Here is a 118,590-nt window from a genome sequence, read left to right on the forward strand (position 1 = left end):
TCTCACAGGCCAATCAGAGAGGAGAGAGCAGCCTCTTAATCAAGCTCTCATTCCAGGTGATTTTTAACTTTCCCTTCCAGCTCTCTGATTGCTGCACTTAGGAAACCTTCTTTAAAGTGCATTCCGTCACAGATGCGTTGAACTGATTTGAGCCTGGAACTGAATATAATTATCAGTGGTGTTCTGTTGTTTTGCTTGGGCTTATCTTGTAGCAGGTTATCATCTGGTATTATTCTGCCTTTGTTGATCAGTTCTCTTACTACATCCAGTGGACATTGTAATTCCAGAAATCTCTGTTGTAGATCACGCAAGTGAGAATCTCTGTCAGAGGGATTGGAGCAGATGCAGCTACAGCAAAGAGCTTGGCTGTAGACAATGGACTGTTTGGTGTGTTTAGAATGATGACTGGAGGCATGTGGCTATGTTTGGCAATCAGTTGGTTTTCAGTATAAGGACTTATCTTCGTTTAGGTAAGGGATATAGGTGGTCTGCCAGTCTCTTGCCCTTGCCATTGTTTTCAGGCAGCAGGAAAGCAAAACTTGTTTGTTTGTTATGAATAAACAAATTATTATTTATTTATTATTATATTATTTATTTATTTAGGAATTTATTTATCTCAGAGCCCAAAGCCGATAACAACAATGAAAAAATAATTGTATAGAACAAGTATTAGAAAGAACAGATATAAAAACATTAAAGCCAGCCTAAAATCACCTTCTTGGAAAGCCAGGAGGTTATGAATCCCCCACCTCTTTTGGGAGGCTGTTCCCAAAGCAATGCGGGCCAAAGCAATGGAGCAATGGAGCAGCCACTGAAAAGGCTCAAGCTCAGATTGTTGCTGAAAGTGCCTTGGGCAAGGGGGTACTGACAGTAGACCATTTTGTGAAGAAAATTGCTACCACCCAGGATCTTAAAAGAGAAGTGTTTCTTCAAGTATGTAGGTTCCAGGTCATGATGGACTTTAAAGCTATGCACCAGCACGTTTAACTGGACTGGGAAACTAACTGCAGTAAAGGGACCCCTGAATAAGAATAATGTGTTCCCATTGGGTAGCCCCAGATAACAAATGGATTCCCATATTTTGTAACAGCCAGTTTCCAGATAGTCTTCAAGGGCAGCAACATGTATAATGCATTACAATAACTGCTGAAAAAAGGATCAAAACAGCCAGATCAGGCATCTGCAAATAGGGAGCCAGATTTCTAACTAAATGTATCTGGAAAAAAGTGTTTTTCACTGTCATGACACCTGTTTCTCCAACAGGAGACCAGGATCCAGCAATCCTCCCAAGATCTTAACAGATCTTTCAGTCTGGGCAATCATCAGTACACAACAAGGTAGGGTAGCTGCCAGGAATTTGAGGGGGGGGTACTGCTTGTTAACTACCTGCTCACACATTTCCTCTGATGCCTGCACTCACGCCCTTCTTCTCCCTGAATGTTAGTGCTTTGTCACTTCTGCTCCTAGCTGCATGGGCATCTGAGTGGTATACAAAGCATCAGCATTCCTGGTGGCCATGGCATTGACACTCCTACCACCCAGCGCCATTGGGGAAAGGGCATACGGGCAGTGCAGGCAGTTGTGACTGCTGGTAGTGAAAGAGCTTGCAAATGGGAAAAGAAAGAATGCACAGGCAATAGGGGCACATGGCTGAGAGGGCAAGAAGGGGAGCCTAGTAGTGGGCATAGGGAGGCCCCTGAGGACACTCTGCCAAGTGTCCCTCAAAACTTAGAACTGTTCCTCCTTTCTCTGAAAGCTGCATGATATCAATAGAAGCACAACTGAATTTAAATCAGTAGTCCTTCCAGTCAGCATCACCTCTGTCTTCAGCATCAGTTTGTTCTTCCTCAACCACTTGAATATAAGGAGTTCATTACTAGACATGGGCATGAACAGCAATACGAACGAAAAAAAAACATGAACAGCCCGTTCATCTGTTAGCGAATGGGCCATTCGTGAGTCCCCATTCCAAACGAACAGGTGGTTGTCACAAGCCTTGTTCATTGCATTCGGCTGCTGTTCGGGAAGCCAGACACTCAGGTGCCTTCAATCAATTCCCCTGGCAGCAGCAAGGACTGAACTCTGTCTGAACTCCTTCTGGCTTTCCTTCTGACTTTAACCCTTCAGCTTCCAGCAGACTGTCCAGTTTTTGCCACTCAGAAGAGAAATAGACAGCAAAGGGGGGGCATGGATCATACCTTTCCCGGGCTGCAATCTCTCAGAAACTTGGGGGATCTTCAGAGGACAGTGAGGACTATGTCCCCTGCAAATTTGGTGGGTATTGGACATTGGAAAGGTCAGTTTTGTAACCCCTCAAAGTAGCTTCCAACAGGCAGTACACTTTTTGCCACAGTGAAGAGAAAATAATAGCAAAGGGGGCGGCGCCGGCTCTCCCGGTGCGAGAGGGACGGAGAGAATCTCTCCGCCCTGCTGGCACCAGGAAGGAGCAGCCCCACGGGGCCAGTTCTGCCTGCTGTCAGAGAGACGAGGAGATTCTCCTCGTCTCTCTGACAGCGGGCAAAAGCGGCCCCGCAGCAGCAATGGCTCTGCCTGCTGTCAGAGGGATGAGGAGATTCTCCTCACCTCTCTGACAGCAGGCAGAAGCAGCCCCGTGGCGACAACGGCTCTGCCTGCTGTCAGAGGGATGAGGCGAGCCTCCTCGTCCCTCTGACAGCAGGCAGAAGCAGCCTGCGGCGCTGGCTCTGCCAGCTGTCAGAGGGACGGAGATAATCTCCCTGTCCCTCTCACACCCAGCAGCAGCAGCCCAGCAGCACTGGGGTGGGGCAGAAGGGTGGGGGCTGGGGGTTGTGGGGTGTTTAAAGGGCCATGCCCCTTGCACATGGCAGGAAAGGACCCTTTAAACTATCAACTGGCAGACAGCAAGAGAGAACCCCCCCCCGCCACCTGCCAGCTGATAGTTTAAAGGGATCTTTAAAGGGCCACGAACACCGAACATATTAGTTAAGGGGATATGTTCAGTTCTGTTTGTTGTTTGTTGTTCGTGGATGGCAACAAACGAACAGGGTGTTCGGAATTTTTTTCCCATTTGTGCCAATATCTATTCATTACGTGCAGATCTTTTGTGGGGGAAGGTGCACCCATCCACTGAAAGCAATGGTGTCCAGATAACCTAAAACAAAACATACATAATGACATGATTCTTCATAACTGTGATATCTGACTCCCAGGGTTGTGTGGAGTTTGCTGGACTTCAGCTGCCTCTTCCAACATGTGGCTTTGAAGAGTCACACCAATGCAGTCAAAGACAAACCTGAAATAACAACAACATTCAATTTATATACTGCCCTTCAGGATGACTTAACACCCACTCAGAGCCCTTCAGGATGACTTAACACCCACTTTCTGACTTAACCTCTTTCTTCCCCAGAACTGCCAGTGTAAGGGAGTGGGAAACACGCACACATCCTTTCGCTTTTCTGTAACAAGCAAAGCAAAATCCCCAATGCTACTGCCACTTGTTCCTATCAGCTTTTCAAATTTAAAAATAATTGACTTTGGTCAGCAGTATGACATTTACTTTTCACTTAGGTGGAAAAACAGATGCAGAGAAGGAGGAAATGGGAAGGACAAGTGTCAGATAGGGAGGAGGTACAGAAGGAATGAAAGTGGAGGAATTTTCCCACAAATTTCTCATGGATCCCCACTTGCGTCTTTTTAATAAAGACACACATCTGAAAAAGTATGCTGGAATAAAATTCTTGTTAGTCTTTAAAATGACAAAATACTCCTGTTTATTTGTGTATCTTCAATAGTAGCTGTTTGGGTATATCACAAATGGAACAAGAGGGAATTAGCCATCCCACATTGTATATCCCTAGTATTTAGTTCAGCTATTGCTATTAGCAGAATAATGGGATTATTTGGCAGCATACATTGGTTTTTCAACACTTTACCTTAGCAAATTCTTTAACACAGATAATGAAAATAACCAAAACCACAGATCAATTCATGCAACCAAACTGCTCTAATGAGAATGGGGTTAACTGTATCTGCACTGAACTGTGTCCTTAGTAAAGTGGTGTGATTGCTCTACTACTTCTGTTCACATTTACCAACAAATTTGTTCAGCCCACTTTGGTAGCTATCCATCAGAGAGTATTGTGGATAAAATTTAAGTTATTGGTGCTGGAAAAAATGCCATGCCATGCCTTTAGCTGGGCTGAGTTGTACTCATGGCATTTCACCCCAGTTTGATGGTAATTCAGCCTATAACATGTTTCAAGCATACCAAGTAAAACCTTATGACACTGAAGACTGCACTTATTTTTACCATACAGAAATATACCATATTCCACCTAAATGATATAAGTACCTGGAGAATCAGGCTGGCAGACAGACAACCAACACAATTAGATGTGTTTACATTTCTGATATGTATCATGTTAGGATTACGCCAACTCTTTAAAAGTTGTGCCCATAGCACTTTTTAAACTGACTTCACAGGAATATGGTTTTGAGCATAGTAGAATTAATACTAAGACAGATGTTAAAGGAGAGAAATAGAACAAGCTGCCCAGCTTTCAGTTTCATTATTGACTTCAGAGGGAATTGGATCAGGCCTTTTTCCTACTGCCACTACAACAAATATTCGAAATATTTGTTGTTCAGTGGATAGAGAACTGTTCAGTGGATAGGGTACTGGTTAGAGGACTGCACCCAAAGAGTGGTGGTCAATGGCATTTCATCAGATTTGTGGGAGGTGTCCAGTGGGGTGCCACAGGGCTCGGTTTTGGGCCCGGTACTTTTCAATATCAATGCTCTGGATGAAGGGGTAAACGGGCTACTCATTAAATTTGCTGATGATACCAAATTGGGAGGAGTGGCAAACACCCAAGAAGATAGAGTTAAAATTCAACAAGACCTGAATACTCTGGAGAAGTGGGCGGTTGTGAACAGGATGCAGTTCAACATAGATAAGTGCACAGTATTACATCTGAGCCACAAAAATGGGAAGCACAAATACTGGATGGGGATACACTTCTGGGTAGTAGTGTATGCGAAAGAGATCTTAGGGTAAGAGAGGACTGTAAACTAAATATGAACAGTCAGTGTGATGCGGGGGCAAAAAAGGAAAACTCAGTCTTGGGTTATATCAAAAGGGCCATTGCATCGAAATCGCAGGAGGTCATAGTCCCTCTCTATACTGCCTTGGTCACGCCGCACCTGGAGTATTCTGTGCAGTTCTGGAGGCCTCACTTCAAAAAGGATGTGGACAAAAATGAGAGAGTGCAGAAGAGAGTGACGAGGATGATCAGGGGTCTGGAGACTGAGCCCTACGAGGAAAGGCGGAGGGCCTTGGGAATGTTTAGTTTGAAGAAGAGGAGACTGAGGGGGACATGATTGCTCTCTTTAAATATTTGAAAGGCTGTCATTTGGAGGAGGGCAAAGAGCTGTTCCAGTTGGCAGCAGAGGATAGGACTTGAAGCAACAGGCTTAAATTACATGCAGAAAGGTACCAGCTGGATATTAGGAAAAACGTTTTCATGGTCAGAGTAGTTCAAAAGTGGAATCAGCTGCCTAGGGAGGTGGTGCACTCCCCTTCACTGGCAGTTTTCAAGAAGAGGCTGGATGAATATTTGTCAGGGATGCTTTAAGCTCATCCTGCGTTGGACAGGGGGTTGGACTAGAAGGTCTGTATGGCCCCTTCCAGCTCTGTGATTCTGTGAAATATTGCATATTGTAACTATACTAAGGGCCAATGGAAAAGGGATGTTGATATGGCAAAGGTTTCCCATGAAACTTTATACCAAATGTTGCTCTGATGCAAACTGTGTGGCTGCCTGTGCAAAGCAGCTACATGTGCTTATTAACATGTCAGAGTCTGATATCCCAGGCAGGGGTTATGCTGGCATGTGACTTGTGCACGTGGCTGCAGCATGCTTTAAACGTGATGCTGCTGCACCCACACAAAGTTGCACAGGGTAGCTCTTTGCTTCACCCTTAAATCAGCCCTCAGTATCATCAGATAAAGAATGGTGTGGCTGATATCATGTGTTCAAGAACTTTCCAGTATCTCTCTCCTGTAGGAGGCCAAGGAGTCAGTAATAATAGCTAACCTAAGAATTACGTTATACTTTGTCCTGAACCAGCCTTCTAAATTATTTAGATCATTGTCCCAAGTAACACGAACTAGAGCACTGACACCGGGGATTGCATTAAGGGGTATAGCTATCGCAGCTCTGGAAAGAAAGATATTCAGTGGACTGGCTGGAAGCATGGACTGATCAGAAGGATTTTTTCAAGATTTAGATGGAGTTTATTGGAATGTTTGCTCAGGATGGTATGGAGAAAGGAGGAATTCTTTGCTATTGCTGAGCTGTATCAGCTTAGTCCTCTTTCAGACAAGCACCTAGCGTCATAAATTGTCCCTTGGGGGGAAGGATTCCTGTATTTTTAACCACTACATGTCAAGCAGAAATTACAGCATGAAACTTTCCTCAAGAATAGGGAAAGTAGCCTCTCAACTTTGTGTCATGTAAGTCTCAGGAGTACTGCTAGGAGATGAGAGAAGTAGAACATTGTGCAGAAGAAACACAATGAGCAAAATAGTTATCCTAATTATACACACAGTGAAACATTTGCAAAACTGATTGTGACAAGCAATACTGTTCGCAGTAGGGATATGACTGACTATGACAATTACAATGACAAGTAATGATTCACCTAAGACTGTCAGCACAGTGAAGGTGACATCTTATTTGGAAGACAAAGCATTCAAGAAATGACATTCCTACTGGTTTAGTCTGGCGTGACATTTCTGAGAACTTTACTCCATTGCATTTCATCTCTCTCCCCATCAAAGACAGCTGTGCCAGCTGGAAACTGAGTAAATCTGGCAGAAACAAGGACCTCACATTAAAACTATCTTGTTAATTTGGCTGGAACACTCATGCGGTGCAGTTCCTTTTTGGGTACTATAAATAAGTAATTCTAGTTACTCCAGTCACTGAAGATGAGATATATGCTCAAAATACTGATAAGAACCAGGGCTTTTTTTCAGCTGGAACACAGTGGAACAGAGTTCCGGAACCTCTTGAAAATGGTCACATGGCTGGTGGCCCCGCCCCCTGATCTCCAGACAGAGGGGGGTTGAGATTGCCCTCTGCGATGCTCAGCGGCACGGAGAGCAATCTAAACTCCCCTCTGTCTGGAGATCAGGGGGCGGGGCCACCAGCCATGTGATCACTTTCTCCGAGGGCAACCCACTGAGTTCCACCACCTCTTTTCCCAGAAAAAAAGCCCTGATAAGAACCATAATCTTCTTTGTATAGCCAGTGGGGGGCTGCTTTGTAAATGCTCATCTTTACCAAAAAAAATGTCTGAATGCTTCTGAGCTTGGCAACCAGTAACCCACCCACCCTGTTATGACCTTTACTTTCTTATGAGTAGATTTTTTCTTTTAATCTTTCCCTTAACACCCTCTGGGTAGTTTGCTGCCACCAGGAATATTATATTCCAATATATTTTATTTAAGTTTCCCTTTGGTAATGTTCCTAAGCGTCAGGCTCCTTCGTGGTTCTATGTGGCCCTGAGGATAGGAATGGGATATAACAATGACAGCTACTCTGGGATATAACAAAACAAAATGAACTTTTATTTAGTCAAGAAGCGTATCAGTTTCATAAACGTAGTTCTCGGTTCTTAAAGTTACTTCCTATAAACTCATTCACACAGATCTCTTCTAAGGCTTCACGCACAGTTAGCCTCTTTCTCTAGCTCAATATTTCTCTCACAGAAATGCTTAAAACTCCTCAGGCAGCACACAGCTAGCCTCTCTTTCTCTGACTCTCATTCACAGAAATATTAAACCTGCTCAGGCAGCACACAGCTGGCCTCTCTTTCCCTGACTGAGTGTCCTTTCACAAACATGCTCAGTTCAGGTTCCACACAGGTTCTATTTCTCTCATAAATATTTCAATATACTCAGGCAGCACACAGCTAGCCTGCTTTCTTCTGACTGCCACTTCTAGCCTGCTTTCTTCTGCACTGTCTAAACTGCATTCACTCCGCCCACACTCTCAGTCATCAACCAATCATATCACTCACTCATCCCTCTCTTTCACCCCTCACTCTCCACCTATCTCACCAAGCATTTAAAGATACATGCACACATTTAGTTGAAATCATTACACACACCCTTCCACATTTGCTCCTCACATCTTCTGTTTGGCTTCAGACCTGCTGAGCTTGTCAAATTGCATCACTCAGTACAACGGAGTCTACTGGTTATATAAGACAAACATGGCACTACCAAAGTTAGGCTTGCCTTATAGTGCAAATGTGTGTTGGAAAGAGTAGGGCCTTTTTTAACAGAGGAATATTAGCTGACTGGAAAAGGGTGCTTGACCCTTTCTGTGCCGGTCAATTTTCTACACCAATTACCCTCTCCACTGCAGTTATTAAACTGAACTAATTTTCCCCCAATTGGGGTCCAAGAACAGAAGTAAGCCCAGCTGGGTGAGTGCAGAGCAATCTGGGAGACATTTGCAGGGTGAAGCTTAAGCGCTTGAAGTATTTTACTGCTTGTAGGGTATGCAAAGTACCAGCTGCTGGGAACTGTCATATTAAAAATATTTTTATTTTATTGAGCTTTTTCACATTTAATACATTTAGAGAAGCTAGATTTGCTGCAGAAGCCCAGAAAGGAATTTATAAAGACCTCTGTGATCAACTGCCAAGTGGATAATCTGTTCTAAGTGTTGTTGTTTTCATACTGCGTTAGTGTTATGTTTAAATGTCTTGTCTTGTTGCTGTAAATGGCTAAAACATTTTTAGTTGATCACTGAACGGAACTATTTTATTAGCCAAGTGAACTGAAAGCTTGGATTTGGCACGCTCATGTATCATGCCATTTACTTGTATGTTTTTTATGTGGTAACTCCATTGAACACCGAGATATTAGAATGAAATTTAGTATGGAAAAATTTGGCATGTATCTTTATAATGTTTTCTGTAGTTCAGGATTAAATCCTGTCTTGACTGCTGCACCCGTTTTCAAGCAGACCCCGAAAAAGATGTAAAACATACTATAATGTGATAGTTTTGAAGATGAGATACTAAAGTGAAAGTTTCTGGTAGGTAGTCCTGTAGTCTGCAGTAGAAGAGCAAGATTCAGCACCAGTAAGTAACACCTTAAAGAACAACAAAATCCCTTTATGAGATGCAAGTAGAAATGGAGCTCCCTGAGCCATTATATCCCTGTTAGAAAGTAGGAGGAGCGTTGCAAAGTAGGAAGTCAAGATGCAAAGATGCAAACTGAAAGATGGTATTAACGTTGAAGAAACCAAGAAAGCTACAAAATATATTGCAATGCAATCTCTGAAACAAGGTCTATCAAAAACTGCTTTGCTGGTTGTCTTCTTAGTAGTTATAGGATATTGATCAGATAGCAGCTACTATCTCCATAGTGGTTTGGGGTTTGTTTGGTTTTCAGTTTTTTGATGAAGACATCAGGCTGATGAAGACATCAGGCTTACTCAAGAAACTTCCTATATGTCAAAAATAAATAGGATTTTTTACACTGAATACAACAAATAGCAAAGGTATTATTTTTTAGTTCAGATAAAATGGACCCATGTGAGCACCCTTATAAATCAACAAATTTTATTTCAGCATGCAAACAATAATGTGCCAGAGACAAGTTCATGAAAATGAGGCCTGTTCCTGGTATAGTTAGAGGACACATTGTAGGCAAGTTGGACTTGCAGCCTGCCAGTTCCTTAAGTAGAAAATTTCTTCTTGTTTTATCCTACAATAAATATATTTTTAAAATTAACTTAATTGCTAGCAACATTTTTAAGCACAGATAGGCTGATCCTCACTGTATTGTAACCTGAATTACATAGGGATTTTCCCCTCTAAAATGACTTCCTGCCCAGGCAGGCTGCTGTTTTGATTTTATTTCAGTGGAAACAATCATAATATTGGGTTTCATTCAAGCACTTTAAACTTGGCCATAGTCATGAAAAGGATACTATATAGAGCAGGATTAATTCCACCTAGGAACATAGTGCTGCCTGCTAAAATGGTTTAACCACAGAGGCAGTAATTTTGTGCATTTGGCAATATGTTCCATTGAACTCAGCACTTGCCAACTCTGAGTAGGCCGGCCGGCCAGGTGTACAGTATTTGTTTCCCCCTCACAGTTCTCAAAAATACCAGACTGTCCTGGTGAATACCAGGCACCTGGCAACTCTAGACCTCAGCAGGGTATAATACCATGGAGTCCACTCTCCAAAGCAGCTATTTTCTCCAGGAGAACTGATCTCTGTAGTTTGGAGATGAGTTGTAATTTTAGGCCCAACCTGGAGACTTGCAACCCTTGCACTTGCTTAATGCATTGAGTCAAGCTATACAAAGATATGTTTTGCAACACCTAACAACACTGGGAAAATGTAGTATTCATTCATAAGCTCCAGCCTCTTGTCTAAAGTACAGTATTTCTCCCCAATTACCACCTATAGTCCTGGTCAACTGAGCTCCAGCTAAAGGCACAACTCATCATGATTCTTTCTGACCATTGACTCTCCCCTAGATGAGCCAAGAAACATGCAAAGGACTCTTTAGCCTCTTCTTCCCACATTCATAATGCTAGTAATACTACACACAAATATATTTTTTCCCATAGCTGCAGCAAAGGAATGCACTTTTTGCAAGGGATAGGAGAGTGTTACAGACAACAAGACTTACTGTGCCCAGTCTTTCCAAATATCTGGAAAAGACATGTCATCCATCTAAAAACAATAGAAAGTGTTATTTCTTAAATTCTCCAGCATCATTTGTAATTAAACAAGCACTGAAGGCATCTATTACATAAAGCTGCATCTTAAATGTGGTGGGCAGGATGTAGACAATGGGTTAAAACAGAAATTAAGGTATCTACAAAACATCAGTAGGCATAATTTATACACAACGGACGAAAAATGAAATCCTGCTCTGAAGTCATAGCTGACTTATGGCAACACAATAGATAGCAGTATCCAAAGTGCTGGTTGCTCCCTGCATTGGTCTCTCACTCTCACACACAGTCTGGTTAGGGATGGAAGCCTCCAACTGGAGGCAAGGCGTTCCTCACCCCCAGCTACCACCCCACCACCACTCACCTGGGCAGTAGGGGGGGAGGTGTGGGGAGACTTGCTAGAGCTCATGTCACAATGACGCACACAGTCTGTGGGCTCCTGATGGCATCACTTCTGGTAAATCAGAAGCAATGGAGTTTCAGCAAACCTGATTCTTTACATAGGAAAGATGCTATGTTTGGGACCAGTCACTTCCAGTTCAAACCAGAAGGATCTCATTGGGAGCCCACAGAGCATGCATACAGGGACCTATCAAACCTGAGTCTGGTGTAGACAGAGTGTATGCATTCCTGGCACCAAAATCAAAGACCAGGCAAGATCAGTTAGTATGTCACTCACTGTATAAAGGTGGTCATTCTTGCTCTCTGCTGTATCCCCAGTTCCTTTTGCTGCTTTCATAGGATAGATCTCCTGTCTAGTCTATATATGAGAAAGAATTTCCTTAGATCAGTAGAATAGTTGAAAAATATACCTTGTGGAATTGTAATTGTGTAATACACTTGTTAAGAAACTAACATTAATAAAGGTCTTCAAATGGCTTCCAGCACAGATCTTAAAATAGTCAACAGTCCACTCCCCTGACCACTGAAAGATTACAAGAATCAACACAGAACCAACCCAAACACTCAGATGTGCAACAGCACCACCCACTGGTGCAGTCATTATATAATCATTACTTTTGCTTCTCTAGAGATCTACAAAGACAGGCAGCTATTAACAAAGCTGATTCTCTGCGCAAGCCACCCCAGTGTCTGCCTAGGCGGACACAAATTAGGAGAATACTGATGTTCCACAGGGTTTTCATCTTGTTCCCAGCCATCAGCTTAAGAGGAGTGACTAGGGCTTTGCTTGGACCTAGTTGGTGGTGTCATGACTCATGGGCCAGGATTGCCAGCCCATCTTCACAACCAGCAGGAGACCAGGGGGTAGGGACATGAGAGGGCAGCCATTGGTGACATTGTGAACATTAATCTGGAAATGACTTCATGTCTCTCTAGGAAATACCAGAAACATAAGATATATTATATCTGTATGGATAATATGTAGTTTATTTATATTTGTAATAAATAAGATTTAAAAAAAAAGGAATTGCCAGAAACTCCATGGTAAAACCATAACATTTTAGGCAATTCCTAGAGAAGACTGATGTCAGTTCTCTGTTTTCCCCAGAATGATGCCAGTCCTCTGTAGGAATTGTTTCCCCAAGAAGTGATGTCATGCCATTGGCCCAATGACCATAATTTTAAAACATTTTCTCCTGCTGTTGCCTGGAATAAAGAGGCAGGGGCAGGGGATGCCCTTCAGGGGACTAGTAACCCTAGTATGGGTCCAGTAGGGGACAGGTATAATTTGTTTGGGGTGACAAAATACTTTCAACTGGCAATGCCTATTACAAATGTCATTGGTACAGTTTGTCTTTTAATTTTGTCTGTGGTTGTCATTTAATTTTTTTTAGTATTGCTGCTATTAAGACTATTACCTCAATCACTGTTGCTACTGTTTCTACTATTATGCAATATCTCTCTTTGATGTCTAATGAGGGAAGAAAAATTGAGGAAGGTATGCCTACACCAACACTGGTGAACAAAAAAATGAATCAGATTCAGGATTGTATACATATTCATATTTATTGCCATAACATGTAGATACTGACCTGAAGAGTATCGCTTTTTTATGATGCCCAATCATAAATAGGTCTGCTGTAAATAGATCTGCAAAGATACTAATTAAAGGTACAGGAAATAATTAACTAATTATGGTACCTAATGTGCAAAACACAGAGGTGATCAGATGTTACTGCTCATAGGCTGAAAGAACTTTAAAACAACAGCCAGGAGAACGTAGGAGGATAATTTCGACATTAATTAAGAAGTTCCCTTCATCTGAGAACTGGGGTGTGTGTGTGTGTGTGTGTGTGTGTGTGTGTGTGTGTTTTCCCTGCTCATTCTTCCATCCCTTACAACAAAACGTACAAATTCACTGCCGAGTATGGATGAAGGAATATATTAATCCTAACTAACTAACCTAACCTTAAAATGCTAAGCATTTTCAAGAAAATATTATCACAATGTAAATTTATATCATTTAACTTTATATATGATTGCATGCACGCTCTTGCCCCCTATGCAATGACATCCTTGGGCATATCCTTCTCTCTTGGTCAGAACACAGCACTGAGGAAAAACAGTAATATAAGCCTGAGTAAGTAATCGGGTAGCTATGAAGATGCTGGAGATCCTTGTTCCTGAGTAGACTGGCAAGTGATCTTGATTTCTAAATCAAAGAGAGCAGGGCCACCTATGTTAAGGCAATGTGCATACACATATGGCTCTATTCAGACATCAGGAACACCTCTCCTTCCTCCTTCCCCTTCCCCCCACCTCAGAGCTACAATTGCTGTAACTCCAGTTTCTTGATAGCTGAGTGCAGGTGCCTTAACAAACTGGAATTTGGTGTTTTCTTTTCCTCCAGTAAATGTGCTTCTAAACAGGGATTAAACTGTGCTTTAAAATCCCCATTACAAAGAAAGAACACAATTCCAGTATTTTGGTGCCCAATTCAGGTTCACAATAAACAGATGTTAAACCAAAAGACCCAAACCCAGAAGTCCTCAATCAGAGGTCCATCAGAGGAGGGAGAGAGCACCCACGCCTGATAACAAACCAGGGTTGTACATGAATTTTGTTTGGGACTTCTGCATGAAGTCTTGTGAAGGTGAAGCAGGCCTGACAGCGTCAGCTATCACACAGGGAAAGAAAATGTAAGCCACTGGTCCCTTACCCAAGTTGCTAAAGAATGCACATCTCTGCTCTCCAAGGATAATTTGTAGACATGCTTTCTGAATCATGGAATGAATCGCTTTGGCTCAGCTCTTCACGTTGAGACAATAGGACCTAGCCAGTTGTAACTTTAGGTTTTGCTTAGCCCATTTTGATTACATGTATACCGTTTTCAACATAATTACAGGTGTAGAAAATACAAAACAGACAAAAAAAATTAACCATCTTATGGAAACGGTCCAGTTCAGCCTTAAGTAATGTTTACACAATGCTCCCTACCCCATTCCTTATAATAACAACAACCACAACCACAACAACAACAACAACATTCAATTTATAAACTGCCCTTCAGGATGACTTAACACCTACTCAGAGCAGTTTACAAAGTATGTTATTATCCCTACAACAACAATCACTCTGTGAGGTGGGTGGGGTTGAGAGATCTCCAGAAGCTGTGACTGACCCAAGGTCACCCAGCTGGCTTCAAGTGGAAGAGTGGGGAAACAACCCTGGTTCATCCAGATTAGAGTCCTGTGCTCTTAACCACTACACCAAACTGGCTCTTTCATTCTTTTCAACTTAATACACACTTGTTAACACTCTCTATATGTTACAAAGTACCTAGGATGCTCAAGTGAACCTCATTTCACATGTCCTGCCTCCAGTTTCTCATGCAGTTGGTCATACAGTTATACTTCAATTTGCTCCCTGTGAGTACATTCACATGTTCATCAGTTCCTCTTCAACTGCTAAAAGTATCCCAGTTCCCCCACCTCCCACATCTAATCAGTGAAATGCAGATCTTGACAGTTTCTGACACCTTAAAGAAATGCAAATTGGCAAGTCAGAGGAGCCTCACAGCAAAAATAAAGCTGGACTCAGGGCCTGCGCGCCCATTGAGGCCAGGTAAGCAGTTGCCTCAGGACACGGGGCGCCAGAGGGGGTGCCAGAGGAGGTGCTGGGGGTGGGAGCACGCGCCACAGAGCTGCAGCCTCCCAGCCCTCCCGCTGCCGCCGCTAGCACACGCCACCGGCCAGGCGCAGCAGCCGCAGGCAGGCATCTGGGGCAGCGCAGGGCAACCGAGCAGGAGAGCTGGGAGGCCACCCGCGTGCCGTCCCAGCCACCCACCGCAGCAATCGGGCTGGCTCACGTGCCTGCACCAGTGATGACATCACACATGACGTCATCATGCAGGCTGGTGTGCGTGCGCATGTGCATGTGCATGTGCCTGGCCCGCTGGCCGGCCACGGACACCAAAAACCCTGGTGCCACTCCTGGCTGGGCTCACTTGAAGATACAATCACACAAAGGGAGTTCCCATTAAAGTGTCATGCACATGCACCAAGCAAGAACAGCCTGCACATGAACTGAGGACCACACATAAAATCCTACACTTGAGCATCCCCAGGTAATTCACAATGTGTAGAGAGGCTGCTAATCTACTTCTAGTTGTTTGTGCACATCATGCAGTAAGTCAAAAATGTTCCTTTCCACTGAGCCAATTAAAGGTATTGTACTGAGATGATACTCTGGTGATAACTACCACTTGCAATCAGTAGAGGCTGCTGTTCTTGATAGTTTTCAAGGGGGAGCACTGATGTTTGTGGGTTCTGTGGTTGCATCATAATAGTTGCAAACCTAGCAAAATTGCTGGATGAATGAGAAGGAACCTACTGTTTTCCTGAGGCTTCTAGTTCAACAGTCCTTATGTCCAGATTGCTCAGGGAAGAAGGAAGACAAGTTAAAATTCACACTATCATAACTGTGCATGTATTATTAGCATTTATATTTTTAAAAATTCATGGCCACTCTGCCTTTCACTAGACAAATATGCATACTACTGCTGTCACATAGTAAGTTATTCCTCAGGAAGCTATCCTTAGGTTTTCATTATTAAATAAGAGTTAGATATATACATCATTAGAGACCTAATGAATAGTTATTTGATTTCCAAACTTGAAATTCTAATCCCATTATCATCAATATATCTAATTCTCAACATGGACACATCCGTAGATACTTAAATCCAGAGACTGGAGCCATGAACAGACAGGACAAATCTTTCTACAAATCTGTGGAAAGCCCAGGTTTGCAGGAAAATTTGAAATCTTTAAAAATATACATGGAGGGGTGGTTTTAAAAAAACAAATAAAAGAAGTAGTACTAGTACATGTACCCCACTGTGGGGTTTCTAGGCAACCACAATATTGCCAGCCTTCAAAACTTGGTTTCTGTTAGTAAAAGTCAGTAGAGATGGCACAGCCCTTTCTAGAATTATTTTGGCTTCCCAATCCACCCCTACTCCCCTCCCTTCCATTCTGGCTGGAGGACTTATTTGGGCCAAGTTGTGCAACCTCTGCACAACTTAATTGCAATTTGTGCAATTCACCTAGGTTTAATAACTGGCAGAAGTCCATGGTGGGGGCATGGGCAGAGCTGTCTGGTAATGACGGTACACAACTTCTGGGAAAAACCTAGACATGATATCACTTCTGGGGAAAACCTAGAAGTAACATTATGTCTAGGTTTTACCACAGAGTTTCTAACAGTTCCTAGAGTGACGTGACATCATTTCTGGGTCTCTGCCAGAAGTGATGTCATGCTATTGCTCAACAACAATTTTTACATCCCCTCCACATCTACCAGCAGACATAGGACAAACCTATTTAGACATGGTGGTGGCTACAACTTGATGCCACACAACTCATCTAGGCCCAGAAGCAGCCTCCACACAACTTGTACAACTTGGCTGGGCCTGGCAGTGGCCACCATACAAGTCACTTGAACTACTTCTGCAATTTTTCCAGGCTTTTTTCAGGGAGAGATGCTATCATGGGGAGGAAAGGAGAAAAAACTGAGACCCAGTATGGAGACCCAGGTTCAAATCCCACTTTACCATGAGAGCTTTATCAGTGATCTTGGGTCAGTCTCTCTCTCTCAGCTTAATCTATTTTGCAGTGTCATTGTGAGGATAAAATGGAGGAGAGGAGCATAATGTAAGCTGCATTGGTTGCCACTGGGGAGGAGAGTGGGGTATACATGAAGTAAACTAATAATAAATAAAGCTGAAGACTTGCGGAGGACAGATAAAAGGAAGCTTGGTAGGTGATTGGGAGGGAATGAGAGAAGGAAAAAATGAAAAGGGAGATGATATGGGGGCTGTATCTTCTGTGCAAGAAGATACAGAGGCAAATGAAGTGACCTCCACAAGTCCTTGCAGATTCCTCTCCTGTCATCCATTAATAAAGACTGTCAGTAACTTGCTTTTGCTACAGCTGTACCTTGTAAAAAGAAAGCTTAATATAAATATCTATTACATTTTTATCCCATCCTTTCATTCAAAGAGCTCAGGGGTGCTATACATGGCATAAAGTGATATTTTATCCTCACAATAATCTTATGGGGTAAGTTAGGTCGGGCTCAAAGACATCCAGTGAACTTCATGAATGAATGTGGATTTAAACCAAGAGCTCTAAGCATGCGTGGGGGGAGGAGGAGGCTAAAGGGCACTAGAGTGTCACACAGTAAAGTGAAAGTCATCCACAAAATTGTGGTATAGAAATAATCAGAATACCGAGTGCCTATTGTGAAATGTGAGGTTCCGTTAATCACTTCTGTGTGTGAGATCCCAAGTCTCACTTGGTAAGATCCACGATGGAAGCAAAAGGGAAAGCACCCAGTTTCATCCCCAGTGTCTACTTTGGCCCATTTCACACTCAAGGTTAAAGCCGCCATTTATGAGATGTTTCCCCATCGCTGTGGCTTTGGCTTTGCACCCCTGCGTTTTATACTGTCCAGTGCCAGTTTGATTTGGAGTCCTGTTGTTCATTTTAAACTAAATATATGGCACCGGTTCAGTCGCGGTCTTTGTGGGCGTCGAACATCACGTCACTCCTTTTTTTAAAAACTTTGAGCACAGCTGAAGAAGTGAGCGTGGGGGGAAGGCTTGCCGTGCCTGGCTGGCCCCTTGCTCTGCAGAGCGGCGGGGAGGGAGGCCTGGAACAGACGTGAGTGCCCAGCCATTCATGGGCTGAACCGCAACTCAGTTGGGCTGGGCAATCGCCTGCTTTGCAGCCGGGACACACCCTGTTCTGTTTGTCTTGGAGGAGCACCCAGTACAGCTGAGCCGCAGATTGCAGCGGTAGCACCAGGATGATCTCTGCTCCACTTGGCCAAGGGAAGGCTGTGGTGCAGGATTGGGCCCTGTATAGATGAGCCAACCTCAGCTTTTAAAGACCCTTTATCAGTGAAAGATTGAAGTAAAGGGTTGAGGGGGGCTGAAAAAAGTTTTCTCTTTGCAGTGCATGTCACTGTTTCTTTTGAAAAGAGATCACACAAATGTAGATCAGCCAAGGATGGCAGTGGCTTCTGAATAGTGCCAACCAATCAAAAAGCAAAGCAAAGGAGAGGTGGGAGAAGAGCAGAAGAAGTGTTCATACTAACATTAACTGGAAAAGCCCAACTGGACAGCTGATTCAAAAGTAAAGTTGCATAATGTGAGCAAGGAGAAAAAGTGAACAAATGGCGAGGTTGCGTCCCATGACTATCTTGGTAGTGTGGAGCCGCTGAAAACATGGGACGCAAACCAGGTAATGAGTCGATCAAAAGGCTGAGTGTGAAAGGGGCCATAATGTGTGAATCAGCTGTAAGAAGCTTATTATAAAAACTGAATAGAAATATGTGTAGCCTTTCTCTGACTGACTCAGCTGATGTTCAGTGGCTAAGGTTGTATGTTATTGGATGCTTTAACGTATGTCACTCTCAACATCAGTTTCCATAAGCAATATGAAGATACAAATGTTGATCTGTCTCATGGGGTTACAAGGCTTACTGAGCTCCGGTATGCAAATGGCTTAAATGCTCAAGCAGAGCATTTCTATTTATTTATTTATGTCTAGTTTGCCTTTCTCACTGAGACTCAAGGCGGGTTACACAGTATGAGATTAGTACAGTCAATTTCAGGGACATTTCCATAAACAATGCCATAGGGTAAATAGATACAAGTTCACAAATACATAGCATCAGTAGGTATCCAACACAACATAGTGGTGAGGTATCTGGTTCTTAACTCGTTAGCAGATCACCTGAGATCCCCTCCCTGCAATACAGCCCTCCTTTCTAAGTAAAAAGCCTTTTTGAATAATTTGGTTTTGCAGCAGCAAAGTTGAATGTCACACAATACCAGCAGAAATAAGACACCAAATGTAATAGCAGTCACAGACACTCCCATGTCATCTCTGTCAACAGTACCAATCATAATCTTGTGTATCAGCATAAAAAAGTAACCATACACAGAAAGCACCAATCAGAAGCAGTCCATGGAGAGACTGAAACTATTGAGCCTTGTGAACTTGGATGGAACCTAAAATGCCAGGCTGGAGGGGGATCTTTGATATTTAACATTTGCAGCATTTGCTGCTAGTAGCAGCTAACAGAGTTCTAGTGTGCCTAAGCCACTTCTAAGGGGGCACTAATGGGGCAGGAGATGAAGTTATTCTGCTGATTAACAACTTGCTTACATTTCTGGGTGCCTTTGATGGGAATGGATTGTAGGGTTATTGTGCTATAAGCACCAATCATTCATTTTGACCTGGGTGTGGGAATATCCCATGGAGTTACAAGATAAGCCCTTGATTAAGGGATGTGACAATTTCTTACAGAGACCTGATAATCTTATAATGAAATGACATTTTATTTCACCTATTTCCTACCATGATTTTCTGGCTCAGCCCAAGATAGAGCCCCTTTGGGCCTCTGGATACACAGGCCATAGCAATGTAGGGGTCTTAGTTGGAAGGGGAAGTGTAGGAGATCCATATTTCTATGTAGGGGAGTTCCGGACATAACAATGTATAACTGTAGTTTGGTGGAACAGTACAAAAGTATTAGCACATCAGAAGTCCAATGTGGTCCCTGGCTAGAGATTTCAAGAGAAAATGGTTGCGTTACACAAACTCCTAAGAGAGGAGCATGACTTCCAACAGACTGACGCATAGACCAGTAACCTCATTGAGGCAGTTCTCTAACTCTTTTGTGTCCCAGAAGGCTTGTCAACTTTTCCAACCCCTGTAGGATGATTGACATTGTTTGCTGACTATTTTCCTTAGTATAGGGCACTGTGTTAACCACTCTCTCCACTTACTCTCCATTTAATGCATCCCAATTTGTTACAAAATCAGCAGTAGTTGGGGCAGAGGATGGAGTGTGAAGAGAACATTGTGCTGCTAAGACCACTCATCTGTCTTATGTTAGTGCTTCAGGAGCACAATGCAGGTGCTCAAATGTAGAGGGCCCAGGAAGTGAAGAACCTCATTGACCTCCCTTCCCAATGCTCATCTTAACAAAATCAGGGGTGAGAAAGCATAGGGCAGCAGGTGATTCACTGGCCAAATCCACATTACCCCTTTTTTTCCGCGTTTTCCCCGCATTCTCCCCGCAATCCCGAGTGCCGGTCATATTACCTCATTAAACAGACGCATTTCATTCGCATTTCTCCCGAATATGTGGTCACAGTTTTTCAACGGGAGTTTCACGGTGGCCGTGAACGGTCCAATGCGCAATTTATGCGGTTTTTTTAAAAACCACCCCCCTTCCTGTCTCTCCGGCCGTTCCGAGAGTTCCTATTGGCTGATTCAACTTGCAAGTGCTCCGTAGTCTGCAAAAGACTGTTTTTGACTTCATAGCATTGGATTTATTGATTATGCTGTTTCTGAATCAAATCTGGTAGTTTGAAAAATCATTTTGGGGTGAATCCATCCTCAGAACGGACTCGCGAAACTTCCTTTTTAACTGTTTTTTATTTTTTTATTTTATATTACTGTAATATCGAAATTACAGTGAATCAATCATTCAAAATAAAGAAAACAGTCGCTGCCGAGGGCTGCCCCAGCGGCGGGGCTGGAGGCGCTGGGAAGCCGGCGGGCTCATCGCTCGCCTCCTCTCCCGCCGGGGTCAAGAAGGTGCCCAGCAGACCGAGTCGAAGCCTGGGCGCAGCTGGAGGCTCCCGGCTCAGAGCGGAGAAGGGACTGGCCGAGGCATCCCCGGCTGAGCCGAACGGCGGGGCTTGCGGGGGCTGCCGGGACAGCAAAGGTGGCTTGGCCCGTGGGCTGGCACGTCTGCGGAGGGGGGCTGAAGACGAACAGGGATTTTAAAAACTGCTGCCGAGAGAAGCGGGCGGCGGCAGGCTGGGGATGCCGGCCGAGGAGACAGCCGCGTCCCTCCAAGCCTCTCTCTGCAGTGAGCCAGTGCTACGCTGCCGGGGGGTGAGGATGCGCTGCGCTGCGAGGTGCCCTCTCCACTGTGGGCGCTCCGGCTCAGGCGCTCACCACGCAGAGGCCCAGCTCGCGGGGCGCAGGGGCGCCTGCCCCTGCGAGGTCGCCCATCAGCGCGGCGGTCCGCGGGAGGGGAGGGGGCACAGCCTTCCCCCCTTGGGGTAAACAGCCCTCTGGCCACCAAGCCGGCTTGACCCCGCAGGCGCTGCTGCTCCAGTCTTGGAGAGGGGGGAAGGGGGAGCGGACGGCTGGGTGGCGTCTTGGCACGCTCCACTCGCACAGACATGCAACCCGCACCTTTCAAACCAGCCTTTCAAACTGCACCTTTCAAACCACCTTTCAAACCAGCCTCTTCATCCAAAGTGACTGACCGGCCTGAACCCGCCCAAAGCTTGGCTTTGTGAAACTTCAGTAAAATTCAAGCACTGAACTGTCCTGCATTGGAAATGCCCACGAAAGCTCCCCGCATGCTTCAAAATTTCCAAAAAAGAAACGGAAGAGCCATCAGTGCTGTCAGTGGGGGAAAGAGAGGCATCATTATCTTCAATGATGTTTCTTTATAACACAAGATCGAAATAACGGAAAAGTGAGCTCAAAAAAATTTTTAAAAAATGGGCGGGGAAAAAAGGTCCCGCCCAAAAAACCAGTTTTCGAGCGGCCGTGTGACCGGAGGGACGCGCGAGAAAGGCGGATTGGAAGCAGGGATGTGAACGAAGAGGAAAAAATCACGGATTGGAGGCAAACGGAAGATATCCGATAAACATGCGGGTAATGGGTGAATGTGGATTCGACCACTGTCTGCCAACTATGAGTGAAACAAGAATTGCATCTTAAATACTGACAAAGCTTATTCCTACATAAAGTTTTGTGAGTCAGGCCTCATTTCTTCAGATGCATATGAGGTATCCATTTGAAGAAGTGACAATTATTTTCCATAGACTTGTATAACTAAACTCACAGAAGATGGAGAAAGAGAGGGTGTTTTAGTAGAGAGACATCTGTAGTAAATCATTCAGGTGTGAGTCTGTGTGCACGGGACTTGAATGAAATAAAGTCTATAAACAAGAGTGTAATCCAGGAAGCTGCAGTATGAAGTATAAGAAAGGGAGTACAATGTAATACAGCATGATAATATGATTACAACATAATAAGAAAAACCAACTGACATCTCTGAAAGATGGGTTCTGCTAAATTACTGGCAACTATACTGTGTTAGGAAGTTTGTCTCTGTTTAAGCCAGGGTGGGTGTACTACTTAATCTCTTGATTTTCATGTTGGATTCTCTCTTAGAAGTTATTTCTGTGAGAACAATGACTTTTAGATCTGCAACAGGATGTCCAGGAAGATTAAAATGTTCCCCCATCAGTTTCTGAATGTTGCAATTTTTGATGTCATATTTGTGTCCATTTATTCCATTACACAAAGACTGACCTGTTTATCCAATGTCAAATAGAGATGCAGATGAAACCGTACCAGCTTTGCAGAACAGCTATAAAGCAACTTCTGACAGTATTCCAAAGGGATAGGCCTGCTTACCTGGTACCTGTGAAAGACAGAGGAGCAGCAGATGTTGTTCCTTCCATTAATGAATGTCATGCAAAGTAACATTACGTTACAGTCCACCATGCATTCTGCAAAAGCATAGGCGTGGAAATTAGAATATACGAGGGTAACATGGCTCCTGAAGCCATTGCTGGGCTGTAAGCCTTACTTGTGATTTGTGTAGCACTATGGACAGGAAACATCATTTCCTCTGACAAAGGGAACTTTGATTCTCAAAAGCGTATACCATGAAAATCTTGTTGATCTTTAAGGTGCTACTGGACTCAAATCTTACTGTCCTTCCCTCTGTGCATGCAGAGATATGGGGATGGGAATGAATAAATTTGACTAAGTGTAATTGACTCAGTATAATTGAGGGATCCTCTTCCATTCAGGAAGCATGAGCCAGACTCACTCCACTTCCCATTGGCAAATATGCCTGATGTCTACATTTTGGGAGTCACCTCTTACAGGAGACACTGTAATCAAGACAATACTTTAGACATATAATGTAGGGAGTTGCAATTTCTATTTAGTCCAATCACTGTGTATTGGCTCTGCTCCTGAGAGTATGGCCACCCCCAGAAGTGACAGGTAGAGTGGAGTACTTGGTGTTCACTAACAAAGCTGACTGTGCTTCTCGCACTTGTCACCAGCTCCTGGTTCTCTAGACATAAGAATAGAGGGATACAGCCCACACCACATGTCTGGGTTGGATCTGACCTGCATTTGTGGCTTTGTGGGCAATAAGGCCCTGTCCTTGCATCATTTAGGGTTTCCTCCAAATCCTGTTTCCTTTCTGTGGGTGTCATTGTCTTCACCAGGTGAACAAGGAACAGTTGTTTGGTTAGTATACACTTATCCCTAGTTTCTGGGGGAGTAGCACCCTCCGTAGAGCATAAAGGAAGGAAATGCAATTTTCATGGTCACCCCCTCCCTGTTAAGCTCTCCTCCCTTCCTTACCACTTTTGTGTTCTTAGTTCAGTAGACATGGGGGCAAAGAGATACGGCCCCATGCCATGTATCTTTATATATGTAGTTTCTGCACCTTTGCTGAGACTTAGTTACTCCTGAAGTATGCCAGGACTGGCTGCAGAGTTAGCCAGAATCTTAGCCTTTGTTGGGACTTTTATGAGAGACTTGTACCTTATACTACTTCTTTTACAGCTGTAATGTTACGCCACTGGGGTGGGAATGATCTCAATCAGGCAAAATGTTGAGGCTTGGATTCTGATCACGCTGGCTCAGTATATCCTACATGCAAAAAAAAAGTAATACTTCTCAGTGACTGCGGATATCTATGCATAGCCCTTAATTGTTGAGCTCTAGCCAGAAGCTTATCCAGGCTGAAGGAAGGGGAGGAGTGAACAGATGGGTATGCAAAGAAAGCACAGCATGTTGAGATTCAGAGTGAGAAAGAAGCAGACAGACTGTTGTACTTCCAAGTGGCTTGCATTAGTTTGGATATCAGACTGGATTGTAAATCTGAACAGAAGACATATAAAGTTGGAAAGCCTCAATGTTCAGAATCCAAGATTCAACCACAATTCTAAATGACTTCTATTTCCAGTTTTCAGCCTTGAGGTATTGGTAGTTCTCTTGTGGTGGATGCTGGTATAACAGTGGCATTATGTGACAACAGCACATAAGCACATATAAACTGTCACTGCCTCAAAGTGACAGGAACATCTGATCTCCACCAAGTAGGTATGCATCAGAGATAGAATTCTCTATTGAGAAGCTTTCATGCAGCACCCAGATTTTTTTTGGGGGGGGGGGTTCCCTCCTTCAGACTGAACCACTGTCAACTCACAAAAAATGCACTTCGATGCCAGATCACTATTAACTACATTGCAGGAGGATTTTCACATTTATACATCTAAATCCAAGTGCCAAACATATTCTTACAAATGTGATAGATGTCTTTTATACTTAGCCAGAGACATAAAGATTTTAAACATGGGCCATTCTGATACAAAGTTTGAATGCTTTGAGGCAAAATTGTGGGGTTTTAAGAATGTAAGCCTATTGCAAGTGTTTGGTGGTAGAATGGTCTGGTATAGCCTAATTCCATCAGATCTCCAAAAAATAAGCTGGATGGGAGATCACCAAAGAAGACTGCAGTTGCCCTGCAGAGTAAGGCAATGGCAAATCACCTCTGCTCCTCACTTGCCTTGAAAACTATTTGTTGGGTTTGCCATAAGTTGGTTGCAATTTGATGGCACACACATACATAATGTATTTACATAATGTATTTACTGATATTTGATCCATGGGAAAAGCAGCAATGAGAGCAAAGTGTGATTTTAATGTAAACTGTCTACATAAATATATGGAAATAAGATACTATTTTTAAAATCCTGTGAATGCTCCATATTTTAAAATAGGATCATTATAAATCTCACAACAATGATGTACGTATTCTGTCTCACATTCTGGCAGTATGTTTTCAATCAGGATTTCATTAACCACGTAAGATTTGGATGATGCAATAATGTGTGCATAGCTGAATTCTTTGAAAGGCATATTATAAACCACGCAGGTGTAAACTTGACAAGATTGCTTCCAGGATACACAGGCTCTATCATCATGGTGATGGTTTTTGTGCACTGAAGGTAAGATAGCTTTTCAGTTTAAACATTTTCCCCAACTTGAAATATAAAACAAAATTCATTAGCAAGGAATTGTTGTAAGAACTCAGATAAACAAGATCCAAGAAGGTAGATCATTTTCTACTGAACTTCATAGAGCCTGCAGGTTTCTGGGAATGTTGGAAAGAATGCTGAACTTAGTAGACTTCTCTCTGATCTAGAAAAGTACTTCGTCTTCATCTTTCTGTGCAGCCCCACATTGGGACTGCGCCTGCGCAGGCCAGCTGCGGAGAGATTCTTTGTAGCTTTAAAAATTCTCTAAGGGGGACGCTCAGCCCTCACTGCGGCTGCGCCGCTAAATTCCTGCCAAAATCGGGTGTCTAGGCTGAGCGTCCCCAACATTCCCTCAGTTCTTTCTTTGCCGCCATAGTGACAGGTTCGTAGGTAGCTAGCTTAGTTTAAAGTGAGGTCAGCGTTAGTTAGGCACTACGTCACCCAAATCATTGTTCAAAAAGTGTATGAAGTGGGACACAAAGATGACTCACACTGATGAACATGAACTTTGTTTACTGTGTCTTGGAGAGAGCCACAACGTACCTGCCTGCCGTATCTGTCAAAAGTTCACACATAAGGCTCGAAATGACAGATCTGCTCATCTTAAAGCTGCCTTGTGGAACAAGGTTTTAGAGAGCCCTGATAACCCAGCAAGTAAACAATCTGCTGCGACATGGAATTCAACTGCTCAGAGCCAACTGACACCTGGTACTTCAGAGCAGATTTCGGAACCGGGCAATTCTAACTCCTCGGTTCCACAGAACAAATCTACTGAGTTGCCTCCCTCAACGAGCAACCCTCGTTCCTCGCATATTTCAAAGTGCAAAACAAGATATTCTTCTTCCTCCGAACGGGAGAGATCTCTTTCTGAACTTCCAGCTAAGAAGACGAAATCAAAGACCAAGCATTCCAAGAAGCTCTTGTCGCCTGTCAGAAGTGTACTTGCTTCCACGCCAACCTCACCTCATCTTACTGGCCCACAGAATGATGTCAGGGAACTGGTACGTACACCCTCGCCACCCCCAACGCCAGTGTTTCAAGAGGAGGACATTGATTATCTACCCCATGAGGGGTTTCTGACCCCAGCACCTCCATCAGTTCCGACCCCAGCTCCACTTCCTGTTTCTAGTCGGCTGACTACTCCTCGGCAACCGACTATACCCAACTGGGCTCAACAGATACCACAGCCAATTCCACCAGCTACAACATGGACTGCACCTCCTGTTGCAAGTGGCATAGGTAGCTGGCAAGATTTTTTGTCTTGGCTTCAGTCGGTTCCGGTTCCACCCTCATTCCAACCACTCCCGTTTCAACCACCAATAACCAGTTCCAGTACAGTATGCATCAGCTCCAGCACAGTTTGCAACACTTCCAGCTTCATCGGTTCCAACTCACTCTGCACCAACTCAACTGATACAACCCTCAGTTCCAGATCCAGCTGGCCCAGGTACTTCTCGTCAGTTTCAATCTTCCATTCCCCACCATCAGATGCAGGTCCCGGTTCCAGAGTTGTTGGACTCGGAGGGAGAGGACCTGGACTTTGGTTCTGAGGCTGCTTCTGATTTGGTATCAGACACTTTACCTGAAGAAACTGTGGGGGAATCAGGCTCATCTTTCCCCAGTGAGGATTACAGGCTTTTTGCTGAACAAATGCTGCGAATGGCCAAAGCCTTGGACTTAGATGTCTCCTCTTCAACATCCAAGCCTAAAAGCAAACTTTTACAACCACTTCATAATGAAGCATCCGCAGCCATTGTTTTTCCTCCGGTTGAAGATCTGTTAGACCTTGCTAATAACATTTGGCAAACCCCATCCTCTGTTCCTGCGACCTCCAGGAAGATTGACAAGTACTATAAACTGAATCAGAATGATTGTTCTTTCCTGTTTACACATCCTAAGCCGTCCTCTTTAGTTGCGGAAGAAGTTCAAGTCCGCTATCGTCACGGGTTTCTCTCTGCACCGGCTGACCGAGAGGGTCGTAAGTCGGATGCAGTAGTGCGAAAGATGTATTCTTCTGCCGCCTTGAATTTCCGAATCACCCATTATCAGACTATAATGGGATCATACAATCTCTACCTTTGGGGCAGACTCTCCAATTTTCTGCAGGACCTTCCAGACGATTGCAGATCCTTAGTTAAATTAGTCCAAGAGGAAGGTACAAAACTAGCAAAGCAACAAATGACTGCTGGAAAGCATGCCGCTGGCTGTTCAGCACGATCTATGGCCTCCGCCATAGTCATGCGTCGCCATGCGTGGCTTCGTTCAACAGCACTTCCTCAAGATAAGAAGAATCGCATAGAGGATTTTCCTTTTGAGGGTGCTTTACTCTTCTCAGAGAAGACAGATGATTCGCTCACCCAGATGAAAAATAACCATCAAACAGCTAAGTCTCTTGGAGTGATCGCCCCACTGCATCAACAAACGAAACCGCATTTCCAAGCTGCACAATCGTACCACCAAAGATCTGGAAGGTACCAGTGCCAACAATACCGTCCACCTTATGGTCACAGGCCTTTTACTCTTCTTACCGACCCCCAGCTAAGAGAGCATCTAGGTCGAGGGGAAAACAAAACCAGTTTCAGTCACCAAAGCCCTCGACCCAGGGACAAAAGCCTATTTTTTGACTAGGCGACAAGGACTCTGCCACCACTGTCTCGTTCCTGGACAGATTGAGTCTCTTCCTACCAGCCTGGCAACGTATTTGCAATGACTCATGGGTTTTGAGTATTGTTCAGTTCGGTTACAGATTGTTTTTCTCTGATTACCCACCCTTATCTTCACCACCCATATCTGGGGGTTGTTCTCCAATGTTGGTTGAAAATATTTCATTGTTAATAGAAAAAGGAGCTGATGCAAAAGTTGATTCTGTCTCTGACCCTTATGGGTTCTATTCCAGATATTTTTTAGTTAAGAAGAAGGATGGGGGTACACGACCAATTTTGGATTTGAGAGGTTTGAACAAATCCATAAAACCTGAAAGAGTTCGCATGCTTAATAAAACCTGAAAGAGTTCGCATGCTTAATCTAAACACTGTTATTCAGTTGGTAGAACCTAATGCGTGGTTTGCTATCATTGATTTGAAAGATGCTTATTTCCACATTTCCATTCATCATAATTATAGGAAATATTTATGTTTCCTGTGTGGAAATTATGTGTTTGAATACACCGTATTACCCTTTGGTTTGTCCTCCACTCCACGCGTATTTACAAAATGTATGGCCGTGGTAGTGGCATTCTTACGGTCAGAGGGCTGTGCCATATATCCGTATTTGGATGATCGGCTACTTGTGGCAAATTCCTCAGAATTGCTTAAGCAGCATATACAGTTAACCGTCAATACTATTACTAATCTGAGGGCCAGATGGACTTACGGCTAAATTTTATAAGACAATGGCTAATGAACTGGCACCATTCCTAAAAGAGGTGATGAATGGAGTTTTTAGGGATCAAAGGATTCCAGACACTTGGAGTGAAGCGAACATATCATTGATCCCAAAAGAGGGCCAAGACTTGACTAACGTGAAAAATTACAGACCTATATCGCTACTTAACAATGACTATAAAATTTTTGCGAAGATATTGGCGGAGAGACTGAAGGGATGGCTCTCGGAAGTTATAGAAGAGGAACAAGCAGGCTTTTTGCCAGACAGACAAATAAGAGATAACTTAAGGACAGTGATCAATGCTATTGAATATTATGACAAGCGTTGTGATAAAGAGGTTGGTTTCTTCTTTGTTGACGCTGAAAAGGCGTTTGATAATTTAAACTGGGACTTTATGTTTGCCACTATGGAAAAGCTACAATTGGGAGAAAGATTCATCAGAGCAATCAAGGAAATTTACAGAGACCAGACTGCAGCAATTGTGGTGAATGATGAAGTGACTAAGAAACTGACGATTAGTAAGGGAACAAGACAAGGTTGCCCGTTGTCTCCACTGTTGTTTATTTTAGTATTGGAGATTCTGATGATACAAATACGACAAGATGAGGAAATTCGTGGAATAAAAATAAAGGACTATTCATATAAGGTCAGAGCATTTGCGGACGACATAATGTTAATTGTAGAGGACCCATTGGAGAACATGCCAAAAGTGATAGATAAGATCAAGGAGTTTGGGGACTTGGCAGGTTTTTATATCAACAAAAAGAAGTCAAAGATATTATGTAAAAATACGACTAAGCAGAAACAACAATTGTTAACGGAAACAACGGATTGTGAAGTAACAAGCAAAGTGAAGTATTTGGGAGTTGAACTGACTGCAAAGAATATAGATTTATTCAAAAACAACTATGAAAAACTATGGACTCAGATAGAGAGAGACTTGATTAAATGGAATAGACTGAATTTGTCATGGTTGGGCAGGATTGCAGCAGTTAAGATGAATGTGTTACCAAGAGTAATGTTTTTGCTACAGACAATACCAATCATCAGAGACTCTAAACAATTTGAAAAATGGCAGAGGAAAATATCAGATTTTGTTTGGGCAGGCAAGAAGCCTCGAGTGAAAGTAAAAGTTTTACAAGATGCAAAGGAAAGAGGCGGAATGCAACTGCCCAATCTGAGACTTTACCATGATGCAATCTGCCTAGTTTGGTTGAAAGAGTGGATGACATTAAAGAACAAGAAACTATTAGCCCTAGAGGGATATAAAAAAATTTTTGGATGGCACGCATACCTATGGCATGACAAAGTAAAGGTCAACTCGATGTTCCTGCACCATTTTGTACGGAGAAGTCTATATATAATCTGGAAGAAGTACAGAATTTACTTACAAGAAGGAACACCCTTGTGGGTGGTTCCATATGAGGTGATAGATCCGAGAGCTGTTGATAATGAACAACAATGTTTAACGTACAAAGAAATAACTAAAACTGAAGCATTTAAACTTAGAATAAAGACGCAAGAGGAACTATCACCTAATTACGACTGGTTCCAGTATAGACAGATCAGAGACTTATATAACTCGGACTCTGTAAAGGGGGGTATACGAACAGAGAACTCGGAACTAGAGCAGACCCTTCTTAAAGAAGACAAGAAACGAATATCCAAGGTATACCAAGTACTGTTGAAATGGTATACCGAGGACGAGACAGTTAAAACACAGATGGTGAAATGGGCTATAAATTTTAATAAAGAAATAACAATGGAGGCATGGGAATACTTGTGGAAAACTACAATGAAGACAACGACATGTACTAATATTAAAGAGAACATTTACAAAATGATCTATCGTTGGTACATGACACCAAAGAAGATTGCGCTAGGGAATTTGAACACTTCTAATAAATGCTGGAATGTAAGAAGCATGAGGGCTCCCTCTATCATATGTGGTGGTCATGTGAGGTAGCCAGGCAGTACTGGGGGGAAATAATAAGAGAAATGAGTGAAATTTTACAGTTTCAAATAAATAAGAACCCAGAACTCCTGCTACTAAACTTGGGAATGGAGGGAATTCCAGCCCATCATAGGACGTTAATATTTTATATGACAGCAGCAGCTAGACTTTTGTATGCGCAAAAATGGAAAGTACGAGAAGTGCCAACTATTGAAGATTGGATCTACAAATTGCTGTACATGGCAGAGATGGACAAGATGACAAGAAAACTGAGAAATCTGGACTCAGGGCAGTTTAACACAGATTGGGAGAAGCTGAAACAATATTTGGAGAAGAAATGGGAGGTGGGAGGAAAACTGTGGCAGTTTGAGAACTACTGAAGTATAATAAAAGTATAATAGAGGGGGGTGACTTTACCGGGAGAGGAAGAGATAAATGTGAATTTATAAGCAGTTAGATTAACAGATTGATATATATATAGATATATATAGGTTAATAGATAGAATATTGATAGAAAATAATTAATGATAAGGTTTAAATATAAGGATTGAGTAACCAACAATATTTTCTTTCTTTGATAAGATTTATATAATGCACCAAACTGAATGTACAGAAGAGTCAAATTGATTGACTATGTGATGAGCTATATAGAATTACCATAAAAAGATAGAATGAGTAATATATAGAGAATAAGTCAAATTGTTTGATTTAAGTGTAAGATTTTTATGGTTTATGATATATAGGTTTATGATATATAGAAATATTTAAAACTGGAAAATGGGATAAATTGTTTATCCAAGATGGAAACAAAGACTTACAGTTTGGGTATATAACAAGAAAAGTAGTTGAGGATGTACTGCTTAATATAATGGAGAATGTATATCTGTTTTAGATAGAGGAATTTAATAGAAGTAAGGGAAAAGGGACAAAGGGTGGGAAAGCTGTTGGAAGTCAACAAAAGGGGGGGAAAGGGAGGGGGTTAGAAATGAAAAATTTGGGGAAAATTGGATGTAAATGTAAAAATAACGGATTCTAACCCAATAAAAATTTTTCAAAAAAAAAAATACTATTACTAATCTGGGCCTCCTAATTAATTGGGACAAATCTATTCTTCTCCCTACTAAATGAATCCAATTTATTGGAGCAGTCCTTGATTCTTCATATGGCAGAGCATATCCGTCACAAGAGAGATTACAGAGGTTGCACTCTCTGACACGTTTCTTCATTTCTCACAGATACCAGTCTGTTCTAATGATCCAGACTTTATTAGGTCTAATGGCATCAACCACAGGTGTGGTTTTCTTTGCTCATCTTAGAATGAGACCTTTGCAAAACTGGTTCCTTAGAAAATATAATCCCCTAACCACCTGTCAGCAGGTTAAACTTTCCATTCCAAGATCCGTCTTACGATCTTTGCACTGGTGGACTGATACTAATAATCTGACTCAAGGGTATTCCTTTGGCAGACCTTGCGCAGATGTTTCTGTATCAACAGATGCATCTAACTTAGGCTGGGGGGGACATTGTGGTACACATCTGATGCTGAATGTACTTTGCATAATTTGGATATTAAGAGGGCTTTATTGTATTACTTGCACAGAACAATGCGCATTCGCAAAACAAAATCGTTCATTTGTTATTCTGGTCCTCGAAGGGGTAAACCTGCCTCATCACAAACTCTGTCAAGGTGGATTGTGTCAGCTATCAAGTTCTGCTATCAGAAATCCGGTACACCGTGTCCACCGGTGATTAGAGCGCACTCAACCAGAGCTCAAGCTTCTTCAGCTGCTTTTCTTCATGGTGTTCCCCTAAGTGAAGTTTGCCAAGCTGCAACATGGTCTTCCGCAGACACTTTCATAAGACATTATTCTGTGGACACAAATGCCAGGAAGGACTTCGCAGTGGGGACTGCTGTTTTACACTCATTGTTTGGTTAATGCACTCACACCCGCCTCCATTGGTGAGTAGCTCGCTATACTCCCAATGTGGGGCTGCACAGAAGGATGAAGACGAAAAACAGTGTTTCTTACCTGTAACTGTTGTTCGTCGAGTATCTTCTGTGCAGACACACATTCCCTCCCTCCTAGCCCGCTGTGAGTGTTATTTAATAATATGTTTATCTCCGGCGGCTCAGGAGAACTAAGGGAATGTTGGGGACGCTCAGCCTAGACACCCGATTTTGGCGGTAATTTAGCGGCGCAGCCGCAGTGAGGGCTGAACGTCCCCCTTAGAGAATTTTTAAAGCTACAAAGAATCTCTCCGTGGCTGGCCTGCGCAGGCGCAGTCCCAATGTGTGTCTACACAGAAGATACTTGACGAACAACAGTTACAGGTAAGAAACACGGTTTTTCTAATGTTCTTAAGCAAGGCTGTGTACTCAGGACCACATGACACTCATCTGTTAGGCATAAATGTGTCACATCATCCAGGTTATACAAATCTTGAAGGTGAAATTATTGATTTATAAATGGAAATCTCAGTAAAAGGGAATAGATCACGCAGGATTTGTTAACCTGCTCGTGTATCTCCACAGGAATTGATCCAACAGAGAGCACTTCTTCACTGGTATTTTCTCTTATTCCCTCTATCTAGCAAAACAACCACACTACATGTATATTAAAAACGCTTAATCGTAAAAACCAGATCAAGTGATATAAGACATATTTTATTCATTTTCCTGTTTTGCTCATTTTCTAGAATAGTGATGAGTGTAGTTGTCATAGATCACAAGAGGCATAGATAATAGAATTGTTTATTGTGTTGATAGCATGATCAATAATCAGACAATGAAAATTAACAACAGATTGGACAGCTTGTCAATAACGGAATAAAGTTTCCAACTTAGGTAGTATTTCACATATATCGTTCTGCCTCTTCAGGACAAGGCTGATTGAGTAATTTAAGGAATGTTTTACAAGTATACTTTCATCTTTCAAGGCATTTTTAAAGGAAACCACCTACTAATCTAGGAACACTGATTGATATTGCTTGATACCATTGTCTTTGATGAGTCCATGTGGTAAGTGACTTTCAAGGTTCCCAAAATCTGGCATCTGTCTTTCTCTTGTGGGGTCCTCCTCATGTTGCATGTAATATTAAGATATTCTTTACAAATCCAACAGAAAGATTTTAGGAGAAAGCATATTAAAATTTTAGAAGAAAGCTCAATGAACTTCATTGCTTGGGATTTTAACTTTAAATTTTAATCAACCTAGAAAGCACATTTTTAAGCTTCTTAGACATTCAAGTAAACAAATAACATTAAGCTTGTATTGTCGAAGGCTTTCACGGCCGGAGAACGATGGTTGTTGGGGGTTTTCCGGGCTGTCTTGCCGTGGTCTTGGCATTGTAGTTCCTGACGTTTCGCCAGCAGCTGTGGCTGGCATCTTCAGAGGTGTAGCACCAAAAGACAGAGATCTCTCAGTGTCACAGTGTGGAAAAGATGTAGGTCATTTGTATCTACTCAGGAGGGGTGGGGTTGAGCTGAGTCATTCTGTAAGAGTTTCCCAGGGTGTGGAATGCTAATGGCGGGAGGCTTCACTGTATCCTGAGGCGGGTCTTTTGCATATGGATTGGTGCTTGATGTGCTAATCTTCTCTGCAGGGCTATTGTCGGGTGTGGAGTGTTTTGTTAAGCTTATTAGCTGCCTTGAAGAGATTCCTTTGTTCCCAGCAACAATGAAGTTAGGTAATTTTACACTCTGGACACTGGTCTTATGCAGGGCCCTTTTAGTTGATAATGTATACTTCAAATGTGAATTTCCATCCTGCTTTTGGAGATTCCTTCTAAGCCTGTGAGTTGAGACCCTAGATTTCTGCCCCATAGTCCAGCTGTGGCAGCACTGATTCCTAAAGCCAATTGTAAAGCTACAGCAGATTAAAAATGCTATTGGTAGATGTTTTAATGACCAGGTTATAACAACCATTGGCAAATTAAACCATAGAAATATTGTAATTTCGCTACGAAGGACTAGAGATACGATAAAACAATAGCAAAGGGTTAATGTTCACATTCAGGAAGTATCACCTCTTCACCCTGTTTAGGATCAGCTTAAAGCCATCAATTATTGTGACAGCATCTAAAAAGATTCGGGACACCATCCTATATAACTCATACAATGCGGATTTGGACTTTATGGGTTTGAAAGTCAAGATTTTGAAGGACGTTCCATTTCTAGTCCGGAAACGGCGTTTTAAATATAAAAAGTTTGCAGCTCTTCTGAGGGACCATGGAATAAAGTACAAATGGTTATTCCCGGAAGGAATATGGTTCAGATATAAAGATCAGGCCTATAAGATATTATCAGAAGATCAACTAAAGGATTTTGAGAATAAAAACCCAGAACTCTGCTGCACCAAGAACGAAGAAAAGGAGGAGCCGGAGGGGGGGGGGGGGAGGAGAGCATCGCAACAGCAGTTGCACAGAGAGAATTGCGTCCGGGACCCAGAAGGGGGAGGAAAGTTTAATCAGAATTTGAAATGTTTATTCTCTGTATGATTAACCACTCCATCATTATTCTATGGAGCTATTTTTGTATTATGACAGTATGAAGGGAAACATTGAAGTGTAGTGTTTAGTGTTTGTAGTTCATTCCCCCCCCTTTTCTTTTTCCACCCCCCTTTGTCCCTTCCCTCTCCCCTTTCCTTGTGATAGTCTGGTGTAGTGTTTTGTAGTTATGAAAAATAAAAAAATTTATAAAAAAAAAAATTATTGTGACAGCATCTGCAATGTTCAGTTGTTATAATGATAGGGATGGCGGTAGTAGTAACAATGGTATGTGGAAAAAAGGAATATACAAATCCCTGCATACAATTTCTTTTGGGAAGTGAGAAATAATACAGGTTTTACATGTGCAGAATATAACGAATACAGAATAACATTCGATTTATATACCACATTCGATTTATATACCACCCTTCAGGGCAACTTAATATCCACTCAGAGCGGTTTACAATGTCATTATTATCCCCACAACGACAACCCTGTGAGGTGGGTGGGGCTTAGAGAGCCCCTAGAAGCTGTGACTGACCCAAGGTCACCCAACTGGCTTCAAGAGGAGGAGTGGGGAATCAAACCCGGTTCTCCAGATTAGAGTCCCACGCTCTTAACCACTACACCAAACGGGCTTCTTGATCAATTTCAATATAAATATCTCTTGAAATATCTGTATGAGGAATCAACAAACCTTGGCATGGTCTTGGAAGACATCAGAACTGTCTTAAGTGATAATGTAAGGTATTATCTTAAAAGAATGTAGTTAACCCACTGAAGTATCTAGTTAAAAACTGTCTGATACAGGGTGTGGGAGGCTGCTGAGAAGCAGGAATGTGTAAAATACACAGTGAGTTATCACACATTTGACAGCATGCCTGCAGCTCTCAACAGCCTCCCTCACACTGTAAGAATTTGGAATATGGTTGGTTTGCATATGAGATAAGTGAAACTGAGATCCTGCTCCTTTGATATGGTTAAGCACCAAAGGAGATGACTAGGCATTGCATTAATTATGCTAAGTGTATGAATCTTGTCTGCAATGTGGTAACTTACTGTGTATTTTAACACCCACAGTTCAGAGATAGCAAGTACTACCTGTGACTATACCACACTGGACCATACCCACAAGCCTGCAAGTTAAGAGACTTGCTGAAAAGTTTCCCATATGACAAGGAAGTGTCATTATCAGTTACACCTGATGTAACATAGAAAAAGTGTATCCGATGGAGATTAGGGATGGATTCAGATGGCATTTTCCCCTATGACACAGGAAAAGTTTGGAAACATCAGGCTAAGATTTTAGTGTTTTAATATTACACCCTGAAAATAGTCTTTACATTTTCTTATGTTAGAATTGCATCTGACAGGAAGGTTTGCATCTTTATCTACTTTTCTTCCTGCTCCCCTATATGCTCCCCAGAGAAGTAAACATGGAAATGCATCAACTTCACAATCAGGTCGAAGTTAATCCAAAAAACTTGAGGTGGTTCTACACTGGCTGTTTACTGCAGATTACAATTCCCATTGTTTGTTCTCTCTGTTTTAAAGGACATCATCTTTGGCAAATTGTTTTATTCTAGGGTTTGCTGTGTGGTTTATCCATCTTTTTAAAGGTATGATTTGAGGCAATTTTTAAAAATTAATGTGCAATTAAAGTTCCAGGTTGTCCTGTATGGATAGTCAAATTCCTATTGGGGATTCTTGCATCTATTTATCCATTTACATTTTAGTCTTGCTTGTTCCAGCTTAATTAATTACTTCTTGATCTGTCCCATCTTGTTTGTTCTGCATTCAAAACTCAATTATAAATTAAAATTATATTATTTAAATTTGCTTTATTTTATGATGTGTGTTATTACAATTAGAACAATAATATTAAAAATATGTTTCAGGTAGGTATCCATGTTGGTCTGCAGTGGAACAGCAGGATTTAAGGTATCTGAAGAAGGGAGCTTTAACTCTCAAAAGCTTGTGCCCTGAAAATCTTGTTGCCACTGGACTCAAATCCTATTAAAAATACAAGCAGTGAGTTTGGCTGCCTATGAAGTGAAAAAAAGCAAAGAGTCCAGTAGCACGTTTAAGACTAACCAACTTTACTGCAGCATAAGCTTCCGAGAACCACAGTTCTCTTTATCAGATGCATCTTAAAGGTGCTACTAGACTCTTTACTATTTTGCTACTACAGACTAACACTGCTAACTGGATCTACAAAGTGAAAAGCAGTTCTTAAGCCTCCCTCTCCCAGCTACCAAAGAAAGAACTGATAATTAGGCATTGATTCATGAGCGTATAAGAACCTGCCAACTGTGAGACAACAAAAAGTAATTAGAGTCTCTCTACACAAGACATCTTACATGGGGACACTCAAGCGACTTACTTTCTGCGTGGTCTTATATTCAAGGGTACTCTGTCTCCCTAGAAGTGCAAATGTATCCACAATGGGAGAACAAGTGTAAGATCTTTCACTTGAGTGTCCCTGTGCAGTCTTGTGTAAAGAGACCAGGAAAGGAAAGGAAAGTTGCAGAAGAGGATCCTTTGCTGAATGGAACTTACTACATTTATGCAGAATATAGCTGTATATTAAGTGCCATGTGAAAACACTGCTTCAGTTCCATTTCCATCTAAAGTGAGGAAAGGACAGAAAAAAGCAGGGGAATAGAAGTCCTTGAGGCAGCACTCAGAAGTCTCTCCAATCTATACACATCCCAAAGATCTAAGTAGGGAAATGCATCACAGTCAAGATTTAATGGAAGAATCTTGGGGTGGTTCCTTACCAGCTGTTTATGCCAAGGTATTCTTTTTCACATTTCCGAGCAAGAGTCCCTATAATCTGACAAGGGGGAACTTGCAAGGACTTGTGGGGAGCATCTCATTTTCCCCTCACCCAATTTCCTCTTTCCCTTCCCTGAAAGACACCATAGCCTCCCCCCCTTTTCCTACCTCCTTCTTTCATTCCCATCCACCAGCCAACGTACCTTGCTGTACCTCTATCTTCAGCTTTTCCTTCTTCCCCACCATTTGCAGCCTCTACTAGAGAAAACTATGGCCTAGTTACATGGTACCAGTCATCACGCTGAGCCTTGTTACACAGTGAAGAACCTGCAAGGACTTGCAGGGGGAACCTTATTTTTTCCCTGTATCATCTTCCCCATATTATTTCCTTTTGCCCTCCTCTTGACAACCCCCATATTCTCTCCCTTCTCTGCTTCCTTGTCTCCTCGCCCACCAGTCAACATTTTATCGGCTCCCCTCATCTTCAGCTATAGTTAATATTTATTAACTTCCATTTCTACCCCACCTCTCTTCACAATCAGGGCCCAAAGCAGTTTACATTATTCACCTCTCCTCCTCCATTTTATCCTCAGAACAACCCTGTGAATAGAGGCAGCCTGGGAGTGAAAAACCCTTGAAAAGGGCCTCTCCCTTAAGCTCCTCTCCAAAGGAGAGAGGGAAAGAGGAAAAGGCAGTCTGACTGACTGACCCCCATCTTGCCAAAGGGGTAGAGAGGCAGCCTGCCTAACCAATAGGCTTGCAATCCCCCTACCCCCATCTGACCAGTGGTGGGGAAGGCACAAGATGGGAAGGTGTGTGTGCATGCGCTCCCACACTCCAAATGGGTGGGGGTTGTTTTTTTTTACTGAACTTGGCTTCAGCACACCCAGTTGGCAAATGATGTATTTTCTGGTAAGACGTGGGAGTATGCAAACAGGAGGTAAGTATCTCATTCCTTTGCCCCTGCACTCCCACTTGGGCCTCTGGGGACTAGGGTTTTAACCCCCTCCTCCTCCTCTTTTTTTAAAAAAAAAGATTTCAGGTTTTTATGCACACCTGGGGCCTGGTCCATTCACAGCTCCTATATCCAGATTTCAGTATTCTCAAATTTCACCAGACCGAGAATTAGATGTATTGATAATCAGCCCTTGGTGACAGCTGGAGCAACCTTTCAAGAACAAAAAGCAACTTCCTTGTAGAGTTTCCATAGAATCACACGAATCCGATCAGAAGACCCCAATGAAGGTCTAGATTGGGTGGTGATTAACTAGAAGAAAGATCTTCAAAGACAGGGACTTCAGTAGTTGAACACTAAGTACAGCCAACTCTGTGAAGAAAATGCTCCATGAGGCATTTAAGTACCCCTTTGGTATGAAAGGATCAGAGGCCTGGCAGCAATCCATGAGTTTTACATCCCATTAACTTCTAGGAGCCTGCCTCATCTTACGTAACCTCCTCAGGGCCATGTGCTGTGTGCAATTGCACTACATAGAGACTCCACCTTCTTTACTTCCCCTCCCACTGAACACACAGGCGGAAAAAAAAGGGGAGAGAAAGGTTGGGGGAGTTGATTTAGCTAGATCTAGACCTAGACCCAGCCTCCTCCTCCTGGCTGGAGCTTTTGTTTTCCTCCTAGCTCTGTATTTTCCACACGTGATTGCTGTGTTGTTGCGCCAAGCTCTTGGTGGGGCGAATACCACCAATAAATGCTAATAACTTTGACCAAGGAGAGAAGAAAAGGGGGCGGGGGGAGAAGGGCAGGAGTAAGAGGAAGGAAGGAGGAGGAAGAATACCAAGTCGGACGCGCTATCCATGCAGGCAACCAAGAGGAAGGGGGGAAGCATGCCATGCAAGCCCAAAGTGCCCTTTGCGCCGCCGTTGCTGCCTCGCCTCGCAGCCGCCTGCTAACCGTCCGCCAGCCGCCGGAGCGTTCCTGCCCGCCAGGATTATCCCCCTTGCCTGCTCTAAAGGCGGGGGTGAGAGAGCGGGCGTGCGAGAGACAATGGCGGCGGCGGCGGCTCCTGCCGCCGCCGCCGCCACCAACACCGTCGGCGGCAGCCCTAGTAGCGCCGGCAGCGGCGGCGGCGCATTCCACCAGCAGCTGGAGCCCTGCCTGAGGAAGCCGCCACCGCGCATGGACCCCCGGCGCAGGCAGGCAGCGCTCTCCTTCCTCACGAACATCTCGCTGGACGGGCGACCAGTGCTGCAGGACGAAGAAGGCTGTGGAGAAGAGCCTGGCGGCAGCGGCGAAACAACCCCCAAAGCTGCCTCGGCTCCTGCAGCTTGCAGCGGCGCTAGGGCTCGCCATGGAAGCCTGAGCGCCTTCCAGGCGCCCGCCCCGCTGCAGCACGGGGGCTACCCTGGCTCCTGCGGCGTTAGCGCCAGGCTCATGAGCCCCCTGGGAGCGGCCGGCGAACAGCAGCCGCAAGGGAACACCGAGGGGGAGGAGGAGGACGAAGACGAAGATGCTTTTGCCAGCGTGCAGGTGCCCGTGGCCGCCGCCTTCCTGGGCGCCTCCGGGACCCCTGCTGTGGGCGGCGCCAGGGGTCGCCTCAACTCTTTTACTCAGGGAATCTTGCCTGTCTCCTTCGCCAGAGCGACCCCGCAAAACTATTGCTGTCTGGAGCAAGGCCCAGGGGGCACCGGCACCTTCGAGCTCCCAAGGTCCCGGTGAGTGAGTAGGAGGACGGAGCCCCCGAGGGAGAGGGCTTTGATTTTCATTCCGAGGCCTTCAAGGAGGTGTAGGTGATTCGGCCCCGTATTTTGTCTTCCCAACAACCCTGTCAGGTAGGGTAGTAGACGGAGTTAAAAATAGATTTACCCAAGGCAGCATAGAAAACTTTATGGTTGACAGGGCTCTCACTCGCCGTGAAATTCCTCTAAGCCTTAAAAGAGAAGTATCCGGGCTTTTGATCTGAAGTTTTTGCCCCATGATGCCTGAGGTGTGGCTGTGTAGTAGTAAGGGGCAGCTGTTTTCCTCATGCTTGGAGGCACTGGCTGCTTTATTAATATTTCGTCAGCTTCAGCACCAAGACTGGCGTTGGAAACTCTTGGGGGTCCTGAGCATTGGCTCTGATTAACCCTCTATTGTACAAAACAGACCTTTATTTGTACCTTAAAATGTATTCAGGTCAAACAAGATTTTCTAACATCACTTTCAGTATTATGAGGAAATTTAATCCTAATCCCTCTTGTATGTGGGTCAGATGGTTTAATTTAGCCCTTTATGAGAGAGGCACTAGGCATGTGCCCAGAGGCACTTTCTTATTTATTATTGCTTAAGAGGTAGCAGGCCTGTCAAAGGCACATAGCTGAACTATAGTGAGCTCTGACTCTCATTTAATTCTGGGTAAAGGGCCTAAGAGGCCACAATCCTCAACATCTTATAATGTGGAAGTTACCCATTAACATCTTTTAATAACTCCTGTGTTACTACCAAGCTGGTGATTTAAGTGTTAATCTTTCCACACCCCATTAATGCATAGATTAGTGAAGAATCTAATCTGTTATGCTGATTGATCCTTTTTAGAATTAAGAATAGCTGAATCAATTGACTTCAGTAATATAAGGCACACCTCCCTTTACACAGAATCAGGTTATTTATAATTTAATACAGAAGGGGGAGATGCTTTTTCTGGATTTTAGATGTGTATGTGAAATAAGGAGCATAAAGAATATATCACTTTATACCACTTGCTGTCGTGTTGATAATGTAAATTATGCTCCCACAGTAGGCAGATGACTATCATTTCTTTATTCTGTACAGCATTTATCATGCTATTGGCAATGTATAAATGTTGGTTAAAGTACTAAACTTGGACTTAATCACGTTCCTGCCTGATTTACTTAGAAATTGGTTTGCTCAGTTTCATTAGTTATGTACTACAACTTGAAATTTCTTCATATTTCTGGAAATAGAACTGCCTTAAATATTTAGAGTTTGGGGGGATAAGTCAGAGGCAGAGTGCCTATTATGGGTTATAAGCAAAATACCTATTATGAAATTAATATTTTAATTTTTTGACGACATGCTGCACACCTCTGTAGAAGTAGCTTCCTAGTTTAGCATACTCGGAAGCCCTTTTGTTTTTTTATATTAAAATTTACAACAATATGAATAATATAAACTCAAACTTACATACTTCATTTATTATGACAAATGTTGGTGCTTGTATTCCATCACTGTCTGCTTATCCTGTCATGTAAATAGTTGCATTTTATGCTCACACACAAACATACAGTATTTAGACGAAAGAAGTACACAGAAGGTCATGAGGACAAGTTCAGTTGTCAGGTCTTTGGCTTGATCTGAAATATCTAGCTTTGTATTATTTTCTCAGCATAAAAGTTTGTGATGATAATATCTTAAGAGTTATCTTGAAGATTAATAGGAAATACCAGTTTCAGCAGTATCTTCTATGTGCCAAGTTTATCTGATGAAGACAGCTTTGACTCTTGAAAGCTCATACCTGGATGTTGGTCTCTAAGTTCCTGCTTGTCAGATTATAGGGACCCAAATCTTACCCTGGAAATCTATTGGTCTTTAAGATGTTACCGGACCAGAATATTGAAGTGCCATTACTTTAGAGCGTTCTCTGCCTGGTGGCTAGCTGAAGCGTGTTTATTTAGATTATTTATAGTCTGCCCTTCTCACTGAAACGCAAGGCGGATCACACAGTGTAAGTCAACACGATCAACAGCTGGGAGGTCTAAATGAACAATGCAAAAAGGTTTGGATTGCAGAAATTTGAAAATAAGCAGAAATCTGATACAGAGCTGAAACAAAGCATAAAAAAATTAAACATGATACATTAAATGATTCAGAATTTACCTAGTCAAGCATACTTGCGTCAGCTTGAACACTCCCACCCCCCAAGCACTGTAAGATGTGCCTGTATGGATAGACCTTTAAAGTTCGAGCCAGGGAATTTTAGTATTATTGCAAGTGGGGTGGTATGAATTGTTTGGGATATTTTATAATTTAGTATACTGATACTGGCCAGAAACTTGTTAAAATGAATAAATTAAGCCAAAGACTATTGCAGGGATCCCCGGTGTAGTGCCATGGGTGCCATGCTGCCTAACAAGTATTTTTAGAAAGTGGGTGGGGCTCCTTCCTGGAAAGTCTTCTGGTTGGCTATTGGCGATATGACTGGTCATGCAGGATAAAATAACTTCGTTTCAACAACAGCTGCCACCACATATTTATGTATTATACTTATATTCCATCTTTTTTCCATCAGGCAATATATATAGAGTTCCCAGGGGGTTACTGATCAGACTCATACTGCTTTGGCCAAGTTTCTGCATCATATATCTTCAGACCGCACCATGAGGCATATAAAGCAATAATGAATTAGTTGAGGACCCCATCTTTACTGCTCATCAAATTGGTTTTTGACTTGTTTTTAATAACAAGTAGAACACATTCCATATGTCTGCACTGTAGAAAAAACCCTGTGCTTCTCGAGATAGCATAGAGAATCTCATCCTTTCTCACTTCTGTTTCCCCTTTTGATAAACTATGATGATGATTTTTTGGAAACTGTTGCAGAGGTTTACAGCAAAAATAATGAACAGCAAGTGGGCATCTTTACAGTGGCTAGGTGGCAGAACTGGCAGATTGCAATATAAAATCGTTTGTGTCATTAATCACTGGATATTCTTTGAATAGGATCAGTCTTAGCTGTACTGTTCTCATGAACTGTTGCACCACCCCATCAACCATATTCTACTAAGATCCAAGATTAATTTCTGTTTAATGGGTAACTGTTACAGTATATTAGTTTTTAAATTGTGACCATCCTGTTTACCTGTTTAAAAGATTGAAAAATACTGTTTTGTAGGCAAGGAAGGATTAATGTATAAAGTAACATGTTTTAAGTGACAGTCCTGCACATATAACTATTATTCAGTTGCTGTTAATTTAAGGAAACTGTTTTTTCCTAAGCACTGAACAAAATGAGGTATTAGCAAGTAGGAATAGGAAAGCCAGTGTTTAGCTGCTGCATGATAGTTTGGACATTAGATTTGAAATCATGATTATGTATGGACTATGATAGTAGCAGGGCTATTCATAGTCAGTACTAGGAACAAGACACTGTTGAGCTTATGGTCCTATCTCTCTTTTAATGAAGGGATGCCTTAAGGCAAATACTGTTTTACTTCTTGTTTTTTTAGCATATGATTCTACATTTTATGTGCATATATGATTCTTTTATTGTAGTTCCTCATGGAGATGCTTTATTTATTGATGAATCTGGGCATATTTCTCAGTGCTTTATTCCTTGTAGAGTTAAAAGAATAGGTGGTGAGGAAACATAAAAATTAAATTTATTTTGGTAAGCCCTGCTGTTGGCAAGGCAGGCAAAGCAGCCTGGAAACAGCCTGGAGTGCGGGGGGGGGGGGCAGTTTTGAGAACCGCTAGAACACCATTCCAGAGCATTCCGGCAGAAAAAAAGCCCTGATATTGTCTTTTATCAGTTATCCGTATCTATGATCAAAATGGCGTTGTTCATACTAGGGGAGTTTTGTTGGTGTAAATGACTCCTTGTTGCTTTAATATAGCAGCTGTAGCTGGTGTGTTTACATGGCTTCAGGGCCATGTTGTGACCAAACTCATATGGGTGTGCTCCCATGCTTTGTGTGGGGCAAACTCAGCCCATTTGGGCCAAAATTAGACCTGGCAAAGTGTGGGAGCTGGTGTCATGATGTCACTTTGGGAAATACAGTCATCGCGCCCTGCTGGGAACGCACCAAGTGTGTGCTTTCCCGGGTTGCCTGCCAATGGCAAGTGATCACCAGGCAATGTGGCAAACCTCCAGGAGATTGCCCACCAGTGGCAGGCAACTGGTAAGCCTAGTAATACTCCTATGCAACCTGATAGAATTTCTCTTCCGTTCTTGGTTTTCTTTAGTTTACATAGGTTGCTTTTATTTATTTACTTTCCACTTTTATCCCCATTGTGAATTCAAAGAGGCAGTTTTTGCAGTTAGCTTCTTTAGATGATAATCTTCTCTTCATTTGGCCTTCTTTACCTATTTGTTCTGGTATCAGTGTTCTTAAGGATCTAAGTGGTTTGCAAAATTATCATTTTGCTTTCACAATCTTGATTATATTTATTTGTGACATTTTAAATTAACTTTCTTCAAGTTCGAACTGGAGATGGATTACAACAGTAACAAAAACAATGATAAATACAAACCCAAACCAGTCCTTACAGAATTTCAACAAACCAGAGAATGTTCAATGCATGAAAAAGCACATAACTAAATAGCTCAGGTTTGCATAGCCTCCAGAAGCACTGTGATGTGGCACTCATCCAGACGATTGCAGGAAGCCCATTCCTCAATGTAGGGGCCATGACTGAAAAGCTCTGAGTCACTCACTTTCCTGCAGGAAGGAACTATGTAAAATAAACCACATATACATGCCTGGAATGAGCACTTTGGTTCAGGCTCGTAAGTTCTCACAGGCCCAGTTCTGGCTTGCCAACCTGGGAATGGAATGAACAGGCTCCTTAATTGATTGCACCTGCAGCCTGCTATTGCAGCATAAGATGTCCTTGGGTGGAAGGGAGTCTCAGCTCCAGTTGCCCTCCCCGCTTTCTCAGGCCTAGCAATGCTGATATTGAAATGTGCCCTGATTGGCTGGCAGTCCTAGAAAAGATGGCTCCTCACTGCACTCAGTAACGCACACACTCTCACTTGGACACCTGGTTTGACCATTCAGTTGCTACCTTTATTCCATCAGCATGTGAGAGACTTTGCTACATGTCAGGCCCTACGATGACCAGAGCCGCCTGGCATGGATTGGACTTTGTGAGTATGAGCAACTTGAATCTACTTCAGAGAAAAGCAAGTTTGCAAGCTTTCATGTCTAGTCAGATAATTTTAGCTAAGAAATAGGTAAGCTGTTGTTATTTTAGTGCCTTTTGCTTGTGCCTTCTAGAGTGGTTCCAGCCCTGCATTCACTCTCCTGAATTAATAAACAACACTTATATTTAAGCCTGTGTCTGGAGTCTCTGACTATTTGTGTGCAAGTTCTTCCAGAACAAACCCTGAGACTGGGAAAGTCTCAAATAAATCAGAGGACCTCAATCCTCCAGAGGGCTGCTAGGGGTTCTGAGTGGCCGAGTTCAGCGTTTAGAAATGGTAGCCAAGGGTTGAACCTCTAGACAAGAACATGTAACATAAAGATTGGTTAGTAAATGTAAAAGGAAGAGGGCATGGGGGCTACCAGGAGGAGTGGACCACAGCTGCTATGGCAGCCATAGCTGCCTTAGTGGCTTACACAAAGAAATATAAAGCTGGCCAATATCAGTGTATATTATTTAGTTATTTAGTTCAGTTACATAAGTGTGTGTGTGACTGACTCAAGGTCACCCAACAACCTTCCATGGCAGAGTGGTGATTCAAACCTGGATCTCTAACCACTATCCCCAGGTTACAAACTATCTCCCCTAATGGCTTTGTATAGAAATTAAACAACTTAGGAGCTTTGTGGAACTCCACAAAACAACTTCCTCGCTGATGCTTCCAGTTTTCCATTAATCCACCCTTTGAACACACATTATTCAGAATCCAAATGGGTCATTCTTTAAACTGCTAAATCACTTTCTGCTGGGATGTATCAGGGGTCAATTGAAGATAAAACTGAGAGCTTGGTAGAGAAATTTTACAGAACCAGCTCTGCCAGTACAGTGTGCTAAAGATAAATTAGTTTATTTTTGCTTCTACTTGTTTTGATGTGATTCTGGTAGAGTGCTTCAAAGCTGTGGAATGCCTTCATTTTGTCACATCGTTTCTTCTGTTTGGGTCAGACTCAAATATATGTCAGCTTGTTTTCATAAAATTGATGTACTTGAACGTTAGATTCTAGTCTCTTCCCATGATCACATTGCTTTTTCATGGTAACCCTTTAAAAAAAATCTGTCTCCAAAAAAAATGCACACACATTTATCTTTAATATAAAGGATATTAAAAATCTCACCAAATGGAAACAAAACCCCAATTAAAATTTTTACAGAGATAATACTTGAATTTTGTTTCCTAATCCTTTAGCTATTCATTTGAATTAAACTATAGAATTAAATGTGATCTAGGGAAGAATTTGTCTCAGTGGCTATGAAATATTTATTGCTCCATAAAGACGTAAAATAAATATAACATGGTGAGGGAGTGAATGGAACAGCTTTCATATTATATATAAAGTTTCATTACCTTTTCTGAAAGCTTATATATTTAAGAATGAAACTGATTAAAGGAATCTTAACTGATTAATTGTGGTGATCCACAAATTTTGGCTTTTTTTGGCAACTACTCAAAATTTGTGATCACTAGCAAATGATGTCAGAGACATCCTACATCTTCTCCCAAAAGATAAGGGCAGAGTAGTAGTAGTAGTGAGGTATCTTGCTGGTTTCAATTTTACTCGAGCTCAGCATAACCGTGGGAACAAGACCATTTTCCCTTACAGGGCCCACCAGGCCAAAGGTACAGTTGCCTTTGGTCACATGGTGAGCATATCTGTGGATTACTGACTAATCAACAAATTGATTAAATCTGCATGTGAATTAAATCAATAGTTCTGAAGAACACTGGCTTCCTTTATGGTACATACGAGCTTTGCAATGAACATCATCTTAGAAAAGGAAATCCATGCTTTGGCAATATCAAATCAACTTTCTTCTTTGTTACCTGTAAGTGTTGCAAATTAATTAATTGAAATGTTTTGGATGTTCACAGGCTACTTTGCGTGTGTTTTGTCTTCTTTTATTCTATGTTTAATAGAATAGGTTATTAAAGTTTGTGGTCAACTCCTTTGGAAGCCAATATTGATCAAAAGTCAGCATAAATAGATTCTGCTGCCTGATTAATTGAGATGGACAAAAGGTTTTAAATGAAACTGATTAGTAAACTTAAGTTTTCACCTCTTATCTTCAGTGCTTACACTATTGATGCTGCAATATTATCTATGAAATCCCAAGAACGCTTTCCTGAGAGTAACTCCTGTTGAAGAGAACCGAGTTGCATTGCTGTCCATTTTTTCTACATGGCTGTATGCAAGTATGTAGTTTTGATATAAGCCAAATGTCTGTTCACTCTGGTGTCAACTTTTGCCCTCCTCCTTTGGGAAGCAGCAGCAAAAAGCTTTTTAGGTGAACTTGCCTTATCAACAGGGTGAAAAGATGTATAAGGTGAATTTGTAATTGAAAGACACTAACTGAACTCAGCACTACTGGAGAGGAAAATGTAAGAATTATAGTAAATGGAGAATAAGAGGCAAAGGGTCAGCATTTTCTATAATATGTATACCTTACTTTTTAAACCTTAAAATAAACCTTTTGGCACCTTAAAAACTAATAATTTGATTCTTGCAAAAGCCATGGGGAAGAGCCCCCTTCAGATGAAATGAGTGGATGTATACTTCGTAATCATCTAGGAGTATGTTAAAAAATGACAAACAGCAGGATCCTGGGGCCATGAAATGCAGGAGGGTATAGGGTGAAATATTGTTAGATTTGGATTTTATTTAATGAAGAAAACACAGACCATTCACACCTGTTGTGTCACACCTGTTACAGTTAATGCCTGTAGTGGGTACGGAGTCCCAGGTTTTGCTAAGATAGTGAACTCTTCTAATGAGCAAGCAATCCCAAGTACTTGTGCGTGTGTGTGTGATAACTTTTAATGAATCTCAGTTTAGAAGTTTCATGCTGGAGTCTTCTTTTGAATTCTGTTATTGAAGGATGGTGACTCAGGTAAGAGAGAGTGTCCAACAGACACCTGCTGGTTTTTTAATATTGTGATTTTTAATGTCAGGTTCATGGCAATTTATTCTTTATATAAAGACTGATCTGTTTATTGTCTGCAGAGAGCAGAATGGCATAGTTGATATACCTGTCAAATTGAAGAATGATCAAGTGGTTGAACCTAAGATGATATAGCTGATGATGTTAATCCTATAATACTGTGGCCTGAGTGTACACGGAAACGAAATTGGCATCTTGGCTTGTTGTACAGTCTGATTTGTGGAGCTGGGTCTGTGTTAGGTGGCTCACTGTTGACAGTAAGAACCTCTTTTAGATTAAGTGACTGATTGTAGCAAGGTAAGTTATGCCCCCTCTGAAGCTCTGAGAGAAATATCTCTGTCCAGGACGGGCTGTAGTTAATGAATTGGAGTGACTTGAACTGTGAGTTGCAGGTGACAACCAGTGGTGTTCTATTATTTTTTACCTAGTACTTTATTGTTTGATACAAGTCTGGGTTTGCCAATCTTTCTTTACAGTACCTACACAATAAAGAGATCTCAAGAATGTCTGTTGTAAATCCTTCAGGTGTGAGTCTTCACCTTCTTGGATAGTAGTTTGCATTGTGTGGTATGCTCAGAGAGCTTCCAGTTCCAAAAATTGTTGTCTACAGTCAGTTGTGTGGTATGCTCAGGGTGGTAACTGGAAGCATGTAGACATACGTCAATGTTTTTTTGGCATATCCACTATGTTGAAGCTCCATTTGTTCCATATCACCGCATAGTAATTATTCAGTCATTGCATTTGTAGGAGGGCACTATGAAAGATTATGCTGGAATAAAATATTATTAATCTAAAGTGCCAGAAAATGCCTGTTTGTTTTCCCACAACAGACTAACACAGATATCTTTCCGGAACTTTTTGGACTTTATAACGTACCTGTAGTTTGAACTTACAATTGAGGGAATAGCCAACTCTTTTGAATCTGTGCCATCTGTTATATATGAAGCAATACAGTCATTTTCTGTTACCACATTGTACAAGACACTCTATGTTACACATTTTTGTTTTCACTGAGCTTTCAGAAGCTGCTGTGAGCCTATAATCAGTCAGTTTCCTAGTATTTCTGTTTGTGTTCACAGTTTAGGTAATTATATCCTAGATTATATTTAATATGGTTATTATTAATGTGGTTGGGTTTGCATATGCATGTATTCATAAGAAGTAAATTGTATTTTTAAAAACCCCATGGAGCTGGTAGCTGTTGATGTGTAGATATCTGATTTGTATGTGCAGGGGAAAAACAGGTTTTTACAGTCTGTTAAAGGTACTTCTGGATAATTGAAACTGTGAATATTGGATGCTCAACTTCTGATCCTTACTGGAGCTTAATTTAAACTCTAGTTCAATGTGGATCTTGTTAGCTCAGACACACTTTCTGGTTTGGAGCTCAGCATTGCAGCATGTGATACAATAATGAAGACAGGAGTACCTCTGCCTTTCCCTACTTATTGAGTAGCCCCAATTATTTGTCCATGTAAGGTTATTGAGAAGAGTTTCCAAACCAGATATTAAGACTTTCAAGCAGTCTTGAACCAGCAAAAATAAATAAAGGCTTTTGTCTTTGTGTGAATGCTTGATACGCACAACTTTTGTAACGTGCTTTCACCCCACCAGTTGCCATTGGCTATATTAATCATTATTATTTGTTTTTATGAGCTGTTGTTTTTATTAGAGTTGCCTACCTGTGCCTCAGTTTCTGGCAGAAAGTTAGGTCTATAATATTTTTAATAAACTCTTGAGGATGCTCAATTTGTAGTTGTGTACTCCCGGAGGACTATTAAATGGCAACTATTTTCATGTTTGTTGCAGTGTAGGATCCATATACTTGAGCTTTTAGAAGTTTCAGTTGGTTCCAAATAACTCAGACCCTCCTCTTTCCAGTCTGATCATCAAATGAAATACCATGGCTAATCAAAACTATAAACTGATTTTAAACATTTCATCCAATTCATAAAGCTGTTTTAGAAGAGATGCTATTTCTCTCTCCCCTTCTAAATTATCTCTAGGATCCCTTTGAGATTAGCAGAAGTTATCTGAAATACTTTTAAACTGTATGTTTAATATATGTACAGCCCACCTTTCTACTTAAAAAGCCTTCAAAGTTTATTAAAAGAACAGTTCTAAAATACAGTACAGCAATAAGTCAAATAATAAAAATCCACACAGAGCTATAGATAAAACAGAAGCAGTAAAATCCTTAATAAAAGATCTAGGATAACAGAAATGTCATAACCAGACCTTAAAGCCTAAAAAGTTGTTGGTGTGCATAAGTGTGTGTTGGGTATTCCATAACAGAGTCACTGCAACAGAAATGTGCTTAACCTGCTTACCAAGTGCCTCATTTGGGTAGTTTAGAGCCTTGGATGATTATCTCAAATACTGGAAAGGTTAATATGGGAGCAGACACTCTCAGATTAGCATCTTCATGAGCTGGACTTTGATAGGCACAGTGGTGTATTATTTCAAAAGCAAGTTTTTTCACACAGAGAACAGATTGTTATAGTTGCTTGCTGCATGTCTGGAATACCTCCGTTGAGTACAGTCATAAAATTTGGCCTGCTTTGTGGGATATCCATTGACATACCTAGCACAGCAGGTCAAGGGTAGGTGAATAATTTAGTTTATTCTGTGGTGAGAGTTTAACAGATGAAGAGCCCTGCATGATAGGAATTGGTTCTAGGTGACCTGTTTTACTTTTCCAACCTTGTGACAACATAAGGAAAAGAGGTTTGAGATAGGCTTGCCCTTGTTGAGCCCTGAAAATTTGATGCCAGAGCTGGCTCTGGATCTTCATATGTTATATATGTCAGCTCACTTGTTTGAATAATTGGAAATAGACTGCTTGCGCAAGCTGAATAACTTATGGAAGTCAGTGGCAACTTTCATGAGCAAGCCAATTCCTGCTTAAGAAAGGGTCGTGGCAGCTTTTGTGAGCCAGGAGTTCTGCATTCTCAGCATGTTCTGCTTCTGGAATTCACTCGTAGATTCTGTTAGCCATGTTGCTTTATTTGTATGAGTAGTTTGTTCACAGTTGCTTGAATAAGCGGCATGTTTAATTATTATTGTTCAGAAAATGAATACCTTAACTTTCATCCCCCTCTTGGATACACACTTCAGTGTGGTGAGGGGGTTTGAATGTGTCAGTGAAGCTGAGAGCACTACCATGGGAGTGCAGGCTTGGTCAAGATTTTAAACTCCGGGAAGAGGCAGAATGGTCGAAGCTGAGACACTAGACTAAGATGCAGCCACCCCCTTTAGGAATCAGTGGTCACATCCGCAGAAGGGAATTGACTGTTCCAATGGTGATGGGAATGGAGGAATTCTTGAAGGCCACCTACTGGGCAGCAGCAGTAGTGGAAGGTGACACTGGCGGAGGGTCTTTCACAGAAAATGGCAGTGTCTCTTCAGTTAAAATGAAGTGTCACTTCAGCTAACCCTGCTCAGTACGGCACAGAAGAAGACCACTTCTGATAATCTCTTACCTTGAAAACCCTATGCGTAAACCTGCAACCACACCTCCCAGTTCTGAGCACTGACCACAGCCACTCCAGAAACCAGGCAGGCAGAATGTGGTTCAAGTTATTTAAGAGCCTGGAAGATCTCCCTTTTTCAAAGACCATGCTTCCCAATCTCTGGTCCATTTTAGGAGTATACCATGGACTATACATGAATTCCAGACATTGGCTTAATAAAAGGTAAGTTTATTAGTTAAGGAATGTCTCCACAAAACATGAAGCACTCTATTCAGGCAACAAGCTTTAAAACAAGAAATCCTTACGGTTGCTAAATAATAAAACCTGTCTATCTAAAACTTAAAGGCTATCTAATGAAACATCTCTAAGTGGTTTTCATAGTTGTGTATCTTACCCATCCGTCACACAGTGAGCCATCTCTCTTGCACTTGGTCGATTCAGCATAAGTATATGCTAAGAGTGACAAAACTTTCAGCTTTCTACTTCCATTTTCTAGTTCTTATTTCTTGACTTAACTGTGGGAACTCAGAAGCCATCTTTTTATGCCTCAATGAATCACCCAATGTGATGGACTGCAATTTTTAAAAGCTTAAAAGTGCTGTACAAACAACTGAAGGACTGATAAGGGTTAATCCCTCACAGTCACAGAGAGCTTGAGTGACAGGCTACTCCAAGGAATCTGATCGGGTAGCATGAGCTGGAAAGGGTCTGTTTTTCAGCTCTGGCTGAGAGAAATCGAGTCGGGAGACAGAGTTTTAATGGAAAGTAGTTTAACACCGACAGGAGAACTGAAGAAAAGTTGGCAAGGAAGTTTGGGAAGTAGCTGCAGACTCCCATTAGAGCCAAAGAAAGGGGATAGATCGTCTAAGGAGAGGAGACTTTCCCTACAGGGAGATAGCTCTGGAGAGTGAAGAGATCTCTGGTTGGATATGGTTGGATACTACCTTTTGGAGATCTTAAGAATCAGTCAAAAACTGAAGGAAAGTGCTGGTGTTTGAGGAGAAGGGGTTTGGGGTACTAGAAAGTGGGTACCAGCATCTTTAAACCCAAAAGAGACAGAAAATACTAAAAGAAAGTGTACTAGAGTGTTTGGGGAAAACATGGGAACATAAGTCTCTAAACATAAGAGTTTAGTATCTGTGACAAGCATAAGAACTAACGTCTGTGCAGCTACTGATTTTACCTCAGAGATATCGATGTTGAATTACCTCAAAATTTTCAACCCCTGTTATCACCCTACCTTTCTCCTCTAATATAAATAAAATAGTTACTTTTGAATATTAAAAACACTTCTGGTGCCATTTCTGCTGTTTAAGGACAAAGAAGAGGGAAAGAGGAGGAGGAAACATCATGTCCAGCAACACAGGCACCACTTGAGTCTAAGCTGTTAATTGGTATTACTGCTGTGAGAAATCTAGGGAGTTAAGCACAGAGCCCTCTCGAGAACAGTCTCTTTAAGGTCCAGTCTCTAGGGAACACAGAAATTGTTCCACATGTGTTTCCAGTCAGCTCTAGCAAACACACTCCTGTGCTAGGCCACAAACCTTACAACACTTAAAATTTGAACCTAAATTCAGCCATTTTCTTCTAAAACGTAATCTCGTGTTACCAACTTCTGTACACTCTATGATGAGACAGTCCAAAATGAAAGAAGATATAATGCTGAAAGACAGGACCTCCAGGTCAGGTGGCACTCAGTTGGCAACTGGGGAAGAACAGAGGACAAGTACAAGTAGCGCTGTTCTTAATGATGGGACTGGGTTAAAGCCGCAAGGATGTTCAGTTGCTTATGTGAATAGATGCAAAAAGAACATCCAAAGCTGCATGACACATATTATAGGAGCATGGAACATGAGAAGTATGGAGCCAAGAAAGCTAGAAATCATAAAACAAGAAATGGAACACTTAAATATTGGAATCCTGGGTGTGAGTGAACTAATGTGGACTGACTCAGGACATTCTCAGTCAGAAAACTACAAAGTATTTTATTGTGGAAATGATAAACTCAGAAGTGGTACTGCTCTAATAGTGAGCCAAGACATAACACAAGCAGTCAAGAGCTATAAAGCAACGTCCAATTGATTAAAATCAATCAGACGTTATGAAGGGCCTATTAACATAATCATTGTTTAAGTTTATGCCCAAACTACAGATGCTGAGGAGGAAGAAAACAAAAACTTTTACACAAATGTCCAAGAAGAAATTGATCATATGCCTAAACAAGATATCCCGATAATCATAGGTGAGTGGAACGCAAAAGTAGGAGACAAAGGAGAATAAATGTTGGGAAATTTGGACTAGGATCATGAAATAAAGCAGGAGAGAACTCATTGAATTTTGTAAAGCCGACAACCTGTTCATTGCTAACGCGTGTTTCAGGCAAACAAAATCACCCAGTGGCCAATACAGGAACCAAATAATTGGAAGCAGAAGATGGAGAAACTCAATTTTCTCTACCAAAACAAAACCAGGAGCAGATTGTGGTACAGATCATGAGTTCCTAATATCAAAAATCAGAATAAAGCTGAAGATAAACAAAAGAATCATAGTGCCAAAATATAATCTAAATACTATTCCTCAAGAATTTAAAGACCATGTAAAGAACAGATTTGCAATACTAAGTTTAATTGATCATGAACCAGAAGAACTATGGGTTGAAATAGAGATATTATCAAGGAAGAATGTGTAAAGACTGTTCTTATAGCCAAAAGAAAGCAGAAGCCTAAATGGACGACTGGGAAACTCTTAAAATTGCTAAAGACAGACAAGAAGCAAAAGCAAAAAGTGACAGAAATAGTCAGAATTCCAAATGCAGCTTTTCAGCGACTTGCATACAGAGACAAAGAAGTCTATTATAATTAATTTGATTAAATTTCTAACCTGCCCTCCCCGTGGATGTGCTCAGGGAGGATAACAACATTGTTAGACTATATCAGTAAATACAGTATAAAATTAATAATATAATACAAAGTACAAAACACAATTTAAAACCATATCCAACAGAAGCGAAGATATTAAAACTATATAACCGTCTTTAGCAATCAGAAGGGGCAGGGCAGGCAGATCATAAATGTTTCAGATAAACTGTGGACCAAGGCCACAGCAGAGGCCAACCAGGTAGCCCAACCACTGCCATAGGCCTGGAGGAACATCTGTGTCTTACAGGTCTGGCGGTACTGTAATAAGTCCCACAGGACCAGGAGAGCGTTCCACCAGGCCAGTGCAGGGTCCTAATTGAGGCTAGGTGAATGTTCATAGGGCCAGAGACCACCAAAAGATGTTGATCAGCTGAACGAAGTGTCCTCCAGGTAACACATGGCAAGAGGCGATCCCTAGCCTCAGTACGAAGAAATAGAAGAGAATAACAAAAAAAGAAGAACTAGAGATCTGTTCCACAATAGCCAGGAAATCAAACGGAAATTCAAACCACGGATAGGAATGCTGAAAGATTAACATGGAAATACAGTGTCCAATCAGGACAAAATAAAAGAAACAATACACTGAAGAACTATACAGAAGAGATTAAAGGATGACAGATTCATTCAAAGAAGAATCTTTTGATGAAGAACCTGAAATCTTAGAAAGTGAAGTGAAAGCTGCACTAAAAGCAGTTGAGAGAAACAAAACACCTGGAGTACATGGGCTACCAATAGAGTTATTTCAAGCTACAGAAAATGCGTCCATCACAATCTTAACAAGAATGTGTCTATAACAAAACAATGGCCCACAGACTGGAAATGCTCAGTCTACATTCCAAATCTAAAAAAAAAAGGATGCAAAAGAGTGCAGCAATTGTCAGACCATTACGTTAATTTTCCATGCAAGCAAAGTGATGCTCAAAATTCATAGACTCTCACCATATATGGAACAAGGAATTCCAGATGTTCAAGCTGGATTCAGAAAAGGAAGAGGCCCTAAAGATCACATTGCAAATTTACGATGGGTAATAGAACCACATCACTTCAGGCAAATGGCTACTCCAGAAATGAAATCCGAAGAGCAATCAAACCCAGGATGAATCAAACAACCAAGGAAAAACAGTCACCTACAGGAAAAGTGTTTTTGCCATATATCAAAGGAATTACTGATCAGATGGGAAAGCTTATGGAAAAGCATAACCTTCAAGCAGTATTCAGACCCACCCGAAAAATACAACAGATGCTACGATCAGCAAAAGACAGCAGAGACCCCCTCACCTCTGCAGGAGTATACCGTATACCCTGCAGCTGTGGACAAGTTTACATCGGGACCACAAAGCGTAGCATCCAGACAAGAATAAAAGAACATGAAAGACACTGCAGACTTGGACAGCCTGAAAAATCAGCAGTGGCTGAACATAGCCTAACGCAAACAGGGCACAGTATCTTATTCCAGGACACCAAAATACTGGACAACACTTCCAACTACTTTGTCAGACTGCACAGGGAAGCCATTGAAATTCACAAGCATAAGCAAAATTTCAACAGGAAAGAAGAAACCTTAAGAATGAACAGAGCATGGGCTCCAGTTCTGAAAAACACCAGGCCAACAAAACACTCCACACCCGACAATAGCCCTGCAGAGAAGATTAGCACATCAAGCACCAATCCATATGCAAAAGAACCTCCTCAGGATTCAGTGAAGCCTCCCGCCATTAGCATTCCACACCCTGGGAAACTCTTACAGAATGACTCAGCTCAACCCCACCCCTCCTGAGTAGATACAAATGACCTACATCTTTTCCACACTGTGACACTGAGAGATCTCTGTCTTTTGGTGCTACACCTCTGAAGATGCCAGCCACAGCTGCTGGCGAAACGTCAGGAACTACAATGCCAAGACCACGGCAATACAGCCCGGAAAACCCCCAACAACCATAGAACCAGGGAATTTCAGAAAAACATGTACCTATGTTTTATAGATTAAGACAAAGCTTTTGACTTTGTGGATCATGAGAAGCTATAGATGGTGTTAAAAAATACAGGGGTGCCACATCTAATTGTTTTGATGTGTAACCTGTACTCTGGACAAGAGGCTACAGTTAGGACAGAATATGGGGAAACGGAATGATTTCCAGTTGGTGAAGGTGTCAGACAAGTATGCATATTATCTCCCTACCTGTTCAACTTCTATACAGAGCATATCATATGGAAAGCGGTATTAGGTTTAGAAGACGGTGGAGTGAAAATTTGCAGAAGAGACATTTAACAGTTTGAGATATGCAGATGCCACCATGTTAATGGTAGAAAATAGTGAAGATTTGAAATAACTACTGATGAAAGTTAAAGGAGAAAGTGCCAAAGTAGGATTACAGCTGAATAAGATGACAAAAAGAATGACTACTGAGGAATTACACAAAGTTGAAAATGAGGAAATTCAAGTTGTTCAAGATTTTCTGTTCCTTGGCTCAATCATCAACTAAAAGGGAGATTGCAACCAAGAAATTAGAAGATTGAGACTTGGAAGAGCAGCCATGAGGAATCTAGAAAAGATCCTAAAAAGATAAAGATGTCTCTCTGGAGATCAAGATCAAGCTAATCCAAACTATAGTATTCTCCATTACTATGTATGGATGTGAAAATTGGACAGTGAAGAAAGCTGACAGGAAGAAAATTGGTTCATTTGAACCACATCACATTTCAAATGAACCAGAGTTTTGCTGATACCATGGAGACCCAGTTTGGTATAGTGGTTAAGAGCGCGGGACTCTAATCTGGAGGACCAGGTTTGATTCCCCACTCCTCCACTTGAAGCCAGCTGGGTGACCTTGCGTCAATCACAGCTTCTAGGAGCTCTCTCAGCCTCACCCACCTCACAGGGTGTTTGTTGTTGTGGGGATAGTAATAACATACTTTGTAAACCACTCTAATTGGGTGCTAAGTCATCCTGAAGGGTGGTATATAAATTGAATGTTGTTGTTTTTAAAAAGACAAATAAGTAGGTTCTAGATCAAATCAAGCCTGAATTCTCCCTAAAAGCTAAAATGACAAAACTGAGGCCTATCATACTTTGGTCACATCATGAGAAGACAGGACTCTTTGGAAAAGTCAGTAATGCTTAGAAAAGTTAAAGGCAGTAGGATAATGGGAAGCGTGGGTCAGCGGATAGGAAAGCCTACCCTGATTGAAAGGGCACTCTGCTCCCCTCTCCTCGTAAATGCTTAACAATGCAACGTGCAGTTTCAGCCGTCTCTGTCAGTAACTGGTTAACTGGATGCCAGCACAGATAAACATTATTTCCTTGGTCATCAGTCCTTGTGTATGGATGCTGTGCTTAAATAAAGGAGCCACTGCCTGGCTAGAGAGAGAGACTAGCCTTCGCAGACTGATGCTCAGAATCACAACCCTGTGTCGTGTCATTCCTACAAGTGGCGCAGCCGAACAGGGACACCCGCTCACCAACGCCTGGCATAGGCCCCTTTGAGTGCACTCCTTCGTTGCTGTCTCAGTGACCCCTTCATTGGTGAGTATGGGAGGACAATTTTCACATGCCCAGCGCAGGCATATTGAGGAGCTCCAGTTCCTGGTTCAGAAGTCCGGCGGGTCTGTGACTTCTAGTCAACTTCGCTCCTTGGTTCAGGAGCTTACTAAGCTCTGCCCCTGGTATCCTGAGGAGGGGTCTCTCCGCCTCAAGGACTGGGAGAAAATCGGCCAGGTTCTCCATGCCCCGCCATGAGCTCATGTAGAATTGTTGCATACCTGGTATCAATGCAGGCATGCAGTGGAGAAGTTTACACCCGTTCCAATTGCTCAATTGTCTAAGGAATGTCCACAGAGTATGCTGAGGTGCAATTGCTTCCTCCAGCACCGCTCAGCTCTCCCTCCCCTCCACAACCCTCTGCACCTCCCGGTAAGGATTTTAATCCTCCACCTTCCGCGGGAGGGGTCCCAGGGCGGCTGGTGAGGGAGGTACTGGAACGAGAACTCAGGCAGGCGAAATCTGAGGATGTGGCAGAATTAACTGAAATGCTTGCTATCTGCCCAGTTCATCTTACTGACCAGGTTGATGCTCAGGGTCGCCAGATTGTGGAGTACAAGCCTCTCTCTTATCCTGTTCTTACTGAGTTCAGGAAAGCGATTCGAGATATCGGATTGTAGAGCAGTTATGTACAGGGTATGCTTGAGGCTGTCATGCGTAATCATACTCTAGTCTCAGAGGATTGGAAAACCACGATTCACATGCTTTTAACTCCTGCACAATATGTGGTTTGGGAAAGTGAGTTCCGCCAGCAGTGTTTACTAAGAGGCGCCAATTCTGGTGGAGCTTACGCTGCCGAGCAACTCTATGGGGCAGGAAATTTTAGTGACACCAATCATCAGATAGTCTTGCCTGCTGCCACTCTGGAGGTTTCTTCTAATTGTGCCTTTCGCGCTTTTCAGCATGTCCCCTCCTCTGGCAAACCCTTGCAAACCTTTTCCAGCATTCGCCAAAAAGCCACAGAGCCTTACACAGACTTTGTTAATCGCCTGCAGGAAGCCCTCAGGCGTCAAGTTGATAACGCTGATGCTCAAGAGGAGTTGTTACTTAAGTTAGCTAAAGAAAATGCTACCTCTGAGTGCCGAAGGGTTATCACCGGTCTGGGGAACAACCCGGAGTTGGCAGACATGATTAGAGCTTGCCAAGATATAGGAAGTTCCTCTCATCACGCCTTTTTGCTGGCTGCCGCTCTCTGTCAGGGGGGGAAACCTGGGGGAAAGTGTTTTAACTGCGGCAGGTCTGGCCATTTCAAAGCAGAATGCCGGGCTCCGGGGGGTGGAGGCGTAAAACGAAAGCCTACCAGCCCAACTGGGAAAGGGAAGCCTCGAACTAAATGTCCCAAATGCGGCAAAGGATTTCATTGGGCTTGTGAGTGCCGCTCGGGAAACTACCGGACGGGCCCGTCCCTGGCCCCGGTCCAAACAGAGGCAAGTCTGGGCTAGACTCCTTGCCTGCTTCTACTATTTTCAATTCCCCAAGTGCTACTAAAGGCAGTGCAGGGATTGATCTTTTTCTACAAGCTGATCTTACTTTCCAGTTCCCCGGAGAAGTGCAAATCGCACCTTCTCAGCTCTCCGGTCCTTTGCTTCCTGGCCGTCTGGGCCTGATCTTACCTTGCTCCTCTAGTGGGAAAAAGGGAATCTTTGTAGTCCCTGGGGTTGTTGACTCTGATTTTGAAGGAGTCATACAAATGCAACTGTGGACTAATTTGCCTCAAACTTTGCCTCAGAATTCTGCGCCTGCTCAGTTAATTCTTGTCCCCTATGTCTTGCCCGCAGGGGGAGCCGACCGTGAGCGTGGCACGGGAGGTTTTGGGTCTACCTCCACTGATTCACTGGTAGGACTGACTACCACTATCTCTTCTGCACGCCCTCAGCAGCATATGTTTATCCAGGGTCGTAAGTTTAAAGGTATTATTGATACTGGAGCTGATGTTACCGTTCTCAGCCGCTTGCAGTGGCCCCCTGAGTGGCCTTTAGAGGCCTGTCCCAGTGTTTGGGGCGTGGGGGGCAAACAGGGAGCTCAGCAAAGTGTACATTTTCTTTCTGCTTCTCTTCCTGATTCTGATAGAAGGGTGCAGTTTCGCCCTTATGTTTTAGATATTCATGTTAATCTGTGGGGGCGAGACTTGCTAAGCCAATTTGGCACTGTTGTCACGGTGGGTGAATGAAATGTCTCTCACTGCTCTCCCCCTCAAGTGGCTCACGAATGAGCCTGTGTGGATTGATCAGTGGCCTCTCCCTTTGGACAAGCTTTCTGCTCTACACTCTTTAGTTTCTGAACAGCTAGCCGCTGGTCACATTGAACCAATGACTAGCCCATGGAACACCCCTGTTTTTGTCATCAAAAAGAAAAGTGGCAAATGGCGTATGTTGCATGACCTCCGTGCTGTCAACGCCTGCATTCAGCCTATGGGTCCCCTGCAGTGTGGGACTCCGAATCCTCTGTAAGGCAGATCCTCTGCTTTGTAAGGCAGATCGGGAGAAATTTGCTTTTACAGTGTTGGTGGTTAATCATCAGGCTCCTACCCAACGTTACCACTGGAAGGTCTTACCCCAGGGTATGTTGAATAGCCCCACTTTGTGCCAACATTTTGTTGACAAGGCATTACGCCCTTTTCGGGAAACGCATCCACAGGCCCTTGTCTACCATTTTATGGATGACATCCTGGTGGCTGCACCCCAGATTCTACCAGGGTGGTTGGGAGAACTTACTCAGTCTCTCCAACCTTATGGCCTTATTGTGGCCCCTGAAAAGCTGCAAGTTGTGGAGCCTTATACCTATCTTGGTCATCGGATGCTTCACTCTTTTGCTGCTCCGGTGGTTCCTTTTTTAAAGTTCCCATCTCCTCTTACTCTCGTTGCTTTTCAGCAACTCCTAGGCTCCCTTAATTGGGTGCGACCTTATTTTGCCTTATCTACCAGTCTGTTGAGTCCATTGTTTTCCTTACTTACTACTGCAAAACATCCCAGCGATCTTATTACTGTTCCCCTGCTGGCCCAGGCAGCTTTGCAAAAGGTAAATGAGATTTTAGCTCAACAGTGTGTAAATAGAGTCCCTACAGGGCTTGATGGCCTTTGCCTGTTCGTCCTCCCCACTCTCCCACTGGAGTTCTGGGCATACTTCATCATGGGAAAGTCTTTCTTGTAGAATGGTTGTATCTCTGTCATGGCTCTCATCAAAATATTCTTCCATATCCGCATGCCACGGCTGATCTCTGTGCTATGGCACGAGAGCGTGCTATTGAACGGACTGGTTATGATCTGCTTTCCATAACTATGCCCTTTCCTAAAAATGATTTCAATCACCTCCTGGGTACTTCTCTGCAATTTCAGATTGCTCTTGCAGACTTTGTGGGGGAAATCCTTTTTCATTTACCTAAAGATCCTCGCTTCTCTCTCCTACAATCGGTACCTATTTTCCTTCACTCTTTACAATCTCCTCAGCCGCTGCGCGCAGCTGCCACAGTTTTCTCTGATGGTGGCCGCTCTCGAGGAGCTATTGTTTTTCAGAGCGACGGTTGCTGGATTACTAAATATTCTGCCAACCAGGCCTCTCCCCAGCGAGCGGAACTCGCTGCTGCTATCCTTGCATTTCACACCTTTGCCCAGCAGCCATTTAATCTCATCTCTGACTCCCACTATGTTTGTAAACTAATCTGCTGTCTTCCTGGTGCTTATCTGGCTCCCCACATCGATTCTAATCTTATGGCTCTGTTCCTCACTCTCAAATCTCTCCTTGAACAGCGTTCTCATCCCTTTCATGTTGCTCACATCCGCAGTCATACCTCCTTGCCTGGACCTTTATCGGAAGGCAATGCTCGTGCTGATACTGCTGTCCACTCTCTGTTTTCTGATCCCATCTCCAGTCATCAATTTTTTCACCAGAATGCCAAAGACCTCGCTCAGTTATTTAATATTCCTCTATCAGAAGCCCAAGCCATTGTATCAGCGTGCCCGCACTGTGCTGGCTTTTCTCACGTCCCTGAAGGGGGGGTCAACCCTCGTGGCCTAGGGCCCAATGCGCTTTGGCAAATGGATGTAACTCATGTTCCTGACCTCTCCCCATGGAAGTTTGTTCATGTATCTATCAATACCTTTTCTGGAGCGCTTTGTGCCACTCCTCAGCGGGGAGAAACTGCTTCTCATGTTATTTCCCATCTCCTTGCTGCCATCACTGTTTTAGGCCGTCCACAGCGGTTAAAAACTGATAATGCCCCTGCTTACTGTTCTTCTACCGTTCAGCAGTTTTGTGATCACTGGAATATTTGTCTTTCTCATAGCATCCCATATAACTTCATGGGTCAAGCTATTGTTGAACGGGCTAATCGTTCCTTCAAAACCCTGCTGCAAAAACAATTAAAACAGGGGAAATATAGAACCCCCAATTTGGCAAACATTACACAGCAAGTCCATAAGGTTCTTTTTACTCTGAATCACTTAAATTTCTCTCAAACCCCAGGAACCATGCCTTCTTCTCCCTATGTTCGTGAACGACCACGGCTGCCCCAGCCGTTGGTGTTCTATCGAGCCCTGCCTGACCGGACGTGGTTGGGTCCTGTTCCCTTAATAACCTGGGGTCGAGGGTTTGCTTCTGTTCTCACTCCTACAGGTCCTTTGTGGGTTCCAGCGAGGTGTGTCCGGCCGGCACATGGCGTGGCATCAAATGACACCCAACCCGGTGCCCAAGATGGAGAAGGTCAGCCTGGAGCAAGCTCAGCAACCCTTCCACCCCCATCCGAAGGGAACAAGGGCACCGCGGGCCCCACTGGTGACGTGGGGAGCTGTCAAGCGAACAACCCACAAAGCGCTACAGGTCCTACAGGCCAACAATCAACCGGAGACGCCCGAGAATCTGTGTGCTGCCATCTTTGTGGTTATAACTGCCAATTCACTTCTCATTCTGTGTGTGCTGTTTTGTTTTCTGACCCCTGTCCAGGCAAATTCGTTGCCTGATCACCTGCAATATAATCTTTGGGAACGTCTCGCAAAGCAGGTTAATGTTTCCTCCTTTTGTCTGAAAGAATCCACTGATATGCACATGCTTTTAGCTTCTTGTTTAATCCCAGTATGTACCCCTTTGTCCTATCGGTTGAATGATACTAACCTTAAGATGTTTATAGACCAAACACAAATTGGGTACCAGCACATGTATGATTGGGGAACTACTTCCTATCAATTACCCTCTGACGCTGTGTCATTGTATACTCCTTTTATAGCTTCTAATAGCGCTGCCAGCCAGACTACGTGTGCATGCATTGTGAATTGCTCAACCAACCCCCAAAAGCCTCACTGTCTGTCAGTTGGCCTGAATGTTATTAATTGTTCCACTGTTGAAAATGTAACTTTTGCCTTTGCTTACACTTGTTTGCCCCCTGGGTGTTTTTTTTTTTTGTGGCTCCCACACCTTTAACTATGTTCCTGCCAATTTGTCTTATACTGTTTGTTGCTTAAGTCGTCTTACTGTTGTACTCCCTGCCAAAGAAGATGTGTTAATCCCCACTCGAAGACGCCGGGCAGCCCCGCTAGATTCCAGCTGTGACTCTACAGTGAATCTCCTAAGTGATGCTGAGGCCATGGCTCTCGCAGCCTCTCTAGTTGGCGTTCCAGCGCTCACCATTGTGAATCATCGAACTCTTAGCAAAATAGCTTGCAGCCTGGCAAAGGCAATGAATGCAACTTCAATCGCAATTGCTGCCCTGAATGCTGAGCTTATCGAGCTCAGACGTGCTGCTTTGGACAATCGCGCTGCCATTGATTATTTGCTGTTATTGCACCATCTAGGTTGTGAATCTGTTAAAAATATGTGTTGTTTTAATGTGTCTGATAATTCACAAAAAATATCTGTGCAATTGAACAATTTACATAACCTAGCTTCTGATATTAAGCAAGATCTGTTACCTTCTTGGTGGGCCTCAGTCTGGTCCTGGCTGCCTACTGGGTGGTTCAGTCTCCTTGTCCAATATGGAATTGGATTTATAGTATGTTTAATTCTAATTTGTTGCCTGTTACAGTGTCTCCCTGCTCTTGTATCTATGGGGTCGAGGGTGATTGCCAAACAACCTCACGTGTATCCACTAATGGCCTCACAGGCCAAAACTTTAGCCAAACAACTGCGTTATTACCAACTGCATGCATCTGATGTTGGATCCAATCTAGAGTCAGATACTGAACAGGAATGCTTATTGTAACTTGATTCCTGCTCCTAATAAATAAAAAGAATAAGAGTGGAGTGTGGGTCCTTAGGTCAGCGGATAGGAAAGCCTACCCTGATCAAAAGGGCACTCTGTTCCCCTCTCTTCGTAAATGCTTAACAATGCAACGTGCAGTTTCAGCCATCTCTGTCAGTAACTGGTTAACTGGATGCCAGCACAGATAAACATTATTTCCTTGGTCATCAGTCCTTGTGTATGGATGCTGTGCTTAAATAAAGGATCCACTGCCTGGCTAGAGAGAGAGACTAGCCTTCGCAGACTGATGCTCAGAATCGCAACCCTGTGTCATGTCATTCCTACAGGGAAGACCCAAAACGAGATGGCTTGACTCAATAAAAGAAGCCATGTTCTCCAGTTCGTAAGACCTAAGCAAGTCTGTTAATGATAGGATATTTCGGAGGGCTTTCATTTATAGGGTCACCATGGTTCGCAGGCGACTTCACGGCACATAACACCACACCTTTCATTACAATGTACCACTCAAGATAGCTTATAACATCCAAAGTGTCTTTGTGTCTGCCATTCTTAGGTCACTGTGTGCCATAAGCAATGCTGAGTTGTTATGGTCTGAACATACCAGACAGGTACCTTCAGTGACAAGCAGGCTCTATTCATGAACTCCCAGCTGCCTATTTTGCATTATTTCTCCCAATTAAAAAATAAAAAATGTGTGTGGTTTTCATGACCAGCTGTTCAACTGGGTTCCCACCGGAATGTGTAGCCTATCAATAGTCTTTTCAGTTGTTATGCACCCAATGTTCATATCTTGTGTACCTGAAGATCACACTACACACTATCATTTCAGTATGGATGATCAACATTTTGTTTGAATAGGGCTGTGTATGTCTATTTATTCTTTAGTACAGGGTCAGAAATTCTGAGCTTTTAAGGTACATGTTGGAAGCTGACAACTGGCATACATTTCTAGATTCAGCGTGTGCAGACAGAATCATGCTTGTTCATATTGAGTCATGGTCATGCACAGTACATTCCCAGTATGCAGTGGAAGAACCAGAAATACAATGATGGGAAAGGACTTAGTGTTTTGGTGGTGCTTTTGTAGCTCCATCTGCACTGATTTCTCTGTGGTGATCTCCATTTGCCCATGAGAATAACCATAGTTTTATGCTCATTTGTCTCTTAATGAACTGCAGTATGATCAAGTGAAATTGTGAATTAAATACAAGTCCTTGATCTCTACTCTCCCCAACCCATTTGAAATTGCTGCAGCTTCAGGGTTGTCACTGGGTTGTGTAAACCAACTCAGCGCTGAAGCGAGTTCAGGCACTGCTAATTTCAAATTGAGGTTTATATATATTAAATTTTGAGTGTTTTGCAGATTAACCTCTTCGGGAACTTTGTGCTTTAGCTGAATTTTTGTGCTGTAGTTTATTAATGCAAATCTAATCATGTATCAAAAATTTTAGGCTGAAATTCTACATCCAGATATGCTGTAGTATACCTAAAGTTGGAAGAAGGAGTTGAGATTTCTAAATGCGTGGTTCAGAAACACAAACACATCGGGACAGTGATGTAGGCACTGTAAAATGTTGGTAATAATTGCGTCTTCCTCCTCAGTATTTAATAAATATGTTTAGTGTCTACCCTTTGAACACAACCGTTCAAATAACTATTATTGTGATGTGTATAAATTATATAATAATGAGTAGAAAAGGCTGTAGAACATGACTAGGAGAGTACCTGTTTTTGCCAGATGACGCTCCTAATTGTTCTTTCATCTTCAAGAGCTTCATATGCGCTAACTGAACAGTGCCTGTGCAGTTAAACACCCAGTTAATAACATCATGTAAACACAGAGATCTTATTTAGTTATAATAACTGGGAGGGAATCAGTCCTCTGTAGTGCCCTCCATTTCCTCTTTATTTCCTAATCCCAGGCAAAATATATCAGAGTAAACACTGGGTTGCAAAAGGCAAACATATGTGAATGTAGGGAAGATTGCAGAAATGTTCCAATCTAAAGTTCCACAATTCCCTGTGTCTCTTGCTTTGGAGCAGTGTATGCTGATAAAAACGTAGGGGAGAGCAGATTTCAACCCTTGCCTCTTCCTTCTGGTTTTCTGAGCTGGGAACCCCTGCTTTACCTTGTTTTACTCTGCAGCCCTTTTTCACATTTTTGAGAGACGGACAACATAGCTCTGCTACCCTTTCCTGCCTTTTCCCTTGATAATTATGGGGGAGATAATAGTATTCTACCCATACTGCAACTTGGTTAAATATGAAACCTTATTTAATTATTTATTTTGGCATCTATTCTGGCCTCCCCACATACAGGCTCAGGCAGATCACCCAGTTAAAACACAATACATAATTAAATATGGTTCCATAAAAACACATAAAAATATTTATAAAATCATACAGTTGGATATAAAAATTACAGTAGATAGCTTCCCCTGGTGGCGGCAGTCACTGCTTAGTTGATTTTAAAAACACGCACACAGGGTGGTGGACAGATCTGATAAGGAGGTTTAACTCATTCACCTCCTCTTCCTACTTGGCCGGCGGAGGCCTGGCCCAGCCTGAACCATATGCTTTGCAGAACATCTCTGTTTTACAGGCCTGGTGGAAAGATAACAAATCCTACATATGTTGTGATAAAAAAGTGATAAATCAGTTTTTTTTTTGAGGCAAAACCCAGTTGCTGTTAGTGGGGAATAGGGTTGCCAGCCTCCAGGTGGTGGCTGGAGATCTCCCAGAATTACAACTGATCTCCAGGTAACAGATCAGTTCCCCTTGAGAAAATGGCTGCTTTGGAGGGTGGTCTGTATGCCATTATACCATTTTGAGGCCCCTCCTTTCCCCAAACTCCACCCTCTCCAGGCTCCACCCCCCAAATCTCCAGGAATTTCCCAACCTAGACCTGGCAACCCTAGTGGGGAACCAACTGAAGGTCACAGGATCACACAGCTATTTTTTACAGAACAGTCTGAACACAACAAAGAAGAGGATAAATAAAAGCATACTTACAGCAATAAAGAAATAGAAAATAAGCAAAGCAGCAGTACTCTTAATATTGTAGATTGACTGTGACCTGTGTGTGAACAGTGTCCTAAAACCACTCATTTGACTGAACTTACTTTATTTCAGATACATTTTTTGGATTCATTTAACTTTGTTTTCATTTTTGTTTGTTAAAGCAAAATGAAGGGTCGTCTCATTCTACAGTGGATACACACACACACACAAACACACAAGAATAACAGTTATGGACTGTTATAGCTATTGCCGTCTTTGCCTACTTCAAAAGACAAAAAGAAATGGCTAATAATTTCCACGAATAGCCGTTTCTTTTTTATTTCCTTAGATTTTTTTTATTTCCTTAGATTTTTTATTTCCCTTAGATTCCCCCCCCCTTTCAATGAAATGCTTTCATGTTGGGATAAAAAGGCAGCACCAGCATACTTGTAAACAGTCCCACAGTAACAGAACAGAATTTAAATTTGTACATAGGAGATGGCTTCCTCTGTTAAAAGAGGTTTGCTGTAGTTAAGCTGTAAGCAAAACTTTTGTCCTTCTACTGGGCCAAAGTGGGTCTCTTGCCTATGCAGGATAAACTGTTGGTGCTACTCATACTGGTGTATTCAGTAGAGGTGGGCGCGAACCAGAAAAAAACTGAACCATGTGGTTCGTTTGTCAAATTTCACAAACCATGAACTTTTGTGAACCTGCCCCTGGTTCGTGAACCAGTTCGTTTGGTGCGTGAAAAGTCACATCCAGGTCAGAAAATCATCACTTCTGGGTCAGCAGAAGGTCTGCAGGAAGTCCATCCCCTGTTGCCTAGGAAACTGATTGATCGGCACCAGGCTGTCTGCAGTGACAAACCAAAAAACGAACCAAATGAACTAGCCTAAAGTTCGTAGCGGTTCATCAGAAATGGGATCTGACAAACTGCTGGTTCTCGAATCATGAGAACCAATTTATTCTGTCTAGTTACGACAAAGTAGCTTGATTTATAAGGAAAACTAAACTTATTGTAGACCGTGATTAATTTGATTTATGTACAACTGATTTAAAAGACAATAGAAATCAATATTCTTATATTTTGTCCTTTTCTTACAGAAGTCTTGTCTTTATCTTCCTTCATGTTGCAGCTTGTTTTCAGAGATATAACCTAATTACAAAACATGACTGATTTGAAATAACTTTTTCTCCGCTGACATTTCTCAATATTTATTTCAGTAAGCGTTCTGAACAACTGAAATTTCTTGGAGCAATTTGGCAGGATTTGTGGTGTTACTATGAGAAATTTAAGGGCCCAAACAATGCAGCATATTCATATCCTTGTTAGAATAAGCTGGGACATTTTGGAGCTTAGCACAGCTAACAAAGCCCTAATGGTAGTTTCTTAATTTTGAAGCTGTATTTTTATAATGTTTTGATTCTCTATTGCAATAAATCTTAGATTGGTCTGTATGTTTCTTCAACGACTCATCATAGGCACAGAATATAGTTAGGAATTTCAAATATTAACTTACATTAGACCTGTATCACACACAAGGGTTAATGTTAATAATTTCTGGTTAATGGTAATAATTTCTGTTTGACTGATGCTTGCATGAAATGCTACAATTCTTAAATGTAATTGTAAGTGCTGTGAATTGGAGACTTTCCCCATCAATAATGAGAGAATATTGTGTTGTTCATGTATGAAGGGAAAAAAGAATAAGTATGTTTTGTTTAATCAAGATTTGGTTATTAAAGAAAAAGGATGGGTATAATGTACTGTATATTAATATACTCTAGGTTTAGCTGTTTCCAGATTTTATTTTTTTATGTTGCTGGTAAACATGGAGCAGCAGCTTGTGTTTCATTGTAGCACTTTGTGGTCTCATTGATTTCTGTTGCATTATGTCAGTGTTTGTGGTCACTGAATTACACATTCCAAATGACAGGCTTTATAGAGAGAACCCTAGTAAACAGTGACGTCGTTTAAAAAGTCTCTCTTTACTGCTGCAAAGTTCCCATGTATGTGGTGAAAGAGCTCTTGACTTGTTTTTGTGATACTCTCCAATGAACCTCTAGCCCTTTGTGTAATTCATCTAGTGTATCAATTTGGCTATAGAACAAGTGTCTTTTTCTGTGCTTTTGTTTCTTCAGTTTCTGGCAAGACATGAAATATACTGTTAACAGTTATTGAAGTATGTGTACTTGTAACTAAACAGGCAACTATTAAACATGTTAAACATCATTAGCAATGCAATCCTCAGCAGCATTACACCATGCTACTATGCCCGTTGACTCCATTGGACTTAGATGAGTGTAACTCTGTTTAGGATTGTACTGTATTTCTATAGAAAACTTGCTTATTTTTTCATTGTGAGCCCTGTGCTTCTTCTTTAGATGTTACGATAGAAGCACAACCTTGGACTGTGATGGATTCTGCCCCATCCTACCATCCCACTGAACAAAGCTGAGGCCTTCCTCCAGCCTTAGGATCCTTTCTCCAATTTAAGTGGTTCTTCCATTGGAGGAAGAGCCACGTAAGTTGGATTCACCCACTCCATCTACTATAAAGGCATTCTGGTCTTAGCAAGTAGTGCAGAGCCATGCTCTTTTCATTCTCCCCTCTTCTATTTTATTCTCCAACAAACAACCCTGTAAGGTAGGTTAGGCTGAGTGCTTGTGACTGGCCCAATAAGCAAGCACGCATGGCATAGTAGGAACAACCTATTACCCCGTGCTGGCTTTACAGAATAACAAGCAAGCATGGGTCTTTTAAAATTGAGGTCCCTATATGTCAAACCAACAAGTAAATTTTGCTGCAGATTATTGCAGCAGTGAAAGCTTCCCTTTCAGTCTTCAAAGGCAACCTCATACCGAGCTCTCATTTCAGTAATCCAACCCACCCCCTAAAGTTGCTGTAGTATAGAATAATGACTTCTGTTTTAGTCTGAGACAAAGCTAACATCGGTGGTGGAAAGTGCTGTTAAGTAGCAGGTGACTTATGGTGACCCCAGAGGGTAGTGGTTAAGTAGCTGGGTTGCAATGCAGCACTTCACTGGTTTGAATCTCATTACTGCCATGAACTTGCCAGATGGCCTTGGGTAAGCTACTTGTCTCAGCCCCAACTGCAGTGTGGGGATAATAACACAACTTTGTTCACCACTTTGTCCAGAAGAGTGATATAGAAATGAACAGTTATTATTACTGTTATTATATTCAAGGCAAGAGACTTTCAGAGGTGGTTTGCCATTGCCTGCCCTGCATAGCAACTCTGGACTTCCTTGGTGGTCTCCAATCTAAGTATTAAGCCCTGCTTAGCTTCCAATATCTGATAAGATTGAGGTAGCCCAGACCATCCAAGCCAGGGCAAGCTAACATTAGTAAGATAAAAATTATTATATCTTCAACTGAATCATTTCTTCCAATAGCAAGCATGATATTCTAGTGTTTATGTGTTCAACAGTGAAGCAGAGCTAGCCACAGACAGGGTTTCTGTGCATTTGGACTCAGGGCTTCTCAGATATGTAGAAAAAATAAAGCTTGCAAATGAAAGGCACGGTCTGGTGAGAAGTGAGTGTTCTCATTTCCTGCAGAAGTCCTGGAATGTTGAGAGTAATTGAGCATCAGATCAAGGAGGAGAGACTGGTCAGTTAAAGTCCTTAAGAGTTATGGTATCATGAAGAATATGAAACATGTATCTCTTCCTCGCCCCCACACACACACCTCTTCCCTACAGCATAGGGGAGTATAAGAATCCTGCACTGATCCACTTGGGTTTGGAACTGAATGAGCAGGTTCCTGCACTTAAGCCATTTGTGCTATAGGGCAATTTACTGCAATGATAGAGTGCTGAGATTCAGGACTAGGTGAGCAGGAAGCTGTTCTGCTCCCCTAACTTGACATTCTTGTGTTATTTCACTATGGGTGGGTAGGGGAGGGGATTCCTCAGGTGGTATTCTCCCCTCCCCCCAGATCAATTCCTTATGGGTCCCAACTTGTACCTTTGATTATATAGCAACATTTCCAAGTTGAAGAAATATCCTACAGTTCCATGCCTGACAAACATGGTAGCTTAAAATATGAATAAATGAACTAATAACAAAGTACTCCAAAGATTCCAAATGATTGCTGCAGTCAGGGACAGTGCCGCCATTGAGGCGGTGAGGCAGGCGCCACGGGCATGGGGGTGCCGGGGGCGGAGGCGTGTGCCACAGAGCTGGTGTGCCTGGCCCGCAGCTGCTGCAGCCGGCCAGCCCTGCGCCGCCACCACCACATGCCCCTGGGCGGCCAGCTGGGCAGAGCAGAATGTGGGCAGCCTCTGCGCGCCGCCCCAGCCACCCGTCAGCCAATGGGCCTTGCTTTGCTGTGTGATGATGTCATCACGCAGGCCTGGGGGGGGGGTTCATGCGTGCACTGTGTGCATGTGTGTGTGCGCAGCCGCAGGTGCCAGAAATCCTGGCAATGGCAGTGGCAGCAGTTGCTGACAATGATGGTGTTAAACCTCACATAATGTTATAATTTATATCTGATAATTAACATCTTGTTTGTAGAAACCTATCAGCAAGAAATTGTTTGTACTACCTGAAAATTTAAGAATTATAAGATTGAGAAGGAATTAGGTTGCAAATTCATCTCTGATAATTTGTCTCTGATCCTTAGGTCTGTTCCCATTCTCCTTGATCTGCTTCACTAGATTGCATTGGTACCCAGAGGAGAGGGCATTTCCCCTTTGAAGCGCTTGTACCACCAATCTTGTGAACAGAAAGTGCATAAGAAAAAAAGCAGATCTGTCTACTTAGGACTTCACAGCCTTGACATCAGCTTCCATTTTACTAATTATCTTCCTCTTCTCATACAGGTTTGCACAATTACATCCTTGACACTGACAAACAGCTGTTGTACATTCTTTGTGCTAATTTAAAAGTAGTCTGCCAACATACGATGCAAAGCTGTGCCTGGTCAGCTGTACAATGTGCCCTAAGCTGCTAGTGTAGAGTTATAGCTAGAGATGCTGCCAATTTCACAAGCCTGCTGTTCTGACTCAAAAAATTCCACTTTGATTTTACTTCTCCCTTGTGCTAATCAAACTTATGGAGCTCTCTTTTTAAGCCAATTTCTATTTCCTTGTGCCAAATTTTACCATTAAAATGATGTAATTTAAAAATTATTTTTGAGGCAATGGTATAAAAAAGTTTTAAAATTGGAAAGCTTACAGTAGCATAACTGCCACATCAATAAACAAAATATAATAGCAAAAATTATTTCTGATCACTATTCTGAGAATTCAAAGAAATAAAAATGGAGGAATGGGTATCTGTCCTTGGAGGGGCCTTGGGTAAGGGACATTGATTTCCCATGGTGACATACATTGAGAAGAATGACCAAGAATGAATGTGGCATGCACAACTGAGTAGCAATCAAGCACAGATACTCTATAATCAACAGCTGGGATAGTGTCATGGAAGCAGAAACATATTCTCCAAGGCTTTGACCATAGGCGGATACCGTGAATTCTACTCATTTTACAAGGATTTACTGATGCTAGCTCACACCTTTATATGTTCCCACCATTTTAGAGGAAGTTCTCACTTGTTTGTTTATAAAAATATAGAGATATTTAATATCTGCAGCAGTATGTATCTCAAAATTCTTTTATGCTATGTAAATTAGGAAAATAACTGAGAAAATATGTTGGTGTCTGACTTTATACAATTAAGCCAACAAAACTTACTGCTGGCATAACATCATTTGTGGTTCATGGTGCTGATACTGGCATATCTCAGCTGAAGCACGTATTTGTTGTTTTTGCAATTCAACATTAAGTTACTTGATGCAAGAGAAAGTGTAGTGAGAATTACTGGAAACTGCCAGAAAGGGGAACAGAGGTTGAATAGCTTTGTATATAAAATATCTCTTTTTAAAATAAACATTAATGAGTAGATAGAAAATTTAGTATAACCACTTCAAAAGATCAAAAGATCAAAACTACACCTAAACTAGCAGAGTTCATGCTTGTTATTCTCCTGGGACCATAGCTAAAAAAATATTGCAGAACTAACTTGTTTATTTGGTCTGTGTTGGGCATAATTAAATTAGTTTCGGCAACATTCTGATTTTTAGCATGACCAAGGAACTATCATTTTGCCCATTATATATTCCAGTTATGCTCAGATTTTTTTATGGAGCATACTTTCAGCAGTTATTACAGGTAGCCTTTCTTTGACTCAAGCGAACCTTTAAACTGTCACTCACCAAGAATTCCATTAAAATTACTAATAACACTAAAAGTAAATTTGAACTATTGATAAGTGTTTCTGTCAAAAGCAAGAATATTTATCTTTAGCTATGATTTTCACAAGACTGCTTGTCTCATATTTCAGAAAGAATACAATTAAAACTCCTTTGAATCTTAGACTAATTAGGCACATGAATAATAACAGTACATAATAATACAAATATATTAACAAAGCATGTTAAGCTTCACATTACAAAAAAGTTGTAATCTTAGTTGTTCATTTTTCTTGCACCAACATAGAAAACATGCGCAGTGAGCGTGTAACGCTTGGGTTAGGATTCAACCGCAATGTGCCCCCCTCCCACTAAAATCTTGTGTGTTTTTATGCTTGATGTGAACAAGTTCATTCTAGCAGTAGTTCATGCCTAAGCAGAAACAGTTATCATGTGCCCCCATTCTAACTTCAACTTGACTGTATCTCATCTTGTGTTTTCGTTTGAGCAAAGCATAGTGCAAGGTATATTTCAGGAATTCCCAGTATTGATGTTCATTGATTGTATCATATTGCACATCCAAATAGGACTGTAATGACTGCAACAAACGAGACTTTGATTTTTATACACAGCCACATTGACCAGAAATGAAGAATCAGTACTTGATCTTATAGTAACTCTTTCAAATGGAATAGTGTTCAGTAAAACTTCTATCCCTATCATCAAATGCCAGGATCCAACCCAGGATCCAAGTGTCCTCTTGAAAAAGTAGTTTTTGGATATATTAATGTATTTATTACTGTGCCTTACTTTTCTGAATTTTAGTGACTTTGCATCTCCTTTCATTTTTTTTTCTTGTTGAGCTCTTGTATCTGTTGTTGTTATTGTTATTGGTTGGATCCTACAGAGAATTGTTGAAGGGGTTGTCAAGCTGAAAAATTTCAGAGCATGCTGAGGGAGGGTAAGGAAAGAAGTCTTGCTCTTCCAACTCTCCACAAGCGTTTATCGTAGGATCCAGTTCTGAATTATTTCTTATGTACCAATTAGCTCCTTTACGTGGATTTGTTGTAAATCTTTATTTAATTTTTCTTTTGCTGTAGGCTTGTTTCATTTATGTTTACTTCTGTGTGTAAAATATCAATAAAAATGGGTGTTTTAAAAAATATTGAGGGCAGGAATTGCAGCATGCAGAATTCATTATGCTTTTTCTCTTTTGCGTCCTCTCACTCTCAGCGTCACAAGTAAGTCCCTCTTTCCTTGGTGATGTGTCATTGTCCCTCCACTTGCCTTCTGTCTTTTATTTCTTCTCCTCTTTCCTTTTCCAGGAGTTTTTGTTTAAAGCTAATTATAACGTAAGATAAAGAGATGTGAAGCACAAGAGAGGAGAGTGAGCTGTAGATGTTGATCAACACAATGAGAAACCCTGTATTTGCCATGAAGATGTATCCCAGAGACTACTAGTTGCTTACCACTCATGAATGTATTAGAATTCTGGAGTCGTAGAAGAGAACATTTTCAGTTGTAAAGAAAATCTTCTAGTAGCAACTGAAAACTTTTGAAGAGGAAAAACTGGAGTGAATTGAAGATTTGAAAGGAAATACCCAATCTTGCTTTTATGCTACAGTTTGGAATCTCATCTGACTGTAGCAAGTGGTTATAGTTGAAAGAAATTGAGCAAGGTGCTCATCTTGGAACAGATATATAGAAGCAGATAACCAATTCAGTTTGGTTCAATTAAATAAAAGATACTGAACACCCTTTGTTTCTTACATGAAGCCTCAATATTTAATTTTTTTTCTCTTTACAGACGACGGTTGATTTCCCAGAGGTCTTCACTGGAGACTTTGGAAGACATTGAGGAAAATGCTCCCTTACGGCGGTAATTGTACATTGTGTGTGTGTGCATGCATGCGTGTGTGTGTAATGCACATACAGCATATTTTGAAGTATCTGTCCAGTAGGAACTGAACAATAGTTTACATCTACAGAATCAAATATTCTGCAATGACAATATTTCTGCAAACCAAATCTGCTGCAGAATGCATTGTCAGGGCTTGCCGCCGCTGCCGCTGGGCGTGGCACTGGGCAGTCTGCTCCTGACATCGTAGGGGGGCCAGGGATTCTGCAGGACCCTGCTGTGTGGAAGGAGTGGCAGTATACCTCACCCAGACTCCCTCTCAGTCCGCTCACTGGCCTGCTCAACCTGGCCTGCTTACCCTCTGCGTCCTCCTTCATTTCCTCCTTCCAGAACTCTCCTCCAAACCTCCACGCTTGCATTGCACCGCTCTCACTCCACATCATCACTCCTTACTCACACCCACCATCCCAGGGCTCTTCCCAGCCAGCTTTTATAGGGCTTCCTTCTACTGTCCCACCCCTCTTCCAGCCTGGTCTTGGGCTGCACCAAGCAGTTGCAGCTGGGGTAGCTGATCTGGCCCCACTGACCAGCACCAGCTGTGCCTTGTTCCCTGGCTGCCCAGCCTCCCTGCCTTGGCTGATTGCTGAAGGCCTGCCCAGCTGCAGTCCCCTGGCTAGCAGCCCGACCTCCCTGGCTGAGCTGATGGCTGAAGGTGGGTCCAGCTGTGGCTCCTTGGCTGGGTGCCCAGGGCTTCCTGCAGAGTGCCTCCCATAGCCCCACCTGGAGTGGCTTGGCTTTTGGCAACTCCTGGGCCAGGCTACTATTTTCTAGCTGGGGCGTGGCTTTGGGTTGTTGGGGCTGCTGCTGCTTCTCCTCCTCAGGTAAGGTCCTTGGGTGGGTGACTGCTGGGCCCCCAATCCCTGTGCCCTTGCCCCCTTCCACCTTGCTTAGTTCCCTTTCCTTCCCTAGGGGAGTGGGACTCGCTGGCCTCTCTCTCTGTCTCCCCCTGCCTCCTGAGGCCCTGAGCCTTTGCCCCTTGCCCCTGCCACCAGCAGGTTCTGGCTCCATTTGCCCGTGGGAGGGGTTGGCCTGCTGTCCCCCAGCTGCCCCCTCTGCCTGCCAGTCAGACCGGTTGACCTGCTGTCAGCTGGCCGCCCAGTTGACCTGCTGTCTGCTGTCTGACCAGTTGACCTGCTGGCTGCTGGCTGCCCCCTCTGTTCGCCCGTCAGCCCGGTTGACCTGCTGTTCCCTCCTACCAAGTCTGGGGGCTGGGACCCAGACCCCGGACATGCATATGATTTTTCTTTTATATGAGAATCCTAAGAGCTGATTCAGCTCACCCGATGAACCAAGTGGAATTTGAACTAGAGTACTGACACTCTAGAAAGGCAAGCTGTGGATGAATATTGTAGGGGTATAGAGAGAAGCTGATACGTGGTATTCAGGGAAGTTGTGGAGATCTGGGCCAGAGCTGAAGGCAGAGCATGCAAAGCGGCCAGCCAATCAGGATACAGGAAGTGATGCTTAGGAACTCTGGGTGGAAATTAAAGCAGAATGCAGATGCGGTTTATTTGTGCTCTATTGCACAATAGAAGACATAACTGTATAGGCACATATAAGTAAAGCAATTTTCTCTTAAGAAAGCTGCATTCTATGCAACAAATGCTAAGTAGATGGCTTTACAATTTGCCCTGTGATTTCCTCAAGTCATAACTTCCCAGCACTATAGAACATACAACTTTGGAAGGCTTAGTGATATTTACAATTAATTAGACTTCATCTGGCACCTAGCTAAGGAATAGACAAAGCCTAAACACACAATCACAAGTTGTTTTATTTGCTTCATGAACACACAAAGCTGCCTTATACTTAGTGAGACCACTGCTCTGCTGAGGTCAGTGTTGTCTGCTCTGATTGGCAGCAGCTCTCTAGGGTGTCATGTTGTAGAGGTCTTTCACATTACTTACTTTAAAATGGCAATGCTGGGATTGAACCTAAGATCTCTTGCGTGCAAAGCATATGCTCTACCACTGGGCCATGGCCACATCTCAGTCAGCACAAAAAGAGTACAAATAGCAGAACTCTTTGCAAAATAAAGCAGAGCATTTTGGTGTAAAAATGCTGGCTGAAGAATGTGTGCAAATCAGTGGTTTTGATTCACCACCACATAGTCACCTAAAGGCAATTTCTGATTACCAGTGGTAGCAAGGTAAAACTGTTATAAAACATCCCATTTCCTTCCGTATCACATATGCATCCTCAAATATCTATCAATGTTCAAGAGTATACCATGCTGCTACATTGCTGCTTCTTTTTTTTCCAGAGCTCTTTCATTCCCAGGCCAGGACAAGTCCCTTTCTTGAACTTTCTGGAAGCTGCACTTGAACAGCTTTGTGATTCATATGGCTTTTGACCTGCACACTTGTATGAACACATAACCTAATGACCCTAAAGGTGTCTGTTCCTTAGCTTGATGCCAGATCCTGCAAAGGAAAGTGTATAATGAAGGCTAATTAGTTTGTAAAGATCATTGGTGAGCGCTCTAAAGCAGTGTATTCTAAGTGCTAGTGTAACCTGATAATCTGAAATCTGCTTGAATATGTAGCATGTTCACCAGTTCAGAACAGCACTTACATCAAAGAATTTGTGTAATTGAATAATGGGGACTCAGTTATAGCAGGGGCTTTTAAAGGAACCAAATGCAAGCTTATAATATAAAGCAGTATTTCTATTCATAACTCCATGTGATCTCATTTTAATCTGTCATTTTTATTAAAAAATTAATAATATACAAGCTTTAAAATCGAACATCCATAAGAATTGTTCAGACTTTTATTGTGCAATAAACAAAAACTAATAGAATCATAGAGTTAGAAGGGTCCTCTAGGGCAGTGGTTCTCAACCTGGGGCCATATGGCCCCCCAGGGGGCCCCAGGATATTCCAAGGGGGGCACAGGTAAAAATTGCATAAATGGGGGACCACGGCACGAGACTAGAGGGCCACAGAGGGAAGTGAGAAGTAAAGAAAACAGAGAAGTGACTGAGAAAAGAAAACAAAAAAGACGGTGTGTGGGGTGCTGTTTCTTCATGCAAGTGTAACCCTGAGTCCGCTAGGGGGAGCTAAAGAGCAGGGGTATTCCATATAAGGATGAAAAAGCGCAATTTCCCCAGAGTTATTGGGAGGCCTGAAGGACTCCAGATTTTGTTTTAAAGCTACATATTTGATATTCTAGGTATGAGAATTCCTATACTAATGTTGATTAGCTACCTTTATACCAGTAGGACAGAGGGGCCACAGGAAGGAAACAAGGTTGGAAGGGGGCCACAGTCGGAAAAAGGTTGAGAAACACTGCTCTAGGGTCATCTAGTCCAATCCCCTGCATAATGCAGGAAATTCACAACTACATCCTACCTCCCCTCCCCACACCCCAGTGACCTCTGATCCATGCCCAGAAGATGGCAAAACGTTTATTTTGTTCCTGTGTTCCTAAACCAAAATACACACTAACTTCTTTTCTCAGTATCTTCTCTGCTTTCTATTCTCTGCTTTGTATGCAGTTTATTTCTTGTCCCTACTAGCATTTTGCCATGCTTTAACAGGGATGGCGCCACTGTTGAAGCAGTGAGGCGGGCGCCGCGGGGCCGGAGGGGGTGCCGGGGCCGGAGGCGCGCATCCGGCGCCGCCGCCGGCCAACCCCGCACCACTGTCGCCACCGCCACACGCTCCCGGGCAGGCGCAGCAGCCATGGGCCAGGGATGACAGGCAGCTGGGGCGACGTGCGGCACGCAGGCGGCCTCCTCACCGCCCCAGCCACCCACTGGCGGCACTGCACGATGACGTCATCATGCAGTCTGGGGCGCGCGAAGCTGGCTTCCAGCACCAGAAACCCTGGCACCGGGGCTGTGCTTTAATATCCAGTGAGGGCTTAGTTGGTTTCTTCCACTGGTAGCTTTTGCAATTTAAAATTTCAGTAAATGGAGCATAAAGAAATTGCTTGTCTTAAATATCTTCATAAGGCCTTTACTTGATACAGATCCATACCAACATTGTTTTCATTCTATGAAAGATTCTTTAAAAGTCTGTCATTGACACACATGAGCAAGCAGGTATTTTAGAACTTTTCCTGAGTGGTTGGATTGCAAATCAGCATTCTGCTGGTTCAAATCCCACTACTGTAATGAGCTTAGTAGGTGGTCTTGGGTAAGCCACTTCTCTCGGTCCCAGCACCCTAGTTATATTGTGGGGATAATAATAACACTGACTTTGTTCACCTCTCTGATTGCAGCACTAATTTGCCTAGAAGAGCTGTATTTAAGTATAATTATTATACACAACTTAATGTATCTTTCCAAACCTAGTGAACAGAGCCTCCAGATCTGATTTGCACATGCAAGAGATTGAGAAGAGCATGGCACAGTGTTCCAGTGACACCATGCCAGACTGCAGGGAGAAGATCACATTTTTAAATGTTCCTCTGTATCAGTAACTCCCTTCAACTAGAAAACCAGCACAGCAGCCAAAGAGAAGAGTGGCGGTAGCTCATGTGCTGGGGAATACTCCAGCTTTTGTCACTATACCTTAGAAGGCTGGGAAGAAGCGGGTAGCGTTTCCAATAGACAACAGGAGAAGACAGTAGTAGAATGTAGGGTGTGGCTGCAGCACTGCATAGGTGTGCATCTGCTAAATTGTTACTGGAACCATAAGCTCACACTAGGTTCCACTGGCCACTCAGAAGTTGCACACCTGCGCAGTGCTACATCTGTGAACCCTGCAGATTCATCACTGCTTTTCATTGCCATTGTCTTCCACTGCCCCTTCAGTAGCACACAGTGGTAATGGCTGCAATATTCCCTGCACTCCAACCCACAAGCCACCTCTGGAGAGGAGGTAAAACTGCATGCTATCTTTCTGTTTGCAGGGAGACTTTCATGCAAAGCAGCTGTTCAAATTGGAATCTCCATCTGTAGGTTGAAGTTATGTAATACATTCTACCCCCTCAATCTCCTCCCCTACAGAGGAGGAAAAAGGAGGAAGCAGAATTTTTTTTAGAAAAGGTTTTAAATCTTTATGTGCAAGAAACTGTCTATTATGCAGTGTCTAGTAAACAAGACACATATTTTTTCTAAATTGCACTAAATTGCACTCTTTGTATTCCCTATGGAAAAAGGATATATCCTTTTCACATACTATTTCCTTGTAAGACCTGTAACAGGATGTTCAGTTTCCACCACCCCCCTTCTAGTACATATTGTTTCTTGTTTTCTGTACTTTGTCTTCTTACTTCTTTATTGTTTCATTTATTGCTGCTGACTCCCTGAATCAGACAAGGTGTGGAGTGATAATCTGTTTGGTCTTTCTTTCCTGTCTTGAGATTTTTCATCTGTACTGTAGAGATCTTAAATATTGCTGTTTCTCTGCTTTTCAGATGCCGGACTCTGTCAGGTTCACCCAGACCAAAGAACTTTAAGAAAGTTCATTTCATCAAGAACATGCGGCAGAATGATACGAGGAGTGGCAGGTATTTTACAGGCAAAGAACATTTGTTTGTTTAGATGTAGAGAAAAATGACAGCAAGAGGTTGTCAGGGAAAATCTTCCAACTATGCCAAGATTGCTTTTATTTTACTTTACAGAGCTCGAGAAAGAATTATCACCTTTAAAATGTGTAGAGTGGAAAACGTGCATAAATAAGTGCTAGTGAATCCCCTCAGCATATGGCAGTGCGTGCAACAAACATGTACAAAGATAACCATGCCCTATCAAGAGAATCTCTTATCTGTCATTTAGGGTTTGGTGCCTGTGATGTGTGAACTTAAAGTGATTATGGCAGTGCATCTTTCTGTGTCTTTTCCTTTCCCCCAGAAGTCTTCTTGGACCCCGCCCCCCAAAGCCCAAGGGTGTGTGTTGGGAGCGTTTCATGGACGTTATTATTTGCTTCAGTTACCTCCTGCCTTTCTCCCCTGTTGGAACTCAAAGTGGCTCACATTGTTCTTCTTTCCTCCATTTTATCCTCACCACAACTCCATGAGAGAGGTTAAGCTGAGAGTGTGCGATTTGCCCATGGTCACTCAGCAAACTTCCATGGCAGAGTAGGGGTTCAAACCTGGGCTACCCAGATCCTAGTCTGACACTCTGCTGCAGTGAGGAATGGCAAAATCATGTATCCTCTTATGCCAATGGAAAATTCACTCTACCCGCTTCTCTGGATAGGTAGGATTTGGCCAGTTACTCATATTTTGACCACATCCAATTGGACTGTTGCAATTTACAGTTTGTGGGACTGCCTTTGGAAGCTTCAACTGGTAAAGAACTCTGCAGCAATACTCCTGACTGGCAGTCTTTTGAAAGAACTATTCAGAGAGCTTGATTCCTTGTGGACGCACATCAAAGTCCCAAACAGTCTGGAGCCAGGGTATCAAAACAAACTCTGGTTCCCATATGAACCGGCCTTCACTTAAGATTTTCTGCAGAAGTGTTACTCTGCCTCTCCCACGTGCAAAGGTGAGGTCAGTGGTTATCTAGGGGCATTTTACAATTGGAGAAGAGCATGTGAAGTGGAACAATCTTGTTCTCCCTTCCTTCTGAGCCCTTGTTCCTCTAAGGGGAGGGGACCCTTATAAATGCCATAGAAGGCAAACGGGGGTCTGCAGTGGCAGGGAAGAAAGGATGGAAATTGCAGCCCCTTCCTTCCTCCTCTTGTTAGAAACAGACCATAGCATACAAGACAGGCCCTCGACTGTGGAACTCTCTCCCTCTAATAATTCACCTGATAACTAATTTTAGGTGCCAGATAGAGTTTTCTATTTGTTTGTTTACCCAGGCAGTTTGTTGATTTGTTTATGCATTTTGAGATTTGTTTACTCTCTTTCCCTGAAGTTTTGGGTACTGCTTTTATGCTGCCTTTTCTGCAATATTTTGATCCTTGTACATGATTTATATGGTACAGACTTTTGAATCTAATTGAATTTAATAGCCTTAGAAAGCTATTACACTAAAGAACTTGCAATGCACAAATTTATTAAATTGGAAGAATGTTCCTGGAATTAACATTTCTTTGTAATTCTCTGCTCTTCTCCTATAATATGTAACAGGGCCATACATACATATTCCGGCGGGTATTCAGAACACTATTATCAGTGTCATTGGCAGTGGGTAGATATCAGTTTTTTTGGTACCCCTGGGGACAGAGGGGAAGGGGTGGCATCACCAAGCAGAGCCTTGGGACAGCCACAGGCTTTTTCAGTCTTTTGGGGGCCAGTCAGAAGGAACAGTAGGGGCTTGTTAGCCCATTCCTTCAGTCACCATCCCAGATCTTGTTCATGTAATATTAGTGTACAACAAACGTCATTATCTGGGCTTAGTGATACAGGCTTCTGAAGTGGTTCTCTGTTGGCTTGTCCATCTGTATGTGGCTCCATATGAGTAGTATTTTTCCTTCTGCTTGAACACTCTGTATCCCATTCATTGAATGGAATAAAACAACCAAATAAACTGGTCTGAAAGGTCTTCCATCTGGCACTGAATTCCATCTGTGCATGGGCTTACCATTTGGCAGCACAAAGCTTCTACCTGACAAAGCACATTTGCAGCAGTAACAGATGGCAGGAACTTTCCTTGCCAGGGCCACTTTTTAATACATATGCTTGTGGTTGCTTTCACTACCATGTGATAGAATTCCAAAGGTGCCCACAGGCTCCTCTAGTCCGGGAGCCCTGGACTAGAGGAGCATTTATAGCAAATTAACGCCCAACATAGAAGACATCCTGCACAACCCATAACAACATCTATATTTTGATTTGAAAGCTTAGGACATCTTGTACATTACATATTTGGCTATCAAATTGCATACTTCAAAAAGACTCATGTCAGATGCTTTTGGAAACTTAATTATTGCTCTGAATTGTAGTAGTTACAGTAATTCTTGTGTGAAAACACAACAAAGTGAAGTCATCTGTTTGATACTAGGTCTTGTTAGTGTATAAGTAGTAGTGTTATCATCTGCTCAGCAGGCATCAATTGTTGTTGCATTTATGAATTGTGACCTAGAGGGCCCATTTAATTTCTCAATTATCCATGGTACAGCATTTTATGTAAAAAAATGTTGTGACATCAGCTGCTTGACTTATTAGTCATTTCCCTTGGACTGCCTTATCAGAGTGACTTAAAAATAATGAAAGACACAAAAATACAATAAAGAATTTTTTATGAAACCATTAAGTCAATATACATATAAAGGTGACCAAAGTTTTTAATTATTTACCACTCACCACCCTCTCGTTTTCCTACAAATATTTTTTCTCCAACTAAATAATTGTTTTGCTTAATAAAGTGACATGTTTCAAAGCACTTTTTAAAAAACATTGGCTAGTTTATGCTGATTGCCTTTATACGTGTACACAAAATATGAAATTCTATTTCTCTTGCTTTTATTTAGTGCAATTAGTCAAGATTTGTACCAGTTTTCATACTATGCTGCCACTTTTTCCTGTTGCTAGAGAACCTAGTTTAGCAAGGTAATTGTGCATATGCATTGACCCATATTAAGGGCTCCTTGTGTTGCGTACACACTACTGTATACAGAACTCTTCCTCTGTCTTCCTGCTAAATATGCCATTGATTATGGCCAAGGGGCTTGAGACCAAGTTTTGGTAACCATTGTGTGTATGAATGCATAAGTGCCTGGGTTTTCCATTGGATGTTGGAAAGTACAATGTGCAGTGTGACTTATGAGCCGGAACTGGTGAATTTGGGAATTATACAGAAATGATTATGTCCGACAATACAAAGGGGGGGAGAATAGGGCTGTGGAAATTCAGTACATTACTGGATGCTCTATCCTATATGTTTTGTTTTGTTTTGTTTTTATAGAATAGTCCTCATTAGCGGCAGAAGATCCTTTTGTAGCATATTCTCAGTGTTGCCATATCGGAACTGTAGCCACATTGGGTATGCATATATAATTTTTTCATACTACTGAGTTTTATGAATGTACATTGTGTGACACACCGTTTTTGTTTTTACAAAACAATACATTTATTTAGTTAGAATGTATTTATCTGTGATAAGTTACTAGTATTGATATCCACAGATCCCAAAGAATGTAATAAAAAACTGGTTTGCCTTTCAGCATTTGAGATCAACATTCTTGGACTGAGGCTTATATGCAGCAAGGTGGATTGTAGCCTTGCACTGAAGTATTGTTCTTATTAATTATTCTCAGTGACCTTTTGAGTAGAAGAGGTTCCTTGATCAAAATTCACATCTGGGTCATCTTAACACAGGATTGAATCCAAAGAGTCTTTCCATCTAATCCATTGTGAGACCTAACATAAAACATGGTTCAGAACGAAATACTTACTACATATGTGGATCTTCTATGGCACCTAAAAAGTGCTTTCTTTAAAAAAAAAAATAACAACCAAAAGTAGAACTTAGTATTGTTCTAAACTCCCCAAAGATTGCGAAACCAAATTCTTAGTCGGTATTTAATGACAAATGCATTGGATAACATTCCCATTTTAGTAAGAGAAGACAAATTGAAGTTCAGCTCGTCGGCATAATGGCATGTCTTGTGAAGAAACCATGCTCAAATTATACTAATTACACAGATGGTTCATAGTCTTTGGGTAGACGCCTGCCAAGTTTTCCACTGGTAAAAGAGGGCATAGGGTCTTATTTTTGACCACTGAAAAGGCTATGCTGAAGACTGTGGGACTGTATGGATAAAAGGCAAGTGAGATGGAGCTGCAGAGAGGGGAGGAATTGAGTGAGATCAAGAAGAAAAGTTAGTATGATCCAACCTTCTGAATTTCCATGCTTCCAAAAGTGAGTGGTAGGTATATGTATGTCATATAAAGCAAAAGTTCCATTACTGGGTAGAGATAGATAGGCACTTACTGCCTTGTACAGCAGGCAATAACAGTGGTATCCTAAGCAGAGTTACCATCTTTTAAGTCCGTTGAAGTCTATGGGTTTGGATGGATCTCTGCTTAGGCTTGCTCTGTAAGACGTCTTTTGCATGAAAAAAAATCTAGTTTGAACATGAACTAGGGGATACTTTTCTGATTAATCCTCATCAGTCCTGTCATATAATGTTGGAGCATGAGATTTATAAAATTATTGTTTTATCAGGCTTCTGTCACAGTATGGAGGTTTTGCTTTCTGTGTTATTTTTAAAATCTGGTTAATATTTAATTCTCTCTTAAATTATTCACGGAGAGTTCACCTTAAAGAGTGAATGCCCAGCAGGTCTCACGTATGAGTTTTCATTATAAATCTGCATCTGCATTTAAGTAATTGAATAAATGTCTTTATGAAAACAATTATTCAAATCTGTGCTTGAAGGGAGGGGTGTTGATTTTTGTTTGTTGTAGCCTAGGCTGAGGGCGAGGAAGGGGAGAAAGCCAGGCAACAGATTCAGACCCATACATAAGCTGGAATGAAAACTGGCCACAACTTTATTGAATACAGCATGAAAGGGGCATTGGTGATGCATGTGGGTCGAATTGCATGTGGGTCGAATCCCAAAACATCGGCTGACCTGCCTGCTAGCCAATGACCCTAACCCCCCCCCCAGACTTCCGCTAGGGAGGGGGGCTAAGGAGTGACATTAAGGGGAAGATCACATGGGTAAATACCCCTATGTGATACCCCTGCCACCTGGGAGTGAATATGCCCCGGTAGCCCCCAACCTGGGCATGCACCTCCATAACTCACCCCAAGATTCCTTATGGGGGAGGCTGGGCACGCAGACCCTTCCTCCCCCCAAAAGGGATCCAGTCCAATGCAAACCGCCCTACAAAGTTGAGAAGAGGAACTATTGAAAAACACCAAAAAGAGAGAGGTGGGTGGGTCTTCGCTGGTGAGGGCAAAGTGCAGTGAGGCCAGGCCCGCAGCTTCTGGTTGCTGGACTGAAGAGCAGACTGCCTCTCTGAGGTCTGGTGCCTGGCCCCACCCCCTGGCAATTCACCCTCCGGCTGCCCCAATAGGGTGGCCGGGATTTCAAACTGATTGGCTTGTGGGCCCGCCTGACAGAGCCGGGCGAACCCTCCAACACAGTGGCTGCTATGCTCTGTTCCCTTCCACGCTTGACAGCAGCAACCTGGCCTCCTGGTAAGTCTGGTGGCCATCACTTCTCTGAATTTCAGTTCAGATTTGTGTGTGTGTGTGTGTTTGTTTGTTATATTAGTTTTTTAGTCTTCCCTCCCCACCGAGCGGGCTCAGGGCAGAGCACAACGTTTTAATTTACATAAAAACATATAAAAGCAGATAAAACATTACAATAAAATTTAAAACACTACATACAATAAAAACTCCTCCTCAGATGGCGATTGAAGAGTTACTTCATTTCAAACATGGCCCATATATCCATATCTATAGATATATATAGGGTGGTGTACAGATCTTTTCAAGTCAAGTCAAGTATGGCCGGTGGGGGCCCAGCCTAGCCTCCGCCATATGCCTGGTGGAATATCTCTGTCTTACAGGTCTGGCGGAAGGATAATAAATCCTGCCAGGCCCTGGTTTCATCAGACAGAGAGTTCCACCAGGCCGGTGCCAGGACCAAAAAGGCCCTGCTCTGGTCGACGCCAGGCAAGCCTCCCTAGGACCAGGGACCACCAAAAGTTTTTTGTGTATAGAACGAAGTGTCCTCTGGGGTATATATGGGGAGAGATGGTCCCGCAAATACGCTGGACCCAGTCCACACAGGGCTTTATAGGTCAGCACCAAAATCTTGAACCAGACCCGATACTCAACTGGTAGCCACAATGCAGCTGGTGTAATATAGGTGTTATATGTTCCCCTTTCGGGGCTCTTGCAATCACCTGCGCAGCTGCATTTTAAACCAGCTGTAATCTCCAGATCAAGCCGAAGGGAAACCCTGCGTATAGCGAGTTGCAGTAGTCTACTCTAGAGGTAACCGTTGCTTGGATCACCGCTGTTAGGTCGTGGGTTGACAGGTAGGGGACAAGCTGCTGGGCTTGTCTCAGATGGAAAAATGAAGACCGGACAGCTGCTATGATCTGTGCCTCCATAGTCAAGGAGGCATCCAAGATCACCCCCAGGCTCCTCACTCCCGCAAGCGGCGCAAGAGCGGGGAGCTGGAGTCCTGTACCCATGGACCCTAGACCCACATGCAGGACCTCCATCTTTGTGGGATTTAGTTTCAACCGACTGTTTCAATCACCCAGTCACAGCTTTGAAGGCACGCTCCAAGACTTCCGGGGCAGAGTCAGGCCATCCGGCCGTAATTGAATATATATTGTAGTGTTAGCCAGGACATTAAAAATTTTAACATAACATAAATAGAAATTTGTTCCAAGAAGAATGAAATAATGCTATAATTTTAACACACATAGTCTACGTCATATTATTTTATGGACAGCATATTAAAAGAACTCCCTCAGAACTATAGGATAATTTTGTAATGTTGATCAGATTGTAACTTCCTAACATTCATACAACAGACAAGATAATTTCTAAACTCCTTATATAAGCAATTTAAGCACATTGAATTTTCTAATTTAATTCTGAAATGAGTGAAAATTAGTCTGTAGTCTTAAAAGAAATGGAGGTGCTACAACATCTGATTGTTTTGATGTGCAACCTGTACTCTGGACAAGAGGCTACTGTCAGGACAGAATATGGGGAAACAGAATGGTTTTCAGTTGGCAAGGGTATCAGACAAGGATGCATATTATCTACCTACCTGGATGCATATTATCTACCTACCTGTTCATCCTCTACGCAGAGTATATCATAAGGAAAGTTTGATTAGATCTACAAGAAGGTGGAGTGAAAATCTGTGGAAGGAACATTAACATTTTGCAATATGCAGATGACACCACGTTACTGACAGAACATAGTGAAGACTTGAAACAACTACTGATGAAGGTTAAAGGAGAAAGCGCCAAAGCAAGATTTCAGCTGAACAAGAAGACAAAAGTAATGACTACTGAGGAATTACACAAATATAAAGCTGACAATGAGGAAATTGAAATCGCTCAAGATTTTCTATTCCTTAGCTCAATCATCAACCAAAAGGGAGACTGCAATGAAGAAATCGGAACAAGATTGAGATTTGGAAGAGCAGCTGTAAGGGAACTAGAGAAGATCCTTAAAGATAAAGATGTCTCTCTGGGAACCAAGATCAAGATAATCCAAACTATGGTATTCTCCCATTATTATGCATGGATGTGAAAGTTGGACAGTGGAGAAAGCTGACAGGAAGAAAATTGATTCATTTGAAATGTGGTCCTGGAGGAGAGTTTTGCGGATACCATGGACCGCCAAAAAGACAAATAAGTGGGTACTAGATCAAATCAAGTCTGAATCCTCCCTAGAAGCTAAAATGACAAAACTGAGGCTATCATACTTTGGTCACATCATGAGAAGACAAGATTCTCTGGAAAAGTCAATAATGCAAGGAAAAGTGGAAGGCAGTAGGAAAAGAGGAAGATCTAAAACAAGATAGCTTGACTCGATGAAAGAAGCCAAGTCCTCCTGTTTGCAGGATCTGAGCAAGTCTGTTGATGATAGGATGTTTTGGGGCTCTTTCCTTTATAGGGTCACCATAGGTTGAAGGCAACTTGACGGCACATAACACACACACACACACACACACACAAGCACATTGAATTTTTTAATTGCATTCTTCAGAAATGAGTGAAAATCCCATAGAAAGGATAGGGCTGCAATGTTGGTTTCTTGAAACCCAAAATGATAGTCTCTCTACACGAGACAGCTTACATGAGGATGCTCAAGTGAAGGGAAACGCAATGTTAGCCAGGAAGCGTAGTTTGGCTCTGTCAATTTTACCTCTGTCCAGGAAGGTGAAATTAATAAAGTCTGTGAGGAGCGATCTCTGCCAGCTCTGTCTTTTTAAACTACCTTCCTGGAGAGAGATGAAATTGACAGGCGCTAAACTATGCTTCCAAGATAACATTGCATCTCCTTTCACTTGAGAGTGCTCATGTAAGATGTTTTGTGTAATATTATTATAATTATATTATTATATAATAATATATATTATAATTATATTATTATAATATAATAATATATTATTATTAACTGCACTTATATACCACTCTTCTAGACAGATTAGTGCCCCACCTAGAGCAATGAACAAGTTAGTGTTGCTATCCCCACAATACAGCTGGGGAGCTGGGACTGAGGAGTGGCTTACCCAAGGTCACCAATGAGCTCATGGCAGTAGTGGGATTTGAACCAGTAAAGTACTGATTCTCAGGCAAACCACTTAACCACTGTGCTACAGCAGCTCTCTAGAGTGTAGAGAGATTCTGAGTTGCTATACCAGGACAGGGTTTTAAGTTTCCGTCAAAAGGTACAGCCCCCAAGCTTGCAGTGAGATCTCTCTCCATTTCATTGCTGAGATCTACTAGCAGTATTGTGGTCAGGCTTTTACCTTGATTTTCCACCAGTTATGTCAGATTTGTCTCACATGACACAGCTCTCCAGTAGAATCAGGCTGCCCTTTTCTCTGTGTATCTTTTTGTTCAGTGTGTAGAATCAATGTTTTTATTGCACCTAATGCTAGCATTTATTTAAAGTAAGACAATATTGTTCCATACACAATTTAAAAATACTCTGAACTAGGGATGCCGTCTCCAGGTTGGAAAATTCCTAGAGTTTTGGAGGCAGAGCCTGGGAAGAGAAGAGTTGGGGAGGGGAGGGACCTCAGTGGGGTATAATGCCATAGAGTCCATCCTCCGAAGCAGCCATTTTCTCCAGGGAATCTAATATCTCTAGTCTGGAGACCCATTGTAATTCCAGGCATTCTCCAGGACCTACCTGGAGGTTAGTAAAGAGTCCAGAAGCACCTTTAAGACTAACCAACTTTATCGTAGCATAAGCTTTCGAGAACCACAGTTCTCTTCGTCAGATGGATGGAGGATATGAAGAAACTGGCCAGAGATATATAGGTGGTGAAGGGCAGGGGGAGTAGATGCAAATCAGTTGCAAAAGTCATGCAAGAGCTGGAGTGCACAATCCAGGCTGGGTGTGACCCCCTCCCCTCCGTAGCTGAATCTGAATGGAGGGCAGTTACTTCCGATAACGAGAGAGCCATCCAGAGTCTCTATTCAATCCAAGTCTGATTGAATCAAATTTACATATGAATTCCAATTCAGCTGCTTCCCATTGGATTCTGCTTTTGAAATGTTTCTGTTGAAATATGGTGACCTTTAAGTCTTTAATGGAGTGTCCTGGTAGATTGAAATGTTCTCCTACTGGTTTCTGGATATTGCCATTTTTGATGTCAGATTTGTGTCCATTTATTCTTTTGCGCAGAGGTTGGCTGGTTTGTCCTATGTACAGAGCAGAGGGGCATTGTTGGCACATTAAGGGCATATATCACATTGAAGGATGAGCAGCTGTAAGAGCCAGAGATTTTGCAGTTGATGCTGTTGGATCTTATAATCATATTTCCTGGGTAGGTATGTGGGCAGAGTTGGCATCTGGGTCTGTTGCAGGGTCTGGTTCCTGTGTTGGTGACTCTGTTAGCCGGTTCATGATTGTTAGTGAGAAGTTGTTTAAGGTTGGGGGGCTGTCTGTAGGCAAGGAGAGGTTTTCCACCCAGGGCTTGTGAGAGAGAGAGGGGGCAGACAGACATTATCAGAAGTTATTATTATTTCATTATCTTGAAAGCTTATGCTACAATAAAGTTCATTATTCTTAAAGGTGCTACTGGACTCTTTACTGTTTTGTGAATACAGACTAACACGGCTAACTCCTCTGGATCTATTACCTGGAGGTTGCAACCCTACTCTAAACATGTGCCTACAACTGCTTCTCATGATGCCATGTTACACCACTGCTGTGAGACTATTATCACCACGTGGGAAGGGGCAATAGTGTGTGTAGATCTTTACCCACTGTGATGGATAGGCCTCTTGAGAATGTGGCTTGCATACAAGCTACAGATATGTGAGTTTGCACGTACGTTTGTATGAACATAGAATGATTTCGGGGGTGAGGGGGTTACTATCTATATTTCCTGACTTGGAAGTCTGTTTCTGGTCCTGTTTATCTTTACCATTATCCACTAATACTCTGGGAAATGTTCAGAGGTGGTAACAAAAAGCCATCTATGGTACAGTACAACACAACACTAGGGTTAAGTGTCTTATGAAACTTTATATTTGGATTAATTATAGAAAATACAAATACCAGCAAGCATCGCAGAACTACTACTGATGAAAGTTCTGAAGCCTTCTGTTAAATGCATACTGGATGAAGATCAGTCTTCCCTTGAGCATTACTTGTATTGAAGTTTTACTTTTAACAAAATAAGAACAGCAGTTCAGCTACTCTTAATTCTTCTCTTAGCCTAAATTATATGTATGCAGCTATGATGTGCTGTTGTGGGTATTTGCCTGCAAAATTATACATTACTGTTAAGAAATGTTATTTTTCTTGTCAAGTAGTAGTTATTCACACATTATAGTTCTCCCTTTTATCAGTGTGTAAGAAAGAATATATTGGGATTTGTTCACTTCAGAAAATAATTAAATTCATCCTGTTGAGCAGATGTTGACTTCCTTTCAGAATATGATAATTAATGAAGATAAGCTTATTGTATCTCTGATTTGTAGAGATATTCCCTGAAGGGGAAGCAAACATCCCTTAATTCAGAAATCCTGAAAATTAAAAAACAAAATTGGCACGTCTGTAAGATAAGAGCAATATATGTTTTGATAAGGATTAAAATAAGCATGGTTAGCAGCAGTTCACCGACCCTTAATAAAAGAAAAATTATATAAAATATAAATTTCAAATGATGTAAGCACCAGCTTTTGTGTTAAAAGCATACCCATTTGTACCTTTTTCACAGATTCATCAATTTGTGCTATTTTCAAGAGTCCATCTGTGACAGATTGCTCATTTTAGAAAGCCTGGAAGGGCTGTACACACACAGCTGCAGGACTGTTAAGGGTTAATCTCTGACAGAATCGGAGAGCTTTGAGTGACAGCCTATTCCAATGGATCTGATTGGGTAGCATGAGCTGGAAAGCGGAGCGTCTTTTCAGTCCTAGCAGAGAGGAATCCAGTGTGAGGAGTTGGGAGACAGAGTCCTAAGGGAGAGCAGTTTTAACCCTGACAGGAGAATTGGGGAAGGGTAGCAAGGAGGTTTGGGAAGTAGGGGTGGACTCCCAAATGGGCCAAAGAAAAAGGGATAGATCTTCCAAGGATAGGAGATTTTCCTTACCCAGTCAAATGGGGGTAGCTCTGGAGAACAAAATTTTTAAGCTGCCTAAAAATTTCACAGGCACAGTATGGGAGTGATTTTTGCTGATTTCCCTTCTCCAATGGCAGCCCACCTTGCTTCTGATTCTGATGGGGAAACCCTAGTAACTGCTTGGGGAGACCAGAAATCATTCTTCCTCACACCCACAGAAACTCTAGGCAGGATCCAAGCCTTACTTGCCCATAGTTTAATTTTTCTCCAAATGTTAGTTGTTCTTCAGGCAAACAAAACAAAATCTGTTTTTCCTAACATCTGTGAAAATCTTACGTCTTACAGTGACATTTATCTAAAATTTCTACAATGAATACGTACTTGCTTCAAACAAAAGTATTTCTAGGCCTCTTCTGAACACGTCTTACATTAGCATTTGCATATTTAATCAAGAGATAACTTTTTTTCAGGCTTACCATGATATTGGATGAATAATTTTGTTAGTCTCTGTCAACAGTTGTGTATGTTGGGCTGCCTTGTTGCATTCTTCATCTTCCTTCTTTTTTCCATCTTGTGCAAATACATTATTTGTACATTAAAATTATGTGTAAGCATTACTGGGATTGAAACAATAGTACTTCATCTTCAGGGTTTTTTGCTTTTAAACTTCAGTATTTTTCAGAAGAGACGCTCTCTGTATAATGAAATTATTTTCTTCTTTGTGTTTGGGGTAGGGGGACAGAACACACAGTATTTCTTTGTGATCTTATCTAAAATATATTAATCTTTGGTTTCTGCATCTTAGGGATATGAAAACAGAAGGTGGCAGACAGTGTCATTCTTCTGCAGGAGTTTGTTTGAAAGATATTGTTGGCCTGGAAGGTGTGGAATTAGGAGCGAATGGGAAGGTAAGAGTACTTATCCTATCAAATAAAATCTCCTCAACCAAATTTAACATGTTCACGTTAGGCTAGCAACCCAGGGAATTTTTTTTAATCCATTAAAAATTAATTAATTAAAATTAATATTATCCTGATCTTTTAGAAAACAATGGCTTTAAAACTATGAATAGACATTCACAACGCAGCTTATAAAATGTGTTTACAAGTGTGCCTTCTGAATAATATTGTTGTTGCTCTCATTTTCTAGACTGTTTCTTACACCCAGTTTCTGTTTCCAACAAATGCTTTGGGAGCACGAAGAAACACAATAGATTCCACCTCATCTTTCTCACAATTTCGCAATGCAAGCCATCGTAGCCTTTCATTGGGAAGGGCAAACAGCACTCAAGGAAGCATTGATGCAGGTAATGCTTTAGAATGTGCACCTATGAACCTTTGGCATAACTGTTCCTTTGTCGAAGCAACACAGTGTGCATTCCACAGACCTCCAAGTATCCCTACACTATTCCATGAGATCTAGCTGGACCAAATAATAAGAGAAATGAGTGAAATTTTACAGTTTCAAATAAATAAGAACCCAGAACTCCTGCTGCTAAACTTGGGAATGGAGGGAATCCCAGCCCACCATAGGACGTTGATATTTTATATGACTGCAGCAGCTAGACTTTTGTATGCGCAGAAATGGAAAGTACAAGAAGTGCCAACTATTGAAGATTGGATCTACAAATTGCTGTATATGGCTGAAATGGACAAGATGACAAGAAAACTGAGAGATCTGGACTCAGGGCAGTTTAACACAGACTGGGAGAAGCTGAAACAATATCTGGAGAAGAAGTGGGAGGTGGGAGGAAAACTGTGGCAGTTTGAGAACTACTGAAGTACAATAAAAGTATAAAAGAGAGGGGTGACTTTACCGGGGGAGGAAGAGAAATGTGAATTTATAAGCAGTTAGATTAATTAATTGATTGAGATATATATAGATATGTAAAGGTTAATTGATAGAATATTGATAGAGAATAATTAACGGTTTAAACATGAGGATTGAGTAATTAACAATTTTTTTTTTTTACTTGATAAGACTTATATGCACCAAGCTGAATGTATAGAAGAGTTAAAATGACTGACTATGTGATGAGTTATATAGAAATACTATAAAAAGAAGAAATGATTAATATAGAGAGAACAAATCAAATTGTTTGATTTAAATGTGGGAAATTTTTATGGTTTATGATATACAGAAATATTCAAAACTGGAAAATGGGATAAATTGTTTATCTAAAGAAGTATAGTTTGGATGTATAGTAAGTAAAAGAGGTAAAGATGTACTGCTTAATATAATGGAGAATATATATTTTTAGATAGAGGAAATTAATAGAAGTAAGGGAAAAGAGACAGAGGGTGGGAAAGCTGTTGGAAGTCAACAAAAGGGGGGGAAAGGGAGGGGGTTAGAAACGAAAAATCAGGGGATAATTGAATGCAATGTAATGTAAAAATATTAATGTTCTAACCCAATAAAAATTTTACAAAAAAAAAAAGATCTAGCTGGACCAAACAGGCCCTGCGACAGCATCTTACTACCCTAGTAATTTTAGTGTTAGCTGCTGCTACTGCTTATGGCCAGAAGTGAGGGCACCCTGGAACTGTTGCAGCTGGAATTGTTGCAAACAATGGCTAGTCATGCCAACTGTTTTGGGATGACGGTGGACTATGTAGTACCTCTGAGCCCGTTCACACCTGCACCTCGGTCAATAGATCTTGCCCGTTTTGTTTTGTTCCCAGTAAGGCCACTTGTACTTCTTGCTTTTAAAAAACATACCAGCTGTTATGTCATTTCCTAGTAGAGTTTGTTTCAAATTCATAAATTACAGGTAGAAAATCCTGCTGTCCTCTCCCATCTGCATCTTCTAGCTAGTTGGTAAATTAAATATGTGCTGGGGATGATGATATTTACTTCAATCCTTGAAGCCACCTCATCCATTGCTAAGTTTCCACTGAAAACCATATCACCATTCAAACCTTCCCACCCCCCTCTCTCTCTCACTGTTAAATATTTACTTTCAATGTGAAACACACAGCGAAAGCCTAAGTTAATTAAGCTTGTCAACTGTTTCTGGGTCCCATATATTACAGTATATGCTTACTTATTTGCTTTGGACTTTATAGGCAGTGACCTTGGAGATTATATTGAATATGACCCTAACCTTTTAGATGATCCTCAGTGGCCATGTGGGAAGCACAAGCGGGTATTAATATTCCCTTCATATATGGTAAGTTGTAACTGATTGCAGTAAAGAGAAGGTTGGAATTTAGTCATAGGCTGTTTATAACTTTGAAATCACATTTGGTCTGTCTCACATTTATGTTGTGTTGAAAAAAGATCAAAATATAGCATTTGCGTTTAGGAGATGTAAAAGTAAACAAGTGTGGGTCTATGGAAGTGTAAATGCCTTTAATGCCGGGGGGAGGGGGGTCCTGGACAGCAAATTAAAATGTTGCTTTTATTATTTTTCTGCCCTTTGTTCTGCTGCTTGTATCCCACTTTTAAGATGGTGCCTAAGAGAATTAGCTTAGCTACAATTCAGATCTTCATTCTGCAAGACAGTCTCTTTTAGCCTCAATCTTCCAGCTGCAGTATGGGAATAATAGCACTTCCCTCTGCAGTTTTACATGGTAGGTTCCATCATCAACCATTACAGCAGCGTTGTTGTCCCTGCTCTGAATATGTGGTTGAGTCAGTTGTACATAACCTGCGGCATTGTGAGTTTTACCAAGAAGAAAGAACTCAATTGATTATTTCACTTCTTACTAGGTTTAAGCCTTTATTAATTTTAAGACTGAAACTCTGTGGGAATATTTCTTAGAAGACACTCAGAAATCTGTTTCATATGCGGAAGCTAAATTCTGTTCATTAGCAATTTGGAAACGAAAATCCTTGATTGATGGAATTTTGAATTAGTGCACCCATTTAAAAATTTTTGATGTATAATTTGATTTTATTACTTGTAACTGTTTGTTTAAAGATGTATATTAAACCTTCGGTGGTTAATTTGTAATTGCTGGTCTTATGACCGTAATGAATTGAATTGAAATATTGGAATAATAAGGATTACAACATATGCAAACTGTTAAAAACAATGGAAATGCTATATAAATGCTAAATTTTATTAATGCATGATTGTTATTCCTAGTTTCACTGCAGGAAACTAAAACGTGTTAAACTTTAACGGGCCCGGCTGGGAGCAGGGCGAGGGGGCAGGACGGAGAGCCGACCACGCCATCCCCCAACTGGCTGGATGGCTCCTGGGAGGGCTCGCCGGTGTGAGCCGCGAGCAGGGGTTGGCGCACGCCCGGCGCCAACGGGGCATCCGTGGGGGAGGGGAGACAGCGGGGAGGCAAGGAAGGAGATGGGGGGGCAGGGAGGATGGACAGACATGGTGACCAATGAAAGCAAGGAAAGCAGGGGCGAGAGCAGAGGGTGGAGGTAGCACGCACAGGGATTGGTGACGGGTCCAGGGGCGGGGAGGAGTTCCGCTATAAAGGGGGAGGTCCCGATGACGCCGAAGAGGAGTAGCTGACTGAGAAGTGGCACAGAGCGAGGGAAAGAGAAGTTCTCGGAACAGCTGGCCGGAGGCTGACCCTGGTGGTGCAACCATGGTCCCGGCCCAGTCTGAGGCAGAGGGAACTCACCCCCTCCCCCTGGAGGTGAAGGAAGGGACGGCGGAGCGCGGGGAAGGCGCGGCCGGCGGGGCGGGGCCTCACTTTATTTATTTATTTATTTATTTATTTATTTATTTATTTATTGGGTTCATGTATGCCTCACTCTTCTCCACATTGTTCTCCTCTCCTCCATTTTATCCTCACAACCATGTGGAGAGCTAGTTGGTGTAATGGTTATGAGTGGCAGGACTCTAATCTGGATAATCTAGTTTGATTCCTCACTCCTCCGCTTGAAGCTGGCTGGGTGACCTTGGGTCAGTCACAGCTTCTTGGAGCTCTCTCATCCTCACCTACCTCATAGGGTGCTTGTTGTGAGGATAATAATAACACACTTTGTAAACCACTCTGAGTGGGCATTAAGTTGTCCTGAAGGGTGGTATATAAATTGAATGTTGTTGTTGTTGTTGTTACTATGATGTAGGCAAGGCTGAGTGTCTGAGTGGCCAAGGTCATCCAGCAAGCATCCATAACAGAGCAGGGATTTGAACCTGGGACTACCACCTTCAATACTCAACCACATTATATCTCTAGCACTGGCTCTCTATTGTAAATATAAATGCACTTTTTCCAAAAGGTTTCCACAATTTTGGTCACTATTGTAGTTACAGTAGCTACTTCTGTGCACAGGAATTTACTCATTCCCACCACGCTTCTCACATGGAAGTTTCACTGTGTTTTGTATAGCTAATATGTAGGCCTTATTTGAATAGCATCCCAGCAGTATGCATGCTCTCAAGAAACCAGATCATATGACTGCTTCTATAATGGTTTCCCAAACTGATAAAATACAGTAAATATAATAATAATATACTGCTGTCATTTCTGGGAGAGGAGAAATGCTGCTGTGGAATGTAGGAGATAAGGCTGCACTGCCATCATCCATGTGACTTTCTGGTGTACAAATTAGTCTCCTCCTACCCACGCAAGTATTTCATACATCATTAGGGCAAGCGAGTGAATAAACAACAATGGTTGCTGCTGCTGTGATGTCTAGTCAGACCCTAGACAGAATACAGCTTTAATTACTGTATTTCACAAGTGGGCAGAGCAGAGAGTGGTCCTTGTGTCAGCATGGAACATTTTGTTTTCTATGCGTTGAGCTCTGGCTTGTAATTAAACTTTCATTAGTTAACAGGTTTTTGTCATTAGAGCTTGGCAGCTGCAGTCTTATAGAGATTTTTTTCCTTTACGGATGTGGACAGAAATCAAGAGAATAAAGTGAAAGGGGTGAAGGGGGGGATACACAAAAGAGGAATAAAATGTACAAGGTAATTGGAACAAATGGCTGTGTAAATCAGTTTTTTGCCATTGTGTACAAAACATAGCGGCAGTGAACTGTTGTTTTTGTTCTAGCCTTTTGATTAGGGCCTTGATGGCAAACTAGGGACAAGATTGACCAAATGGGGCCTGCATAATTTGGCATAAGATGAAAGAGGTACTTGTAAATTGATTGTGATTTTGTTGGTAATTGGGTGGTTAGCTTAAATGTATACATTTGGGGGATAATCTTCAAGAGCACCTACCTGCATTTTCTACCTGCTCATGATTTGGAGGGGAGTTCACCTAGACTGGATGCTGCCAGCTTTTGGCTGGCACAAGGAGGAGGGGGTGATCATGCCCAGTTTCCTTCCTTTCCCTGTAGTCCCATCCTTATGGCTTTGGATCCATGTGGTTCACACATTTCTCCAACATAAACATTTGGGGCGTCGGATGAGGCCCTTTCTCCCTTTCTTGCGTGAGTGGAAAGACTGTTAGAAGCCAAGCTGATGAAGCTTGTTACACCAGAAATACTTAGGATGCCTTTCAGTCTGAAATTTTTCATTTATGAATGTGCTATAACTGTAAGAGACAGAGAATTTTTTAAACTATATATACTTTTTAAAAATGGTAACAATTGTGTAGTTAGAGAATATTTAAATAAATGTTCTTTGAATCTTTTGGGAGGAGCAGAAGATTAGTTGTTATGTTAAGTTTCTTATCTGCTTGATGCAGAGGAGTTAGCCGTGTTAGTCTGTGGTAGCAAAATCAAAAAGAGTCCAGTATCTGTATCAGGCATCTGACGAAGAGAACTTGATTCTCGAAAGCTTATGCTACAATAAAATTGGTTAGTCTTAAAGGTGCTACTGGACTCTTTTTGATTTATCTGCTTGATTCATTGATCTTTGATGCTTGTTATTTATGGTGTGACCATTTTGACTCACTGATTTTTGAAGTATTTGTTGTCTGTTTTACTTGGCTCACTGATTTTGGTGATGTGACCATGTATTTATAATTTGAGTCTTTTAATGCTTTTTACTGTAGTGTTTATTAATCAATAGCTTATACTTTTGTTTAGTTAATGTTTAATTATTTATGTAATCTATATGGAAAATTAATTTTAAAAATTTACAAAGAGAGAGATCTGCAGAAAATACATGAACAGTGGGTATGTTTTCCAGTTACTTTCCTATTATAAAGTACACATCATATATTTTCCTGAAGCTTTTGATATCTGTCCTCTTTGAAGAAGACTGTTACTCTTGCAGGCAATACAGGAAAAAGTCAGACCAAGCCCCTCTACCCTACTCTCCACTATCCTGGTTGTGTGCTTTGCTTTGATGGACAATTCTGTCTGTTCTAGTATCCTGCACTGTCTGCTTGCTGACCAGTATCCTAATCAGGGCTCATTTGGAGGGGGAACACACTGGAATGGTGTTCCAGAACATCTGAAAAGAGATCACATGGGTTTTGGCCCTACCCACGTGATTCCTTTTCCTCCCCGCTGCCCATGTCTTTAGCAGCAGGCAGCGGTGGATGCAGGAGAACCACCAACCCCCATCCCCACCTCCTGGATTCCCTGGCAGGAACCCAGGGCAGGGGCGGCCACGTGGGGGGGGGGGCTGCACTGCCCATCCTCTGGGCCTGCAAGCGGTGAGGGCTCTCCAGAGGAGGGTAAGCTGCTTTCAGTTCATTCTGCTTTATTTTCATTTCTGACGAGTGAGTGAGTGCAAGCAGGGCTGCTAGGGCTGGCTCTCCAGAGGAGGGTAAGCTGCTTTGAGTTTGTTCAGCTTTATTTTCAGGAAATCTGGAGATTTGGGGGGAAAGGGGCCTGAGGGGTGGGTGTTTCCTTCTGACACACTTCCAGTGATGTCAGGAGTGTGTGGCATATGCAAATCAGTTATGCCAACGACACACTTCCGGTGATGTAAAGGGGTGTGGCATATGCTAATGAGATGTGCTAATGAGTTATGCTAATGAGTTCCTGCAGTTCTTTTTCTATGAAATGACCCCTGATCCTAATGTTGTTGTCCCTGTCAGCTTGTGACAAAGAAAGCAACATTTTAATATCCGGCCTTGATGTTGAGCAAAGGAAAGCACGAATGTACCATGCAACAGCTTCTGAAAACTCACATACCCCCTGGGTAGTGATGCAGCCAAATCTAATACCAGTATTGAAGGACTTCTCTTCAGAGGTTGAAATGGTTTTTTTTAAGTAATATTTTATTCTGTTTGTTCATGTTGGCACAACTGCACTGAAGAATTGTGCATTGTGTGGCTTAGAATTACATAAAAATGAACGTACAATTATAAGGATGCTGGATCTTCAAAGCTTCCTGAATGACTAGGCCAGTCAGATTAGTCTGATCAAATATTTGAAGATTTTAAATCTAATTCTCAACCTTTGAACAACAAATAAGCTTTAAACAATGAGGACATTAATCCTGAGTTGATCTTTTCTTCCAGTTTATTACTAAACTAACTTGCAAGAGCTTGCTTAGCTTTTCCTAACTTGCTTGTTGTTTCAGCATGATACTGTAGGCCTTACTTCATAAGGTCCTACTGTGCTTGCTCTTCTCCCTCACTCACTCCTTTTCACTTAGCCTCACCCCCAAGTGGGTGCCGTCAAATGAGTGTCATTTTCTATCTGTCTTTCTGAAATGAGAAATGCAGCATTTTGGGAACCACATGACCTAGCCCAGGGAAGCAAGATATAGTGTGTTATCAGGGCTCCTTTCATGCAATTTAACTTCTGTATTACTGTATTTACTCAAAAGGAATGTATGATCATTCCGCTAAAAAAATTATGCACCCCCATTTTTTTTACTGGATACAATTGTAACTTGTATGTGAATGTACAATGACACACCTTTATGTGGCATACTTGGGGAAAACCCCTAATCTTGAATTGGAGTAAATACTAAAACTCTATGGCAGCACAGAAGAATTGTTCCCTATGCTCCTTTAAATATCTCAAGATTAGTACTATCCTGATATTTTTGGTGAGGCACATCTCACGTTAAATTTTAATGGTTCTGCAAGTGAGTGCTTTTAATTTTTATCTCTTGGCTAAATGTAAAATTTCTTTACATTGACAACTGATTTAATATATCACCATCAGTCCTTTGAAGTTGGTTGTTGAACTGTAAATATTTATTTACTTTATTTATAGCCCACCTTTCTCAGTGGGCTATATATCCACTCTTTCTTCAAGGTGGATTACATAGTATAAATCAATATGAACTATGGCTGGAACATTCAGAAAACAATGCAATAGGTTACAAATGTCAGTACCCAGTAGTATAGTCTGCAGTCCCTATGCTTTGCCAAAGCATCTTTCTGAACCCTTTTGGTACAGTACAGCCTTCCTACCGGCTTAAAAAAGCCTTTCTGAATAATTCAGTTTTGCAGTTTGCAGAAAGCCAGTAGAGTGGGAGCCTTTCTAACCTTGTTAGGCCATTCCATATGGTTTGGAACCACAACAGAGAATGTGTGTGTATGGGCAGCTGTTGCTTGTGCCCATTTGCAAAGTGGTACATGCAGAAGGCCCTGTTCGGATGAGCGAAACTGACATAGCAGAGCATAATGAACAGAATCAGTCCTGTAAATATGAGGTACCAAGACCATGAAGGGGCATGTGTGCATTTATATATATCTAAAACTGCAATCTGCCTACACCAGGGTTATCTTATGTTCCTGGCAGCATCTCTGTGCCTTTAACACCAGCATACAAAGCAGAAGTGCAACAGGTCCTGGCTGCCAATAAACATTATTCTCAAACGAAGACAGATGATCTGTAATGAGTCACAACAAAGCCTTCTGTTACAGAGAGAAGCAACTCAATTTTTTTTTAATTGTATTTTGTGCCGCTTCTGTCGTACGTACAAAATGGCAATGATTAATGAAGATAAGTCATGGTTGTTGGGGGTTTTCCGGGCTGTATTGCCGTGGTCTTGGCATTGTAGTTCCTGACGTTTCGCCAGCAGCTGTGGCTGGCATCTTCAGAGGTGTAGCACCAAAAGACAGAGATCTCTCAGTGTCACAGTGTGGAAAAGATGTAGGTCATTTGTATCTACTCAGGAGGGGTGGGGTTGAGCTGAGTCATTCTGTAAGAGTTTCCCAGGGTGTGGAATGCTAATGGCGGGAGGCTTCACTGTAACCTGAGGAGGTTCTTTTGCATATGGATTGGTGCTTGATGTGCTAATCTTCTCTGCAGGGCTATTGTCGGGTGTGGAGTGTTTTGTTGGCCTGGTGTTTTTCAGAACTGGAGCCCATGCTCTGTTCATTCTTAAGGTTTCTTCTTTCCTGTTGAAGTTTTGCTTATGCTTGTGAATTTCAATGGCTTCCCTGTGCAGTCTGACAAAGTAGTTGGAAGTGTTGTCCAGTATTTTGGTGTCCTGGAATAGGATACTGTGCCCTGTTTGAGTTAGGCTATGTTCAGCCACTGCTGATTTTTCAGGCTGTCCAAGTCTGCAGTGTCTTTCATGTTCTTTTATTCTTGTCTGGATGCTACGCTTTGTGGTCCCGATGTAAACTTGTCCACAGCTGCAGGGTATACGGTATACTCCTGCAGAGGTGAGGGGGTCTCTGCTGTCTTTTGCTGATCGTAGCATCTGTTGTATTTTTCGGGTGGGTCTGAATACTGCTTGAAGGTTATGCTTTTCCATAAGCTTTCCCATCTGATCAGTAATTCCTTTGATATATGGCAAAAACACTTTTCCTGTAGGTGACTGTTTTTCCTTGGTTGTTTGATTCATCCTGGGTTTGATTGCTCTTCGGATTTCATTTCTGGAGTAGCCATTTGCCTGAAGTGCGTGGTTTAGATGATTAATTTCCTCATTGAGAAAGCGCGGCTCACATATCCGTCTTGCACGATCCACTAATGTTTTCATTATGCCTCTTTTCTGTCGGGGGTGGTGATTGGAGTTTTTGTGTAAGTACCGATCAGTGTGAGTTGGTTTCCTGTAGACCTTGTGACCTAACTGAAAGTTTGCTTTGCGGATGACCAAGGTATCCAGGAATGAGAGTTTTCCCTCACTTTCTTTCTCCATTGTGAATTGTATGTTCAGGTGGATGTTGTTGAGATGATTCAAAAACTCCCTCAATTCTTCCTCCCCATGGCTCCAAATGATGAATGTATCATCCGCAAACCGGAACCATACACTGGGTTTGTGGGGTGCTGATTCTAGAGCTGTTTTTTCAAAATGTTCCATGTAGAAGTTTGCTATAACTGGGCTGAGTGGGCTCCCCATGGCCACCCCATCCATCTGTTCATAGAATTCGTTGTCCCATTGGAAGTAACTGGTTGTCAGACAATGATGGAATAAGGCTGTTACATCCTCTGGGAAAATCTGATTAATCAGTGCAATAGTGTCTTTTACTGGAACCTTGGTAAACAGGGATACAACATCAAAACTGACAAGTATGTCTTGTGGATTGAGTTTCAGAGAACTGATTTTGTTGATGAAATCTGCTGAATCTTTGATGTAAGACGAGGTTTTCCCGATGTGGTCCTGCAGGAGATCTGCCAGATGTCTAGCTAATTCATATGTCGGTGAACCAATGGCACTCACAATGGGTCGGAGTGGGACTGAATCTTTATGTATTTTGGGGAGTCCATATAGTCTAGGTGGCTGTGCTTCAGTCTTGCATAGTTTTCTGTGCAGGGTATACGGAAAACTATGCAAGACTGAAGCACAGCCACCTAGACTATATGGACTCCCCAAAATACATAAAGATTCAGTCCCACTCCGACCCATTGTGAGTGCCATTGGTTCACCGACATATGAATTAGCTAGACATCTGGCAGATCTCCTGCAGGACCACATCGGGAAAACCTCGTCTTACATCAAAGATTCAGCAGATTTCATCAACAAAATCAGTTCTCTGAAACTCAATCCACAAGACATACTTGTCAGTTTTGATGTTGTATCCCTGTTTACCAAGGTTCCAGTAAAAGACACTATTGCACTGATTAATCAGATTTTCCCAGAGGATGTAACAGCCTTATTCCATCATTGTCTGACAACCAGTTACTTCCAATGGGACAACGAATTCTATGAACAGATGGATGGGGTGGCCATGGGGAGCCCACTCAGCCCAGTTATAGCAAACTTCTACATGGAACATTTTGAAAAAACAGCTCTAGAATCAGCACCCCACAAACCCAGTGTATGGTTCCGGTTTGCGGATGATACATTCATCATTTGGAGCCATGGGGAGGAAGAATTGAGGGAGTTTTTGAATCATCTCAACAACATCCACCTGAACATACAATTCACAATGGAGAAAGAAAGTGAGGGAAAACTCTCATTCCTGGATACCTTGGTCATCCGCAAAGCAAACTTTCAGTTAGGTCACAAGGTCTACAGGAAACCAACTCACACTGATCGGTACTTACACAAAAACTCCAATCACCACCCCCGACAGAAAAGAGGCATAATGAAAACATTAGTGGATCGTGCAAGACGGATATGTGAGCCGCGCTTTCTCAATGAGGAAATTAATCATCTAAACCACGCACTTCAGGCAAATGGCTACTCCAGAAATGAAATCCGAAGAGCAATCAAACCCAGGATGAATCAAACAACCAAGGAAAAACAGTCACCTACAGGAAAAGTGTTTTTGCCATATATCAAAGGAATTACTGATCAGATGGGAAAGCTTATGGAAAAGCATAACCTTCAAGCAGTATTCAGACCCACCCGAAAAATACAACAGATGCTACGATCAGCAAAAGACAGCAGAGACCCCCTCACCTCTGCAGGAGTATACCGTATACCCTGCAGCTGTGGACAAGTTTACATCGGGACCACAAAGCGTAGCATCCAGACAAGAATAAAAGAACATGAAAGACACTGCAGACTTGGACAGCCTGAAAAATCAGCAGTGGCTGAACATAGCCTAACTCAAACAGGGCACAGTATCCTATTCCAGGACACCAAAATACTGGACAACACTTCCAACTACTTTGTCAGACTGCACAGGGAAGCCATTGAAATTCACAAGCATAAGCAAAACTTCAACAGGAAAGAAGAAACCTTAAGAATGAACAGAGCATGGGCTCCAGTTCTGAAAAACACCAGGCCAACAAAACACTCCACACCCGACAATAGCCCTGCAGAGAAGATTAGCACATCAAGCACCAATCCATATGCAAAAGAACCTCCTCAGGTTACAGTGAAGCCTCCCGCCATTAGCATTCCACACCCTGGGAAACTCTTACAGAATGACTCAGCTCAACCCCACCCCTCCTGAGTAGATACAAATGACCTACATCTTTTCCACACTGTGACACTGAGAGATCTCTGTCTTTTGGTGCCACACCTCTGAAGATGCCAGCCACAGCTGCTGGCGAAACGTCAGGAACTACAATGCCAAGACCACGGCAATACAGCCCGGAAAACCCCCAACAACCATCGTTCTCCGGCCGTGAAAGCCTTCGACAAGATAAGTCATGTTCGAATAATTAACTGCAAACTGTTGAACGTTACACATATCTCCTTAACGATAATGCAGACTCTCAATACCGTAAGAGAATGCAATAATACAGAATTAATGTATTGATAACTCGTAGAGGCTTCTGGTCACTTTATTAATGATGTCACTTCCCTGCTTCCTTGTGGAGGCACCAAATGTTTCTTCATTTCTGCAGTACAGTGAAGCATAAATTATTCAGGTTGCCTTTTTACAGTGATCTTTTTTCTGGTGGTGATAAAAGGAATCCCCCAAGACCATGTTTAAAATTCTGTCACAAACCTAGGCACATAAACTATTCATTACTTCCATGAAGCAGAGATCCACAGTGGGTAGGCAGCTGCTCCAGAGAACACAAGAGCCAGAAGACCCAACGTAGATTCATTATGCTTCTTGAAAATGTATTTCCTTTCCTATAGCTTGAAGCTTGCCTGGGGTGAGGAACAGCTGTTCTTGGCAAACACCAGAGTGGCAAATGGCAGCTATTCCACTCCGTCTGGGCATTCTTACTCTTACTGTGGACACCTGTGCATGCAAGAATCACTGTACTGAAAAGTGCCCTTAACAAAGTGCCCTTGTAATTGCTTACATATGCATTTTCGATCTTTTAGTTTTAGAGAGCTACTAGCAGGAAGGGTTATGAATACATTTTGGAAAATAAGGAAAGGGATGACAATGGCCAATCCAGTGTCCCAGCTCTGGAAGCTGTACATAGATCCAGAGGAGTTAGCCAGGTTAGTCTGCAGTTGCAAAATAGTAAAGAGTCCAGTAGCACCTTTAAGACTAACCAACTTTATTATGGCATAAGCTTTTGACAACCACAGCTCTCTTTGTCAGATGCATCTGATGAAGAGAGCTGTGGTTCTCAAAAGCTTATGCTACAATAAAGTTGGTTAGTCTTTTTTTTAAAAAAAAGCTTTTTATTGGATTAGAAATATTTTAATGTCCATTACAATCAATTTCCTTTAAAAAATTCCAATTCTAACCCCCTCCCTTTCCCCCCCCCTTTTGTTGACTTCCAACAGTTTTCCAACCCCTTATCTATTTTCCCCTACTCATTTCAAACTTATTTTACCTATTAAACATATACTTTCACTCTCTTCTAAGCTTACCTATTATATCACAATGCTGTCTCATTTCCCTTTCCATTTAACTTAACAACTAGATAATACATTTCTGGCATATATTCTTCAATAATCATTTTGGTAACCTGTACTCTATCTTACTCATTCTGATCTCCTCTATATTGAACAAACTATTCCTCATTATACATAACTTTAAGTACATTATAAACATTGCATACCTTCAATATAGGTCAATCAATTTAACCCAAAAAAGTTGGTTAGTCTTAATGGTGCTACTGGACTCTTTACTATTTTCGAAGCTGTACAGACCCTGTACCAGGGAAGGGGCTGTGGCTCCAGTGGTAGAGCTTCTGCTTTGCATGCAGAACATTCCAAGTTCAAAGGCCTAGGCAGTAGGTGATGTAAAATATCCCTGCCTGAAACCCTGAAAAGCATTGCCAGTCAAAGCAGACAGTTCTGCCCTTGATGGACTGATGGTCCAAGTCAGTATAAGGCAGCTTCATTTGTAACCATACCAAATGGTAGGATTAGATGCTGTGCACTGAACAGCAGGCGCACACCAGAACCCTACTTTGTTCTGTACTGCGGATGGGTGCAGTGGCTAATTGCAGTCTTTTGGCATCAGTGCTGGCACCAGAAGTGCCTCAGCATTTTCTGCACAATAACATTTCTAATTCAAGTAGTACAATCTGTACCATGACCTCTTACTTCCACTTTTGACTAGGATAAAGAAGAGTATCTATTTGTACATGCAGCCATTGCTTTTTTAAAAAGAAAGTTCCATGGTTCAAATTGTATATTTTATCTTTCCAGCTTCACGGCTTGGGAATGTAAACCCTGGAATGAATTTTTGATGCTTGATTTTTTTTTCAACTTTCTCATAACTTTGTTGGTTGTTGGAAAACTTTTTAAAGAGTGGTTTAGAATTGCTTTGATAGTCTAGAGAGTCTCCTAAGTAACTGGTCTCAGTGGCGAGCCATGGCAAGAACTCATACTAGTTTAACACAACCACAGGGGAGCAACCTGATGTTTAGTTGTCTGTTTCACTGAAGGGTATGGCAGGTCATTGCTGTGCTTGCTGAATGACTGCCAGAATAAATAGCTACCAGTTCCAGTGGACTCGTGCCAGGTTTTTCTCTGAGTTTGAGCACTAACAGCAAATTTCATGTTCACAGAGTAAATAGTCTGCCACATTAATACATTTGACTTGCTTTAGGGACTTCAAATGCCATGTCCGTCACTGTGACCACTTTTTTTTCTGTCCACAATCTAAATATGAATATTGTTCTCAGTTGTGGTTGAGTGGTGGGATGTAAAAGAAATTGATTTTCTTCAGAACTTACATCATTAAAATAATACACACTTTAAAAGCTTATAAGCAATAGCCGTATCTTCTTGCACCAAGTATATAGGCAAAAAATGTGGACGCAGGTGGATTCACCTGTTTAACTCCAAAACTGAATCAGAACTTACTAGGGTAATGTAGGAATTGTAAAGTCCAGCCTGCTCCCTAATGTGTATAAAGGTAAGGAAACTTTTTGACATAGGAACACCTTCCATATATACAACCACCCTTCCCTTCCTTAGCTTGCATGGTGTACTCCCTTGCATGGATGTTTGAATTGTTCTTGAGCCAGTTTATAAGCCAATGTGGAGGTTCTGTGAAGGTGTCTGCAGATCGTGTGTCCAAACAGTTGCTTGCTCTATCAATTATAATAAGTATTGATGTGCCTTTCATTAATTCTGCCATCCAATATTCGAACCTGCATTTTTGTAGGCAAGCAGTTTAAATAATTTCATAGAAAACTGAGTGACAAGTATGGCTGTGCAAGGGTGGGTAGATTCGGAGCGGGAAACCGATTCGGAATACCCCGAAATCCGAAGCGGCAAGCCGCTTCGGATTCGGGGTCCAGGAATCGCTTTGGTATGCTCCGTGAAGATTCAGAGCATACTGAAGCGAGGAGGGGAACTCCCCACCACCACCCACTCTCCCTGGGGCAACCCCTCCACCCCCCCGGGGAGACCCCCCACCCACTTACCTGGGTTATCAGCTGGGTGGCGGCAGCAGCACAAGGCTGCATGGCCTGGAGCCAGCCGGCTCCTCTGCTGCCGCACCGCCGCCCAAGCCTGTGGGTTGGTGGAGAAGGCCGGAGCCGCCTCCTTTGGCCCTTCCTGCCCCTCAAATGGCTGCTGCAGCGCTGGCACGCCGTGGCCATTTGAGGGGCAGGCAGGGCCGGAGGAGGTGGCTCCAGCCTTCCCCACCACCCCGCAGGCTCGGGCGGCAGCGCGGCGGCGGCAGAGGAGCCAGTCTGGAGCCACCACAAGGTAGGTGGTGGGGAAGGTGGGGAGTTAATGTTTAAAGGGCCCCACTGCTGCTTGCAAGCTTTTTAAACAAGCCCCGAAGCTTTCCGAATGCTTCGGAAAGCTTTGCTTCGGTATTCCTGGCCCCACTTCGGGGAATACCGAAGCATTCCGAATCGGGTTGCTTCGGGTAACTTAACCCGAAGCACACAGCCCTCGTGACAAGTGTAACAGCTTTGGTAGAAGCAAAAAAGAATGATGAACAAAAAAGGCATTGCTTGAAGACGCAAGAAGAAAACAGTAAGCCTTAAGCATGTAAACTGTAAGATCTTAGTGCAGATTTTTAGGTCTTCTAAACTGTAACGATCTTGCCATAAAATATAGTTCATGGAATTTGCTGATGAAGAAATTTGCTATCGAATTATAGTTCTTAGATTTTAAGTGTTGAGTTTTTATATCTGTCATGACTGCAAAAAAAATCATAAAAAACAATTAGAGGGCTGATTGTTCTTCCAGACATAAGAAACTATACTTTTCTACTCGGTATATTTCTCTGTATCTTCCCATGAACTACATATTTGCATATCTTGCTTCATAATCTTCCTTCCTTCCTCCTCCTCATTGCTATTAAAAAACACTGATAACAAAATTGGTGCTAGAAGAATAAGTAGCTAACTATGCTATGCTAATTGTCCTGATTCTGTCAACACAATTCAGCAAAGATGGTCTGCACATTGTAGCTGAGTGCATAAAGGGTATTGAAGTTCCATGTGATATTCTTTACCTGCTCTTCCTCCATTATGTCTATCTGCTTGCTAGTTAAGAGACTAAAGGGACAGATATCCAAAATGACAACTTTGAAAATTCAGTTCAGAACATTTCTGTCTACCAAGGATGCTTTACTTGCAAGTCACTATAGTTCAACAAAAAGATTTCAAAGGGAGATTTGAATTAGAATGACATACATATTTCTAACTTCCCATAGAAATAGTTGGCTGGATCCTACTGATCTCTTCCACTAGCATTTTCTAGCACAAGGGGTGTTCTGCCAGTGCAAGAGCTTTCTCTTGCTTCCCCAGAAGTCATTGCCAGAAAAACAGCTTGGCACATGGCATCACTAATGGCTGCTGTTGTGTATAAGATACTAACAGATTACTCATTTGTGTTTTTTTATATATTGAAACTAGGGCTGTGCTATTCGGGTTTTGCTTCGGGTAAAGATACCTGAAGCGGACCCCTTTCGGCAAGCTTCAGTATTCCCGAAGCTGGCCCCGGAAATGCTTCGGAAAGTTCGGAAATTCGGAAATGCTTCGGAAAGTTTCAGGGCTTATTTAAAGGGCCTCACCGCTGCTTGGAGGGGGTGGAGGGGTCTCCCCAAGGGGGTGGGGGGTAGAGGGATTGCCCCAGGGAGGGTGGGGGTGGGGAGTTTCCCCCCCTCGCTTCAGTATGCTTTGAATCTTCACGGAGCATACCAAAGTGATTCCTGAACCCTGAATCCGAAGTGGCTTGCTGCTTCGGATTTGGGGGTGTTCCAGATTGGTAAACCCGAAGCGGGAATACCGAATCTCCCCACCCATGCACAGCCCTAATTGAAACGTCACTGATCTTCTGCTGCCCTTAGCATTGAATGGCCTTTTGACCCTGTATGTGAGAGAGAGAGAGAGAGAGAGAGAGAGGTCTTTCTGCCAACTACCAGTTCATGTAGCTTATGAAGTGGATTCTAGTTCATAAAAGCTTACTGTTAGATTACAAAGTGCCACAAAACTTTTCGGGGGGGGGGGCTGCAGCAAAATAACATGATACACCCTGGAAGTCTTTACACAGAATAATGAGCAGATCGTATTCTTGGTGGTTATTGCCAGGGTGTATTTCAGATTCACTTTTGTGTTTAAGACGATGCAAATATTTCCATGCTGAGTGGATACTTAAAAAATCACTCTTGATATCTTTCCTGATTTATTACAGACAACAGTCATTGACTACGTAAAGCCATCGGACCTTAAGAAGGATATGAATGAAACCTTCAAGGAAAAGTTCCCTCACATCAAGTTGACTCTTAGTAAAATAAGAAGGTACTAATGCCCTGCAACAGCCCTTTAGTAAATGTGGTACATGGACATAAAATATTAATAGTAGACTTTCTGAAACAATGACCTTCAAAGGTATAAAACAAACCAGCTGCTTGCATTGACTAGGAAGCTGAATAAACAAGATATGAGGCATGTGGGCCTAAGTATATATTCCTGGTCCATAGTGTTTTGAAACAATTTTCTGGAGGCACTGAAAGATAAAGATAGGTGGATGGAATTTTAATAACGTAAAAATATTTTTCAAGTGTTGTGATGAAGAATTATTACAAAAAAATTCGCTAGTTCTCATTTTATGCTGTATATCTTACATTATAAAACAAGTCCTATGGGTAGGGATGTGACTTGTAATGGGTATTTGTGGTAGTACAAATGATATTTGTGCGCTGGGTAGACAAACTAGTGGATATAGTGGCTTCTCAGTGAACACACTTGTGATGAAAAAGATTTCTTTGCCTTCGTACGTTGTGCTACTTGAATTTTTCTGGCATGGGCTTTTATCTTTCTTTTTTTAAAAAAATGGGTGAAGTGACTTATTTAAAGGACTGTGGTCCAGAAGCATCTAGCCCAAAGAGCAACTGAACTGTGAAACAATGTTGTCTCCAGCTTATTAGTTATTGCCGGTATTCAGAAATTCAGAAGACACTGTATACTTGCATCCTGTTATACTGTCAGCATATGTAAGTTTCCTTAAAAGACAGACAGACGCTATGACAAAACTGCTCACAATAGTGGGCAGCTTTGTCATAGCTTCTTCCCGGAAAGCCCAAGTCATCATATGCGGTCTCTTACACTAGCACAAAATGGAAAAGAAGCTGTTGTGGATAGGGTAGGGAACAAGACAGAGAATAGTAAAAGAGCTGCCATCACATCCAGAATCTGCTTGCTCTTACAGGAGCACAAGAGGCTCTGTCTTTCCCATTTTATCTTCAGTCTCTTGCTCCACTATAAAATTTCTTGGATATTAGAACCTGTACTGTTGCTGTCCAAGAAAATAGTAACTGGAGTTTTAAAGGTATTAATAACTGTGCTTATATACCACTCTTCTAGACCAATTGGTGCCCTACTCTAGTGATGAACATAGTCAATGTTATTATTATCCCCCCAATACAGCTGTGGAGCTGAGAGGAGTGGCTTACCCAAGGCCACCTGCTGAGTTCATGGCAGTAGTAGGGTTCAAACCAGCAGAGCACTGATTTGCAGCCCAACCACTTAACCACTATGCTACTGCAGTACAGTTTGTGCATAAAACCATATGTCAAACAGAAATATCAGACTCTTTATAGTTGCATACATTTAGAGCAACAGCATAATAGATCCCAGATGAGATGCATCAGTGAAGGAACCGGTGAGCATATCATGTGTGTTTTTCAGGCCTCTCAATTATAGGTTGTTGCAATCTTTGAATTTCTTTGGTAACATACTTTCCCCCCGCCCCCTTTTCAGCCTGAAGCGAGAAATGCGCAAACTAGCTCAAGAGGAGTGTGGCTTTGAGGAACCCACAGTGGCCATGGCCTTTGTATATTTTGAGAAGCTGGCTCTCAAGGGGAAGCTCAACAAGCAGAACAGAAAGCTCTGTGCCGGGGCATGTGTCCTGTTAGCTGCCAAAATTGGCAGTGACCTCAAGAAGCATGAAGTCAAACATTTAATAGATGTAAGTGTCTCCAGGCCACCAAGCTTTGTCACAGAAATGAAAAGGATTCTCAAGTATAGTTGAAAGAGGGATGGGTAGGGCAGCCTTTGGGATGAAATGAATTGTTAACTTGCTGGGTTTTCAGTATACCAATGGCTAGCTTTTTGCTTGAAAAGCAATTAAGAGGACCCAAAAAGGCTTGTTTTAACATGCAACTAATTTGGGGGATGAATCATTTTAAGTACTGGCATGTAAGACTGTAATATAATGCATTAAGCAGTTTATGTTTTGCTCTGTTACAGAAGCTGGAAGAGAAGTTCCGGTTGAACAGGCGAGAACTGATTGCCTTTGAATTCCCAGTGTTGGTGGCCTTGGAATTTGCTCTCCATCTACCTGAACATGAAGTGTTGCCACATTATAGACGTTTGATCCAGAATTCCTAGCACAGGCTACCCTTCCAGGAAGGGGGAAGGGGTTTAAAAATGTTATATGAGTGAAAAGAAGCAGCAGTTACAACTGGAAATGCAAAAATGGGACAAATATGCCCCCGCACCCTTTTTCCTCTTATTTTCAGTGCAATAACCGGATAGTAGGAAAAAAAGCACTGAATTCCTTAAACTCTCAGGCTAGGTGAATTGTTAAATGTTCAGAGGAAGTAATGAATGAGTTGCATGTGAGGGGATAGTGGATGGAACAGATTCACACCACGTGGACCAAAAGAGAACTTCCTTGAGTTGCCCGTATCATTCCGATGACAATTAATAGCAGCCTTCACAGCACACTTTGTCCCACCTTCTCTTTACGAACCTCATCAGCTTTTCTGGAAGGGTTTTCCAGCTTACAGAAGGATTCCTAAAGCAGTGACAGGTTGTAATAGGTATTTTTACTGTGTCTGCAGCGTGCCAATCTATTTTTATATTTGTTATTGAAAGTGCACTTTTCCTTGTGGTTAGCAGGTGAAATGATGATGAACCAGCTTGGAACCAGGTGGCTGTTTAGGATCAATGATTTAACATTGTTTACTAAAGGTCAGAGGACAACCTTTCTCTGTTTGCTTAAACATAACTACTGAGAGCAGGCGCATAGGTTCATTTGAATAACTGGGGTGGTATTTTGTAAACCCCAATGGTGGCTTTTTGTTTTTGGTCCAGCTGATTATGCTAATGATTACGCTGTCAAATATTATTAACACCTAAAAATGAGAAACTGACACTTGACCCTTAGGTCTTCACTCTTGTGCATGGTCCCTTTGAAGGGTTCACTGTGGAAGAAAGATTTGTAAGCATCTTGTTTTTAAGTCACATGCATATTTCTAACCTCTGTGGAGATGGTTAGACTTGCACTCTGTAGTGTTTGTATTCTGTGCTCTATGTTAGAGTGCATTTTGAGCACATTGACTGTGCTGCACGTTAAACAGTGTTTTATACAGCTTGTACAGCCGAGCAGGAGAATCGGCAGCTGAGGTTCTTGATAGAAGACACATGCCCTCAATGTGGATGATTTTTTGTTGTTGTTGAATTGTTTTTTAAATAGAGTTGACAGTATGAAATCAAATGGGAATAGGGCACTGAAATCACTACGTTTTTATACTTCTCAGATATTTCACTGCTCTGGAGTCTTATAGTACTTTAACTGTTAGTAAAAGAGTAAACTGAGAAAGCTCAAATCCATACAAACTCTTCTGTGTATCCTATTTTCAAAATACTGTATATATAAATATATATAAGACTGTGAGAAGATAATGACGGCTGGATGTGCTTGCTAATATGCTAGAGGACGTGCATCAAAGAATTAAATTACTATTTTTATATATCACTAATGTATATGTCGTACTTTTTCCAGTGCTGATTCATTTTACTCCGTGTCTGGAACAATGATTTCAATAAAGTCATGTACTTTCCAGTGACAGTGTAATACAAATTGATTGAACAAAGTGTGTGCCAAGAAACTTCAGTGCTCACTCCCCCCACCCCATACCAGTGAAACAATTATCTGTTATCAGTTAGGAGTAATATGACAGTTATGAAACAAAATACAAAGGCAAAATATATTCTTGTAATACCTACAGAATTTAAGATGAATACCCTTTATTACTGTAACTGTGTCGCCTCTTTTCCATGACCAGCTGCATTTTTTTCCAGTAGCAGACATTAATAGTTGAAAAGAATATTTTTGTACATCTTGCATTCTGACTGTATGAACTGCCTTATGCAATCTGGCAGTCAGGAATCTTTCTAAAAGGGAACCACAGCCAAATGGGTGCAGGTACCTGCCCATGCAACAAGTACATATATCAGTTATGTACTTTTAAAAGGCATGTTGCTACATTGTTTAGTTGTATATTAATAACTACACATTTAAAACATGATGAATAAAGTAGCCCTTGATTGGTGCCCCTTAATGTATCCTTGTAAACAGAACTTTGACATTTTCTACAGTCTTAAAATTAGTCTGAATTGGCTTTATATATTCCATTTTATGGTGGTTTTGATTTAGGCTGAAATCCTGTTCATTTAAGATCCATTTAGCAAAGTAAGTATTCATAGGATCAGGCTGCATGTTACTTTTGTGATTGTTTAGGGGAAAGGGTTTTTTTTAATTTCAAAATTCAGAGTGAAGAATAATACCAACTTTAAACCTAAAGGTTCTATTCTGCTTTCCTTTCCAGAAACATCACATGTCATTTCAGCAATGTAGGGGAAAAGAGGCCTCCTCAGTACCCTTAATCCTGCAGAGGACCTTTCACTCATTCCTGTTTTCTGTGGAGTACCATTCCTGCTAGTTATAGCGTGCAGAAGAGGATGTTGTCTTAAAGTTACCAATGTAGCACTGGAACGGGGAAAACACCCCCGTGTTGAGAATTTGTTAAATGAAACAGTCTCAGTCATATCTGCAGTCTGATGGATCCGCAGGCATAAGGATTTCTATCCATTGAACACACCAGTTTCCCAGTTTCCCATCTCCATCCTTCTGCAATAGCCTCTATGCCCCCTGTGTCCTGTTGCTAGTGATCTTCTGTCCCCCAGAAACAGGATTAGGAGGGGATATTTTGATCTTCAGTGAGTGGGGATAACAAGAACATTGTGCATTGTGGGTGGAAATGACTGCACCTGCAGAAACCCTAGTTTGGATCCAAGTTTCCATTCTGCCATCTACCATGTATGAGAAGGGACCCTTTGCTTTATGTGGTGTTACAGGCTATACAATTGGTGCTGATATCCGGTAGCCCCAGAAACATTTTCTAGGAATAGAAATTGAATGAGTGCGGTATCATTACCTTTGGGTATATTTATGGGGTACAAATGCCAATCTAAGCCCTTTCAGTTCTGTCATACAAATGGGTCCTGAAGTAGTGGTCTTAATAGTGATACTATCTGTTACCTTGTGATGCAATTCAACCCTAATCTACAGTTTGGAAAAGATTTTTTGAATGTCATCTTGAACAGTTGTGTTTTGGCTTGGAGAAACATTTGGCGGCTTCTTTTGCTTGGAGATTTGTGTAAAAACATCTGAAAATCTGGAGCATAAGATGAAGACATGCTGATTTATCTGAAAGAGTCATAACACAAAGCCTAGTGCTTTCTGATGAGTCTAGGCTACTCCCCTTCTTTTTCCACCACTACATCAAAGTATTAGCAATTAAATGGTAAATATATTTATTAAATATATTTATATATGTATTTGACATATATACATACAGATACAGTCTATAGTGGCCAAAATGTGGCTTGTAAATAGTTCCAGTTTTTTAAGAAACACATTTAGAGAAAGTTCATTTCACAGTTTTAAGATTATGTATGTACTTGTCCTGTTCAGATTATTTTGAAAAGCTGTTCTCCCTACACATGGCTCAATCCAAGTAAAACTATTTGAATGCTCTGTTTGCAGTGTTGTACACTTTTATTTGGAGGGGAGGGGTACTCTTGTCAAAGATACAGGATTGGAACCACATTAGCATCTGATATAAGGTAAAATTTTCCTTACTACTTGGCTTACTATTATTACATTCCTTACTACTTTTCCTTACTACTGATACTATATACAACCAAGCTACTTGGATGTGAGGGAGTTCACACAGGGCTATGTGTTTTTATCATGCTGATACTACTATGGGCTCCCCCCCCCCATTTGAATTATCGTAGAACTGTCCCTACTGTGCATAACCTAGTCTTGAATCTTCAGAGGTCTTTCTTTTTTAGCACTTCTTGTTGAAGCAGCTGCAAAACTAAAGCTGCAGTGTGACAGTCTTTGTTCAACAGCTAAAAATATTATTAAGTGCTAAATTTAAACAGTCCTTTTATAACTATTTACATGTACTGCTTACAAAATGAAGAAAAGCAATTATTTTAATTAAAACAGGCTCATGTATGTATTGCCAAGGGGCAATGGTTGTTGTGATAAGGAAAACATTGAAGACACTTTTAGAAAGGAAATAGATTTATTTAAATCTTGAAAAGTTTACAGAAAAATCATATTCACAGAAGAGTCAGTACGTGAGAATAGGGTTGCCAGCCTCCAGGTGGTGGCTGGAGATCTCCCGGAATTACAACTAATCTCCAGGCCACAGAGATCAGTTGACCTGGAGAAAATAGCTACTTTGGGGGGTGGACTCTATGGAATTTTGCCATGCCAAGGTCCTTTCCCTCCCCAAACCACTTTCTCCAGGTTTCACCCCCCAGATCTCCAGGAATTTCCCAACTTGGAGCTGGAAACCCTACGTGAGAATAATACATGTTTGTGCCCCCTCAGATGTTTGGAATCCCTGAAGTACAACAGCAGATGGGTCTCATCGTGCAAACTGCACAGCAGCGTGCTGCAGCAGCAGACTGGGCCAAAATTCAACTGTTTGGGCGATCCCGTAGATCTTAGGAAACTCAATTCAGCTGTATGTTTACTCCTAACTGGCCTTGATAAGCATTGATACGTTCTAGCTTCCCTACACTCCCATAGAGATGCATATGTTTGATGTAAAAATGAACTCAAGTGCA

At 42.1% G+C, this 118,590-nt stretch overlaps 1 protein-coding gene across 2 annotated transcripts; it reads left to right on the top strand.

Moving 5' to 3' along the window:
- The first annotated feature begins 39,618 nt into the window (after positions 1-39,618).
- Positions 39,619-115,504, top strand: CABLES1 (Cdk5 and Abl enzyme substrate 1). Of its 2 annotated transcripts, XM_054985758.1 has the most exons (10): positions 39,619-40,611; positions 75,897-75,968; positions 81,374-81,466; positions 84,816-84,893; positions 93,950-94,052; positions 94,294-94,450; positions 96,210-96,313; positions 111,848-111,954; positions 113,416-113,623; positions 113,905-115,504. In XM_054985758.1, the coding sequence occupies exons 1-10, from the start codon at positions 39,944-39,946 to the stop codon at positions 114,043-114,045; spliced, it is 1,731 nt and encodes a 576-aa protein (XP_054841733.1). In that variant the 5' UTR covers positions 39,619-39,943; the 3' UTR covers positions 114,046-115,504. The 2 variants fall into 2 exon arrangements, with proteins under 2 accessions (XP_054841733.1, XP_054841735.1); XM_054985760.1 differs by lacking the exon at positions 84,816-84,893.
- The last annotated feature ends 3,086 nt before the right edge of the window (positions 115,505-118,590 follow it).

This window comes from Eublepharis macularius, chromosome 7, assembly GCF_028583425.1.
Source record: "Eublepharis macularius isolate TG4126 chromosome 7, MPM_Emac_v1.0, whole genome shotgun sequence".
NCBI lineage: Eukaryota > Metazoa > Chordata > Lepidosauria > Squamata > Eublepharidae > Eublepharis > Eublepharis macularius.

Bases quoted from the DNA above. Each gene is read 5' to 3' on its own strand.
- CABLES1 (XM_054985758.1), top strand. From the start codon at position 39,944: ATGGCGGCGGCGGCGGCTCCTGCCGCCGCCGCCGCCACCAACACCGTC. The intron at 84,894-93,949 runs GTATGCATATAT...TCTGCATCTTAG, and splicing joins CGGAACTGTAGCCACATTGG to GGATATGAAAACAGAAGGTG. The intron at 111,955-113,415 runs GTACTAATGCCC...CCCCCTTTTCAG, and splicing joins ACTCTTAGTAAAATAAGAAG to CCTGAAGCGAGAAATGCGCA.